Genomic DNA, 113859 nt, shown 5'->3' on the forward strand with positions numbered 1-113859 from the left:
GTGCAAACCTGGTCAAGAACTCCAGGAAACGTATGATCTCTGTAATTGCAACAAAGGTTTCTGTACCAAATATTAAGTTCTGCTTTTCTGATGTATCAAATACTTATGTCATGCAATAAAATGCAAATTAATTACTTAAAAATCATACAATGTGATTTTCTGGATTTTTGTTTTAGATTCCGTCTCTCACAGTTGAAGTGTACCTATGATAAATATTACAGACCTCTACATGCTTTGTAAGTAGGAAAACCTGCAAAATCGGCAGTGTATCAAATACTTGTTCTCCCCACTGTATACATGAATGCAAACATATATACATACATACATACATACACACACACATATATATATATACACACACACACACACATATATACACACACACATATATATATATATTTTCACACATAAATATACACATACATACATAAATACATATACACAAATACATATATTTTCACACATAAATATACACATACATACATAAATACATATACACAAATACATACACACATATATATATATAAACACAAACACATATATATACATACACACATATATACACACACACACACACACATAGATACACACACACAAATATATATACGAACGCATATACATATACACATTTATCTATATATATTTATACACACATAAAAATACATGTGCACACATATATACACATATATATACACACACATATATATATATACACACAAACATATGTATATATACACACACGTATATGTATATATATTTATACACACAAAATATAAATGTACACGTATTTGTACATATATACATACACACATATATACACACACACACACATATAGATATACACACACATATATACACGAATGCACACACATATATACATACATATACACACACATACACAAATGCACACACATATATACATACATATATATACACACACACACATATATACACACACACAAATATATATACGAACGCATATACATATACATACATATGTATATATACATATATACGAACGCATATACATATACATACATATGTATATATACACATTTATATATACACGTAGTATTATTATTTATTTACGTATTATTCATATTTTGCGAAATCACAGCACTATCGACCAATCAATGCTCATTATAGCTTCCAGACCCTACTGATACTAATAATACTACATATATACACAAATACATACACATAAATACATATATTATTATTTATTTACGTATTATTCATATTTTGCGAAATCACAGCACTATCGACCAATCAATGCTCATTATAGCTTCCAGACCCTACTGGATTGGCTGTTGATACCTAGCGGTACAGAGCGTGCTTGATAGTTTGCTAGCACCCACATGAGCGTGACGCTAGAGTGGAAATCCGAATTTTATGTTATAGTGGATCCTTAGTGTATGAGTCCTTAAGCTGTCATTTTTGTTTTTCATGAATTTCTGTGTTTGATGTTATGTTTGGCCTATGTCATGTCTCTCACGCTATCGCAGTGCATTTTCTTGTACGTTAAGCAAATACCTGTGAACATCAGACAATAAATAAATATTGAATGTATAGGTCTAACCCCACAGGGCATATTTTTTAAAACATTGAAATGAACCATTTCGACCTTAACTGCGCTAGGTTGAACAGTGAAAATATCCATAGTATATATAATATATTTTTGAGTTTTAGCCCGTCTATGTGCTCTTAACCAACTCCTTTGTTGTTGCTTAGTCAGATGACCTAATCCTGAATTATTGGAGCACACATAGGACCAGTATCCCAGACACACAGATTAGGCCTAGTCCTGGACTAAAATCTTTTTTTTATGAAGAATCCAGGAAACCAGAACCCAGGGTGGTATTGTCAGTTTGATAGTCAGTTCTGGAGAACCCCTTGTGAATGCAAGTTTTTTATTCCAACCTTATAATAAATTGTGATCATTGTACATTGCTTGCTTTTAAAGTCTACTTTACATTTGAAAGAATTGCAAAAACAATGACATCGCAAGATTCAGTGTCACACCATAGCACAAAAACAAATGAACAAAAACAAAACGTTTTTTTTTTTTTATAAACTTTATTAATTAAGCATAGTTTCTTCTGTTTCAGAATGGAATGATATGAAAGACATTAAGTTGAAAGTCTGTCTCCTTTGGAGATGAAAAACTGAAGGCAAGATCAATAAAAGCGTACACGTTTGTTTTAAAAACTCAAAATCGAGTTGGAAAGTGCTGAGTCCCAGCCTGGCCTTGTCGCAGAGGCCTGGGACAGAAGACCTGGCTCAGACCGCTTCAGTCTGGGTTTAAATTGGGTCTAGACAAGACCAGATCTGCCCATCTTGCCGCCCATCAATTTGGCCTCGTCATCATCAATGGCAACAGACAAATGAAGGAGGGCGTTGCTAAAAAAAATAAAATAATAAAACCCTCTACAGCAGAAATGAAGCTCCTAGAGCACAACCGCCAGTCCGTACTTTTCTCAGAGAATCTTCAACCCAAAAGACAGGCCATGTGGAGTTCCTATCCCCCTGGGAGGCTCAATAGAGGTGGTGGCTCAGAAGTAGAGGGGGTAGATAGGAGGGGAGCGGGCAGCACTGGTTTGGACAGACCCCAATGTTGAAAATCTGAGCTGTTTGGAGCGTGCCTATGGGCGATGTGCTATAGCTTGACAGTGCCAGTGGGAAGGCTGCTGTTACACAATCTGTAATAACGCAGGTCGTTTACCAGTCTGTGCACACTCTGAGTGAAGGAGGGCAAGTCCTAGAACGAGAGAGAGAAAAAACGAAAGAGAGAGGCACTGGTTACAAAGAAAACAAAAATGTGAAATTTAAACATTCAATGTACAAGAACACCCATTGGAACTATCCCACCAGTGTGTGCTAGTGTATATATTGGAAAAGAGCCAATGTAAATTGTATGTTGCATATGGGAGTTTGTTTATAAGCTCACATACTGTGCCCCCTAGCCCTCCTCCATTCCCAAATACGGGCCATGGGAGATTTAGACATTTTGTTGCACATATGCAAAGTCACATGCATAACAGATTTTATGGTAATTAAACAATTGTCATACTGTAAGCATCCAGTTCAAACAGGAAAATCTGAGATACAACGATGCTACCAGTTTTCCACTCATATTTCTCAGTCCAGAGTCTCTGATAATTCCAAGAGCACATAACCATATCATATTTGGCTAATACCCCACCACCATCACATCTTTTACTATGAAACACAGTATACCCTACCCTAGACTCCCACCGCCGCGGCCATAACCCACTCTATAAACCAATTCCCATTAAGTCTCACCCGCTCCAGTTTAAAATTGCGGCCGAGCACCGCCCGCTGGTTGGCGTCCACACCCTGGCAGCCATTGAGGAACTCAGGCATGAAGGCAGAGTAGAAGGCATCAAAGTCCACGGAGGCCATGTTGTACACTGCCAGGGCAATCTCCTCTTGGAGCAGGTCGTGACTTTTGTGGAGGAGCACCTGTAGGAGCACGTTGATGAAATGAAACAGCATGGAGGTCCGGAACAGCTTCTGGAATAGACACACAGACAGAAAGAACAGTGTGGCCAAACACCAAGTTAGAATCATTCAATTTAATTCCATGCATCTTCATTGTCCCCAAAGTAATGATTTAAATTCCACGCATCGTTATTGTCCACAATGGCGATTACTGAATGTAACTCTTTACCAACTCACACTTCAGGCAAAAAGTTAATTCACCTTCAAGAAAATAATAAAATAACCTCTAATGCCATTTGCCTGATGACGCAAACTAAATTATTCCGCTGCTCTATCGTTATACTTCAGTCTGAGACTGCCATCATTGAAGTCGTTTGTTGTGACATCAAAATGAGGGGTGTAGTACAAAACAAAGTCATCAGCGATTGGATCATCTAACCAATCAGAGTATCAAAGCCAATGATGAATTTTAAAAACGCCACTTTACCCACGTGTTCTGGCCCAACCCATCGGCTTCTGCAAGCAATCAGACGGTCTAGAATGGATCCAGACCAATTGTAGAGAAGAAACTAATGTCCGTGGACCACGCAGCATTTGGCCGGAGCAAGGAGCTTGGGTAGTCAGGCAAATCGACCATATAAACTGGACAGATACTAATCCCAGAGAGTGCTTATATTAATCTGTCAGGTACTGTAACTGTCTGGCCATTTTCTAAACGTTGGTTATGTCTTCAATGTAAAATGTAATTGTAAGGTCTTTTTAGTTCTGTGTTGGACCACAGGAAGATTAGCTGATGTGTCTTCAATGTAAAATGTAATTGTAAGGTCTTTTTAGTTCTGTGTTGGACCACAGGAAGATTAGCTGACGTAATTTTGGGGCGGCAGGTAGCCTAGCAGTTAGAGCGTTGGGCCAGGTACCGAAAGGTTACTAGTTCAAATCCCTGAGCTGACTAGGTAAAAAAATGTCAATCTGCACAATCCTAATTGGGTTGGGGATCGTCGTCAATAATGGCAGATTTAATTTTTTATTTTATTTATTTGACCTTTATTTAACTAGGCAAGTCAGTTAAGAACAAATTCTTATTTTCAATGACGGCCTAGGAACAGTGGGTTAACTGTCTGTTCAGGGGCAGAACGACAGATTTGTACCTTGTCAGCTCGGGGATTTGAGCTTGCAACCTTTCGGTTACTAATCCAACGCTCTAACCACTAGGCTACCCTGCCGCCCCAATCCCTGGCCCCGCTCTCCGAGGGTGTCTCAGGGGAGTGGGATATGCAAAAAAAACACATTTCCATTTATCACCATCCACTTGTAAAGGTTACACACTTGTACATGTGTAAAACAGAACAAATATAAGCACCCCCTTAACTGACCTTTTTGAGATGCAAAAGTGAAGTAATGGACAAATATAAACTTCATCGTTCTCTCAGTACTTAGTGCTGCTATCATGCACTATATTGACTGACATAATTAGTGTGATAATAATAGCATAAACCATCATGACATGTAATGTCAAGGTTATATTTATATTATGGCAATCATAAAAATACACTACATGACCAAAAGTATGTGGACACCTGCTCGCCGAACATCTCATTCTAAAATCATTGGCATTAACATGGAGTTGGTCCCCTATTTGCTGCTATAACAGCCTCCACTCTTCTGGGAAGGCTTTGAACTAGATGGTGGAACATTGCTGCGGGGACTTGCTTCCATTCAGCCACAAGAGCATTAGTGAGGTCGGGCACTGATGTTGGGCAATTAAGGCCTGGCTCGCAGTTGGTCCCAATTCATCCCAAAGTTTATTAATGGGTATGAGGTCAGGGCTCTGTGCAGGCCAGTGAAGTTCTTCCACACTGATCTTGACAAACTTCTGTATGGACCCCACTTAGTGGATTGTCATTGTGACGCTGAAACAGGAAAGGGCCTTCCCCAAGCTGTTGCCACAAAGTTGGAAGCACAGAATCGTCTGTGTGTCATTGTATGCTGTAGCGCTACGATTTTCCTAAGGGGCTTAGCCCAAACCATGAAAAACAGCCTCAGACCATTATTCCTACTGCACCAAACTTTACAGTTGGCACTATGCATTGGGGCAGGTAGCGTTCTCCTGGCATCCACCAAACCCAGATTTGTCCGTCGGACTGTCAGATGGTAGAGCGGGATTCATCACTCCAGAGAACAAATTTCCACTGCTCCAGAGTACAATGGTGGTGAGCTTTACACCACTCCAGCCGACGCTTGGCTTTGCGCATGGTGATCTTAGGCGTGGCCTACCACTTTGCGGCTGAGCCGTTGTTGCTCCTAGACGTTTCCACTTCACAATAACAGCACTAACAGTTGACCGGGGCAGCTCTAGCAGGGCAGAAATTTGATGAACTGACTTGTTGGAAAGGTGGTATTCAATGACAGTGCGACGTTGCAAGTCACTGAGCTCTTCAGTAAGGCCATTCTACTGCCAATGTTTGTCTATTGAGATTGCATGGATGTGTGCTCGATTTTATACACCTGATAGCAATGGGTGTGGCTGAAAAAGCCAAATCCACTCATTTGAAGGGGTGTCCACATACTTTTGTATATACAGTTTAGAATTAGATAGAAATAGAATAGTAATCATATTTTCATGATGACAACAATATGAGGTGAGGTTATTAAGTTGGACCATTCAAATAGTGTCACAAAACAGAGACAAAGGGTAATTTTGGAGCAACAATAAATTGCACTTTAGGAGCTAATGGTATGGCATATAAGAGCTGAACTCACTCTCTGGTAGAGCTTGTGCTTGCTGTTGAGGGACTCCAAGTAAGAGAGGTTCTGCTTGAAGATGTGGATGTCTGGCTGCAGGAAAGACTGCCCAAAAGCCTGGAGAAACAGATTTAAGGCCATGTCAGGGAATTCTACAGTCCTGTCCAAAAACAACCCATAACCTATTCACCCTAGATACTGAAATAACTGGATAGTTATAATCCAGGGTTGGTTGGGGTCAATTCGAATTCAGGGAAGTTCATTCAGAAAGTGGGAAAACATTTGAAATAGCTTCTACTTTTCAGGTTATTGAGAAGTCATTGAATTCGAGCTTAATTCCTGAATTAACTGAATTCAATTTGAATTGACCACAATCCTGTATAAGCAATATGATATTGTTATATATATATAATTTTTTTTATACAGTTTTTTCAACAGAACATTATACAAATGGCAGCAACATGCTGGATTGTGAGTACAACTTACATTTGAAAATAGGCAAAAAGTTTATCATCAAATTCAGCAGGCAAACCATGACTTGGGATAGCTCTACAATGGAAAGGCTAGGAGGTGGAATTTTCTGCACATTGCTTAATGATTAGAAGGGTGCTATAAACCAATTATATCATGTACATGAGGTAAATATAAAAAAAAAGGCTATTATTAACTTGGCGTTGCAGTTTCGTTTAGACATTTTTGGAAATGCATTGACAAATTCACTAAAGCTCTGTTTCTATTAGCACTTTGAAGTCAATCCGGGTTGGGCTGGCCTTGGTGGGCTAGCTTGAATTGCGTTTTCACTGCCTCAAAAAATTATAAATAATGTCATGTTGTTAGGTAGCCAATATCTGACGTGCAGCTGGCTTCGCTAATGAAGAATTGAATTCACCCTCACCATGCTGTAACTAACGTTACCACATACTCATGCCAGTGCCAGCCAGACTAATACCCATATATTTAGCTTGCTAACGTTCTCTATGACATGGCCAGCTAAAATTCAACTCTGATTTGCTAGCTAATGTTAGGTAGCTAGCATTCGAGGGCTGACTGTTCTCATAAAAGTTTATTGTGTAGTGCAAAAATGAATGAAAGACCCAGCTATGGTGGTAATTCGTGTCATGTCTGACAACTGCAGTAGTACTATCTAACATCAACAAGCACAGACGAGCTAGCTAAACATGGTGTGAGCATCTCCCCCCACACACACACACACACACACACACACACACACACCTGCATGGCAGCACTAAACTGGGCCTCATTCTCCATGGCCTCCTCGGCCAATCCCCTCTGCACACTGGCTAGGACAGAGGTCTTGAAGAAGTACCTCCAGTTATGGTGAAGCACTTGGTATAGCAGCTCAAACATCTCTGCTTTGACGTCTGGAGAGGAACGCTGTGGGACAGACAAAGAAATCACAATAGACCTTTATTATCCATTGTTGATCAAAAATTCAGATATTTTTTGCTGACCCAGTGCCCAAACCCATCGATGGACATGCCACACACACACAGTGCATGTATCCATATTTTTTTTTATATCAGTGTGAATGAGAGTGCGCACTCTCACCTCAGCCACAATAGGATAGACCTGCTCCATGCAGAGAGCGATTATGCTGGGTAGGAAGGGTTTGAAGGCCTGGCCGGGCTCCTGAACTACCACCTGGAGAATCTTTAGGAACTTTTCCACCACTCGGCAGCCTGCGCTGCCCTCCTGCAAGATACTGGCTGCCAGCTGCTCCCTGGGACAGACGGACATACAAGAACGTAAACAAACAATTTATAGCTTCTAAACGTGTAAAACCATCATGGGGATGTTGAGGACGGCCAGTCCTTGCGTCTACAGCGCTGTCTATTCATTTGAGAGGGGTTACATTTCTCTAGCCTCATCCCTCAACTGTATATCAAAACATGTGGCGGGGCTGCTGTTTTGTTGTTTTCAGAATCCCAGATTGTAGCTTTAAAATGGTCACAATATTTGTGACTAAGCGTGTGTGTGACCTACCTGGTGAACATGCTGAGGAAGGTGTGTATAATTTGTCCGGTGAAGGGCACGCCCATCTGAACACGCAGACCTTGAAACAGTGTGAGGAAGAAGCTCAGCATCTCATCCGTCACATCTTAAGGAGAGAGGGAGTGACAATGGGAAAGACAGAGAATGTCAGAAAGAATAACTCAGCTTTGGCACTATATCAAATCAACGACCAGAGTGTTTTGAATGAAAATTAAATTTGAAGTGATAAAGAAAATGAAATCTGCAAACGGTCCTTTTTAAGGTGACTACAAGCTTCACTCCATAGATCTACTGTACGTGCGTGCATGTGGGTGGAATGGGATTTTTGGAGTAGCGGACACCTTTTGGTAACATGACATCCTCGCCGTCTCACTCCCATTCACAAGCGGGCGATAGTTATTTTTTGGTCTTTTAATGTTGTGAAAGCAAGAAAGAGTTAGCTACTACTAGTAAGGGAAGTTAACGTAAACTCACATAAACTCGTACATCGCCTTGGTCCGTACAATTGACCTTATTTTAGCACCCCAAAAACGTAATACTTCCAGATCAACTGTAATTTTAATACCATTGTAAAGCACAAATCCTCCCCTTTCCAACATAATTCATGCCGAGACCTTCACGCTGCCCGTTTCTGCATAATTCAAGAAGGCAATGAGCTCCTTCGGGTCTTTTTTAAAAATGGCGGGTGGGGAAGCGAAACTAATGCGTTAGTGAGGACAGATGTCGTGTGGGAAAATTGCTTTTTTCACTCGATCTGTCCAACTTATCACCTTATCGCCTCTAAAATGTAAATAAAACGCTATAAAGAGTTTATATAATGTGTCATTACAAACCTATTTGAAGGTTTGTGTCGAATTTGAATCAGGTTTTTAGGGCGGTGCTAAAGTGATCTTAGAAGTAAACAGCGGCTTTGAGAATGATGATCGCATGCAATGACGACGGAAAAAATGACTAAGTATCCCCCCTTACCCCCGTCACTGTCCATTTCTTGTTTTTAAACGATGAGAGAAGTGCTACACCCGGTGGAAAGAGATTGTAAGACAGAAATAGTTGCTTTATGCGTGCTGTACGTTACGACATGACACGTCACGGTGTAACGGAGGATCCATTTTTTCAACTTTTCTCCAATGCTATAGGGCCATTACCATGTCGATCAACGCTTGAATAGAAACCTAGTTCACACCCCCGATTTTGAAGTCAACACAGTCGCTACAGTCCCATTAGTTTTCTTTGTAGCCTCGTTTGAATGTCGCGGTTACGCACATTTGTACGGAATGGGGTGAGTTTACGTTAGCGGGCAGCCTGGCTAGCTGACTATAGCCTGGATAAAAACACAGCTCGCTAGCTTTTTTAGCTTCCCACATCTCCATGTGAAATAATCATAATGATTCATAATGGAAAAAATATGTCCTGCCAAATATTATTTTACTTACCGGTGTAACCTAAAACATTATCCCACGTTGATATGCTGCTTGCATACTCATTCCCATATCAGCTAAACATAGAACGTCATGTTTTGGTCACAGAGTAAAAAAGCACATGGCTAGCTAGTTGGCTACAGCAGGTTCTACCATTTCGAAATATCCAACCTTTTGGGTCGATTCTTGTTGTTTGGTTTACTGTTTAAACAGCTGTTGAGATTATATATTTGGTTATCAATGCAAAATAGGCTACTTTGATGAAAAGCCTATTTATCAGATGACGGAAACAAGCGACAACACTGCCCCCATGGCAGCAGAAGGAATGATACGACGTCTCACTTTTTTACTACCTGATAATTATGTCCAGAGCGTATTACAAGGAGCCGACACTTTAGGAGACGAAAAACAACATGGCAACACTCCGAATCTTGCGTATGCGTAGAGCTTGTAGTAAACTTGAAATATCATTCATAAAAAGGTGAATGTCATTGAAAATGGGAAAAAGGCACAAGCAACATTTCTTGTGAAATTGTTAGAATGGCTGAAAGTACAGTTGCACACTGTGTACTTGTAAATAAACATTTTGTTAAGTGCAACGTTTTTGTCACATACATTGACCTTGCTCAGGCATATCACACATAACGTTACATTGTAAAGTTACTTGAAATGTACTGTGGTGATGGATTTGAGATTTAAATTTAATGGAGATAAACCATTCAGTGAATGGGTAATAGTAAAATTACAACACGTCAGCTCTCTATTATGACTGAAACTATTGTGTTGTAACATTGTGTTTTTTCTTCTGACCTGGCTGCTGGATGAAGACAGGAAAGAGGCCCAAGGAAACTTGCACGGACTCCTGGAGACTCTGGTAGCAGATCTGTCGGGATTTGGTGGATTCCCCGGAGATGCTGTCCACTATGTCTCTTAGCACAGGCAATGTCTGGTGCAACACTGCTTTCGCTAAGAAAGAGAGAGAAAGAGGCGTGGGGGGGTAAGAAAGATGTTAGGGTTTATGCTATGAAGCCAAAAGAATAATGTCTCTAGTGTTCCTTTCTTACAATCAGTGCATTAAACTTCAGAGGTGAGACGACTACATTACTCTGTGTTGATTATTGTACATTGTTCCAGTCAGAAAAGGGCTTTACTCAGTCGGAATTTTACTTGGTAGTTTTTGGGGGGGAATTACACGGTATAGTGGTATTATAATTACATAATTATTCCCTCATAATTACCCTTACATGTAATCAAACTTTGTATTTATGCATAGAATTATATACATACAGTGGCAATAAAAAGTATGTGAACCCTTTGGAATTACCTGGATTTCTGCATAAATCGGTCATCAAATGATCTAATCTTAATCTAAGTCACAACAGACAAACAGTGTGCTTAAACTACTAACACACAAATTATTGTATTTTTCTTGTCTATATTGAATACATCATTTAAACATTCACAGTGTAGGTTGGAAAAAGTATGTGAACCCCTAGGCTAATGACATCTCTCTGGAGATGTCGGTTAGATCTGCCTTGCCCTATAAAAATAAAATAAATTTGAGTTCGCTACTCACAAGAAGCATTGACTGATGTGAACCCTGCCTCAAACAAAAGAGATCTCAGAAGACCGAAGATTAAAAATTGATGACTTGCATAAAGCTGGAAAGGGTTACAAAAGTATCTCTAAAAGCCTTGATGTTCATCAGTCCATGGTAAGACAAATTGTCTAGAAATTAAGAAAGTTCAGCACTGTTGCTACTCTCCCTAGGAGTGGTCGTCCTGCAAAGATGACTGCAAGAGCACAGCGCAGAATGGTCAATGAGGTTAAGAAGAATCCTAAAGTGTCAGCTAAAGACTTACAGAAATCTCAAGAACATGCTAACATTGCTGTTGAGGAGTCAACGATACATAAAACACTAAACAATTCATGGGAGGACACCACGGAAGAAGCCACTGCTGTCCAAAAAAACCCATTGCTGAACGTCTGAAGTTTGCAAAAGTGCACCTGGATGTTCCACAGCGCTACTGGAAAAATATTCTGTGGACAGATGAAACTACAGTTGAGTTGTTTGGAAGGAACACACAACACTATGTGTGAAAAAAAAAAGGCACTACACCCCAACATCAAAACCTCATCGCAACTGTAAAGTATGGTGGAGGGAGCATCATGGTTTGGGGCTGCTTTACTGCCTCAGGGCCTGGACAGCTTGCTATCATCAACGGGAAAATGAATTCAAGTTTGTCAAGACATTTTGCAAGGAGAATGTTAGGCTATCTGTCTGCCAATTGAAGCTCAACAGAAGTTGGGTGATGCAACAGGACAATGCCCAAAACACAGGAGTAAATCAACAACAGAATGGCTTCAACAGAAGAAAATACGCCTTCTGGAGTGGCCCTGTCAGTCCTGACCTCAATCCGATTGAGATGCCGTGGCATGACCTCAAGAGAGCACTTCGTACCTGACATCCCAAGAATAGTGCTGAACTGAAACAGTTTTGTAAAGAGGAATGGTCCAGAATTCCTCCTGACCGTTGTGCAGGTCTGATCCGTAACTACAGAAAACGTTTGGTTGAGGTTATTGCTGCCAAAGGAGGGTCAACCAGTTATTAAATCCAAGGATTCACATACTTTTCCCACCCTGCACTGTGAATGTTTACACGGTGTGTTCAATAAGGACATGAAAACATATAATTGTTTGTCTATTGTTGTGACCTAGATGAAGAGCAGATCAAATTTTATGTCCAATTTACACAGAAATCCAGGTATTTCCAAAGGGTTCACATACTTTTTCTTGCCACTGTGTGTGTGTGTGCGTGTGTGTGTGTATATATATTAGAGATCTGGGAAAAAACTAAGACCTCGGCAAAATGATCAGTTTCTTTCGTTTTACTATTTATAGTTATGTGTTTGGGTAAAATGATCTCTTTTTTTTTTTTTTTTCTATAAACTACTGACAACATTTATCCCAAATTAAAAATACAAATATTGCCATTTAGACTATTTATTTGCAGAAAATGACAACTGGTCAAAATAACAAAAAAGATGCAGTGTTGTCAGACCTCGAATAATGCAAAGAAAATAAGTTCATATTCATTTTTAAACAACACAATACTCATGTTTTAACTTAGGAAGACTTCAGAAATTAATATTTGGTGGAATAACCCTGATTTTCAATCACAGCTTTCATATGTCTTGGCATGCTCTCCACCAGTCTTTCACATAGATGTTACTATGTACTATGTAAATAGTAACTATGTAAATAGTAAAACGAAAGAAACTGGGTGACTTTATGCCACTCCTGGCGCAAAAACTCAATCAGCTCGGCTTTGTTTGATGGCTTATGACCACCCATCTTCCTCTTGATCACATTCCAGAGGTTTTCAATAATTACATAGAGGATTGGAGGACTCGAAATGAAAACCAAAAGCCACCTCATGGGTCTTACGGTGGCGGCCGGCACGGGTATCGAACCTGTATCTGTAGCAACGCATTTGGCACTGCGGGAGCCCACATCCACAAAGTATCAAAATACAGAGAGATGTTGGTAAAGGTATATTGTTCTGTTAATAGCCCATAATGGGCTATTATAATGCTGTACATGGTGTCCAGGTCAGGATAACCAAAACATTTCTTTATTAAATACTATCAGAAAGAATGTTGGTACATATTTATTTTGATCCAATGCCATGAATGAGTGAGTCACACAGCTTTATGTAGGTGCAGGGCTATATGACTGTCATCAACTTGATAATATATAACGATATTTTGGAAGTTATTTCATTTCAAAAACCAAAAGAGAGCGACGGTAATCTGAATAAAGGCCAAAATAATATTTGTAAAGGCCAAAACTTTTCTTTCTGTTTTTAGAGGGAGACAAACGCTGGGCCAACTGTGCAGGTGAAATGTTTACTTACGAGCCCCTAACCAACAATACAGTTTAAAAAAAATATGGGTAAGAATAAGAAATAAAAGTAACAAGTAATTAAAGAGCAGCAGTAAAATAACAATAGCAAAACTATATACAGGGGGGTACCGGTACAGAGTCAATGTGTGGGGGCACCATTCTGTGCCCACTTGTGGTATCTCTTCGGTTACACATCCTTGGAATAGCAGAAAAGCATAACGGTCTGGACAGCCCTTGCTGTGCCTGGTGAGCAGTTGGTCACGGTCTGTTGCCAGGAGAGGTCAGGTTGAACCGACGATCTCGCCAGGTATGTTAACTCTGCCTGTCCGAGGTGGAGTTCGAGCTCACAGGTGTGCCTGGCATGGATTGTGACTCCATCTTGTTCCTCGCCCTCTTCTATACGTCATTCTCATAAAGACGCCATTATTAGTTATTGTTTTAGTTTGAACGTGCAGACTGGCACTAAGAACAGAACAGCAGGAATGTATCCCTAGTCAGCGTCATTATTAGTGCAATGCCGCTTAGTGTTGCCAGTGTAGCGGGGTGGGTGTCCACCCCCCTTCCCCATGGGCTAGGTCGGTCTTCTGTGCGCGGCTCTGCGGCCCATCCTGTGCCCCCTGCCCTCGTAGCTTGAACCTCGCCCGCTTTCAGTGGATACAGCTGGAGAACTGCAAGGCAATCCCATTGTGAGACACTCGGGAGCAATGATCAATATATATTGTCCTGCTAATAACAGGGTTAATAATATATCTGTGAGAATATCCAACAGGCTTTTATATAATTCTAAATGAATAATAATGATAATAGATATTTTATTTAATCGCTTTGTTTGGAAAAAAAACCCTATAATTTTGGAGATTATTTTGTTTTCAAATAACGCAAAATGAGCGAGAAAAAGGCCATTCTTGAACATTGGGTGAGACATTGCTTGAATTTGTAAATAAAGCCAGTTTGTTACTTAGAATTATTTATCTCTCCGTTTTTAGAGGGAGAGAAACCAAAAACCTACAATCATCTCACGGGTCTTCCAGTCAAGGGCAGCACGGGTATTGAACCAGCATCTGTAGCAACACCACTTGCACTGCTATGCAGTGTCTTGGACCGTTGCGCCACTCAGGCGATGTACAACATGACCGGTCGGGAGTGGCCTACACTACTACAGTAAGAGAAAAATAATCCCAACCAAATAAAATAATAAAAACCTTAGTGMAACAACCATTTTAGTAAGTAATACTGAAGTCTGCACAATTATCAGTTTCTATTTAGGTTTATGTCACCCATTCATTGTCAGTTAGAGACACAGTAGGACCCAAAAGCATAATCAGTATTCTAACTCCCCCGTGCGCTGGTCTGGAGTAATGAAGTCGTGACGCAGGGTACCGTACTAAACCATAAATTACCTCTAAGGCCTGCAGCATAATCACAAAACTTTTAGTGGAGCAACCACTGTACCTTCACACCGTTCATGTACCATATTGAGGTATGCGGTATTACCTTCAGTGCAAACAAGGGACGCAATTTCTTTCCAAACATTGAGTACCAGTATTTCTTTTTGCTAACAAAGTACTAGCAAATTCTCATAGGGGACACTAGCTAAATGCTAATAAGAACAAACGAACATAAACTAAATGCAAGGCCAGACAACCCAGCTAATAAAGTCATAACTATCTCAAAAAGGCTACTCACACTTGATCCAGGAGGGAATTGATTGTCTCTGCTGTAACCAATAAGCTTAAATCTTGAAAGCTAGCAAGTTAGCAAACCAAATGCATAGCTGGAGCCCTGAGCTGGAGCAAATGTATTTGGCACATCTTAACTTCTAGTTATAAGATATGTCGCTTGCAAATTAATTTAAAGTGTCACTTAATCACCTCTCTTGTGATTCTCAACAGTGGATCGTCACGTCACGTTCACGCCATGTGGTCTTTATAAACATACTCCATATACTTTTGTAAACATAAAAAAAAAAAAAAGAAGCATTTGGCGGAATTGAAAATCATACCGTTGGTACTTCAAAATACCCCAGTATACCGCCCAAGCCTAGAAATAAGTACTTAAAAGTACCCATGGTCATCACATCTTTCACCACATTATTTCTTAGTAAATACCAGCTGAAACAGGACGGTAGAAGGAAGCGTTATCAAAACTATAAGAGACGTAAAGGTTGATAAATGGCATGATGCCCAACTGACTGTCTTCCAGGCCAAGGCGGTGTGGGGGCTGGTTGGCAGTGCCCCTCAGTAGGCAGTAGTGGCGGGTAAGGGCAGCCAGCAGGCTGGCGTGGCTACTGGAGCGGGTTTGCCACTGCTGCTCACTCTCTGGCAGGTTAGACCAAGGCAGCAGCAGCATGTTGGACAGAGCTCTGCACACGAGCATGTGGGCCTGGAGGAGTGGAGACACACACACATTAGACAGATCCCTCCACGCATAACCATACTCACTCCAGCATGTGCGACTATAGGTGGGGGGTATATACATTCCATGAGACACATTATGCATACACGCACACATTGGATATCACCCTCACCCTTTGGCAGATTAGATAGAGCCCTAAAGCGCTACACCCCAGAGAAAATGGTTATTATTTCAAGTGGTCCACTTCTAATCAGGAAATAAGATTAAGGCCGGGCATTGATGACAACCCACGGGTGGATTGAATTTCAGCCCTAAGCCTCAAAATAACATTGAAGCCATTACGGCGCACTCTGACCTCTTGGGGGAGCCTGCGAGTCTGGCTCTCTGTGATGAGGTTGAAGATGTTCTGCACGGCAGGCAACGTGACTAGGAAAACAGGACGCACGGTGGTGGCCATGGACACCATGAGATGGCATGCCGACAGCAGCAACTTTTCAGGTACCTAGAATAGAAATACAGTTTGACAATGAAATAGGTAACAAGGAATTGACAAAGATTCTTAGTTGACTTGCTAAAATGATCTGATAACCAGTTTTTGGCCAATGAGAACACAGACTTGCAAGCTCAGTTGGTCGGCATAAAAATGGAACCGCTGGGTGTCATGATACAAATTGCACAACATCAGCAACTAGGTAAGATTTAACAAAGACATACTGTTACCACCACATACTGTGTGTGTGTATGGTTACCTTGGCAGTGATGAGTGGTGCGGTGGCGTCCATGGTGGATGTGACAAGGCTGATGAAGCGGCTCTGATTCTGCCTCTGGACCTCACTGTAGAATTGAGCCAGCCAGTGGGAGTAGGCCTGCAACGCCGCCAAGGACTGGGCATGGCTGGACACAAACACACATTAACAACTGTGACAATACAGTTATATCTGCCAAGAAAATCAAACGCTCTCTATTTTTGGTTTAATAAAGGGGTGAATTCTTAAGTGACGTCTACAGACAAGGGTAAAAGACAGCAATTTGTGACGAATACACTTTATATCTACAGTGCCTTCAGAAAGTATTAATACTCCTTGACATATTCCACATTTTGCTACAGCCTGAATTCAAAATGGATTAAATAGATTTTTTTCTCATTCATCTACACACAATACCCCATAACGACATATTGAAAACATGCTGTCTCGAAATGTTGGCAAATTTATTGAAAATGAAATACAGAAATATCGAATTTACACAAGTTCACACCCCTGAGTCAATACATGTTAGAATCACCTTTGGAAGCGATTACAGCTGTGAGTCGTTCTGGTTCTTTCTGGGTAAGTCTCTAAGAGCTTTGCACACCTGGATTGTACAATATTTGCACATTATTCTTTAAAAAATTCTTTAAAGCTCTGTCAAGTTGGTTGTTGATATTGCAAGACAGCCATTTTCAAGTCATACCATAGATTTCCAAGCCGATTTATGTCAAAACTGTAGCTAGGGCCAGTCAGGAACATTCAACGTTGCCTTGGTAAACAACTATACAGTGTATATTTGGCCTTGTGTTTTAGGTTATAGTCCTGCTGAAAGGTGAATTTGTCTCCCAGTGTCTGTTGAAAAGCAAACAACTAGGTTTTCCTCTATTACATTTATTTGCCCCAAACATAACACTTTGTATTCAGGACACAAAGTTCATTTCTTTGCCACATTTTTTGCTGTTTTACTTTAGTGCCTTATTGCAAACCAGATACATGTTTTCCGCTCTCTCCACTGGCTTCCAGTTGAAGCTCGCATCCGCTACAAGACCATGGTGCTTGCCTACGGAGCTGTGAGGGGAACGGCACCTCCGTACTTTCAGGCTCTGATCAGGCCCTACACCCAAACAAGGGCACTGCGTTCATCCACCTCTGGCCTGCTCGCCTCCCTACCTCTGAGGAAGTACAGTTCCCGCTCAGCCCAGTCAAAAACTGTTCGGGCTCTGGCACCCCAATGGTGGAACAAACTCCCTCACGACGCCAGGTCAGCGGAGTCAATCACCACCTTCGGAGACACCTGAAACCCACCTCTTTAAGGAATATAGGATAGGATTAAGTAATCCTTCTAAACCCCGGGGGGGGGGGGGGTTAGCCCCTAACCCCTTAAAAGAGTTAGATGCACTATTGTAAGGTGTGTTCACTGGATATCATAGGTGAATGCACCAATTTGTAAGTCGCTCTGGATAAGAGCGTCTGCTAAATGACTTAAATGTAAATGTAATGTTTTGGAATATTTTATTCTGTACAGGCTTCCTCCTTTTTGGTATTTGGTATTTCATTAGGATCCCCATTAGCTGTTGCAAAAGCAGCAGCTACTCTCTTCTGGGATCCAACAAAACATCAATAGACAAGAACAGCTCTAGTACAGAACAACATACATTATTTTTAAAAGGCACACGTAGGCTACATATCAATGCATACACACAAACATATCTAGGTCAAATAGGGGAGAGGCGTTGTGCCGTGAGGTGTTGCTTTATCTGTTTTTTGAAACCAGGTTTGCTGTTTTATTGCGCCAATATGAGTTGGAAGGAAGTTCCATACAATAAGGGCTCTATATAATACTGTACGCTTTCTTGAATTTGTTTTGGGGACTGTGAAAAGAACCTGTGGCATGTCTGCTTGGGTAAGTGTGTGTGTCAGAGATGTGTGTAAGTTGACTATGCAAACAATAAGGGATTCCAACACAATGTTTCTTATAAAAAGAAGTGATACAGTCAGTCTCTCCTCAACTCTTAGCCAACGCTCTAGGCGACCAGTTTTGATAGCCTTTAGCCGCACCTCATCCTACTACTCCTCGTTCCTCGGGTGATGTGGAGGTAAACCCAGGCCCTGCATGTCCCCAGTCACCCTCATTTGTTGACTTCTGTGATCGAAAAAGCCTTGGCCTCATGCATGTCAACATCAGAAGCCTCCTCCCTAAGTTTGCCTTACTCACCGCTTTAGCACACTCTGCCAACCCTGATGTCCTTGCCGTGTCCGAATCCTGGCTTAGGAAGGCCACCAAAAATTCTGAGATTTCCATACCCAACTATAACACTTTCCGTCAAGATAGAACTGCCAAAGGGGAGGAGTTGCAATCTACTGCAAAGTTCTGTCATACTTTCCAGGTCTATGCCCAAACAGTTCGAACTTCTAATTTTAAAAATTAATCTCTCCAGAAATAAGTTCTCACTGTTGCCGCCTGCTACCGACCCCCCTCAGCTCCCAGCTGTGCCCTGGACACCATCTGTGAATTGATCGCTCCCCATCTAGCTTCAGAGTTTGTTCTGTTAGGTGACCTAAACTGGGATATGCTTAACACCCCGGCAGTCCTACAATCCAAGCTTGATGCCCTCAATCTCACACAAATCATCAAGGAACCCACCAGGTACAACCCTAAATCCGTAACATGGGCACCCTAATAGACATTATCCTGACCAACCTGCCCTCCAAATACCTCTGCTGTCTTCAATCAAGATCTCAGCGATCACTGCCTCATTGCCTGTATCCGCCACGGGTCCGCGGTCAAACGACCACCCCTCATACTGTCAAACGCTCCCTAAAACACTTCTGCGAGCAGGCCTTTCTAATCGACTGGCCCGGGTACCCTGGAAGGATATTGACCTCATCCCGTCAGTTGAGGATGCCTGGTCATTCTTTAAATGTTACTTCCTCACCATATTAGACAAGCATGCTCGTTCAAAAATGCAGAACAAGAACAGATATAGCCTTGGTTCACTCCAGACCTGACTGCCCTCGACCAGCACAAAAACATCCTGTGGCGAACTGCAATAGCATCGAAGCCCCCGCGATATGCAACTGTTCAGGGAATCAGGAACCAATACACGCAGTCGGTCAGGAAGCAAAGGCCAGCTTTTTCAAGCAGAAATTTGCATCCTGTAGCTCTACTCCAAAAAGTTCTGGGATACGTAAAGTCCATGGAGAAACAGAGCACCTCCTCCAGCTGCCCACTGCACTGAGGCTAGGTAACACGGTCACCACCGATAAATCCGTGATAATCGAAGACTTCAACAAGCATTTCTCAATGGCTGGCCATGCCTTCCTCTGGCGACTCCAACCTTGGCCAACAGCCCGCGCCCCCCGCTGCTACTCGCCCAAGCCTCCCAGCTTCTCCTTTACCCAAATCCAGATAGCAGATGTTCTGAAAGAGCTGGAAAACCTGGACCCATACAAATCAGGTGGGCTTGACAATCTGGACCCCCTATTTCTGAAACTGTCCGCCGCCATTGTCGCACCCCTATCACCAGCCTGTTCAACCTCTCCTTCGTATCATCTGAGATCCCCAAGGATTGGAAAGCTGCACGGTCATCCCCTCTTCAAAGGGGGAGACACCCTGGACCCAAACTGTTACAGACCTATATCCATCCTGCCCGCCTATCTAAGGTCTTCGAAAGCCAAGTCAACAAACAGATCACTGACCATCTCGAATCCCACCGTACCTTCTCCGCTGTGGCAATCCGGTTTCCGAGCCGGTCACGGGTGCACCTCAGCCACGCTCAAGTACTAAACGATATCATAACCGCCATCGATAAAAGACATTACTGTGCAGCCGTCTTCATCGACCTGGCCAAGGCTTTCGACTCTGTCAATCACCATATTCTTATCGGCAGACTCCAGTCCTCCGTTTTCTTAATGACTGCCTTGCCTGGTTCACCAACTACTTTGCAGACAGAGTTCAGGTGTGTCAAATCGGAGGGCATGTTGTCCGGTCCTCTGGCAGTCTCTATGGGGTACCACAGGGTTCAATTCTCGGGCCGACTCTTTTTCTGTATACATCAATGATGTTGCTCTTGCTGCGGCGATTCCCTGATCCACCTCTACGCAGACGACACCATTCTATATACTTCCGGCCCTTCCTTGGACACTGTGCTATCTAACCTCCACAACGAGCTTCAATGCCATACAACACTCCTTCCGTGGCCTCCAACTGCTCTTAAACGCTAGTAAACCAAATGCATGCTTTTCAAACCGTTCGCTGCCTGCACACCGCACGCCCGAGTAGCATCACCACCCTGGACGTTCCGACCTAGATATGTGGACATCTATAAGTACCTAGGTGTCTGGCTAGACTGCAACTCTCCTTCCAGACTCATATCAAACCTCTCAATCCAAATCAAGCAAGAATCGGCTTTCTATTCCGCAACAGCCTCCTTCACTCACGCGCCAAACTACCCTAGTAAAAACTGACTATCCTACCGATCCTCGACTTCGGCCTGTCATCTACAAAATAGCTTCTACTCTACTCAGCAAACTGGATGCAGTTTATCACAGTGCCATTCGTTTTGTTACTAAAGCACCTTATACGACCCACCACTGCGACCTGTATTGCCCTGTCGGTGGCCCTCGCTACATGTTCGTCGTCAGACCCACTGGCTCCAGGTCATCTACAAGGCTATGCAGGTAAAGTGCCGCCTTATCTCAGTTCACTGGTCCCGATGGCTACACCCACCCGCAACACGCGCTCCAGCAGGTGTATCTCACTGATCATCCCTAAAGCCAAAACCTCATTTGGACGCCTTTCTCTTCAGTTCTCTGCTGCCTGCGACTGGAACGAATTGCAAAAATATCTGAAGTTGGAGACTTTTATCTCCCTCAACAACTTTAAAATCTGCTATCCGAGCAGCTAACCGATCGCTGCAGCTGTACAGAGCCATCTGTAAACTACCCACCCAATTTACCTACCTCACCCCCATACTGCTTTTATTTATTTACTTTTCTGCTCTTTTGCACACCAGTATCTCTTCTTGCACATGATCATCTGATGATTTATCACTCCAGTGTTATCTGCTAAATTGTAATTATTCGATTTATTGCCTACCTCATGCCTTTTGCACACCTTGTATATAGATTCCTTTTTTTTCTACCATGTTATTGACTTGTTTATTGTTTACTCATGGTGTAACTCTGTGTTGTCTGTTCACACTGCTATGCTTTATCTTGGCCAGGTCAGTCTGCAAATGAGAACTTGTTCTCAACTAGCCTACCTGGTTAAATAAAGGTGAAAAAAATAAAAATAAAAGACACTGGCATGCATAGTATTTATATCAGCCCTCTGATTACAAATGAAGAGCAAAACTTGCTGCTCTATTCTGGGCCAACTGCAGCTTAACTAGATCTTCCTTGCAGCACTGGACCACATGACTGGACAATAATCAAGATTAGACAAACTAGAGCCTGCAGAACTTGCTTTTGGAGAGTGGTGTCAAAAGAGCAGAGCATTCTTTTTTACGGAAAGACCTCTCCCCATCTTTACAACCATTGAATCTATATGCTTGACCATGACAGGTTACAATCTAAGTTAACGGCAAGTAATTTAGTCTCCTCAACTTGTTCAAAGCCACACCATTCATTACCAGATTCAGCTGAGGTCTAGAACTTAGGAAATGATTTGTACCAATACAATGCTCTTAGTTTAGAGATGTTCAGGACCAGTTTATTACTGGCCACCCATTCGAAAACAGACTGCAACTTCTTTAGAGGGTTTCAGTGACTTCATCAGCTGTGGTTGATGATGAGTATATGGTCGAATCGTCAGCATACATCGATACACATTCTTCGTTTAATGCCAGTGGCAGGTCGTTGGTAAAAATAGAAAGATTAGAGGGCCTAGAGAGCTGCCCTGCGGTACACCACACTTTACATGTTTGACATTAGAGAAGCTTCCATTAAAGAAAACCCTTTGAGTTCTATTAGATAGATAGCTTTGAATCCACAATGGCAAAGGTTGAAAAGCCACAGCACATACCTTTTTTCAACAACAGGTTATGCTCAATAATATCAAAGGCAGCACTGAAATCTCCACTCTATTATGGAGTAACTACAATGTTGTTGAATCATCCTCAGTTTTATCCTATCACAGTCATTAAACTCTAACTGTTTTAAAGTCCCCATTGCTCTCAAGGTGAAATCCCCGAGTGGCTTCCTTCCTCTCCGGCAACTGAGTTAGGAAGGACGCCTGTATCTTATATGATGGCGCCGACAGAGATGGTCGCATCACTTCGAGTTCTGTGTGTATTAAGTAGTTGTTGGGGAATTGTTAGATTACTTGTTAGATATTACTGCACTGTCGGAACTAGAAGCACAAGCATTGCTACACTCGTATTAACATCTGCTAACCATGGTTATGTGACAAATACAATTTAATTTCATCTTTGTAGTGTCTGGATGTTTCCAAAGTGTAATGAATTACTTAACCATGCTCAAAGGGATATTCAATGTCTGCTTTTTATTTTTACCCATCTACCAATACGTGCCCTTCTTTGCGATGCATTAGAACCTCCCTAGTCTTTATGGTTGAATCTGTGTTTGAAATTCACTGCTCGACTAAGGGACCTTACAGATAATTGTATGAGTGTGTGGTACAGAGATGAGGTAGTCATTCAAAAATCATATTAAACACTAATAGAGTTAGTCCATGCAACTTATTATGTGACTTGTTAAGGAAATGTTTACTCCTGATCTTATTTAGGCTTGCCATAACAAAGGGGTTGAATACTTGACAACATTCTAAAAACATAATTCCACTTTGACATTATGGGGTATTGTGTGTAGGCCAGTGACACAAAATCTAAATTGTATCAATTTTAAAAATTCAGGCTGTAACAACAAAATGTGGTTAAAGTCAAGGGATGTGAATACTTTCTGAAGGCATTGTAGACAGTGGCAGTAAATGGTTGACACTCACACGTCGATGAGGTCAGGCTTGAGAACAGATGGCACGGCAGTCTCCAAGTCATACAGGCTGATCTGAGAGCCATAGCATGTGACCTCCACCAACCTAGAAACACAAGTGCAGACACACTAAACAATGATGCAATCTGAATTATTTTCTTATCAAAATTCTCCCCTGTAATACAAGACAGGATTGGGGTCAATTTGATTTCAATTCAGGAAATACTGCATTGTCAATTCCAAATCAAGACATAAAATCATCTTGCCACTTTTCAAAAATTCACTTGGAATAATTAAATCAAGTGTAGGTGGTCAGTCAAGAAAATGCATAATTTTATTTTGGCCAAAAGCTATTTTCTCCCTTTCTCTTTCACATATTGGAGGCCACCAAAGGGATAGACCCAAGGAACCAAAAGTGGGTCAAATTCATTATAATTTAGCCAATTCAGGAAGTAAACTGAAATTTCAGTGGAAGTGATTGAAGGAAGCAGTGTGGCACACTAACCGCTCCACCACCGCTAGCGCATCGTTGAAGCGTGCGGCGAAAACGTCCCCAATGAAGTACCCAGCCAGCCTCCCGACAGCCTGAAGTAGGGAGCTGAGGTCCCTGAGAGCGCAGTGCAGCCTCCGACAATCGTTCTCTGCTGTAATGTTCAGTCTCCGACCTGCCACAAAGAAAGAGTAGAGATGAGGATAAGCACATGCTCAATTTCATGAAATAACCTTTCAAATGAGCCACTTGTTTCTTTTTTTTTTTTTACAGTCCATTACATGCATTGCATGCTTTTCAGAAGACTCTTTCAGTACTGAAAATGTATTTCATTTTACCAAAAAATGCTGTAAAAAAGCACTGAAAGGCAAACAACCCCTAGCCCCTGAGAGAACTGATTAGGTGTTAGAAAGATGGCCCAGCCTATGAGAGCTACTACCATATCACTTAGACCTATCCTATTCCTTAAAATCTACACCTGTAACAATGAGATAGGCACTGAAAGTTATTTCTGGATACCACGATTGGGATTTTTTCCCTACAGATGTGTAAAAAAACAACAACAAAAAAAACATCTTGATTGTGTGCATCTTCACACCCCAGAGCTAATACTTGGTAGAAGCACCTTTTGTAGCCAGTCAACTGTGAATAATTTTGAATACGATTCTACCAACTGCACAACTCTTAGGGCAACACACACTCAGTCGCCAGTTTATTAGGTACATCACCCGTTCATGAAAATGGTTCGCTCCTACAGACAGTGAGTCACATGGCTTGCTTTATAAAGCAGTCAGACAGGTATCGAGGTATTTAGTTGCTGTTCGACTTAACATTAAAATGAGCAAAACTAGTGACCTAAGCGACTTGGAGCGTGGTATGATCGTCTGTGCCAGGCGCACCAGTATCTCAGAAATGGCCAGCCTCCTAGGATTTTCATGCACGAGTGACTAGGGTTTACTGAGAATGGTGCGAAAAACAAAAAACAGTCAGCGGTAGTCTTCTGGGCAAAAACAGCTTATTGATGAGAGGTCAAAGGAAAATGTCAAGAATCATGCAAGCTAACAAGCGGGCCACAAACAGGCAAATAACGAGCAGTACAACAGTTATGTGCAGATTGGCATCTTAGAACGCAAACTTGTCAGTCCTCATCACAGATGGGCTATTGTAGCAGACTTCCACACCGGGTTACAATCCTATCAGTTAAAAACAAGAAGAAGCCGCTCCAGTGGGCACGCGATCACCAACACTGGACAATTGAGGAGTGGAAAAACATTACTTGGTCTGACGAATCCTGGTTCCTGATGACAGAGTCAGGATTTGGCGTACGCAGCATGAGTCCATGGCCCCACCCTCCCTGGTGTCAACGGTTCAGGCTGGTGGCGGTGGTGTTAATGTTTTATAAACTTTTATTTAATCAGGGGAGCCCAATTAAGATCAGGGTCTCATCTTCAATAGTTCCCTGAGACCATAAAGCAAAACACAATAAATGTGTGGGGAATGCTTTCCCGGCACACATTAGGTCCCTTCATACCAATTGAGCAACGTTTGAACGCAACACCTTGTAGAATCCATGCCCCGAAGAATTCAGGCTCTTCTGGAGGCAAAGGGGGTCTGACCCATTACTCAATAGCAAATGAGTGTATATCCATTATTCTTGTAAAATTGCCCAAGCTCAGTACATTTGATTGGGAATCATTGATGGAGAACAATATTCAAACCTGGTCTCTGATTATGAAGAACATTTTAGTCAGGAATGAGAATGGACCACTGAACACCACTTGAAAACCCCTTCTAGCAAATTATTATGGTGTGTCTTTGGCATTCAGTCTTCTGAAAACCTAGTCTCGCGTTTCCTTATCTCCAAAATCACGTCGTTGTCACGCCTCCCTTGAAAAACACTTTTGGCGCTTCTCCATTCGTTAGGCTGCTGGCTAACGTTATGCTTTTCTACCAGGATTTTTTAAAACATAATAATAACGAAGATGCCCCATTATTTCATTTTTGTAAGATCCAAAAAAACTGAGGCAGTGGGAGAACATATTCAAGTAAGTAAATACAATTTTAAAATGTAAAAAAATGTATTACCTGGCTACAGTAGGCGCCTTTGTAGGCTAACTCAACTAAGCTGCTAGCTAAGTAAATTAAATGTATCAGCTAGCTAACGTCCTATTAGCTAGCCTTCTTGATGTAATTCATTGTAAATTAAAAACAGTCTCCAAATGCATTTGTAAATAACAACCATGAAAAACGGTGAAATTGCAGCTCCAGCTGTCAGTAAAAGTAGAGCGTAGGCTACTGCACAGGGCAGGTAATTTTGTGGGAGGACATTATGAAAAGATTTCCATTTCCAGTCCCTAGAGAGTAAAACTTTGAGGACAAAGAGATAATAACATAATATTCAGTGCCATCTAATCTGAGTATAATGAAGCCTGTGTCTTTGTGATGTTTTCTGTCTTCAGATATGGAAACCAAAGCCTGCTTGCAAATGAAGAGAGCACTCCTAATGAATGTCTCAAGAGACTATGGGTATATCTTAGACGTCATGGGTTATATAGTGCCTTCAGAAAGTATTCATACCCATTGACTTATTCCACATTTCGTTGTTACAGCCCAAATTCAAAATGGTTTTATTTGTTTTATCCTCTCACCCATCTACACACAAAACCCCATAATGACAAAGTGAAAACATGTTTTTAAAAATATTTGCAAGTTTATAGAAATAAATACATATAATTTACATAAGTACGGGTATACTTGAACACCCGAGTCAACACGTTAGAATTACCTTTGGCAGTGATTACAGCTGTCTTTTTGGGTAAGTCGCTAAGAGCTTTGCACACTTGAATTGTACAATATTTGAACAAAATTCTCCAAGCTCTGTCAAGTTGGTTGTTGATCATTCCTAAACAGCCATGATCAAGTCTTGCCATAGATTTTCAAGTAGATTTATTTTTTATCACAAAAAAACCTCCCTAGTCCTTGCCGATGACAAGCATACCCATAACATGACGCAGCCACCACCATGCTTGAAAATAAGAAGAGTGGTACTCAGTGATGTGTTGGATTTGTCCCAAACTTAACATTTTGAATTCAGGACATAAAACAATTTTTTTGCAGTTTTACTTTAGTGCCTTCCTTTTCACTGTATAGTGGAGTAAATAGAATGTCGTTGATCCATCCTCAGTTTTCTCCTATCACAGTCATTAAATTGTTTTAAATTCACCATTGGCCTCATGTTGAAAACCCTGCGCTGTTTCCTTCCTCACCAGCAACTGCGTTAGGGAGGACGAATGTGTATTTGTAGTGATTGGGTGTATTGATACACCATCCAAAATGTAATTAATAAATTCACCATGCTCAAACGGATATTTAAATGTCTGCTTATTTTATTTTTACCCATCTATCAATAGGTGTCCTTTCTGAGGCATTGGAAAAGCTTCCTGGTCTTTGTAGTTTAATCTGTGGTTGAAATTCACTGAGGAACCTTACAGATAATTGTAAGTGTACAGACATTAGGTAGTCATTGAAAAATCACGCTAAACACTATTATTACACACAGAGTGAGTCAATGCAACTTAATGGGATAACGGCCAGTCACCATTGTACAGCGCCCCTGGAGTAATTAGGGTTAAGTGCCTAGCTCAAGGGCACAGCGACACCCTACGGGTGTCTCAGGGGGAGTTAGGATATGCAAAACTTGTATGTAACAGGACAAAAATTAACAACCCCAAAAAGTATTATGTGTTCAGCTAATTTTTACTCCTGAACTTAGTGTACAAAACATTAGGAACACCTTCCTAATATTAATTGCATCCCATTCTGCCTCAATTCATCGGGGCATGGACCAGGAGTTGAAAGTGTTCCACAGGGATGCTGGCCTATGTTGACTCCAATGCCTCCCACAGTTGTGTCAACTTGGCTGGATGTCCTTTGGTGGTGGACCATTCAAATCAAATCAAATCAAATTTTATTAGTCACATACACATGGTTAGCAGATGTTAATGCGAGTGTAGCGAAATGCTTGTGCTTCTAGTTCCGACAATGCAGTAATAACCAACAAGTAATCTAACCTAACAATTCCACAACTACTACCTTATACACACACAAGTGTAAAGGGATAAAGAATATGTACATAAAGATATATGAATGAGTGGTGGTACAGAACGGCATAGGCAAGATGCAGTAGATGGTATAGAGTACGGTATATACATATGAGATGGGTAATGTAGGGTATGTAAACATTATATTAAGTGGCATTGTTTAAAGTGGCTATGGTACATTTTTACATAATTTCCATCAATTCCATTTTTAAAGTGGCTGGAGTTGAGTCAGTATGTTGGCAGCGGCCGCTAAATGTTAGTTGTGGCTGTTTAACAGTCTGATGGCCTTGAGATAGAAGCTGTTTTTCAGTCTCTCGTCCCTGCTTTGATGCCACTGTACTGACCTCGCCTTCTGGATGATAGCGGGGTGAACAGGCAGTGGCTTGGGTGGTTGTTGTCCTTGATGATCTTTATGGCCTTCCTGTGACATCGGGTGGTGTAGGTGTCCTGGAGGGCAGGTAGTTTGCCCCCGGTGATGCGTTCTGCAGACCTCACTACCCTCTGGAGAGCCTTACGGTTGTGGGCGGAGCAGTTGCCGTACCAGGCGGTGATACAGCCCGACAGGATGCCTCTCGATTGTGCATCTGTAGAAGTTTGTGAGTGCTTTTGGTGACAAGCCGAATTTCTTCAGCCTCCTGAGGTTGAAGAGGCGCTGGCTGCGCCTTCTTCACGACGCTGTCTGTGTGGGTGGACCAATTCAGTTTGTCCGTGATGTGTACACCGAGAACTTAAAACTTTCCACCTTCTCCACTACTGACCCGTCGATGTGGATAGGGGGGTGCTCCCTCTGCTGTTTCCTGAAGTCCACACATCATCTCCTTTGTTTTGTTGACGTTGAGTGTGAGGTTATTTTCCTGACACCACACTCCGAGGCCCTCACCTCCTCCCTGTAGGCTGTCTCGTCGTTGTGGTAATCAAGCCTACCACTGTAGTGTCATCCGCAACTTGATGATTGAGTTGGAGGCGTGCATGGCCCACGCAGTCGTGGGTGAACAGGGATACAGGAGAGGGCTCAGAACGCACCCTTGTGGGGCCCCAGTGTTGAGGATCAGCGGGGTGGAGAGTTGTTACCTACCCTCACCACTTGGGGCGGCCATCAGAAGTCCAGGACCCAGTTGCACAGGGCGGGGTCGAGACCAGGGTCTCGAGCTTGATGACGAGTTTGGAGGGTACTATGGTGTTAAATGCTGACTGTAATCGATGAACAGCATTCTCACATGGGTATTCCTCTGTCCAGATGGGTTAGGGCAGTGTGCAGTGTGTGGTTGCGATTGCGTCGCTGTGGACCTATTGGGTCGGTAAGCAAATTGGAGTGGTCTAGGGTGCCGGTAGGTGGGGTGATATGGTCCTTGATAGTCTCTCAAAGCACTTCATGATGACGGAAGTGAGTGCTACGGGGCGGTAGTCGTTTTAAGCTCAGTTACCTTAGCTTTCTTGGGAACAGGAACAATGGTGGCCCTCTTGAAGCATGGGGGAACAGCAGACTGGGATAAGGATTGATTGAATATGTCCGTAAACACACCAGCCAGCTGGTCTGCGCATGCTCTGAGGACGCGGCTGGGAATGCCGTCTGGGTCTGCAGCCTTGCGAGGGTTAACACGTTTAAATGTTTACTCACCTCGGCTGCAGTGAAGGAGAGCCCGCAGGTTTTGGTAGGGGCCCGTTGTCAGTGGCACTGTATTGTCCTCCAAAGCGGGCAAAAAAGTTGTTTAGCCTGTCTGGGAGCAAGACATCCTGGTCCCCGACGGGCTGGTTTTCTTTTTGTAATCCGTGATTGACTGTAGACCCTGCCACATACCTCTTGTGTCTGAGCTGTTGAATTGCGACTCGATTTGTCTCTGTACTGGGACTTAGCCTGTTTGATTGCCTTGCGGAGAGAATAGCTACACATGTTTGTTCGGTCATGCTTCCGGTCACCTTGCCCTGGTTAAAAGCAGTGGTTCGCGCTTTCAGTTTCACGCGAATGCTGCCGTCAATCCACGGTTTCTGGTTTGGGAATTTTTAATCGTTGCTGTGGGTACGACATCGTCAATGCACTTCCTAATGAACTCGCTCACCGAATCAGCATATTCGTCAATATTGTTGTTGGACGCAATGCGGAACATATTCCAATCCGCGTGATCGAAGCAGTCTTGAAGCGTGGAATCAGATTGGTCGGACCAGCGTTGAACAGACCTGAGCGCGGGGGCTTGTTGTTTTAGTTTCTGTTTGTAGGCTGGAATCAACAAAATGGAGTCGTGGTCAGCTTTTCCGAAAGGGGGGCGGGGGAGGGCCTTATATGCGTCGCGGAAATTAGTATAACAATGATCTAGGGTTTTTCCAGCCCTGGTAGCACAATCGATATGCTGATAGAATTTAGGGAGTTTTGTTTTAGATTTAGCCTTGTTAAAATCCCCAGCTACGATGAATGCAGCCTCAGGGTGTGTGGTTTCCAGTTTACAAAGAGTCAGATAAAGTTCGTTCAGGGCCATCGATGTGTCTGCTTGGGGGGAATATATACGGCTGTGATTATGATTGAAGAGAATTCCCTTGGTAGATAATGCGGTCGACATTTTATTGTGAGGAGTTCTAGATCAGGTGAACAGAATGACTTGAGTTCCTGTGTGTTGTTATGATGATCACACCACGTCTCGTTAATCATAAGGCATACCCCCCCGCCCCTCTTCTTACCAGAAAGATGTTTGTTTTCGTCGGCGCGATGCATGAAGAAACCAGCTGGCTGCACCGACTCCGTTAGCGTCTCTTGAGTTAGCCATGTTTCCGTGAAGCAGAGCACGTTGCAATCCCTGATGTCTCTCTGGAATGCTACCCGTGCTCGGATTTCATCAACCTTATTGTCAAGAGACTGGACATTGGCGAGTAGTATGCTAGGAGTGGAGCGCGATGTGCCGTCTCCGAAGCCTGGCCAGGAGAACGCCTCGTTTGCCCCTTTTACGGCGTCGCACAGGGTCGCCGGCTGGGATCAGATCCATTGTATTGGGTGGAAGGCAAAACACTGGATCCGTTTCGGGAAAGTCATATTCCTGGTAGGAACGATGATGAGTTGACGTTAATCTATATTCAGTAGTTCCTCCGACTGTATGTAATGAAACCTAAGATTACCTGGGTACCGATGTAAGAAATAACACATAAAAAAACAAAATACTGCATATTTTCCAAGGAACGCGAAGCGAGGCGGCCATCTCGTTTCGGCGCCGGATGTTGTATTCTTAATACACATGGGAAAATGTTGAGCATGAAAAACCCAGCAGCATCGGAGTTCTTGACACACACAAACCGATGCGCCTGGTACCTAGTACCATGCCCCGTTCAAAGGCACTTAAATCTAGTCTTGCCCATTCACCCTCTGAATGGCACACATACACAAGCCACGTCTCAACAGTTTCAAGGCTTAAAAATCCTCCTTTAAATCGATCTCCTCACCTGCATCTACACTGATTGAAGTGGATTTAACAGGTGACATCAATTAGGGATCCTCGTTTTCACTTGGTCAGTCTGTTATTGAAAAGAGCAGGTGTTCCTAATGTTTTGTACACAGTGTATTTAGGCTTGTCATAACAAAGAGGTTGAATACTGAGACTCAAGACATTTCAGCTTTTAATTTGTAATCAATTTATAACATTTTCCAAAAACAATTCCACTGACATTATGGGGTATTGTGACACAAAACCTCAACTTAATCCATTTTAAATTCAGGCTGTGAAACAAAATGTGGAAAAAGTCAAGGGGTGTGAATATTCTCGGAAGGCACTGTATCTATTGGCCGACATCCTTTAGCAAATGTACAAGGCACCTGCATGTTCCCGGACATTTCACTTTTGTTTTTAAGCCCTGGATATCAAACCCCTTAATGTTATTGTTGGACATTTCTGGGGGGAATGGCCCTAGCCCTCACCCTCCGAGCCAACAGGTCCCAGACGTGCTCTTCGCTGGCCATGGCAGAACACTGACATTCCTGTCTTGCAGGAAATCACACACAGAATGAGCAGTATGTCTGGTGGCATTGTCATGCTGGAGGGTCATGTCAGGATGAGCCTGCAGGAAGGGTACCACATGAGGGAGGAGGATGTCTTCCCTGTAACGCACAGCACTGAGATTGCCTGCAATGACAACAAGCTCAGTCTGATGCTGTGACACACCGCCCCAAACCATGACGGACTCTCCACCTTGATCCCGCTTCAGAGTATAGGCCTCGGTGTAACCCTCATTCCTTCGACGATAAACGCGAATCCGACCATCACCTCCAGTGAGACAAAACCACGACACGTCAGGGAAGAGCACTTCTTGCCAGTCCTGTCTGGTCCAGCGACGGTGGGTTTGTGCCCATAGGCGACATTGTTGCCGGTGATGTTTGGTGAGGACCTGCCTTACAACAGGCCTACAAGCCCCCAGTCCAGCCTCTCTCAGCCTATTGCGGACAGGCTGAGCACTGATGGAGGGATTGTGCGTTCCTGGTGTAACTCGGGCAGTTGTTGTTGCCATCCTGCACCTATCCCGCATGTGTGATGTTCGGATGAACCGATCCTGTGCAGTTGTTGTTACAAGTGGTATGCCACTGCGAGGATGATCAGCTGTCCGTCCTGTCTCCCTGTAGCGCTGTCTTAGCCGTCTCACAGTACGGAAGTCAGTTCTATTTGTGACGCAGATCGTGCTCTAAGTCCTGCCTCTCCCATCTCCTCATTGGTTTATAGAAGCAGGTACCCACGTGCCATTTCCTCATTGGTTTTACTCACGTGGGTGACCGAAAGACAAACGAGGTCGGTGGCGGTAATGCACCTAATTTATGAAAGTTGCCAATCGCAATATAAAGTCCAGAGAAGAAAAAGCCTGGAAGGAGGAGAGATGACTAGAAACGATTCGGTTGATAGGTTTATGGTGGGTTAATTGTCAGTGTAGAGGACCTTGTGCATTTCAGGTAAAATAACAACTCAATGTTTATATCCCAGGACAAATTAGCTAGCAACAGCAAGCTAGCTAAATAGGACAAATTAGCTAGCAAGTGCAAGCTAGCTAGCTAAATTGCCATAAAAGTTTAATGCTTTTCGACCTGTCTTGAAATGTATGTAATTGGTTCACAGTTTTGTTTTGATTTTTTAACCTGTGTGTCGTGATCGCGTTTGGTGTGGGGGCCGTTTTATTTTAACAAGCATGGGAAACAGTGTTAAACCCTTTACAATGAAGATTTGTGAAGTTATTTGGATTTTTACGAATTATCTTTGAAAGACAGGGTCCGGAAAAAGGGACGAGTTTAGCTTTTGATTTAGATGATATAGCCTACAGTGGCCTTTATATGGGGTTCAATGCAAGCCTATATTGACTGAGACTTTTTAAAAACTTTTTTTTTCTCTTCATTATGAAGGGCTTGACATTAATTCATGATTTTTTTCGTTGGTCTGTAACATGGACCAAATAGGTGACTGAAAATTACATTGTGTTGTATGATACAAGACACCACTTTACAAAATAAAATGCATTATTATTACCATACAGAGAATTAGACAATGTAGGCTTCTCTTCTGCCTATTGGCTTATCTGCATATTCAAGCCTGTCAAAATACAACACCGCCCCTTTAATTAAGGCATAAGCTTTTTACCTGACTGGCTTTTCAAAGATGGCTTGAAATGTAGCCTACACGTTTTGTGATCTTGTTGGAAGCAGTAACCCCCCGTTGTTGACCTATACTTATCTATGACTGGGCTAATAAATCGCTAACTAGCAAAGAATATAAACAAACGTGCACATGCACGGATCTGAAATACGCATTCACTCGAGGGTGATATAAAGTCTGTGGGCTACCCTAGCCAATAGAATTATACTCCGCTGCGCTCTGGCTCTGCCTACAACAAAACCCCAGACTCAATCTCGCAAAGTTAAATAAAATAAAAAAAATTGCATTGAAAAGGGGCTGATATAATGTTGACTTTATCACAGAAAAAACTTGATTTATACAGTGCAAACTAATGGCGCGAACTCAGTAACGTTCAATCTCCTGCGTCTCTGCGCGGCATGGCCTAGAGGAAGAAAGAGGCTGTGCACGCGCGCAGTTTAGAGGGAACATTGCTTACGAGCCATTCCCAACGACGCAGAGTTAAACAAATGATAATTCAAAGAAAAATCGTAACACAAGGAATAAAATACACAAGAATGGAGCCATATACAGGGAGTACTGGTACCAGATCAATGTACAGGGGTACGATGTAATTGAGGTAGATACAGTACATTAGGAAAGTATTCAGACCCCTTGACTTTTCCAACATTGTTACGTTAGATTAATTCCAAAAAGTATTCAATTATTTGTTTCCCTCAATCTACACACAATACCACATAATGAAAAAGTGACAACCGGTGTGTAGATTGTTTTTTGCAAATTTATGAAAAATAAAAACAGAAATATCTTATTTACATAAGTATTCAGACACTGCTATGAGACTCGAAATTGAGCTCAGATGCATCCTGTTTTCATTGATCATACTTGAGATGTTTCTTCAACTTGGAGTCCACCTGTGATAAATTCAATTGATTGGACATGATTTGGAAAGGTAAACGGGGCGGCAGGTAGCCTAGTGGTTGGTTACTAGCATTGGGCCAGTATCCGAAAGGTTGCTGGATCAAAACCCCGAGCTGACAAGGTAATAAAATCTGTCGTTCTGCCCCTGAACAAGGCAGTTAACCCACTGTTCCCGGTAGGCCATCATTGAAAATAAGAATTTGTTCTTAACTGACTTGCCTAGTTAAATAAAAGGTAAAAAAGTTTTWAAAAAAGAACCATATAAGGTCCCACAGTGCATGTCAGAGCAAAAACAATCCATGAGGTTGAAGCAATTGTCCGTGGAGCTCCGAGACAGGATTGTGTCGAGGCACAGATCTGGGGAAGGGTACCAAAAATGTCTGCAGGAACACCAGGCAACACCAGGTGTCTGCAGCATCATTATTTTTGAAAATATTTTTTGTGGGTGATGCACACTGCCTGCCCTAAAGGACACCAACACCAGGTGTCGCAGAAAGGCCAAGAAGATCATCAGGGACCCCAACCATGCCCTGTTCTCAACACTTCAATCACTCAGACGCGGGCAGTGCAGGAGCATCATGGCAAAAACTGGAAGACTGGCCAATAGTTTCTACCCTCAGACCATCAGGCTGCTGAATAGCCACCACTACTAGTCAGCTACCTGCTCCTTACTCCCCCGTGCTACACCCCCCCAAACTGACTGTTGTTTATGAAGTCTGTAATCACAACATGTTTCAAGCTGACCACCATTGTACAGCAGGTGAGCGATAACTTGAGGTTATGAAGAGTTGTTTATGAAGAGCCTTCGCCCTATCGCCCTAATTTTTTATATTGAAATGACCAGCATCGTAGACAATTTCTCCCTTCTTGCTGCAGCTTTAGCGCAATCTCGAAATAACAGAAATCCTGTGAAAACCAGCATGCTGCAAACTTTCTAAAATGTTTTGTCACCAGCGCTGGTTTTGTTGACATATTTGTCCCTCACACTGTTGCTCCTATGGCACTAGTCTGTTCAGCACCTTTGGATCTCCACCCAAGCAAGGAATTTGATTGGTTTGACGTGTTGCGAAGCGTCACTGATTTACATTGGGTTCCGACCCCTCTTTAGAAGATTTTATGCCGTTGAATTTCCTCAGGCTTCCCGTTTTAGAGAAGCCTGGTTCGCAACTAGGCTACTGAAAACCTAACCCTGGGATAAAGTTGTATTTTTCAGCGGGACAATTACACAGTCACACCAGCATGACTTTCCAGGAGGTGTTAAATGTTCCTGATTGGTCAAATCTCCGTCCGCACCTAAATCTGCTTTAAAATATTGCTGTCTATCAATGATTACCAACCTAATTTTTTTTGCAATTTCACTTCTTTTTGAGAAATTACCCCAACCAGTTCATCCTGATTGTGCAGTTTGGGGCTCAAAGGCTCCAAAAACACCCAAATATGTCCTTTTAGAAACAAAAAAAGCCCTCAGTACAGTGAAGCAGGTCTTTACATGTTGTATACATGAAATTGTTGCATTCCAAACTTTATCCGTAACGTTATATTCCATTTAGTTGTGACACCCCTCCGTCCATTTTAGCAGCAGAGAGATGGAACAGCAGGATAGGGAAAACAGTCCGAGTCAAGTTCAGAATGAAACAATTTCATGTGTACAACATCTAAAGACCTGCACAGTATACTCAGAGCATTTCCTTTTATAAAAGGATGTAGTTGGGTGTTTTTAGAGCATTTTGTATATGTTTTTTTGGAACCCCTGGGTCTAGACACTTCTTTAGCGATTTCACTTGTTTTTGAGAAACATACTCCAACCACCGAATCACTTCCTCATCCTTGTTGTGTGAGGATGAGGAAGTCAAATCAAATCTTAAAATCACATGCTCGTAAACAGGTGTAACAGTAAAATGCTTACAGGCCCTTCCCAACAATGCAGAGAGGGGGGAAAAAAGCCTTTGAGCCCCCCATACTGGATGAGGAATTGATTCACTGGTTTGGGTAAGTTTATCAAAAACAAGGGAAATCAAAAAAAAAAAAAAAAAAAGTCTGCACCCTTCTATAATATACCAATTACATAAAAAAAGAGATTTGGTTGTAAAAAAGCAAACTTCTCATTTAACTCTTTGTTTTTTTATAATATTATTAATTAATAACATTTCATTTACTCTCACTTTTCAAATGTGAAGTTGGTTGTGTAGATTTCTTTAAATATATTTAATTTTAAGGCAGCAACATGAAGACTGAAAGGGGCGTGTAGACTTTCACTACGCACTGTACCAGACACCTCCACCCACATCGACGGGGCTGCAGAGGAGACGGTCTGCAGTTTAAAGTTCCTCGATGGATCTAACATACTGTGAATTACTACTAAATGTCCTACATATGATTTAGAGGGGACTGTATAGTAAAAACGAATGTAGTGGGCTAAAAATAACACCATACTAGGCTCACCCATTCTGAGAACGCATCATATAATGAAGAGGTTCCCAAACTTTTTCACTTGGGGTGGCCCCCCTTCCAGCATTGGGTTACAACCCGTGCCCCTCCTGCACGCACATGCCTATTTTTATGGGCACAAGCACTGTTCATGACACAAACTGTTCACACCCCTCTTGTTAGTGGAGAGAATTTTGCACCGTTAAAGCTTATTTTCTGCAATTCTATACACTTTGCCATTTCTAATGTGTATTCATGTGATATTTGAGTGACAAAAAAATTACAACATCTCTGTGTTATATATATCAGCTAAAGTTTTAATTTATTTAGACCTTTTAGCCCAGAGATGTATTTTTTTAATCTATATTTATTTTTAATATATACACACACACACACACAGTTGAAGTCAGAAGTTTACATACACCTTAGCCAAATACATTTAAACTCAGTTTCACAATTCCTGACATTTAATCCTAGTAAAAATTCCCTGTCTTAGGTCAGTTAAGATCACCACTTTATTTTAAGAATGTGTAATGTCAGAATAATAGTAGAGAAAATGATTTATTTCAGCTTTTATTTCTTTCATCACATTTCAAGTGGGTCAGAAGTTTACATACACTCAATTTGTATTTGGTAGCATTTCTTTTAAATTGTTTAACTTGGGTCAAACATTTCAGGTAGCCTTCAACAAGCTTCCCACAATAAGTTAGGTGAATTTTGGCCCATTCCTCCTGACAGAGCTGGTGTAACTGAGTCAGGTTTGTAGGCCTCCTTGCTCGCACATGCTTTTTCAGTTCTGCCCACAAATGTTCTATTGGATTGAGCTCAGGGCTTTGTGATGGCCACTCCAATACCTTGACTTTGTTGTCCTTAAGCCATTTTGCCACAACTTATGCTTGGGGTCAATGTCCATTTGGAAGACCCAATTGCGACCGAGCTTTAACTTCCTGACTGATGTCTTGAGATGTTGCTTCAATATAGCCACATCATTTTCCTCCCTCATGATGCCATCTATTTTGTGAAGTGCACCAGTCCCTCCTGCAGCAAAGCACCCCCACAATATGATGCTGCCACCCCCGTGCTTCACGGTTGGGATGGTGTTCTTCGGTTTGCAAGCCTCCTTTTTCCTCCAAACATAACAATGGTCATTATGGCCAAACAGTTCTATTTTTGTTTCATCAGACCAGAGGACATTTCTCCAAAAAGTACAATCTTTGTCCCCATGTGCAGTTGCAAACCGTAGTCTGGCTTTTTTATGGCGGTTTGGAGAAGTGGCTCCTTCCTTGCTGAGCGGCCTTTCAGGTTATGTCGATATAGGACTCCCTTTACTGTGGATACTTTTGTACCCGTTTCCTCCAGCATCTTCACAAGGTCTTTTGCTGTTGTTCTGGGATTAATTTGCACTTTTCGCACCAAAGTACCAAGGACAGCGTCTCTTTTCTGAGCGGTATGACGGCTGCGTCTGTCTCTTATACACATCTAGATGTGTATAAGAGACAGGATGAACGTGGTACCTTCAGGCGTTTGGAAATTGCTCCCAAGGATGAACCAGACTTGTGGAGGTCTATAATTTTCTTTCTGAGGTCTTGGCTGATTTCTTTTGATTTTCCCATGATGTCAAGCAAAGAGGAACTGAGTTTGAAGATAGGCTAATTGACATCTTTTGACTCAGATGAGGCTAATTGGCATCATCTATCAGAAGCTTCTAAAGCCATGACATCATTTTCTGGAATTTCCCAAGCTGTTTAAAGGCACAGTCAACTTAGTGTATGTAAACTTCTGACCCACTGGAATTGTGATACAGTGAATTATAAGTGAAATAATCTGTCTAAACAATTGTTGGGAAAATGACTTGTGTCATGGACAAAGTAGATGTCCTAACCGACTTGCCAAAACTATAGTTTGTTAACAAGACATTTGTGGAGTGTTTGAAAAACGAGTTAATGACTCCGACCTAAGTATGTAAACTTCCGACTTCAACTGTATATGTATTTCTTTCCCACTTTACTGCTGAGAGCTCGCAAGTAAGCATTTCATTGTACCGTTACCCTCTGTATTCTGTGCATATGACGAATAAAATGTTGTCTCATGCAAAAATGTTCACTCACTTGTTCCTGAAGTGACGATGAACTGCTGCAAACCCAGGTACACATCCAAGTCCTCTTGAAGGACAGGGAACTGAGAGAGAGAGAGAGATAAATGGTTCAGGAGTCAGTGGTTTAAGAAATAGTTAACTCCAAAATCAATGTTTGTCAGGCGTTTTTGTCTTGAATACAACGTCATGTTGTCATAAGCACATCACATTAAACTACTGCAGGGTGAAAGGTGATACATGAACCAGACAAAAAAGGCCTGCACATTCAATGTGCATAATACCACCTTTAAAATCACCATTTTATTAAATTGGGCGCATTTCAGTGTGTTGACCTTTTTCGGGATTTTCCAGGAGAACACTCACCAACGTGGCGAAGGCATGGGACGGCAGCAGCTCCATCACCTTGACAACAACCTCCAGACTCTGCCGCAAGTACCGTTGCCATTCAGTCTGTTGCTATGGTAAGCACAAAGAGTTTAACTAGTGATACAGGTTGAGGAAAAACAAGCAGTCTGTGTGTGTGTGTATGCACTGTTGTAATATATGCGATAATGGGAACAACAAAATGTTCCTTTAACACACTAGGCAATAAAGGTGCAGACAAATATAATTCTCAGCACAACTGACGAAAGCAGTGCGAGAAGTAAAGCCTCTTACATCATCATCCAGGGTCTCATCATCCAGCTCCTCTAATTGGGCCTGGTTATATCGGAACTGGATTCGGTTGAGAACCTCTCTTAATAGTAGCACTAAAGCATCCTTATACCTGTAGAACCGCACAAGAGGCCAGATTAGCAACCAATAGAAGAAGCAGCACCATACAAGAGGCTAGTAACTAACGACAGAACCATATTAAAAACATTAAAGCAACTCTGGCCCTCAAGAGTTACTGGATGTGCAGGATTTCGTTTAAGCCCTTCAGTAAGACAGACTCCGCTAATAATATCCCAGACTGAATACTTTGATTAGTTGATTACTTGAATCAGGAGTGTTGATCAAGTGACATGCTGGGAGAAGTCTGCACAACCAGTAGCTCTCCAAGATCAAAGTTGGAGAACCTTGCATTACAGACACTGATCCATAAATGTTTCACGCATCAGAAGACATGATTGATAGTACATCCAAATTCCTTTGCTTTATATACAAGTAAAACCAGAGCAACACTGAAAATGACATTAAATCCATTCAGTTGTACCTGTTCAGCACACCGTCTCGGTCAGCCAGCCTACTTTTGATTTTAGTGGTTAAATAATCCAAGAAGATACTCCAGATGTCCAAACAGGCAAAATAGCCTTCGTGGGTGGGCTAGAACGATAAAGCAGAAGAGCAGTTATTTTCTCTACAGTACATGACAGAGGTTTCTGATTCCTCAGTCAAACTCTAGATAATGTTATTATGGAAGCCATCTTGGCCTGCTGCAGAGTTATCTTTTTCTCTAATCTTTCCCCAATTGCGGCATACGATACTGTAGTACGCACATACTTCCATAGGATATTTTAGTGTCAGCAGCCCCTGTGAGCAGTGTAAAGGCAAATGTAGAAAGTAAACAAAATGGATGAAAGGATGTGCTACCTGATTGAAAGTGTACTTGAAAAGCAGGGCTAAAAACTCCACCACAGGAAACTGAGCGTTGGACTCGATCCGCCGAAGGTGCACGCTGACGAACAGGCGCAGAAAGTCGGTGAACTTCTCTACATAACTGCAGACAGAGAGGGAGAGAGTGCCACATATATCTTTGCATTAGAGTCAAACTGATATATTGGTTGACTGATATTGTCCGGTTATGGGCTTTTACAGATGATACCTGTCTCTACAATGGATGGAGAAAAAGGTTTTGTATAATTTCAGACAGTAGTTTTGTGTACAACGTCAGATGTGGGTCGTTCCATGACTAGAATACCTTTTTGTCCCTCAGACATGTGTACATTTTTCTAAAACACTCAATTTAAAATTGGATCACCTGCTCTAAATAAACCATGCTCAAAATGTTCATTAAAAAATGTACTTGTAGAGTATATTGTTTAACATTAACTAAATCTAAAACAGGTACTTTAGAGATATTTACATTAACATATTTAACTATCCATAAATTAAGGTGAAGAAATTGTATCCTTTATCTCTGCTGCATTCTTAACCCTCTTGCTTCAGAGCATGCGTTTACTAGGCCTACATGACCGGAACGAGTGTGCAGATCTTGTAAGGATTCTGTGACTTTCTCCCCTGGGAATCGGAAAGGACTGCAGATAGAATCTTATGCATGTAATGAGCCATACACTGACACGTCAAGTCCAAAACGAAAGGTTAAAAAAAATATACCAATGTAGTTTCCAAGATCCCGTCTAGCCTCTTCAGTTTAATCAAGTTTATTTTTCAAATGATAGGATTTGAATACTGATTCCATCTTTGTGGGGCTGTATTTCCTAAGGACCTCAATATATGCAGAAAACTGGTCCATGGCTGGAAAACTTGTCGGCAGACATATCGGAATTTGTGTATATTTACATTTTATTCATTTAGCAGACGCTCTTATGCAGAGTGACTTATAATGGCCGGCTCAAGGCCACAAAGATTTTTCACCTAGTTGCCTCGGGGATTCGAACCAGCAACCTTTCGGTTACTGGCCCAACACACTTAACCACTAGGCTACCTGCCCCCATATTGGTCAGGCTCTACTTTGTATTGAGGTCTCAGGCTAAATTTCTGAACCAATAACCAAATCGTGAATACATTGGCCAGCTACTTGATTTGATTCTAGGGGCTGAGGTACTCAAATTCTGCACTGAACAGAAATAGCAAACTTGAAGTGGACTGAAATAGGTGCCGGTACTCTTTATATCCAAGTCAAGCACTGGCCACTCCTCCCAAAGCCTCTGTCAAAGCCTGTCCCCAGCCCCTTCTAAAAAGTCTACCTGTGCTTACAATCCAGACAATCCAATGCACTTAATGGCAACAAGGAAGTATCTGACAAAGTATTTGATGCACCAGAAGATGTGTTAGCAGCACAAAAAGGCTCACTTCAATATAGATTAAACTGACTTAATTCCCCAAAAATATTTACTTTTGTCTAACAAACTATTTAAAAGACTATAGAGACACCTGGGAAAAATGTTTTTTTTTTTTTTTTTTTTTTACTTGCTGTCTCCATGATACACATCTGATGTCGCCGTCAAAACACTATGCCAACAGAGAAACAGAATATTTTGTGAAAACGACACTGATGGCCTGTTATATTTAAGCAGTGAGTTACTAATGTTATTATACTGAACCAAAGTATAAAATGCAACATGAATCAATTTGAAAGATTTTGCTGAGTTACAGTTCATATAAGGAAATCATTCAATTGAAATATATTTATTAGGCTCTAATCTATGGATTTCACATGACACGGCAGGGGCAAAGCCATGGGTGGGCATAGGCGTACCCACTTGGGAGCCAGGCCCACCAAATGGGGAGCCAAGCCTAGAAAATCAGAATGGGGTTTTCCCCACAAAAGGGCTTTTTTAACTCTGATGATCGCGCAGGTGAAAAAGCTCGATGTGGAGGTCCTGGGCTGGCGTGGTCCGCGGTTGTGTGGCCGGTTGAATGTACTGCCAAATTTGATAGATTATCTTGAAAATAGGCTAAAATGCTCATTAAAACCTCTCTAGGGTAGGGGGCACTATTTTCACCTCCGGATGAAACGCGTGCCCAAAGTGAACTGCCTGCTACTCAGGCCCAGAAGCTAGGATATGCATATAATTGATAAGTTTGGATAGAAAACTCTAAAGTTTCCAAAACTGTTAAAATAATGTCTGTGAGTATAACAGAACTGATTTGGCAGGCAAAAACCTGAGAAAAATCCATCCAGGAAGTAGAATAAAAAATGTAAAAATAGTTTTCTATTCAATGCCATTACAGTATCCATTGACTTAGGACTCAAATTGCACTTCCTATGCCTTCCAGTAGATGTCAACAGTCTTTAGAAATTGTTTCAGGCTTGTATTCTGAAAAATGAGGGAGTAAGACCAGTCTGAATGACTGGACCCTAAAGTGTCACATGGGCTTTTTCATTCGCAATCCCGAAAGCGCGCCTTTCTTGTTTACCTTTTATATTGACGACGTTATTGTCCGGTTGAAATATTATCAATTATTTAGGCTAAAAACAACCTGAGGATTGAATATAAACATCGTTTGACATGTTTCTATGAACTTTACGGATACAATTTGGATTTGTCTGCCTGTTGTGACTGCGTTTGAGCATGTGGATTACTGAAGAAAACACGAACAAAACGGAGGTTTTTGGATATAAAGAGACTTTATCGAACAAAAGGAACATTTATTGAGTAAATGAATGTCTGCTGAGTGCAACCATATGAAGATCAAAAGGTAATTTTATCTCTTTCTGACTGTAACTCTTCTACTTGGCTGTTTACTGTTTGTAATGATTTGTCTGCTGAGCGATGTTCTCAAATAATCGCATGGTATGCTTTCGCCATAAAGCCTTTTTGAAATCTGACACCGTGGTTGGATTCACAAGAAGTTCATCTTTAAACCTATGTATAACACTTGTATGTTTTCTGAATTTTTATAATCAGTTTTTCCAATTTCACTGGATGTTGGTCAGGTGGGACGCTACCGTCCCACGTACCCTAGAGAGGTTAACAGGGATTTAAACAAATTTGTGCACAAAATTTGAGAGAAATAAGCTTTTTGTGAGTATGGAACATTTCTGGGATCTTTTATTTCAGCTCATGAAACATGGGACCAATACTTTACACGTTGTGTTTATATTTCTATTTTTAGATTTTTTAAAAAGTGTAAGACTCCACCCCTAAAAGCAAAGCCATTTGGTGTAGCTTGCTACTTAATATTTTTTTTTTAAATGATGATTGAATATTGCAGTTTGGCCATGGTCAAAGTATTCAGACCACCTGACTTTTCCCACATTTTATTAAGTTACAGCCTTATTGTAAAATGTATTATATTATTTTATTTCCTCATCAAATCTACACACACCATAATGACAAAGCGAAAACAGGTTAAGAACATTTTGCTAATTTATAAAATAACAGAAATACCTTTTTTTACATAAGTATTCAGACCCTTTGCTAGGAGACTCGAAATTGAGCTCAGGTGCATCCTGTTTCCATTGATCATCCTTGAGATGTTTCTACAACTTCATGGGTAAATTCAATTGATTGGACATGATTTGGAAAGGCACACCTGTCTATATAAGGTCCCACAGTTGACAGTGCATGTCAGAGCAAAAACCAAGTCATGAGGTCAAAAGAATTGTCTGTAGACAGGACTGTGTCGAGGACTGTGTCGAGGCAAAAGTCTGGGGAAGGGTACCAAAAAACTGCTGCAGCATTCAAGGTCCCCACGAACACAGTGCCTTCGAGCCCGATGGTCACTGACAGAGCTCCAGAGTTTTTCTGTGGAGATGGGAGAACCTTCTAGAAGGACAACAATCGCTGCAGCACTCCACCAATCAGGCCTTTAGAGTAAGAGTGGCCAGACAGAAGCCACTCCTCAGTAAAAGGCACATGACAGCCCGTTTGGAGTTGCCAAAAGGCACCTAGGAACCTCTCAGACCATCAGAAACAAGATTCTCTGGCCTGATGAAACCAAGAATGAACTATTTGGCCTGAATGCCAAGCGTCAAGTCTGGAAGACACCTAGCACCATCCCTACGGTGAAGCATGGTGGTGGCAGCATCATTCTGTGGGGATGTTTTTCAGCGGCAGGGACTGGGAGACTAGTCAGGATCGAGGGAAAGATGAACGGAGCAAAGTACAGAGATCCTTGATGAAAACCTGGTCTAGAGCACTAAGTATCTCAGACTGGGGCAAAGGTTCATCTTCCAACAGGACAATGACCCTAAGCACACAGCCAAGACAACGCAGGAGTGGCTTTGGGACAAGTCTCTGAATGTCCTTGAGTGGCCCAGCCAGAGCACAAACTTGAACCCAATCTAATATCTCTGGAGAGACCTACAAATAGCTGTGCAGCAATGCTCCCCATCAAGCCTGACAGAGCTTGAGAGGATCTGCAGAGAAGAATGGGAAAAACTCCCCAAATACAACAAGTGTTTATTGCACTGTCTGTACTGAAGCTGCAACAAAGTTTCAATAATGGCCACAAATAATAATAATAATGGCCATGGCCTCAAGGCCACAAAGACTGCTTATTTCTGACTGAAAAGTTCTGTTACTGAAATCCCTAATTTGTTTAGGAAAAACATTCGACACCCTCAATCCTCACTCTCTTTACGTGCATCGCATACGATCAATTACATTAATAAATTATAACTAACTCTGTACACAGTAATGTCGACAGCAAATTGGATGCGGAGGATGTGAAAAATACATTTGAAACGGGCAAATGTTTACTGGTCGCTCAGGGGGGAAAGGGGAAGTCAGATCTGTGGAAGACATTTGACTTAGTTGTGGAACCTACTGAAGATCAAGAAAAAGGAGGGTATAGGAGCAAGCGTTGCGTGAGTATTATGTCTGCCAAACAGTTGCTGTTAGATTACAATATTTTAAATTCTGACCATTTGGAACATTGCATACACTAAATAAGTGTACCAGAGTCTGTGCTAACAGAAATATTAATATATAAAGCCTTTGATACAGCAGACAAAAAGAGTTGCATGCAGTCGTGAATTGTGGTTTATTTATTGTTTTGGCTAATTATTCAAAGCTCCCTTAGTTATTTAATTTTAAAACTAAAATGCTTGATTGCATTTCAAAACATGAATGTCCCGTATTCTGTGTGATGGCATGAACGAATGAATGAATGATTGATACAGTAACCTATATATTGAAATATAGGCCTAAGGAAGTTACGGTATTAAGACTAAACAGGACTTCCTCTTAGGCCTACAGCTCGATTGTGGTTATACAAGGCTAAAGAGTAACCTACTAATGATAACGACATTACTTATTATTATAATGACGATCATAATAATAACTGTAATAATAACAACAAGGAGAGCAAGACAAATTAGGGTATAGGAGTGAGAGCTGTGTGCATATTATGTGTGACAAACAGGTGCTGTTAGATTACAATATTCTTCTTCTGCCTATTTGGAACAGCGTAAACGCTAAATAAATAAGTAATACCAGTTTGTTCTAACGGGGGAAAAAAAACTGTAAAGCTTTTATTACAGCATAGCATAGATTAAAAAACGCCAAATCTGTGAAATTGCTTTATCAGACATATTGCGGTTGCATGAGGCAACCATATACAATTTCAGTATCACATATCTTAGAGTGATGGTCTGTGTCATCCCCGTGGCCTCCACAACGAATCAGACAGGTGTCCTGTTCACCATGAAAGAAAGAAAAAACATTGGGACTGCTCGACTAAAGAAATCTCAATCGACCAACAGCCTATCGAACAAACAATCGACTAAATGGGGTCTTCCCTAATCAATACCCCCAGTCACTACAAAAGATAAAGGAGTCCTTAACTCAGTTGCCAGAAAGGAAGGAAACTGCTCAGGGATTTCACCATGAGGCCAATGCCGACTTTAAAACAGTTACAGAGTTTAATGTGGTGATAGGAGAAAGCTGAGGATGGATCAACAACAGTGTAGTTACATTACTCCACAAAACTAACCTAATTGACAGAGTGAAATTAAGGAAGCCTGTATAGAATAAAAATATTTCAAAACAGGCATCCTGGTTGCCACAAGGCACTGAACCTCTTAAGAAATACTGCAAAAAATGTGGCAAAGTAATTAACATTTTGTCCTGAGTACCTACCACTCTCCATATTTTCAAGCATAGTGGTGGCTGCATCATGTTATGGGTATGCTTGTAATTGTTAAGGACTGGGGAGTTTTTCCAGGATAAAAATAAATGGAATGGAGCTAAGCACACTAGAGGAAAACCTGGTTCAGTCTGCTTTCCACCAGACACTGGGAGATGAATTCACCTTTCATCAGGACAATAACATAAAACACAAGGCCAAATCTACACTGGAGTTGTTTACCAAGAAGAAAGTGAATGTTCCTGAGTGGCCGCGTTACAGTTTTGAATTAAATCTGCTTGAAAATCTATGGCAAGACCTGAAAATGGTTGTCTAGCAATGATTAACAACCAATTTGACAGAGCTTGAAGAATATTGAAAATAATAAATGGGCAAATGTTGCACAATTCAGGTGTGGATACATTTACATTTACATTTAAGTCATTTAGCAGACGCTCTTATCCAGAGCGACTTACAAATTGATAGCTCTTAGACTTACCCAGAAAGACTCACAGCTGTAAATGCTGCTAAAGGTGATTCTAACATTGACCCAGGAAGTTGAATACTTATCTAATCAAGATATATTAGTGTTTTTTTTTATTTTTTTTTTTAATTCTCACAAATGTCTTTTGTGTAGATTGTTGACATGAAATGGTATGGCAAAGTGGGTTGTGGGGAAGTTGAAGCTCATCTACTGCATTTCTACACAATAAAACAAAACAAAAAACCTCTAATGCTATTTAGAGAACAGCAAAAACAAACAAATGACCCCAGACATTAGTTATCAGCACAATATAAAATGTAAAGGTCTGTGGAAAGGCATATACAACGTCAACCAGTACTGTAATCACTGCCAAATGTGATTCTAACATGTGTTGACTCAGGGGGTTAAATACATATATTTTTTAATCAATATATATATATATATATATATATATATAAATAAATATACCACTGCTCAAAAAAATAAAGGGGAACACTTAAACAACACAATGTTGTCTCCTGGTAGCGCCTCCATGCTCTGGACACTACGCTGACAGACACAGCAAACCTTCTTGCCACAGCTCGCATTGATGTGCCATCCTGGAGAACTGCACTACCTGAGCCACTTGTGTGGTTGTAGACTCCGTCTCATGCTACCACTTAGAAGTGAGAGCACTGCCAGCATTCAAAAGTGACCAAAAAAATCAGCCAGGAAGCATAGGAACTGAGAAGTGGTCTGTGGTCACCACCTGCAGAATCACTCCTTTTTTGGGGGTGTCTTGCTAATTGCCTAAATTTCCACCTTTTGTCTATTCCATTTGCACAACAGCATGTGAAATTTATTGTCAATCAAGGGTTGCTTCCTAAGTGGACAGTTTTGATTTCATAGAAGTGTGATGACTTGGAGTTACATTGTGTTGTTTAAGTGTTCCCTTTATTTTTTTGAGCAGTGTATATATATATAATATAATTATATATATATTATACACTGCTCAAAAAAAAAAGGGAACACTAAAGTAACACCCTAGATCTGAATGAATGAAATTCTTATGAAATACTTTTTCTTTACATAGTTGAATGTGCTGACAGCAAAATCACACAAATTATCAATGGAAATCAAATTTATCAACACATGGAGGTCTGGATTTGGAGTCACACTCAAAATTAAAAGTGGAAAACCACACTTACAGGCTGATCCAACTTTGATGTAATGTCCTTAAAACAAGTCAAAATGAGGCTCAGTAGTGTGTGTGCCTCCACGTGCCTGTATGACTCCCTACAACGCCTGGGCATGCTCCTGATGAGGTGGCGGATGGTCTCCTGAGGGATCTCCTCCCAGACCTGGACTAAAGCATCCGCCAACTCCTGGACAGTCTGTGGTGCAACGTGGCGTTGGTGGATGGAGCGAGACATGATGTCCCAGATGTGCTCAATTGGATTCAGGTCTGGGAACGGGCGGGCCAGTCCATAGCATCAATGCCTTCCTCTTGCAGGAACTGCTGACACACTCAGCCACATGAGGTCTAGCATTGTCTTGGCATTAGGAGAGGACCCAGGGCCAACCGCACCAGCATATGGTCTCACAAGTGGTCTGAGGATCTCATCTTGGTACCTAATGGCAGTCAGGCTACCTCTGGCGAGCACATGGAGGGCTGTGCGGCCCCCCAAAAAATGCCACCCGACAACAAGACTGACCCACCGCCAAACCGGTCATGGTGGGAGGATGTTGCAGGCAGCAGAACGTTCTCCACGGCATCTCCAGAACTCTGTCACGTCTGTCACATGTGCTCATGTGCTCAGTGTGAACCTGCTTCATCTGTGAAGAGCACAGGGCGCCAGTGGCGAATTTGCCAATCTTGGTGTTCTCTGGCAAATGCCAACGTCCTGCACGGGTGTGGGGCTGTAAGCACAACCCCCACCTGTGGACGTCGGGCCCTCATACACCCTCATGGAGTCTGTTTCTGACCGTTTGAGCAGACACATGCACATTTGTGGCCTGCTGGAGGTCATTTTGCAGGGCTTTGGCAGTGCTCCTCCTGCTCAAAGGCGGAGGTAGCGGTCCTGCTGCTGGGTTGTTGCCCTCCTACGGCCTCCTTCACGTCTCCCGATGTACTGGCCTGTCTCCTGGTAGCGCCTCCATGCTCTGGACACTACGCTGACAGACACAGCAAACCTTCTTGCCACAGCTCGCATTGATGTGCCATCCTGGATGAGCTGCACTACCTGAGCCACTTGTGTGGGTTGTAGACTCCGTCTCATGCTACCACTAGAGTGAAAGCACCGCCAGCATTCAAAAGTGACCAAAACATCAGCCAGGGAGCATAGGAACTGAGAAGTGGTCTGTTGTCACCACCTGCAGAACCACTCCTTTATTGGGGGTGTCTTGCTAATTGCCTATAATTTCCACCTTTTGTCTATTCCATTTGCACAACAGCATGTGAAATTCATTGTCAATCAGTGTTGCTTCCTAAGTGGGACAGTTTTGATTTCACAGAAGTGTGATTGACTTGGAGTTACATTGTGTTGTTTAAGTGTTCCCTTTATTTTTTTGAGCAGTGTATATATATGTTATGTTTCTCATATTTTTTTGACAAATGTTAGAATTTTTCTTCCACTTTGACAGTGTATTTTGTGTTGATAATTGAAAAAAAAAGACAAATCCATTTCAATCCTACCTTGTAACAACAAAATGTGGAAAAAGTAAAAGGGTGTGAATACTTTCTGAAGGCACTGTCTACTGTATGTGTTCTATTTAATTCCATGTGTGGGCCTACCTCTCGTCCAGCTCCTGCAGCCGGCTCTTGACGGTGTGCGCGTTGTTCTCCCTTGTCAGCCTCTGTAGCAGGAAGAAGGTCTGCTGAAACATCCTCAGTAGGTACTCCTCAAAGTCCAGGGGCACACAGTTCTTGGACACCAGCTCGTTGATGCACGTCATGGCCAGCACTCCAAGCCGCGACCTGTCCACCTGCCCGCCGCCGCCCGTCTGATGCCCGGGCCGACCTCCGCCATTGGCAGGGGGAGCATGCTCGCCATTGGACGAGCATGACGAGTAGATGGAAGGGGGAGTCTTGGGCTTGACCCGCAGGTCACAGCCAAAACGGGCAAAGTGGAAGATAGAGGCGAGGAGGGAAGGGGTGATGCTGGTAGAAAGGGGGATCCAGCTGAATAGATGGGCCAGACACTCCAGAGCTAGGGAGCACAACTGTTGACTGTCATCATCCAGTGCTGGGATGGGCTGGGATAGCAGCTTGGAGTACTGGGTGCCCTGCAATAGACTGCCCAGCAACTCTGCTTAAAGGGAGGGGGACGAAGACAAATGAGAGGCCAGGTTAACATAATCTCTCCCAGTCCTGCTCTCTCTCTCATATACACACACATTGTCATACAACCTTCACAAACACACTTAGCACAGTTGTCTCCTCTCCCATTGTTCACTCCCCCTTGTAGATCTAAGATGACTGGGTGGGTGAAAGCAGTAGCATAACCTACTTACAGCCAGTCTATACAATCTAGTCAGATCCGTAAAGGGTGTGAACAACTTTCTGGAATTAAATGTGCCCCCTGATTTATAGCCCACATTCTCACCGCTTTCGCCCGAGGTGGGAGAGGGAGGGGGGGTGGCAGCCGTAACACTGTGCTTATCCCAAATCGTCTCCAGGATACCTGCAGGGTAGAAATGTAGAGAAGTGTTATTATGTATGTGCGCATATCACACCTCTAAAACACACAGAACAGAGGGAGCGATGTGGGGAGAAAGAGAGGGGGGTAGTAAAGATCACAGGTTGGTGGCAAACAATTTGGGGAGAACGGGCTCATAGTAATGACTAGAGCGGAATGATATCAAATACAGTATGTAATAGGGAATTGAAATAGACTAACAATCAAACGCAAACAGTTCACACAATGAAGTTAAGAAACAATGAATGTGCATAAATTGGCGGGAGAGAGTGCATTCTGGAGAGAGAAGTGCATTGTGCATCTGGGCGCTGCATGGTCAATCTGACGTCTGCATTAGCCATGCAGCATTTACAGTGATACGGTCTCTGCAGAAGTCAGGGCATTCATACTTCTTGCGCTTCACGGAGCAGCGTGTGGAGGATGAATCAGAATTAGTTGGTTAACATAGATAAATAAGATGTTTTATTTACATAATATGCTTATGTGAGATACTTGTCATTAGAATGTCTCCTTTTGGACTATACTGTTGGCAGTTGCACTTTTCCCTTCTCAGCTAGGGAAAAGTCACTTGGGGCCCAGAGAGGGGAGAGGTCAGAATGGAACATTGTCTTCATATGTGAATGTATCTGTTAAACCATGTGAAGGGATGGCGTGATTAACTTCTCTAGGGTAGGTGGCAGCATTTGGAATTTTGGATGAAAAGCATGCCCAAATTAAACTGCCTGCTTCTCGGGCCCAGAAGATATGATATGCATATAACTAGTAGATTTGGATAGAAAACACTCTAAAGTTTCCAAAACTGTTAAAATAGTGTATGTGAGTATAACAGAACTGATTTGGCAGGGTAAAACCTGAGAAAAATCCATTCGGGAAGTAGTTATTTTTTTGGGTTTTGTAGTTTTCTATTCAATGCCATTACAGTATCCATTGACTTAGGACTCAAATTGCAGTTCCTCTGCCCTCCACTAGATGTCAACAGTCTTTAGAAATTGTTTCAGGCTTGTATTCTGAAAAATGAGGAAGTAAGAGCAGTCTGAATGAGTGGACCCTAAAGTGTCACAGAGCTTTTTCACGCGCACGACCGAGAGATAGCCTTTCTTGTTAACCTTTTATATTGACGACGTTATTGTCCAGTTGAAATATTAATCGATTATTTAGGCTAAAAACAACCTGAGGATTGAATATAAACATCGTTTGACATGTTTCTATGAACTTTACGGATAGAATTTGGATTTTTTGTCTGCCTGTTTTGACTGCATTTGAGCCTGTGGATTACTGAAGAAAACGCGCGAACAAAACGGAGGTTTTTGGATATGAAGAGACTTTATCGAACAAAAGGAACATTTATTGAGTAAATGAATGTCTGCTGAGTGCAACCATATGAAGATCATCAAAGGTAAGGGATTAATTTGATCTCTATTTCTGACTTGTGTAACTTCTACTTGGCTGGTTACTGTTTGTAATGATTTGTCTGCTGGGCTATGTTCTCAAATAATCGTAAGGTATGCTTTCGCCGTAAAGCATAAAAATAAAAATAAATCTGACACCGTGGTTGGATTCACAAGAAGTTAATCTTTAAACCTATGTAAAATATGTTTTGTTTTCTGAATTTTTATAAAGAGTATTTCTGTATTTGAATTTGGCGCCCAGCAGTTTCACTGGCTGTTGAAGAGGTGGGACGCTAACGTCTCACGTACCCAAGAGAGGTTAAGGGGGAACCAATTATCCCTTGGCTCCACAATGTCTGTGTGCAAGTCACTCCCCTCAGTGAGCTTGTCCAGGAGTGGGGAGAAGAGGGGGTTTACTTGAGATGGGAGAATATAGAGTTGACAATTGAGTTATGCCTTGGATGAGGTAATGTTTTGGTACTATGAAGTACCAGGAACGAGATTAGAACCTCGTCTTAGAGACCAAACTGAACGATAATTTATAGCTAATGCTATCTAGCTATGGGATACTCCTTTCTCAAGTAAAAGGCCCTTTGTGAAGTTTTCCTAAGATCTGTGGTTCGTCATGTAAGTTGAGATGGGTATATCTTGGCTATAATAGATCTTTGTATTGGACTGTAGGGACTCTCAGAATTAATTATAGACACTGAATTGATCTGAGAGTCAAAGGGCTATAGTAAAGCTCACATATTATTAAAGATGAAATTTAAGTATAACTCTGACTGGTGTGTGGTTTGTAAATCTCCTCATTTGGTAATACAGGAAATTGCCACGACAAGCACAGAGCTGTTGTCAGGGAAGTTTCACAGACATGTGAATAAGACATTGAATAATGTGGCCCTGAACAAAGAGGGGGACAAAATCAAAAGTAACAGTCAGTATGTGGTGCGGCCACCAGCTGCATTAAGTACTGCAGTGCATCTCCTCCTCATGGACTACACCAGATTTGCCAGTTCTTGCTGTGAGATGTTACCCCACTCTTCCACCAAGGCACCTGCAAGTTCACGGAGATTTCTGGGGGGAATGGCTCTAGCCCTCACCCTCGGATCCAACAGGTCCCAGACGTGCTCAATGAGATTGAGATCCGGGCTCTTTGCTGGCCATGGCAGAACACTGACATTCCTGTCTTGCAGGAAATCACGCACAGAACGAGCAGTATGGCTGGTGGCATGCTGGAGGGTCATGTCAGGATGAGCCTGCAGGAAGGGTACCACATGAGGGAGGAGGATGTCTTTCCTGTAACGCATAGCGTTGAGATTGCCTGCAATGATAACAAGCTCAGTCTGATGATGCCTTGACACACCGCCCCAGACCATGACGGATCCTCCACCTCCAAATCGATCCCGCTCCAGAGTACAGCCCTCGGTGTAACGCTCATTCCTTCGACGATAAATGCGAATCCAACCATCACCCCCGGTGAGGACTTTTTGCCAGTCCTGTTTGGTCCAGCGACGGTGGGTTTGTGCCCATAGGCACAACAGGCCTACAAGTCCTCAGTCCAGCCTCTCTCAGCCTATTGCGGACAGTCTGAGCACTGATGGAGGGATTGTGCGTTCCTGGTGTAACTCGGGTAGTTGTTGTTGCCATCCTGTACCTGTCCCGCAGGTGTGATGTTCAAATGTACCGATCCTGTGCAGGTGTTGTTACACATGGTCTGCCACTGCAAAGACGATCAGCTGTCTGTCCTGTCTCCCTGTAGCGCTGTCTTAGGCGTCTCACAGTACGGACATTGCAATGTATTGCCCTGGCCACATCTGCAGTCCTCATGCCTCCTTGTAACATGCCTAAGGCACGTTCACGAAGATGAGCAGGGACCCTGGGCATCTTACTTTTGGTGTTTTTCAGAGTCAGGACACTGCAGATGCCTTTCTACTAAGTTTTCATAACTGTGACCTTAATTGCCTAGCGTCTTAACGACCATTCCAATTGTTTATGGTTCATTGAACAAGCATGGGAAAGTGTTTAAACCCTTTACGATGAAGATCTGTTAAGTTATTTGAATTTCTACTAATTATCTTTGAAAGACAGGGGCCTGAAAAAGGGACGTTTCTTTTTTTAATGAGTTTATATTAGGAATGCACGATATATCGGTGAACATATCGGAATCGGCCGATATTAGCTAAAAATGCCTGACCGGGTGGTGTTGTGAAGCTAGCCACAATAAGGATTAGGCACAATAGTGGAATTTGCGGTTCACCTTCAGAATAAAAGTATCTCTTTGAAAGTGATGCAGAAGGTTACAATTGGTGGAATCATGCCATATTAAGACTAGATCATTTTAAACAAGGTTGGAATGTGAAGCAATGAAATGGGGTATCAGTCTACTCGGTGACACCCACAGAACACCACTGTGAAGAGTTTATGCAAATGTGACATCACCTCCCCAGTCAGCCTATTGCGTGTATTGACATTCATATTGCACTGTACAGCTTTACCTAAGGATTGGGGTAATCAATGAAATGGGGTAACAGTCTACTCAATACCCAATATATATTTTCCCAACATCCTCCTCAGAGTTAGACTCCAAAACATCCACGCAGTATTGTTTTCCCTCAGGAATAGTGTTCAATACACATAGGTTGACAATAAATGTGGCTTAATAAACAGTTGTTTCAGAGTCCCGCAATTAGAGCTACGATGCTAATGTTCTCTGGGTGTCACCGAGTAGACTGATACCCCATGTGATTGATCCACAATCCATAGGTAAGGCTGTACAGTGAAATAAGTATGCCTCAAATGCAATTCTAAAGTATAATACATCAGTGTGCTTTCAGATTGTCAAATTAACAAATTAGTCTTTTGTTGATTTTATATAACATTCCAACCTTGTTTAGCATTATGTATTCAATTATGGCATAATTATACTATTTGTATTAATTTACATCACCGTCAATGACATACTTTTATTTTGAAGGCTAACCGCAAAGTGCACTATTGTGGCTACTTCTTATTGTGGCTAGCTTCACATAGATGGGTCTGTCCACCATTAATCAAAATAGTACGGTCTTATAAATTAGGGCTATTTTAGATGACACCTAGCTATATAGTTAGCTAGCTAACGATAGCTACTGAAACAGATGGTCATTTTGCTATGTTTCTGGGGAAGAACATTGTTTGCTTCCATGAGCTAGCTAGCTTTTTTTATGACCAGCACTGTATCAGTGCCAGACAACTTTCCCAGCATCATAGCATACGTATCGATGAATCGTTGTGACATATGAAAGACTGTAGAGACGCCTGTGATGCAGTGCCTTAGACCGCTGCGTCTGTGTGTGTGTTAACCATCGGTATCAGCTAAAAATGTCATATCGGTGCATCACTAAAATATTACATATAAATGTTGTCAGTAGTTTATAGAATAAAACAAAAATGTTCATTTTTCCCAAACACATACCTATAAATAGTAAAACCAGAGAAACTGATCATTTTGCAGTGGTCTCTTAATTTTTCCAGAGCTGTATATATATTTTTAGAATACCATTGAGAACTAATAATCAAATAAAAAAGGTAGAATAGAAAATTACCAAAACTGGGAATTCAGGGCACATGCCCATTGATTTTGATATGTTTGAGCAGACACGGCATTAGTCATGGCAAAAAACATAGAATTCAGGGGCATCAGCCATACCCTAGCTCAAGACCAAAAATGTAGAAGGCTACAAAAAAAGTAGAATAAAATCATTCCAATCCCCGTTTAAAATGCAACAGCTGTTTAACATATTGGGTGGCTGGCTTTAGGACAATGCTGAGCATCTATTGGGGAGAAGCTGCCAGCCGGTGCCCCTTTCTCTCACAAGAGAGCAGAGACCATTCCAGAGGTTGCTTTGCCGGTCAGCCGTTTAGGCAGTGCACGGATTGCTGTAAATATTATTATTATTTTTAAAATTTACCCCCTTTTCTCCCCAATTTTCGTGGTATCCAATCGCTAGTAATTACTATCTTGTCTCGGAGTCAATCACCACCTTCCGGAGACACCTGAAACCCCACCTCTTTAAGGAATACCTAGGATAGGATAAAGTAATCCTTCTAAACCCCCCCCCTTAAAAGAGTTAGATGCACTATTGTAAAGTGGTTGTTCCACTGGATATCATAAGGTGAATGCACCAATTTGTAAGTCGCTCTGGATAAGAGCGTCTGCTAAATGACTTAAATGTAAATGTAAAATGTCTCATCGCTACAACTCCCGTACGGGCTCGGGAAAGACGAAGGTCGAAAGCCATGCGTCCTCCGAAGCACAACCCAACCAAGCCGCACTGCTTCTTAACACAGCGCGCCTCCAACTCGGAAGCTAGCCGCACCAATGTGTCGGAGGAAACACCGTGCACCTGGCCCCCAGGTTAGCGCGCACTGCGCCCGGCCCGCCACAGGAGTCGCTGGAGCGCGATGCGACAAGGATATCCCTACCGGCCAAACCCTCCCTAACCCGGACGATGCTAGGCCAATTGTGCGTCGCCCCACGGACCTCCCGGTCGCGGCCGGCTGCGACAGAGCCTGGGCGCGAACCCAGAGACTCTGGTGGCGCTGCGATGCAGTGCCCTAGACCACTGCGCCTCCKGGGAGGCCCCTTGATTGCTTTAAATATGATGTCGGCATTTGAAATTGAATTTTCCAAAATTAGTTATATAATTACTCATGCCTATACAGTAATAAATAATTCTAAATACTTACCCAGAGAGCATGATTTGGCCACATTTAAAAAAATTAGCTGTGGATTGTTTTAAGCTTGCAATTTGGGCACTGCACCCGGCAAATAGCCCACCAAATAGCTGATTGTTGATATGCAGCGGCAAGTGAAAAGCAGTTAAATAGGCCTACGCAGTATTTCTATATACAATCGTAGGGCGGACAATAATTTCCTCCTCCAGGTTAGATGGATGCATTGTAAAATTTGTGTCTCCACCTTTTCGCAGCCCTAGATGATTGCATTTAATAAAGTCACTTAGGTCCCCCGTTTTGCCCATTCGAATGTTCAATCAAACAGTAACAATGCCTCGATGCCGGTCTGCCTGTTTTATATAGCAAGCCATAGCCACGTGATTCACTCTGTCGGAGCGATCCATTTGGTTCGGGTTATAAAATGGCACATTTTTCCCGTGCTATGAAAGGAGAAGAAAGGTTTCTGATTAGGCCTACTCTGTCCCTACGCGCATTGTTCACAACTGTGTCTTGCTAACAGTGATTGAGTTATATTATTAGCCTAAATTATGGCTATGCAATATACTCAAATTAGGAATCGTAGCCTATATTACATTAGTCTGCAAATGCGATTATAGATGCATATAATCTTTATTATAAAGGTGCAATTTTATTGTGAAAAAAATAGCTACAGATGTCAGCATTTAACGTTTTACTGTTCCACAAGTAAATGAGTCAATTTATGATCCGTTTTAGTACTGGTTGACGTTGTATATGCCTTTCCACAGACCTTTACATTTTATATTGTGCTGATAACTAATGTCTGGGGTCATTTGTTTGTTTTTGCTGTTCTCTAAATAGCATTAGAGGTTTTTTGTTTTGTTTTATTGTGTAGAAATGCAGTAGATGAGCTTCAACTTCCCCACAACCAACTTTGCCATACCATTTCATGTCAACAATCTACACAAAAGACATTTGTGAGAATTAAAAAAAAAAATAAAAAAAAACACTAATATATCTTGATTAGATAAGTATTCAACTTCCTGGTCAATGTTAGAATCACCTTTAGCAGCATTTACAGCTGTGAGTCTTTCTGGGTAAGTCTAAGAGCTATCCACACCTGAATTGTGCAACATTTGCCCATTTATTATTTTCAATATTCTTCAAGCTCTGTCAAATTGGTTGTTAATCATTGCTAGACAACCATTTTCAGGTCTTGCCATAGATTTTCAAGCAGATATAATTCAAAACTGTAACTCGGCCACTCAGGAACATTCACTTTCTTCTTGGTAAACAACTCCAGTGTAGATTTGGCCTTGTGTTTTATGTTATTATCCTGATGAAAGGTGAATTCATCTCCCAGTGTCTGGTGGAAAGCAGACAACCAGGTTTTCTACTAGGATTTAGTCTGTGCTTAGCTCCATTCCGTTTATTTTTTGTTCTGAAAAACTCTGCATAATATGATGCAGCCACCACTATGCATGACAATTATGTAGAGTCATACTCAGTAATGTGTTGTATTAGATTTTCCACAAACATAAAATGTATTCAGGACAAAAAGTAAATTACTTTGCCACATTTTTTGCAGTGTTACTGTTGCGAACAGGATGCATGTTTTGGAATATTTTTTATTCTTGACAGGCTTCCTTCTTTCACTTCTTTCTGTCAATTAAGTTACTATTGTGAAGTAACTAAAGTTGTTGATTTATTTATTACAGCCTTTAAACTAACTGTTTTAAAGTCACCATTGCTCTTATGGTGAAATCCACAGGTGGTTTCCTTCTCTCCAGCAACTGAGTTATGTATCTTTGTAGTGACTGGGTGTATTTATACACCATCCAAAGTATAATAAATAATTTCACCATGCTCAAAGGGCTATTCAATGCCTGCTTTTTTCCCCCATCTACCAATAGGTGCCCTACTTTGCGAGGCATTGGAAAACCTCCCCGGTCTTTGTGGTTGAATCTGTTTAACTTATTATGTGACTTGTTAAACACATTTTTACTCCTAAACTTATTTAGGCTTGCCATAACAAAAGTTGTTGAATAATTAGACTGAAGACATTTAAGCTTTTAATTTTTAATGAATTTGTAAAAAAAAAATGAAAAACATAATCCCACTTTGACATGATGGGGTATTGTGTTTAGAATAATAATCGTAATGGGGTATTGTGCCAGTGACCAAAAAAAAAYATCTACATTTAATATATTTTAAATTGAGGCTGTAACAAAATGTGGGAAAAGTAAAGGTATGTGAATAGTTTCTGAAGGTACTGTAACTGGAAGCATGCTATTGATAGAACCAAAGGATTCTGTATTGGCACGCATCACATCAAGCAAGGAGCATTTGAAATGCACTGCACTGTGAAGAAAAAAAGAAGAAGTTCAAATGTCATGGGAACTGACTGAGGTGTCAACACTTAGCCAGCAAGAACTCATCTTCCTCTTGGACAAATGTGTTAAGTCAGCACTTGGGCTGTGGCGGTCACGAAATTTAGTCTGCCGGTGATTGTCTAGCAAATAACTGTCGTCTCACGGTAATTGACCGTTAATTAACATTCATTGAGCATCTCCTGGCTTCCACACATAGCCTACAAGCCCCTGATGCAGACTTTGGAACATCTACTTTTTAAAAAGTCTAATAAATCCATGTAAAATATCCTACACCTTCACAATAAATCCATTATTTATTTTAGACAGGTCTAAAGAAGCATGGTATGAAGAAAATGTAGTATTCTTCAGAAGAAATTAATAGCATACTCTGATTTGTCCTTATGTTAGGTGCTGATGTGGCTATGCCAAATGGCTGTGGGCTACATTTGTTTATTTAGCAGACAACATTTCCTTATAATTCCGTGGCATTATGTAAAATTATTTTATAGTATGAAGAATACAATTGAACAAAGCTGAATAAAATATAAATATTTTCTCCAAACGATTTGAGGGAGTGCGCACATGCTATTCTGTGTAGAGCGGTTAACAAAGAAATAGGTCCTCCTATATGCTTAATTTAGAGTTATTAATGTAACTTTAGTTCTACAAATGTTGGGCTATACGTTTAGATTTTTAAGACATTGTAAGGCTGCATTACGAGACTGATGATTTTTTTTTAAGTCGCTTGAAAAGTCATGAGCTCTGCTTTGTTTTTTGCGCAGGCAATACACACTCCAATAGTCTCTCATTCACAATTTGAGAAGCACTTGATAATTTCACAGCGGCATCCCCTCCGTGGCCATAATGCACCCCCCAAAAAAATCCATGTGCTGCGCAAGTTTTACAGAGCAAGCCAGACTGCTTTAGCCATGGTACATCCTACTCAATTTTGGCTGACTAACGTAAGTGCAGCTTAGTTTAATTTCTCAACTTTTGCCATCCAAGCAGTGCTAACGTGCATGAACACCGCGAATCGCTCCGCTTGGGTAACGGCCAGTGTTTCACCTCCCAACTTCCAATTGTAATGAATGGGCGAAGTTGCTCACCTGTCAGTAATCCCAGCACTGTGGGGACCTGCTCCAGCAACAGTTTGCGCAGCTCGTCTTTCCGTGCCACGCTCAAATCCTCCCGTGGGCACGCCAGCTCCTCGGATGTGGTCTTGAGCAAAACCAGTCCCAGAGAGGCCATGGTAGGAGACTGGATCAGCTGCAGTAACACACACAGAACACACACACATCAATTTGTGCTAACATCACAGCAAAAGTGCATTCCGTAGCCTTTTCTTTTGGGCTCCCGAGTGGCACAGCGGCCTAAGGCACTGCATCTCAGTGCTAGAGGCGTCACTACAGACCCTGGTTCGATTCCAGGCTGTACCACAACTGGTCGTGATTTGGAGTCCCATAGGCCGGAGCACAATTAGCCCAGCGTCGTTAGGGTTTGGCCGGGGTAGGCCGTCATTGTAAATAAGAATTTGTTAACTGACTTGCCTAGTTAAAAAAAGGTTAAACTTTTTTTTTCCTAAAGTAGAATTACGAATTATACACACGATCACAGCAAAAACAAAACGTGCACACACACCAACATTATTTGAATCAAACCAATCAGTGCACCTGTCCAGAGACAAAGAAATGGTGGCCTCACTATTGAACAAAAAATATAAGCAACTAAATGTACATCAATCTGATTATGACTGTCACATGGAAAATCTTTTATTTTTTAAATGGCATACCTCAATACTGTACCTTGTGTATGTTCATTTATTGTGTTACTGTTAGTATGTCTAAATTGTACTTATGTTTGCATGCATTTGCTAAAACGCCCAATAAATATACTTATTGAAGAGCAATATACTCTACACAAGTCGGTTAGGACATCTACTTTAGGCATGAAGAGTAATTTTTCCAACAATTGTTTAGAGACAGATTTCGCTTATAATTCACTGTATCACAATTCCAGTGGGTCAGAAGTTTACATACACTTAGTTGACTGCGCCTTTAAACAGCTACCTGTGGATGTATTTCAAGGGGGGGGGGGGGGGGGGGGGGCAATGCAAATAGTCTGGGTAGCCATTTGATTAGATGTTCAGGAGTCTTATGGCTTGTGGGTAGAAGCTGTTTAGATGACTCTTGGACCTAGACTTGGTGCTCCGGTACCGCTTGCCGTGCGGTAGCAGAGAGAACGGTCTATGACTAGGGTAGCTGGAGTCCTTGACAATTTGTAGGGCCTTCCTCTGACACCGCCTGGTATAGAGGTCCTGGATGGCAGGAAGCTTGGCCCTGGTGATGTACTGGGCCGTACACACTAACCTCTGTAGTGCCTTGCGGTTGGAGGCTGAGCAGTTGCCATACCAGGCAGTGATGCCACCAGTCAGGATGCTCTCGATGGTGCTGCTGTAGAAGCGTTTGAGGATCTGAGGACCCATGCCAAATCTTTTCAGTCTCCTGAGGGGAATAGGTTTTGTCGTGCCCTCTTCACGACTTTCTTGGTGTGCTTGGACCATGTCAGTTTGTTGGTGATGTGGACACCAAGGAACTTGAACGTCTCAACCTACTCCACTGCTGCCCCGTCAATGGGGGCGTGCTCGGTCCTCCTTTTCCTGTAGTCCACAATCATCTCCTTTGTCTTGATCACATTGAGGGAGAGGTTGTTGTCCTGGCACCACACGGCCAGGTCTCTGACCTCCCTATAGGTGGTCTCGTTGTTGTCGGTGATCAGGCCTACCACTGTTGTGTCATCTGCAAACATAATGAGGGTGTTGGAGTAGTGCCTGGCCGTGCAGTCATGAGTGAACAGGGAGTACAGGAGGGGACTGAGCACGCACCCCTGAGGGGCCCCCGTGTTGAGGATCAGTGTGGCGGATGTGTAGTTAACTACCCTTACCACCTGAAGGCGGCCAGGAAGTCCAAGATCCAGTTGCAGAGGGAGGTGTTTAGTCCCAGGGTCCTTAGCTTAGTGATGAGCTTTGGAGGGCACTATGGTGTTGAACGCTGAGCAGTAGTCAATGAATAGCATTCTCACAAAAATGTTCCTTTTGTCCAGGTGGGAAAGGGCGGTGTGGAGTGCAATAGAGATTGCATCATCTGTGGATCTGTTAGGGCGGTATGCAAATTGGAATGGGTCTAGGGTTTCTGGGATAATGGTGTTGATGTGAGCCATMACCAYCCTTTCAAAGCACTTCATGGCTACAGATGTGAGTGCTACGGGTTATGCAGGTTACTTTAGTGTTCTTGGGCACAGGGACTATGGTGGTCTGCATAAAACATGTTGGTATTACAGAATCGGACAGGGAGAGATTGAAAATGTCAGTGAAGACACTTGCCAGTTGGTCAGCGCATGCTCGCAATACACGTCCTGGTAATCCTTCTGGCCCAGTGGCCTTTTGAATGTTGACCTGTTTTAAGGTCTTACATCGGCTGCGGAGAGCGTAATCACAGAGTCGTCCGGAACAGCTGGTGCGCTCATGCATGTTTCTGTGCTATTTGCCTCGAAGCGAGCATAGAAGTAGTTTAGCTTGTTTGGTAGGCTCGTGTCACTGGGCAGCTCTCGGCTGTGCTTCCCTTTGTAGTCTAATGGTTTGCAAGCCCTGCCACATCCGACGAGCTTCGGAGCCGGTGTAGTACAATTCAATCTTAGTCCTGTATTGGCACCTTGCCTGTTTGATGGTTCGTAGGAGGGCATAGCGGGATTTCTTATAAGATTCCGGGTTAGAGTCCCGCTCCTTGAAAGCGGCAGCTCTAGCATTTAGCTCAGTGCGGATGTTGCCTGTAATTCATGGCTTCTGGTTGGGGTATGTACGTACGGTCACTGTGGGGACGTCAACAATGCACTTATTGATATAGCCAATGACTGATGTGGAGTACTCCTCAATGCCATAGGAAGAATCCCGGAACATATTCCAGTCTGTGCTAGCAAAAAAGTCCTGTAGCTTAGCATCTGCTTCATTTGAGTCCCTTGTAAGAATAGAAGACATTTCTCCTAAATTAATCCTGATAATGCCATGATCAAGAAAAATCAAGAATCATGATGAGTGATAAGATTACAGAGGTTACAACAAAACATTTTGTTTCGAAGATCTGATCACATCTTAGGTCAAATTTATGCAGAAATACAGAAAACGCTCAAGGGTTCACAAACTTTCTCAGCACTGTACTGCAACTGTACATAGTGTTTGTGTCAGACTGGATGATGACATGGGGATGATAACCTATAATAAATGCTTCCAATGGCCAATGCAAATGTTTAAGGCCCGGAGCAATCAAAATTCAGTTTTCCCCTGTGTTTTAGATATTGTAAAACAGTTGATGAAACTAACACTGTAAAAGTGTGAAAAATATATAGAATGATTATTTCCTGACAGTTGCTGGTTGAAAATACAATCTTCACAGGACCTTCTAAATCAGCAGACTTTGCATGGGTGGAGCTTCGGCTTGRCTGGTGACGTCACCTGAATTAGTTAATAGACCAATTACAAAAAGCGTTCTGAACTAGGGCTGTGGTGGTCATGAAATTCCGTCAGCCGGTGATTGTCAAGCAAAAAAACTGTCGGTCTTACGTTAATTGACCGTTCATGAACAAACATTTACATCTCCTGGCTTCCACACGTAGCCTACAAGTCCCTGATGCAGACTTTTGGAACATCTACATTTTAAAAAGTCTAATAAATCCAATAAATCCAAAACAAATAGCCTACACCTTCACAATAAATCCATTATTTTAGAGAGGTCTAAAGAAGCATGATATGAAGAAAATGTTGTATTTTTCAGAAGAAATGAATAGCATACTCTGAATAGCATACGTTTAGATTTTTTTTAAGTTGCTTGAAAGGCATAAGTTCTGCTTAGATTTTTTTGCGCATGCTGTACACACCATCAGTCTCTCATTCACAATTTGACAAGGTCTTGAATTTCACTGTGGCCGTAATGCACCTTAAAAAAAAGAAAAACAATCGATGCCTTGGCTATTGTGCCCTTGGCCCGGATTACTGCGTTGTTCCTTCCTGCGTGCTCCAAAGCACCTCTCACTCACATGGCTCTCCATCACGTGAACAGGTTTTTCCTCACAGGCTACAAGCAGTGGTGGAAAAAGTACCCAATTGTGATACTTGAGTAAAAGTATAGATACCTTAATAGAAAGTTATTCAAGTAAAAAGTTAGTCACCTGGTAAAATACTACGAGAGTAAAAGTCTAAAAGTATCGAGTGGCGCAGTGGTCTAAGGAACTGCATCGCAGTGCTAGCGGTGCCACTAGAGATTCTGGATTCGAGTCCAGGCTCTGTCGCAGGCGGCCGCAACCTGGAGACCCATGTGGCAGCGCACAATTGGCCCAGCGTCATCCGGGTTAGGGGAGGGTTTGGCCCGCAGGGATGTCCTAGTCCCATCGCGTACTAGTGACTTCTGTGGCGGGCCGGGCGCAGTGCACGCTGACACGGTTGCCAGGCGTTTCCTCTGACACATTGGTGCGGCTGGCTTCTGGGTTAAGTGGGCATTGTGTTAAGAAGCAGCGCGGTTGGGTTTCGGAGTACACACAGCTCCCGACCTCCGCTCTCCCGAGTCCGTACGGGAGTTGCAGCGATGAGAGAAGACTAACTAGCAATTGGATAACACGAAATTGGGGAGAAAACAAGGTTTAAAAAATTGGGGGAAAAAGTACAAGTATTTGGTTCTAAATATACTTAAGTATCAAAAGTAAATGTAATTTCTAAAATATACTTACGTATCAAATTCCATATTAAGCGATGCGGAAGGCACTATTTTCTTGTTTAAAAAATGTACAGATATCCAGGGGCACACTCCAACAATTAAGCATTTGTGTTTAGTGAGTCCACTAGATCAGAGGCACTAGGGATGACCACATATTCTCTTGATAAGTGCGTGAATTTGACCATTTTCCTGTCCTGCTAAGCATAAAAATGTAACGAGTACTTTGTGTCAGGGAAACTGTATGGAGTAAAAAGTACATTATATTRTTTAGGAATGTAGTGAAGTAAAAGTAGTCCAAAATAATTTTTGGTAAAGTATAGATACCCCCAGAAAAGTATTTTTACTTAAGTAATTTGTGCAGCAATGCGCACATGGCAGTAGGCTATATGTGCAAATTTTCCATTCGCGGGAAAACACCATTATCAAAAGTGACTGCAAATGTGACTATGCATGTAATGCTTTTATTATAAAGGAACATTTTTTATTATAACATGTGCATTTTTATGGTGAAACTTATCTTCCCCAAACTTGAAACTCACACACTGCTTATGTATGTCAGTTTGGCTCTACACAACTTGTAAAGCAGATTCATGTGCTTAATTTGTCCACTTTAGTTGTGATACAAACATTATCAAAACATATAGGCCTATGGGGCTAGGCTAAATGAGGTGTGCGACTGATTCAAAAAAGTCAACAAAAAAGCATTGTTTCTTACCTTATGCTGGGCATCATTCACAAGTGCTAATATTGTCACCCATCAGATTATTCTTGATTTAATCTGGTCTTTAAATAGAATAAATATGTGAGAAATCTGTTTTGATTTAGAATGGACCATTATCATGCACCTGTCTCGAAACAGGGGCAGCAGGAAAAAATACATGTTGTCTATGCACTTAAATAGCGAATGGAGGACGCTTTTCCCGTGGTTCATTTTCATGCCAGCCAGGTAGGCTATACTCCTGTAGTAAAGATAAGCAGTGTTTAATATTAGGAAAGTTGATGAATAAATAAATATAGTAGACCTAGCCTAAATCAGACCTAGCCTGATTTATTTTTAGACCGTTTTATTCGAAAACTATTACAGTAAGGTAATTAATTGTTAACCAGAAACACATTTTTAGCCTGTCAAGCAAATTAATGAAATCGTGGATTGCAGCCAAGTGCTCTCCGTTCACAATTTGCAGATGCTAAAAGTGTTGAGAGATACAGATATAGCGATGACCTATGCTTTTAAAATGCTAGCAGGGTGACCATATGAAGACTAATGTATCAAATGACAGGCCTGTATCACTTTATTTACCTTCTGTTTGGCTTTGTCGGTTTTTCTGTTTTTTCATTTTTATTTCTTTATTGTAATGTTGTTTGGGCAAGACTTTATTTAGGTAGCCCCCTATAAAAGGCGTACAAACCTAAATAATAAATCAAGTGGTACTTGATTTTAAAATGTAATTTTATTGAACAAGGCATGTCAAATTCTTATTTATAATGACGGTCTACCAAAAGGCAAAGCACACATCACGACGAGACAACAGTACATAAAGAGAGACCTAAGACGACAACACAGCATGGTAGCAACACATGACAGCAGCACAACATGGATGCAGCACAAAACAGGGTACAAACATTGTTGGGCTCAGACAACAGCACAAAGGGCAAGAAGGTAGATCACAATACATCACGCAAAGCAGCCACAACTGTCAGTAAGAGTGTCCATGATTGAATCTTTGAAGAGATTGAGATAAAACTGTCCAGTGTAAGTGTTTGTTGCAGCTCTTTCCAGTCGCTAGCTGCAGCGAACTAAAAAGACGAGTGACCCAGGAATGTGTGTGCTTTGGGGACCTTTAACAGAATGTGAGTTAGTTTGGCAGGTGGGGTGAAAGAGGAGCTATTACGATAGAGGAAACCAAGTCTAGATTTAACTTTAGCCTGCAGCTTTGATATGTGCTGAGAGAAGGACAGTATACCATCCAGCCATACTCCCTAGTACTTGTGTTAAGTGACTACCTCAAGCTCTAAACCCTCACGAGTTAGTAGTCACACCGGTGTGGTGAGGGGCATTCTTCTTACCAAACCACATGACCTTTGTTTTGGAGGTGTTCAGAACAATGTTAAGGGCAGAGAAAGCGTGTTGGACACTAAGAAAGCTTTGTTGTAAAGCGTTTAACACAAAATCCGGGGAGGGGCCAGTTGAGTATATGACTATCATCTGCAATATAAATGGATAAGAGAGCTTCCTACTGCTTGAGCTATGTTGTTGATGTAAATTGAGAATAGTGTGGGGCCTAGGATTGAGCCTTGGGGTACTCCCCTGGTGACAGGCAGTGGCTGAGAAAGCAGATTTTCTGACTTTATACACTGCACTCTTTGAGAGGTAGTTAGCAAACCATGCCAAAGACCCTTCAGAAACACCAATACTACTTAGCCGGCCCATAAGAATGGAACGGTTTACCGTATCAAAAGCGTTGGCCAAGTCAATAAAAATAACAGCAAAACATTGCTTAGAATCAATGGCAATGGTGACATCATTGAGGACCATTAAGGTTGCAGTGACACATCCATAACCTGAGCGGAAACCAGATTGCATACCATAGTGAAAACTATAGACATCAAGAAAGCCAGTCAGTTCATTATTGACAAGTTTTTCAACACTTTCGATATACAGAGCAAAATGTAAATAGGCCTATAACAGTTAGGATCAGCTTGATTTCCCCCTTTAAATAAAGGACAAACCGTGGCTGCCTTCCAAGCAATGGGAAGCTCCCCAGAAAGGAGAGGCAGGTTAAAAAAGGTCAGGGATAGGCTTGGCGATGATCGGGGCAGCAACCTTAAAGAATAAAGGGACTAAACCATCTGACCCAGATGTTTTATTTGGGTCAAGTTTAAGGAGCTCCTTTAGCACCTCGGATTCAGTGACCGCCTGCAGGGAGAAACTTTTTAGCGGAGGAAAAAGAGGGAGGAGCATCGGGGCTTGTCGCATTAGAAGGGGTGGGAGATGAGGAAATGTTGGACGCGCAGGGAGGCATGGCTGAGTCAAATAGGAATCCAGACTTAATGAAGTGGTGATTAAAGAGCTCAGCCATGTGCTTCTTGTCAGTAACAACCACATCATCAACGTTAAGGGACATGGGCAGCTGTGAGGAGGAGGGTTTATTCTCCAGGTCTTTAACCATTTTCCAGAACTTCTTGGGGTTAGACCCACAGAGAGAGAACCGCTCCTTAAAGTATCTAATTTTGGCCTTCCGGACAGCCTGAGTGCACGCATTTCTCATTGACCTGAATGTACGTGTTGATATGCAACAACATTCCAATGAAGGCCATTGACGGCCTAAACATCATGATTTTAATATTTAGATAAACAAAGTATGATGTTGTTAATTGTGACCAAGAGTTCCCCCTATTCCAGTGGTCACAATTACATTCAGCCATGAGGCTTTTCTTCGCTAGAGCGTATGGTCGGGGGGCCGGAACATAAAAAATGTGTACACTGCAAATTGACCGCATGAGGCCTAAAATGATACCCTGAGAGTACAAAACTTTAAGAACACCTGCTCTTTCCATGACATAGACTGACCAGGTGAATCCAGGTGAAAGCTATGATCCCTTATTGATGTCACTTGTTAAATCTACTTCAAATCAATGTAGGTGAAGGGGAGGAGACAGGTTGAAGAAGGATTTTTAAGCCTTGAGACATGGATTGTGTATGTGTGCCATTCAGAGGGTGAATGGTCAAGACAAAAGTTAAGTGCCTTTGAACAGGGTATGGTAGTAGGTGCAAGGGGCACAGATTTGTGTAAAGAACTGCGATGCTGCTGGGTTTTTCACACTCAACAGTTTATCAAGAATAGTCCACCACCCAAAGAACATCCAGCCAACTTGACACAACTGTGGAAAGCATTGGAGTAAACATGGGCCAGCATCCCTATGGAACGCTTGACACCTTGTAGAGTGCATGCACTGACAAATTCAGGCTGTTGTGAAGGCAAACGGGGGGGGGGGTTGCAGCTCAATATTAGGACGTTTTTCTTAATGTTTATCCACTCAACTTTGAGTTGATTTTATTGCTCAGAAAACCTGGGGGACCGCCTATTCCTTCCTGAGATGCAACAACTTCAGTTAGGTTTAGGGCTAGTGGAGAGTTAGTTGAACCTCTATGAACCATTTGTGAGGCACTAATCAAATAAAACATTACCGTTTGGTATATGTGCAAAGCAAACATAACATATTTAACACAATTTTAGCAGGGCTCACCTGAAGGGTGTTGGTGAAGAAATCATGGTAGAACATGGGCCAGTCCTGGCGACCAATATCCACTATGACTTTACAGAGTTTGTTGCGTATGAAGAAGGGCATAGCTTTGTGCTGGGCCAGCAACAGCTTGGGCAGGCAGCTACGGATCTCCATTTTGTCCTGTGAGGCTACTCCCAGCCACATCTTATTGACCAGGTTCTGAAAAGGCAACAATGGGCAGATTTTCAGGTGTTATGACTACCACTTCGCATAACCTTATTTGAACTAGCTAAACACTTATAACTTATCATGATCATAACCATAATTAGGCCTACAATGTGATAGCTGAGACTCAAAGTACAGGGTGTCTTCTCTTGCTTTGCATTTCATTCCAACACACCACTAGGTTGGGTACATGTCTAATATCAATGTGTTAACAATAACGAGGGTTATAAAATGACTATGGGTTGAGGGAAATTATCATTTTAACAGATCATTTTAAAAAACATTTTGGAAAAGGTGTACATTGTGAGACCCCTGGGGTAGGTTTAGCCAGTAATTACTGTTCTGCATCATAACACGATCATAATATCCTAAAATGTCGCAACATTATGAGCTGTCCAACACGTTTTCTGACAGTTTTTACATGTGCCATGGAAGTACTCTTGACGCTATCATGCAGCCGTTATAATCAGGTGTCATAAGACTAAGAATACCGCAATATGTCACAATGCATGAATATATGCACTTACTGCATTATAATAATACATTTAATTTTAAGTGCTTTTCAAGACACACAAAGTCACATACACAAGTAATGATCTTGTCATAATATATATTTGACAAGTTATGACACATGCTATGAAGCTTAATAACACTTATGAACCGTTATGGACAGCTTATATCTTTTGGCTTTTAGTGATGTTCATAATTATAAAATCAGTGAGAAAAAATGTATTAAAGGGATACTTTTGGATTTTGGCAATGAGGCCCTTTATCTACTTCCCCAGAGTCAGCATTGGCTCGTGAAACTACATCTAACTTTCTTCAAAAAAATGGTATCAATGAGTTCATCAGACTCTGGGGATGTAGATAAAAGGGCCTCATGGCCAAAATCCAAAAGTATCCCTTTAATAATATACTGTAGGTTACAGAAACAATTGCAAAGGCCTACATAACCTTACATTACAGATGCTCTCTCCTAGTACCCAAAGAGGTACCCATAACAGTTTCAGAAAACACTGAACAGGTCATAAGAATGTTTTAAGAGAAAATCCTGTATTATGGCATGTTTAATATTGACGGCGGCACACTTTCGGGAAATCATGAACAAAACCAGCTTATTTTCAAACTATATTGCCACAGGCCCCAGGGCTGACCACAAAATACAGACTCATACCAATCCACAAAAAGGGTTCCTCTTTAAAAGGCTAATACCAAAGTTCATGAAGCATTAGTGATGGAAATAGTCTTCAAGTGTGGAGAGCCCTCAATTTTGGTTTTATCTAATAAGAAAATGATCCGGCAGTCCGTTTCTCTAGCCTAGCCCCTATAATATACCTTACCTCATATAAGAGGTGTGAACGTTTAAATGTTAAAACTAAATTGGGATCCTTAACATTAACAAAATTTAAATCACAGTGCAGTTAACACTGAACATATTTTCTGTGTTACAGCCTAACTAGATGATAGGATATAAAAGGCCTGGGGAAAGCTGTGTCATTTAAAGTTATACTCTGCGATATCACGTACATGCAGAAAGTAAACAGCATAGTGGGTCAATTTCCACAACAACTAAGAGTGGAGCGCAAGGCTGCACTTCGCCGCTGTTTTTGTGCCCTGGCTACCACGTAGAATTGCGAGATACAGCTTTTGATTGTCGATAGACCAAGTGCACGATTCAGACCTGCCTATACTGTGCCCATCTCCCGCCATCCCTTGCTAGCTCGCTATGAAAGATGTGAGTGTTTGTGTCCTCGAAAGTACGGCAACTAATCGGTCTCCTCTGTTCCAAAAACACAGAATATTAGGAGTCTATTCATAGCGGAATCGAAACTTGACACTTAGAAATGGGAGTCGACACTGGGAGGAATCAATTATTTTGAAGTCGGCTCGCCACCACTAAGTCATTGTTGTTAACAGTTGGAAAAAAGGCGACAGCAGCGAAGTCCTGTAAGGCAATACTATAAGAAGTTAAATGAGAATGAAATGCAAACTTTGCGAGGTGGAATTGAGGTACAGTAATGTTAGTACAGGTGCAATGCTTAACCATCTGAAAGGAACGCACCATAAGACCCAAACCGTTGCTGGCAGCTGCATTGTGAATTCACATGGAATTTTAGTAATTTTCTTATCGTTTAAACGGAAAAACATTTTTTTTAATTGTTTAAACTAAGAAAATTGTTTCATTTGTGACATGCCTCATTTTATTTAACCCTTGTTTTACCAGGTAAGTTTACTCAGGTAAGTTTACCAGGTAAGTCACAACAAACTTAGCCTTAAATACAGCCTTACCAATTGAACTATCAACAGTTTAGCCAATGTTAGTTTAGCATAAAATAAATTATAGTTTAAAGTCCTGTATCTCCGAGCAAAGAGATGTCTTTAACACGAGTTCTCATGTTCTGAAAATGTCAATGTGTGACATCTGCATTAAGTACTGAGAATTTCTTGAGTTTATTTATCAACAGAAAGCAGCCCCATTAAAATAACCATTTCTATGTAATGGTGTGCTCTTATTACTACCGGACACGGTGATGCATTGTGAGGTCTGCACAATGCAACACGGGGGAGAACTACCTGCCCTCCAGGACACCTACAGCACCCGATGTCACAGGAAGGCCAAAAAGATAATCAAGGACAACAGCCACCCGAGCCACTGCCAGTTCACCCAGTTACAATCCAGAAGGCAAGGTCAGTACAGGTGCATCAAAGCTGGGACCGAGACTGAAAAACAGCTTCTATCTCAAGGCCATCAGACTATTAAACTGTCACCACTAACACAGAGAGGCTGCTGCCTACATACAGACTCGAAATCATTGGCCACTTTAATAAATGGATCACTAGTCACAAAAAAAAAAAAAACTTTAATAATGTCTACATATGTTACATTACTCATCTCAAGTGTATATACTGTATTTTATACCATCTATTGCATCTTGCCTATGCCGCTCGGCCTTCACTCATCCATATATTTATATGTACATATTCTTATTCCATCCCTTTACATTTCAGTGTATTAGCTAGTTGTGAAATTGCTAGATATTACTTGTTAGATATCACTGCACTGTCGGAACTGGAAGCATAAGCAATTCGCTACACTCGCATTAACATCTGCTTAACCATGTGTATGTGACCAATACAATTTGATTTGATTTTGACTATTCATAACGTTCACCAAATGAACTTACCTCAAACACTGTGAGACTGTACATCATCACATACTCGTTGCGAGTGTTGGAGAGGAAGTACAAGCAGTGGCGCCAAGCTCCCATCTGCTGAGCAAAGTTATTCAGCAGCTCTTCTGCAGAAAGGGCAGAAATAAAGGAAGCACATGATTATTTATTTTTTGTCATTTCAAGTCATTGCTTACATAAAAAAGGTAATTATGACAACTTATCACAAATATAATAACATTTCTATAGTGCTCTTCATAAGAATGTCAAAGCGCTTAAAATGCAAAAAACAAACAAGCAACACATCATCATGAGTAGCTTAGCTAGTTAGGTCAACCAATAGAGGCCGAGTCTGAAAGCCTGCATGCTCTAATGATGGAGAGAGACAGTTCATGACATGATCAGAGGAAGATGGTCAGGGCGATGGTTGATGAGTCTAGTGCAGGACTACTCTGGGAACCAGTCTGTCGTGTAGCTACTGGACCTCTCCTCCTTCAATGTGCAGCACCCACTTGGGTGATGCCTCAGCAGCTCTGGACGCCAGAAAGCTCACCAAACACAGTTCAGAGTAGTAGCCCTTCGTCCTCACTACGAGCCTTTTGCCACAGCACTGAATTATTTTACTTTACAAATATGAGGATATATCTGTAATTAAAAATGCATCCGCACTCTATAGTCCATAGCAAATCAATATAAAAAGTTCTGCAAACTGGCCACCATTTCGCCACCAAATGTTCCATGACAATAGAGTTGAATGAATGCAATTATCATGGAACTTTGAGCCAACATAGCAGCACCCATTACAATTTTAAAATCACATATCAAGTGCACCACAGTACATGGCTCTGGTCCATCCTACTATAATGCCAAATTTCATAAGGGTGACCAGACTTGCTCAGATGGTTGCACAACAATACTTTTGAATATTCAGGTTTCTGCACCCATATCAAATTTGGCACGGTCCTACCACCAGTGCCACACTCACCAATCTCTCTCTTGCGCTCGTTGGTTGTACAGCTGTGGAAGAATTCTGTCATGAGACTCTCCAGAGCGCGCAGTGAGCTCTCCTCTGATGCCTGCCGGATCAAAGGAGGAAGGGAGCGAGGGAGGGAGGGAGGAAAATATGAGCGATAGGTAGAGAGCTTTAAGATTTTTTGTTTTGTTTATCAGTTATGAATGTGACCTAAACTCACTCCACAACTAGCTTACAATTTTGCCAATGGAGCTAGTCAATTGGATCGTTTTCTTTAGCTCAATTGGTTGGTACGTTGTCAAGGGCGGTCCGAGTGTTTGCGATCAGAGAATCACTAGTTCGAGCCAGGTATGGGGACAGTGGAGGAAACTACCCTGTTAGCAGCACACTGCTGACAGTTTCATTAAGCCGGGAATGCACTACACGATTTTGGCCACGATTTAGTTTGAGATCAGAGAATAAATCCCGATGTTGTTGCATACTCGGGGTGTGCGGCTGCCACCGACGCTCATTGAATGTGAGTGGGTCAGAGAGACAATCTAGGTGCTACCGATCCAGTTTTTGAGCAGTACGAATATTTTCAAACATGTTTGATTTTATCGGCACAAAATCTGCAATGCTGTTGTAGTGTGAGATATGCAACAAAATTTTTTGAACAGTGATCAGCAATAGCCAATGAGAGCTCGCCAATGCGATGATAATGTTGTATCGCGTCACCCAGAATGTGTAGACTCTCGAGCATGGGCGATGACAACTACTAGCATGCGTTTGTAGCCTTTAACCAAACCATCAAATCGTTACAGCTCTAAAGTTCACAAGCATTGTTATTAAATTCAAAATGTATAGGCTACACACACTACATGACCAAAGGTATGCTCATCGAACATCTCATTCCAAAATCAGGGTCATTAATATGGAGTTGGTCCCCCCTTTGCTGCTATAACAGCCTCCACTTCTGGTAAGACTTTCCAGTAGATGATGGAACATTGCTGCAGGGACTTGTTTCCATTCAGCCACACAAGCATTAGTGAGGTTGGGCACTGGTGTTGGGTGATTAGGCCTGGCTTGCAGTCATCCCAAAGGTGTTCGATAGGGTTGAGGTCAGAGCTCTGTGCAGGCCATTCAAGTTCTTCCACACTGATCTCGACAAACCATTTCTGTATGGACCTTGCTTTGTGCACGTGGGCATTGTCATGCTGAAATAGGAAAGAGCCTTCCCCTTTCCTAGTTGGAAGCACAAAATTGTAGAATGTCATTGTATGCTGTAGCATTAAGATTTCCCTTCAATGGAACCAAGGGGCCTAGCTCGAACCATGAAAAACAACCGCAGACCATTATACTTTACAGTTGGCACTATGCATTGGGGCAGGTAGCGTTCTCCTGGCATCCTCCAATCCCAGATTTGTCTGTCAGATGGTGAAGCGGGATTCATCACTCCAGAGAAGGTGTTTCCATTGCTCCGGAGTCCAATAGCAGCAAGCGTTACACCACTCCAGCCGCAGCTTGGCATTGCGCATGGTGATCTAGGGCTGCTCGGCCATGGAAACCCATTTCATGAAGCTGCTTCCAGAGGCAGTTTGAAACTCAGTAGTGAGTGTTGGAACCGAGGACAGACGGTTTTTACTCACTTCAGAACTCGGCGGTCCCATTCTGTGACCTTGCGTTGCCTACCACTTTGCGGCTGAGCCGTTGTTGCGCCTAGACATTTCCACTTCACAATAACTGCACTTAAAGTTGAACGGGGCAGCTCTATTGAACCTTAATTTAACTAGGCAGGGCGAACTGACTTGTTGTAAAAGTGGCATCCTATGACAGTGCCATGTTGAAAGTCACTGAACTCTTCAGTAAGGCCATTCTACTCCCAATGTTGGTTTAAGGAGATTGCACGGCTGTGTGCTCGATTTTATACACCTGTCAGCAACAGGTGTGGCTGAAATAGTAGAATCCACTAATTTGAAGGGCTGTCCACATACTTCTGTATATATAGTGTATTTCAACGCTGTATGGCAGGTGTGAATGTCTGACTGAAAACATTTACGAGGCTGCTTTGAGCCACAGCTCATTCTAACTACGTTAAAATGTAATCACATCATTGTTTTCGCAAGACAGCGTGGTATCGAGAATCCTCACGACCAAGTGAAAAATCTTGTGTGACCCCTGTCTGTGTCACATTGTTTAGTCTGCGCACCACTACGTTGGAAAAACAAAAAAAACGACAGGAATGACGATCGTTTAATGTGAGAGGCTCAACAATGTTAGGATTTTGAAAGTTAAGTAGTGTACACACAGCTTTAGGGGCAGTAAGGTCAAATGGATGTCACAAATTCATCCAAATTGCATAGGGCCCAGGACAGACGCTTCACTGTGACGCATATGGAAAATACTCACTAACTTCCTCATCGCATTAGTAATTTCCACTCAACTGGCATTCATAATCATAGTATAATGGTATGCACTAAACTAGCAGCAAAGGGCATCTGTGATGACAACTAAAATGTCAATTCAGTATTTAAGAGAGTATTGTGTTAAATTATTAACATTTGAGTCAGGAAGGACAGTATAGCAAAAAGGAATATAGTGATTCCTCTGCATATCTGAAGCATCTTGCAGATCAAAAGGCCCGAATTCTTCAAATGGGCCGCAACATGCAAGGATTACTCAATGCAAATATTTGGTCTCGCAAGATGGGCGTCTTGTGTCGCAGACAGACGAATTCGACACACATCCCGGAAACCAGGTAGCCTACTCATGTGTGGAGCACAAACAAGAACCGTTATCTTGTGCGACAGGGTTTGAATACAATTTAAAATATATTTTCTTCCAGAATTATATACTGGGAAAATATCGTTGAATAGATCAGTTAGAAAGCTTTAAAGATATGATACGCCACATTTGACTATACCGGTAACTAACACATGCATGCAAATAATCAGTGCAATAAATGGATATGACTCAATACTAAGGATTTCACATTTTCATAAAAATATTATACTCAGTAAAGGATAGACCATTTCTGTTCAGTTATCGCTTTGCTGAAGTCTACAGCATCCATTCTACATTGTCCTATGTATTGTATTTTTAATAGAATCCATTTCCTGACATGTTAGTTAATTAGCTAGTTAACTGTAATAATGTGGCAAAATAAAACTCATACTCACCATTTTCGGAGTTAATTTTGATGGCTCTCCTGGCGTCCAATAAATATTTGTAGCAAGCAGGCTACTTGAGGTGTTGGCTACACCGGCAGAGGCTCATGTTGTGGCAATGGGCCCACTCGCGACTACAAGACACCGCGACATCGCATCATAAAAATGCAGGTAAAGTCATTTATTAATCTAAATGTCGATACAATGTATGGCTTTTAAGAGACGACCCTTGCTATTGTTGATAATGTTGCTACACGGGGTTTAGTGGAGGTGAACCAGACATGTAGCTAACTTTGCCTAGCTGTTGCAGTGGGAACCCTGGTAAAAAATAAAGCACGCATTAAAAATTGTCTGTTTGAGGGGTTTACGTCGTAAGTCCTCCGGAAAATCTAATACAAACTGAATTTACAGCAGCGTGCTTGTTCCTGTTTTCTGTGTTATTCTCCTCAAGCGGCTCTGCCCAGACCCAGTGTTAGCTTTGGCTAAGCTAACTGGTTGCTTTGGAGCTGCTGTACTGAGCCTTAGGCCTTGCAGTCGCAACTTCCTTCCGGGGAATCAGCCCCTCCCCGCCGGAAGTAACATTTAAATCTTGAGCCGGATGAGTCCGCCGGCCACAAACAAAATATAGCGTATTATATTAAATATTTTCACAAGTCTATCTATATTTGCAAACGCCCCACTAAGGGTGGCACATTTAGAATAGTAATTATGTTATCAATTTACAGCACACACGTATCAAGATCATGCTTCCCTCCACCCCATCATAACCTTGGCCCCATGCACTTTTTTCTTTCTTTGAAGATACTCAGCAATATAAGGTTTTTTAAATGCCCATTACCCCCAGAAATGTCTGAGTGATGCATCAGAGCAGTGACACCGGTGTACCAAAAATTAGATCTGAGATGCTGAGAGACACTAGTCTGAATCTCAGCCACCATCTGGCTCTGACTGCCATTTTCTGGAGTGGCCCGAGTGGGCTTTATAAACCCACATTAATCTTGCCAGTTAGACGCTGTTTCTGCCTGCAGAGGGCTAAATAAACACAAACCAATCTTAACTCAGAATCAGGCACACAAGGAGCCTCTGGGGAATGATGGCCTCACCATAATCATTTGTGCCTGATCAGGTGTGTTTCCCCCCAAATCATCCTATGTCCTTTGCCTAGTGCTAAACATGGTCTTCATGTTTTTGTGAAACTCACTCCAGATCTATATATTTTTGTATGTCACATACAATGCCAAAACATTTTCTGAAAGGAAAAACAAAGGTTGACTTTTGATGATCTGGTGAAAACACCAGCTTATTAGTCTTAAAACCGTTGAAGCCACAATCTAGCTCTTAACTGAGGGCTTGGTTTGAACGGTAGCGATGCGTGGGTTAAATCACTGTGGAAGCCATAAAAAAAACTAATTTTTGTATTTGTATTTATTAGCGATCCCCATGAGAAATTGCCAAGGCAGCAGCTACTCTTTCTGAGGTCCAAACACATTAAGGAAATTTCAATACACATAAAACAAAATATGAAACAGTACATCATAACATTATTACACTAGTACATATCTACAATACAAAATGTATAATACCACCATACAACAATATTACAATGTACATGTGTGTAGAGCGCTTGTGCTAGCGCCTGTGTGCATACATATTACAACCTACGTATATTACAACCTATGTGTTTGCTCCATAACTTGTTACTTCATACGCCTTTATGACCATGATATACAGTGCATTCGGAAAGTATTCAGACCCCTTGACTTTTTACATTTTTTGTTACATGACAGCCTTATTATAAAATGTATTACATGTTTTTTTCTCCTCAATCTACACACAATACCCTACAAAGCAAAAACAGGTTTAGAATATTTTATAAATGTATTAAAAATAAAAAACTGAAATATGACATATACATAAGTATTCAGACCCTTTACTCAGTACTTTGTTGAAGCACCTTTGGCAGAGATTACAGCCTTGAGTCTTCTTGGGTATGACGCTACAAGCTTGGCACACCTATATTTGGGGAGTTTATCCCATTCTTCTCCCATTCTTCTCCTCTCAAGCTCTGTCAGGTTGGATGGGGAGCGTCGCTGCACAACTATTTTCAGGTCTCTCCAGAAATGTTCAATCGGGTTCAAGTCTGGGCTCCGGATGGGCCACTCATGGACATTCAGACTTGTCCCAAAGCCACTGCTGCGTTGTCTTGGCTGGTCGTTATTCTTTTGGAAGGTGAACCTTCGCCCCAGTCTGAGGTCCTGCGCTCTGGAGCAGATTTTCATCAAGGATTTCTGTACTTTGCTCCGTTCATCTTTCCCCTTGGTCCAGACTAGTATCACAGTCGCTGAAAATCACAGCATGATTCTGCCATCACCATGCTTCACCGTAGGGATGATGCCAGGTTTCCTCCAGACGTGACACTTGGCATTCAGGTCAAAGAGTTCGATCTTGGTTTCATCAGACCAGATAATCTTGTTTCTCATGGTCTGAGAGTCTTTAGATGCCTTTTAGTAAACTCCAAGCAGGCTGTCATGTGCCTTTCAATGAGGAGTGGCTCCTGTCTGACCACTCTACCATAAAGGTCTGATTGGTGGAATGTCAGAGTGCTGTCAGAGTGACCATCGGGTTCTTGGTCACCTCCCTGACCAAGGCCCTTCTCCTCGATGACTCAGTTTGTCTGGGCGGCCAGCTCTAGGAAGAGTCTTGGTGGTTCCAAACCTCTTCTATTTAAGAATGATGGAGGCCACAGTGTTCTTCGGGACCTTCAATGCTGCAGAAATGTTTTGGTACCCTTCCCCAGATCTGTACCTCGACACAATCCTGTCTCGGAGCACTACGGATAATTCCTTCGACCTCATGGCTTGTTTTTTTTCTTTAACATGCACTGTCAACTGTGGGACCTTATAAACTCAGCAAAAAAGAAACGTTCCCTTTTTCAGGACCCTGTCTTTCAAAGATAATTAGTAAAAATCCAAATAACTTCACAGATCTTCATTGTATAGGGTTTAATCACTGTTTCCCATGCTTGTTCAATGAACCACAATCAATTAATGAACATGCACCTGTGGAACGGTCATTAAGACATTAACAGCTTACAGACGGTAGTCAATTAAGGTCACAGTTACGAAACCTTAGGACACTAAAGAAGCCTTTCTATTGACTCTGAAAAACACCAAAAGAAAGATGCCCAGGGTCCATGCTCATCTGCATGAACGTGCCTTAGGCATGCTGCAAGGAGGCATGAGGACTGCAGATGTGGCCAGGGCAATAAATTGCACACCACGTGTAACAACACCTGCACAGGATCGGTACATCCGAACATCACACCTGCGGGCAGGTACAGGATGGCAACAACAACTGTCCGAGTTACACCAGGAACGCACAATCACTCCATCAGTGCTCAGACTGTTCACAATATGCTGAGAGAGACTGGACTGAGGACTTGTAGGCCTGTTGTAAGGCAGGTCCTCACCAGACATCACTGGCAACAACGTCGCCATGGGCACAAACCCACTGCCGCTGGACCAGACAGGACTGGCAAAAAGTGCTCTTTAAATTTTTTTTATTTTACCTACATACACATGGTTAGCAGCTGTTAATGCGAGTGTAGCGAAATGCTTGTGCTTCTAGTTCCGACAATGCAGTAATAACCAACAAGTAATCTAACCTAACAATTCCACAACTACTACCTTATACACACACAAGTGTAAAGGGATAAAGAATATGTACATAAATATATATGAATGAGTGATGGTACAGAACGGCATAGGCAAGATGCAGTAGATGGTATAGAGTACAGTATATACATATGAGATGAGTAATGTAGGGTATGGTAAACATATAAAAGTGGCATTGTTTAAAGTGGCTAGTGATACATGTATTACATAAATTTTTCCATTATTAAAGTGTCAGGAGTTGAGTCAGTATGTTTGCAGCAGCCACTCAATGTGGCTGTTTAACAGTCTGATGGCCTTGAGATAGAAGCTGTTTTTCAGTCTCTCGGTCCCTGCTTTGATGCACCTGTACTGACCTCGCCTTCTGGGTGATAGCGGGGTGAACAGGCAGTGGCTTGGGTGGTTGTTGTCCTTGATGATCTTTATGGCCTTCCTGTGACCAAGGAACGCGAAGCGAGGCGGCCATCTCGGTCGGCGCCGGAAGTAGGCCGGAAGTAGGCAAGTCAGTTAAGAACAAATTCTTATTTTCAATGACGGCCTAGGAACAGTGGGTTAACTGCCTTGTTCAGGGGCAGAACAACAGATTTTTACCTTGTCAGCTCGGGAATTCGATCTTGCAACCTTTCGGTTACTAGTCCAACGCTCTAACCACTAGGCTACCTGCTGCCCTCTTCACTGACGAGTCATGGTTTTGTCTCACCAGGGGTGATGGTCGGATTCGGGTTTATCGTCGAAGGAATGAGCATTACACCGAGGCCTGTACTCTATAGCGGGATCGATTTGGTGGTGGAGGGTCCGTCATGGTCTGGGGCGGTGTGTCACAGCATCGTCGGATTGAGCTTGTTGTCATTGCAGGCAATCTCTACGCTGTGCGTTACAGGGAAGACATCCTCCTCCCTCATGTGGTACCCTTCCTGCAGGCTCATCCTGACATGACCCTCCAGCATGACAATGCCACCAGCCATACTGCTCGTTCTGTGTGTGATTTCCTACAAGACAGGAATGTCAGTGTTCTGCCATGGCCAGCGAAGAGCCCGGATCTCAATCTCATTGACCACGTCTGGGCTCTGTTGGATCGGAGAGTGAGGGCTAGGGCCATTCCCCCCAGAAATGTCCGGGAACTTGCAGGTGCCTTAGTGGAAGAGTGAGGTAACATCTCACAGCAAGAACTGGCAAATCTGGTGCAGTCCTTGAGGAGATGCACTGCAGCACTTAATGCAGCTGGTGGCCACACCAGATACTGACTTTTGATTTTGACCCCAGGGACACATTATTCCATTTCTGTTAGTCACATGTCTGTGGAACTTGTTCAGTTTATGTCTCAGTTGTTGAATATTGTTATGTTCATACACATATTTACACATACACATGTTAAGTTTGCTAAAAATAAATGCAGTTGACCGTGAGAGGATGTTTATTGACAGGTGTGTACCTTTGCAAATCATATTCAATCCATTTAATTTGCCACAGGTAGACTCCAATCAAGGTGTAGAAACATCTCAGGGATGATCAATGGACACAACAATGGACACCTGAGCTCAATTTAAAGTTTCCTAGCAAAGGGACTGAATACTTATGTTAATAAGGTATCTGGTTTTAATTTTGAATACATTTGCTAAAATTTCTAAAACCTGTTTTTGCTTTGTCTTTATGGGGTACTGTGTGTAGATTGAGGAGGACATGTTTTTATTTAATCCATTTTAGAATACGGCTGTAACGTAACAAAATGTGGAAAAGGTATGGTTTTTAAAGATGTCTGGATTGTACCATGTGCTTGGTAGTTTATCTGTTGACAGGTTCATATACTCAGACGGCATCTCACTCCCTGGTCTTTTCTCAATTCCTACCACGAAGAGTTTTGAAATCAACCACACACCCTTTGAAACAGCTGTTGTTTTCAGAAGGCGAGGAGAGAACAGAGGCAAGGAATTGAGAAAATCCAGAAACCCAACAACACTGTGAGGAGTGGGTCTCAGTCAGCTACTTGTGTCAACCCATGTAGATGAAAATGGTTTGTCCCTCCTCCTCAGACTCCAAATGGTTTCTTCCATCATACAAACGCTCATGCTTATGTCTCATGCTCATGTCTTCCTGGTCCAATCAGTTACTTGGTTCTCTCACTTTCAGTTCAAACTGGTGATTTCAACTCTTTAGGTACAGGTAGCACAGCACTCCCTGCTGGCAGTCTTTGGGCCTGCATGGTATAGGCCCAAGCTCTGTCTACACCATCTCCTTCAATCCTGCATGGAGTCCACTCAGTGAAGGGAAACCTACCGGCTACTACCAGGGCGTCATCTGGAAGCTCAGCCTCCATCTTCTCCTGCAGTAAAGAGAGCTAGGCAGACACATACACACATAGTCATCCAGCTGTCTGTTTTTCAAATCAGTTGGCTTGCAGCTGTCTATTCATTTATAGCTAGCTAACAGGTGTTTTTGTTCCGGCAGTGAGAAGCCAGATGATATGGGAATTGAACCCTCAACCTCGTCACCAGTGGCACCATGCCCCAACTTACTGAGCAAATGGTTTGACCGCTATGGCTGAGTATACGTATCGTCTGCACACATTAATTAATAATGTGTGCCAATGCAAAAAGACTTACCACGCTGGGGGCCAAAAACACAGTAACATTCTTACACTCAGTAAGGTCCACCTGGAATGAGAGATGCAAATATCACAATCAAAAAATCAACCTATCTATTAGCCACATTTTATTTATTTTTATCATAATTGTATTTTTACCATGTAAACATGTCCTCTTTGAATGTAGCTGAACAAAGCAACACAAACAGTGACCAAAAACAAATAAGAGTAACCAAGACACTACAGTAAGTAGGGTCCTGTGTTTTTCCTGACCTAATCTGGAAAAACTCCTGGCCCTAACAATAAGGCTTGGTAAAACAACTAGTAGTAACTCTTTGTGGAACTAGTAATAGTGAAAAAGGTATAAAATATGTGGATACATTTTTACCAACAACCAAACATGTGAACTCAACTCAAAACTTAATCAACCCCTAGCCCCTGCCCCCTGGACATGTATGTAGTTTTTAAAAAATTGGATAGGTGTAAGCAATATGCTGAAAATTCCAACAAGCCTATCAGAGTGCAAGATTAAGCTATTAGCCATATTGTTTACCGATCCAATCCTCTTAGATCTGAAGTGAAGAAGCTAGCAGTTGGTTTGGGGTTGGGAAAAAGACACATAACATCTGCCTGTTTCACACCTTCCAGAGGTCTTCCTGCCGATACGACACCTTCCCATAATGGCCTGCTCTCCATGCGTGGAAGTTAGCTAGACGAACTAACCAGGGGTTGAGTTCGTATCCTACTGTGGGACCAAAGCCGTGTTTGTGTGCTTCCAGCACCTGAAAAGATAAAAACATGAATTTGGTTCTCAACAAAGGTACCGTTTCTCTCTCTTTCACACATGCACACACACACCTTGTGGACACCAAAGTCCTGTTGCAGCTTACACATTCAGCATACACAGATACCCATTCCATATCTGCAGGAGCATGCCCAAACCAAAAATTAGAGCTGGGCGATATATTAAATGAATTCGATAAATTCGAATGTACAGTTGAAGTCAGAAGTTTACATACACCTCAGCCAAATACATTTAAACTCAGTTTTTCACAATTCCTGACATTTAATCCTAGTAAAACATTCCCTGTCTTAGGTCAGTTAGGATCACCACTTTATTTTAATAATGTGAAATGTCAGAATAATAGTAGAGAATTATTTATTTCAGCTTTTATTTCTTTCATCACATTCCCAGTGGGTCAGAAGTTGACATACACTCAATTAGTATTTGGTAGCATTGCCTTTAAATTGTTTAACTTGGGTCAAACATTTCGGGTAGCCTTCCACAAGCTTCCCAGAATAAGTTGGGTGAATTTTGTCCCATTCCTCCTCACAGAGATGGTGTAACTGAGTAAGGTTTGTAGACCTCCTTGCATGCAAACGCTTTTTCAGTTCTGCCCACACATTTTCTATGGGATTGAGGTCAGGGCTTTGTGATHGCCACTCCAATACCTTGACTTTGTTGTCCTTAAGCCATTTTGCCACAACTTTGGATGTATGCTTGGGGTCATTATCCATTTGGAAGACCCATTTGCGACCAAGCTTTAAATTCCTGACTGATGTCTTGAGATGTTGCTTCAATATATCCACATAATGTTCCAACCTCATGATGCCGTCTATTTTGTGAAGTCCACCAGTCCCTCCTGCAGCAAAGCACCCCCACAACATGATGCTGCCTCTCCCGTGCTTCACGGATGGGATGGTGTTCTTCGGCTTGCAAGGCTCCACCTTTTTCCTCCAAACATAACGATGGCTATTATGGCCAAACAGTTCTATTTTTGTTTCACCAGACCAGAGGACATTTCTCCAAAAAGTACGATCTTTGTCCCCATGTGCAGTTGCAAACCGTAGTCTGGCTTTTTTATGCTTCTTCCTTGCTGAGAGGCCTTTCAAGTTATATCGATATAGGACTCGTTTTACTGTGGATATAGATACTTTTGTACCTGTTTCCTCCAGCATCTTCACAAGGTCCTTTGCTGTTGTTCTGGGATTGATTTGCACAAAGTACGTTCATCTCTAGGAGACAGAACGCGTCTTCTTCCTGAGCAGTATGACGGCTGCGTGGTCCCATGGTGTTTATACTTGCGTACTATTGTTTGTACAGATGAACGTGGTACCTTCAGGCGTTTGGAAATTGCTCCCAATGATGAACCAGACTTGTGGAGATCTACAATTCTTTTTATGAGGTCTTGGCTAATTTCTTTTGTTTATCCCATGATGTCAAACAAAGAGGCACTGAGTTTGAAGGTAGGCCTRGAAATACATCCACAGGTACACCTCCAATTGACTCAGATGAGGCTAATTGGCATCATCTATCAGAAGCTTCTAAAGCCATGACATAATTTTCTGGAATTTTCCAAGCTGTTTAAAGGCACAGTCAACTTAGTGTATGTAAACTTCTGACCCACTGGAATTGTGATACAGTGAATTATAAGTGAAATAATCTGTCTGTAAACAATTGTTGGAAAAATGACTTGTGTCATGCACAAAGTAGATGTCCTAACCGACTTGCCAAAACTATAGTTTGTTAACAAGAAATTTGTGGAGTGGTTGAAAAATGAATTTTAATGACTACAACCTAAGTGTATATAAACTTCCGACTTCAACTGTATGTTTCTCAATAATCATGTTTTTATTTGTTTTTATGAGCATTTATGTCCGCTTGTTCTCATTTGGGTCTCGTCTCCTTCGCTCCTCCTGTGCTGTGTGAAGTTTACTATTCACACACACACACACTGTTTTCCCACAGTTCTGTTAAAGATGGTAGGTGTTCAGCAGGCGTCAGCGAAGGACACTGGGTGCTAACTAGCTAGCTAGGAGGGCTCCGGTACACAGCAGGCGGGAGCGACACCAGTAGCTAGCTAGCTAGCTGTCCTTCACCCCCGAAAAACTCAGATAATACTTTTAATTCCCTTTTGACCCACATTTTATATAACATAGACAATCAGGGGAAATCCAGAATATCAAAAGTGTCACACAAGCATGAAGACAGGTTACTTGGGGGGGTGGGGTGGGGGGGGCATAGAATGCTCCGAATTACGGGCCGCAATCACACACTATTGTCTCTACTTGCTATTTGCAGTTCAGGTTTGGTCCAACAGAATCGGTCATATGGACACCAAAACACATTGAGACATTATTTTACTGTAATAAAGAAGAAGTTAACCTTTATAACGTTAACCTATTTATGTCTCCACTCTACAGAGCAAACACTACTAAAACAGGAGTATAACATTCTGGAAAATGTATTCTCAGTTTGTAGCAGGAGGCATAACATACCGCTAGTAGCATTTTTGCCAAAGACCGTTATACTAGCGGTCTAGTCTGTGTTTTATAAATGTACAATAAGCATAAAACACAATTATATAAGGAATTGTCAACTCGTTCTCATTCTGAGAAACAAGGTAGGCCACTTAATTCCACATCTGAACAAAGTGGACAGGCTAGCATTCTGTTCAAACAGTTGGAGACAGACAGAAGGGCGTAACAATTAAAGTGTTCTAACTTGTTAGCTAGCAAATAGATCCAAGTTGGCTAAACTTGAAATATAAAGATTAGCTGGCTACTCACTAGCATGTGGGCTTGTGCTTGAGAGATTGTTTATGAGACCTGTGTTAATTTTCTATAATGCCTGCTACAATAAGTTAGTCATTAGTGAATGTGCATTATGCATGGTTCTGGTTAAATTTGTAACAAAAAGGGCATTTTCATAGACAAACTTGAAAGCCAGATCAGTGATTATTGCAAAAAAGCAGGTTCAACTATTTTAATAAAGAGAGTCGCACACTCCATATATAAACTCCCAGTAATTTATTGGGTATTTACCAACATTTCGGCATCACTGTGCTTTCTTCAGGGTAATGTCATGAATACTTGAACCAGGTTATGTAGACAAACAGTGTAAGTAGTGCAACCAATGACAATAGTGAGGGGTGTGTCATAATGATTAGGTTAATTAGAATGAATTAGTGAAACTGTTAAAAAACAACAGTTTATGGCATATTAAATATATTAGGCTATTGTTATCATATAGAAACAATTGAATATTGCACATAATATTAGCATCAACATACATTATTGTTTAATTCAATTTCACATGACTATCCAGCAGCATCTCACTATGTTGAAGCTAACCATCCAATCTCCTCCCTCAAATACACAGGCATTGAGTATGTTGCTCTACCAAGTAGAGGAGGTAACATCGAGATCCTACTACTACAAAAGGGAGGCTTACTGTATATCCCATCTAAAAACATTGATCCCTAGTGGTCTGAATATTGACTTTGACCTCAGGCCCTTATGAACAAGTCTTATAAATGTATATATTCTTTCTACAGCCTATTAGCGTACACCTAATATGTTCCCCCTGTTGATGATGCTTATTATGCATTAAGGTTGAACCAAAAGATTACATGTAACAAATATGAAATACGAAACAATTAAATATGTGAAATTGAATTAAACAATAATGTATGTTGATGCTAGTATTATGTACAATATTCAATTATGTTTCTATATGATAATAGCCTAATATATTGAATATGCCATAAACTATTGTTTTTTTAACAGTTTCACTAATTCATTCTAATTAACTTAATCACTATGACACTCCCCTCACTATTGTCATTGGTTGCACTAATTATACTGTTTGTCTACATAACCTGGTTCAAGTATTCATGACATTACCCTGAAGAAGGCACAGTGGTGCCGAAACATTGGTAAATACCCAATAAATTACTGAGAGTTTATATATGGAGTGTGCGACTCGCTTTATTTTCATAGTTTATAGTCAGCACCTCCACACAAACATATTTTTCTGGGTGTGCGCCAGCTCATGTTTTTTATTAAACTATTTTAATGAAAAAATGTAATTATTAGCAGGTCTTATGGTTGTGGAAGGCTTGTATTTAGCGTACGTATAATTTTACTGTTTGAAATGAAGTGTATTTTACCTTTAATTGTACAACAAATCTTATTTAGAGTTGATATATTGTGAATCGGCCATAAGTTTGAAAAAATTGATATAATTTTTAAGCCACATCGCTCAGCCCTACTTACAATCCTGCCATCACCGGAGCCCAAGTCCACAAGGTTACCATGTCGACCACTCAGCAGTGCCATCACATTCCGCACTTGTTTCTTGCTGGCGGGGAGATAGGGCACCTGCAGAAAATATCGCAACCCACATCGGTTATCAGAACTAGGAGACAGAAATGTCTTTAACACTTGACTTAACAAGACTACAGATGCAATGTACTACCATGCGGTTATAATGCATCGTAAGAGTTGTCATGAGCATGTATAACGCCCTTATGTCTTATAAAGGCGTCAGCATGCTTCAGTTCGGCTGGCGCCTAGCTGACCTCAGCTAGTCGAACCGAACGAAGGTGCTCGCATACTCCCTTAAAATAACAAGAAAAAAGCAACAATGGTACCGTGTGGCTCAGTTGGTAGAGCATGGTCGTTTCCAACGCCAGGGTTTTGGGTTTGATTCCCACGGGAGACGAGTACGAAAATGTATGCCCTCATTACTGTAAATTGCTCTGGATAAGAGTGTCTGCTAAATTACTCCAGTCCTTGGGGCCTAATTGGTCTCACATGTTTTCCCCCAGCCCCAGCGTACACACCTGACTCCAATAATCAACTAATGATGATCTACAGTTTAGAATGCAATCCGTTTGACACCACTCCGGCCCCACAAGGACTGGAGTTGCTCAGCCCCGTCTTATAATCATCTCATAATGATTCTGATTTAATAAAAAAATGGCAATCTGTGAATAGTACATCCATTTTGGGACTTTTACATTTAATGATAAACCCATAGATTCTCAAAGAATATGACTTATAAAAGCCTCATGAGCTCAGTTCAACTGTCGTGCGTACCCCAGCATAATACAAAATATAAGCTTATTTTACTCCATTGTTTGTAAACAATGTCATTGTAAACAAACACTGTATAGCGTCATGGTTAAAACTATAATTTTGGTATCATGGATGGTCAGTCCCTGCATCCATAGCTCTGCCTATGAATTTGAGAGTGGTTACTGATTACATTTCTCCAGCCCCATCCCACAGCTGTTAATCAAAACAGTGGCGGGTAGCCCTCTTTGTTATTGAACGGAGCTTGCCCATTTAAAAATGTGATATAAAGACAGGAATAGCATATTATAAGCCTTATTATAAGACATTATAAAGGCTCATATTATAAAGCATTATACCTGGATGCTTTAAAGTGAAGTGTAAACTATAGAGCCGACACAATTCCCCAATCCTCATGACAGAAAGACAAATCTGATCTACATAATATACACTGAACAAACATATAAAACTCAACATGTAAAGTGTTGGTCCCATGTTTCATGAGCTGAAATAAAAGATAGCAGAAATGTTCCATATGCACAAAAAGCTAATTTCTCTCAAATTGTGCACAAATTTGTTTACATCCCTGTTAGTGAGCAGCTCTCCTTTGAGAAGATAATCCATCCACTTGACAGGTGTGGCATATCAAGAAGCTGATTAAAACAGCATGATCATTACACAGGCACACCTTGTGCTGGGGACAATAAAAGGCCACTAAAATGTGCAGTTTTGTCACACAACACAATGCCACAGATGTKTCAAGTTGAGGGAGCATGCAATTGGCATGCTGACTGCAGGAATGTCTACCAGAGCTGTTGCCAGATAATTTAAATGTTCATTTCTCTATCATAAGCCGTCTATAGCATCATTTTAGAGAATTTGGCAGTATGTCCAACCAGCCTCAACCACTGACCACGTGTATGCCATTGTGTGGGCGAACGGTTTGCTGATATCAACGTTGTGAACAGAGTGCCACATGGTGGCTGTGGGGTTATGGTACGGGCAGGCATAAGCTACAGACAACGAACACAATTGCTTTTATCAAATGGCAATTTGAATACACAGAGATACCGTGATGAGATCCTGAGGCCCATTGTCATGCCATTCATCTGCTGCCATCACATGTAGACATGATAATGCACAGTCTCATGTCGCAAGGATCTGTACACAATTCCTGGAAGCTAAAATGTCCCAGTTCTTCCATGGCCTTCAAACTCACCAGACATGTCACCCATTGAGCAGTCCACCTGGTCGTGCTGCTGCTCCAGTTTCAACTGTTCTGCCTGCGGCTATGGAACCCTGACCTGTTCACCGGACGTGCTACCTTGTCCCAGACCTGCTGTTTTCAACTCTCTAGAGACAGCAGGAGCGGTAGAGATGCTCGGAATGATCGGCTATGGAAAGCCAACTGACATTTACTCCTGAGGTGCTGACCTGTTGCACCCTCTACAACCACTGTGATTATTATTATTTCATCTATGAACATTTGAACATCTTGGCCATGTTCTGGTATAATCTCCACCCGGCACAACCAGAAGAGGACTGGCCACCCATCATAGCCTGGTTTCTCTCTAGGTTTCTTCCTAGTTTACGGCCTTTCTAGGGAGTTTTCCCTAGCCACCGTGCTTCTACACCTGCATTGCTTGCTGTTATGGGGTTTTAGGCTGGGTTTCTGTACATCACTTTGTGACATCAGCTGATGTAAGAAGGGCTTTATAAATACATTTGATTGATTGAGCAAGTTTTGGATGCTCTGGATATCCAGCAACTTCGCACAGCTATTGAAGATTAGTGGGACAACATTCCACAGCCAACAATCAACCGCCTGATCAACTCTACGCAAAAGAGATGAGGTATGAGGCAAATGGTGGTCATACCAGATACGGACTGATTTTCTGATCCACGCCCCTGCATTTCTTTTTAAGGTATCTGTCACCAACAGATACATGTCTGTATTCCCAGTCATGAATTTATTTAATGTGACTTATTTCCTTATATGAATAGTAACTCAGTAAAATCTTTGAAATTGTTATATGTTACATTTATATTTTTGTTCAGTGTATTTATATCTGATGATTCTGTAATTTAATTGCACCCCAGTGAACATGGCCCAGGTCTTACCTGTAACCTCAGAGGGACTTTTCGAAATCCTGGCATGAGAACCCCTGCCCACATGGCATAGACAGCTAGCCCTGTGCCAGCAGTTATCTGGACAATTCCCCAAGCACCTAGATGTTTCTCCTTGAACTCTGCAAGAAACTCTTCCGGACTGTCCTCTTCCATACTTGAAATACAAAAMATATATTTTGGCAATAAAGAAATGTGTTATATTTAAGCAATAAGAACCAAGGGGGTGTGGTATATGAACAAAATACAACGGCTAAGGGCTGTTCATAAGCACGAAGCAGCGCGTTGTGTCTGGACACAGCCCTTAGCCGTAGTATATTGGCCATATACCACAAACCCCCGAGGTAACTTAATGCTATTATAAACTGGTTACCAACGTAATTTGAACAGAAAAAACATTGATTTGTCATACAACCGTGGTATACAGTCTGATATGCCACGGCTTTCAGCATTCAGGAGCCAAACTACCCAGTTTATAATATGCAGTTAGTATAGCCTAGTAGTCTCTAGTCCTGTTGCAGCACATAATCTAATGAGTCTTTATCAGGGCTATCAATAAACCTGGAATATTGAAAGATGATAGCTAACGACACATTTTTGTTCTGGAAAAAATATAATTGAATGGTGTTATATCTTTGTATGACTCAGTTTTTACTACAATATAGGCTAGATTATTACAAATGACATTCATAAACTTTCAACATACAGTGCAGTCGGAAAGTATTCAGATCCTTTGACTTTTTCCACATTTTGTTACATTACCGCCTTATTCTAAAATTGATTAAAATAAAAAAAAATCCCTCATCAATCTACACACAATACCCCATAATGACAAAGCAAAAACAGGTTTAGAAATGTTAGCTAACTTATATATATAAAAAAACAGATATGACATTTACATAAGTATTCATACTCTTTACTCAGTACTTTGTTGAAGCACCTTTGGCAGTGATTACAGCCTTGACGCTACAATCTTGGCACACCTGTATTTGGGAAGTTTCTCCTATTCTTCTCTGCAGATCATCTCAAGCTCCGTCAGGTGGATTGGGGAGCAAAAATTGCATTTTTGTACACCTGAATTACATTCATTTCCAATGAAACAACTGCGTTTGCCTTGCAGCATTGTTGCAGAGCGTTCGGTGTGGTGCATATGTTGGATTTATCAAACGTATCCGTCAAACTGTATGCATAGAAGGCTTGACAAAAATGGTAGCAGAAGGTGAATGTTGAACTTTTGTTGCATACATATCCAGATGACGCTGTGTAATATTTTGCGCAACAACACTGTCGGTGTGTTCGACGCGTTACTATATCATAACAAAAATGTTTTATGATATAGCCAATTGTGACTTTGTGGCTATGGAATCTAGTTGAAACCGTTTATTATCTGCACACGGGCAGATCAAAATCAAGCCTTCGCCCAATCTTTGTCCAAATAATCAATAACAAAAACCCTAAACCAGGAACTACTGCTGCTCATAATCACATCATTCTTGTCATCGCTAGAAGGGATCCAGTTTTTGTCAAATTAACGTCAGATTAGATTTTTCGTAGCAGATAAGGAGAATTGTGTTCAGGTTAATTGAAGGTTTAGCTAAAATGCGCGTTAATTTGACAAAATCTGGATCCCTTCTAGCCATGACCTATAATATAATTAAACGTTAGCCTATACGGATTCTCGCGGTTTCACCTCCACGAGAGATGACCGACTGGGTTTATCCATTGTTTTGATGAGATCTTGCATTTCTGAGCTAACCTTTTATTAGTTGTTATAACGAACAAGCAATGTAACATAAATCGCTTGAGGATTTACGAGAACATAAATGATGCATTCATTTCTTCTAATACGTGATAACATGTAGTTAAGAGAAAAGAAAATAACCGAGTAGCAAATACAGACCTGTCAAATTGCAACCTTGAACGGATCTTACTCGTGACGGACCGGACGAATGAGTCCGTATGCTAATGCGTTGTACCAGCATATAATCTGTTGCTGATCTGCGTTCCACTGTACTCAAATTGGTTTGTGTATTTTGTTTAAATATGAACTAAACATATACAGTTAGCCTCAATGTTAAGCCTCTTAAAAATGAGTTATTTGGATCTCTTAGTCTTACTATCTCCATTATCCAGTTTTTCAAAACTTTTAGGCTTGGTTTAAAGGGTTAGGCCACCCAAATAAAAATACATTTTGATTTCTTTACCCTGTAAACATTGTCATTCCGCCAAGTCTTTTGCAAAACGTTTCTTGGACAAAAGCAAACGGAAAGTGGTGGGACATAAATAAATACAAACAGAATCAGTGGAATGTAAAAACCCCAGGCTATGGGCAAGGTTGGACAGCAATCGATGCTTTTGTTTCATTTCCTTGGCACCGTTTCCAAATGCAAATGTTTTAGCATTTGTGGCAAGATTCCCATTCAAGTCATACCGATATTAGCATTTTTCGCACATCATGTCCAAATAATAATCCAAAAGTCTCAAATTGACTGGGAAGCAAAGTCACTGATTTGATTAGTGGATTTGAATACGGGAATGTAAGGACAGGGTGGTGCTAGTGTCCTAAAATCTGAGAATGTTCAAATTGAAAAGCAACCGGTGTCAACCTTATTTGATCAATGAAAAAGGACAACACACTTACCATTTATACAAATCTAAAGCTTTATTGAATCATGACTTAAATGGAACAGAACACAGCACTAATAGTAATATAAATCACACACTTCACTCAACAGCTAACCTAACATGTCTCAAACAGGCAATAGAAGGAAAATAGTCATATTTGCGTACCTATATACAAGAATATACCTTTTTTCTTTGTACACGGCAACACTGAAGTAGTTAAGGCAAAAGCTTATATTGCAAAAGTTTGTTTAGCCTACAACTAAGTGTTTTAATGAGGGAAGAAACTGATTTTGGGTTCTATTCAATCAGATCCGCTTTAGAAAACAAGTTGTGTCAGAGGTCGAACTGTTTTAAAGCTGTCAAATCCACAAGTGGCTCCAAGCATTACACCTAATGCGGACTTTGCCATTGGCTGCACGGAGTCGCTCATAAAATAAATCCCATTCAGCCTTGTTTACAAGTTAGAACACTGGAACTACACCTCGATTAGGATGATAGAAATCCTAATTATTTCGTTAATGATTTTTCCATTTGAATGTAATTATTTCTTTATAGCCGACACTTCCTCATTGTGAACTTTAATACCAGTGGGGCAGGTGTGGCTTTGTGACAATGACCGCAACAGCAGCTGCTCACAGATTTGACGGCGCTAACACAGTTCCACCTCTGACACCACCAAAACATCTGCTATGCAAGTGTTTGCCATTGCTGGTCTGATTGAATCTAGGCCTTAATCATGTGTATCAGAGAACCATACAGACAACATTAAGCTAAAATGGGCGGTAAACAACTAGCAACTAAACTTCCATAGTGTAGAGGAAAATGCTAAAGTGACGGTCTTCACAGACCCACCTGTACCCGAATACCCGGTCGGGTTCATTTCCAGAATTAATAAAGTAGCTTTAAAAAAAATACTTTTCTGTTGCTTTTCTCATTCGGATCGGGTGTGGAGCCAACCAGGAACAGGTCTAGAATGTTTTATGCATATCGAGTCTGGGTGGGAAAGCCCCAGGTCCATTTCGGAACCGGTCCAACTTTTTGGACCTGAGAAGACCTCTAGTCTGGAGGCAACTTGATCCTCCTGACCAGAAGAGCAAAGCCTGTCAGTTGCTGTCTGCGTCATCACTGATGATCCCCTGCAGATTACTCCAGTCTGTGGCTCTCCTGCGCCCCCTGCCTGCGTGACTGTCCTCTTCACTATCTGAGCTTGAGTTGACTACACGCTTATAAGCAGAGGTTGGAGGGGAGGACTGTTGCTGCCATATGGACACCCCTCTCCGCTTTGGACGACCTGAGGGAGAACATTAGTAGTTAATTTATCAGTTAGTACGTCCATCAATGTGAACATTCTTTGTTTTACCCTACCACTGTCTTCATAGGTGACACATTGATTTATGTTGAGTGAGTAGTTAGCAGCAGTGTCATTATAGCAGAGGTAATTTACCCTGTCCGGTACGAGAGGCAGATTCCACTGAGGCTTTTAAATCCTGTTTTGAGACCCATTTTTGCATGGCCTATAGCATCGGATTTTATTCAGGGCATCTGCAGGTTCCATGAAGTTGAATTTAAGAGACTTAAGATCTTTAATGCCATTTTGAATACAATTTAATAAAAATTGAGGTCCGCGTGCCACACACCTGCTAATATTCCCATATGTTTAGGGATGGCTCTTGCGTCAAAGACTATAGCCTTAGGCAGGTGTGCTATTTTAGCAATAAGCATTCTCCTGTAGCCTAATGGATGTAATAGCATAGTGGCTTGGCTATAGATGGCTGAAGTATGAGGTTGCCCATCTGCATTTGTTTAGGCTACTCCAATTGGCTAAATCATTAGCTAGATCATAAACTAAGAATTTTGGCTTCGATACCAATACCAGCTATTATGATACTCAATACCATAACGATACCACTGAAACCGAAGCCTTAAAAGTTAAATATACAGCACTGTTATAGTATAAAACAACTGGTCATCTGGAGAGCTAGGCCACTGGGTGTGCAGGCTTTTGATCCAGCACTGCTCAAACACACCCAAGTCAGCTTAACAAGGTCCGGTTGAGCAGTTGATTTGTAGAATCTGGTGTTTAGAGTAGGGCTGGAACAAAAAGTCTACATGCCCAGTAGCTCTCCTGGAGGTATTATGCTATAACATTAGAACATTAGCCTACAACCAAAAAGTACAATAAAATAATGCCCTTATTCAGTGTGCAAGAACTATACTCTGGGCTTTCCCTTATTTTTATGGAATGGTCTGCCTATCCATGTGAAAGATGCAGATGACTCGGTCTTGACCTTTAAGTCTTTACTGAAGACTCGTCTCTTCATTAGGTCTTATGATTGAGTGCAGTCTGGCCCAGGGGTGCAAAGGTGAACAGCAAGGTACTGGAGTGACGAACCGCCTTTGCCGTCTCTGCCTGGCCGGCTCCCTTCTCTCCACTGGGATTCTCTGAACCTATTAAGAGGGACACGTCACTGGCTTTACGAGTGCTCTGCCATGCCGTCTCTAGGAGGGGGTGTAACGTCAGGCTTTTTTCGTTATACTCGACTTGAGTGGATTAAGTTACTGACGTGATCTTCCTGTCCTGTTTAAAGCCTCCTCAGGCTCATGCGGTGGGGGAGATCTTCGTGGGCTGAACTCAGCCTTGTCTCAAGGTAGTAACTTGGTGGTCTTGATATCACTCTAGTGGTGTGGGGGCTGTACTTTGGCAAAGTAGGGTGGGGTTATATCCTGCGTTGTTGGCCCAGGGGGCTAGGGTCATTCTGTCCTATCTGGTGTAATTGTCATAACCGGGAAGCAAGCCTTATTATGAAAATAAAAACCCAATTTCAATTTAAGCTCTGTCATAAGACTACCCACATGAACTTTGAAGGACAACTTGTCATCCAACCAAATTCCTAGGTAATTGTAGGATGCCACTTTTTCAATGGATAAGATGTGACAATGCTAACATTCTCTGGCAGAGTTCTAGGTCTGGTAAAGGTACATTTGTACATTCAAGACCATAAAAGGGAGGCCTGCAGTGACTGAAAAGCAGTCTGGAGCTTGCCAACAGCCTGAACCAGAGAAGGAGCACATGAATATATGACTGTATATAGATGTAACTTTGCTGGTTGCATAACACAGGAGCTAAAATGGAACACTGGGGCACACCTCTATTAATCTCAAGAAAGCTAGACTTACGATTGTCAGTATATACACATTGTTTTGTCAGAAAGATAGTTCCTAAACCAATTTACTGCCCCTTCACTGAGACCAATGTTTCCGAGTCTAGCTAGCAACAATTCATGGTCAACTGAATCAAAGGCCTTTGATAAATCCAAACAGAGCAGCACAATATTGGTTTTTATCAAGTGCATTAATGACGTCATTTGCCACGGCCATAGCTGCAGTTGTGGTGCTGTGCCCCGATCTAAAGCCAGACTGAACCCCGCTCAGTATGTTCTTTTCAATTAAGTTTAACTGAGTTCACCAGGGATTCATAGACTTTGGCCAGGATAGGGAATTTAGAGATAGGACGATAGTTATTAGTATCTGAGGGATCTCCACCCTAGAGCAGTGGGAGGATATAAACTGATTTCCAAATGCTGGGTATGAAATTGGTTATTTAGAAACCTACACTGATTTGATAATCTTCCAGAACTTAGTAGGGTTGTTTAGGTTCTCTTTGACTGCATTTAAAAATAGTAACAAGTTGTCAAAAAACCTGCTCTGTATTAAAAATCAAAGGTGACTCGGTAGAGATTGCATGGTATCTCCCGACCCAGGGTTTAGTCGCACATTACCAGAGATCAACAACAAAAACATAATATCTCAGTTGCCCAAAGTGTGAGGACTGGTGGAGCCAGCACCATTGTCAATAAAACAAACTGCTCCCTGACCTGTTCACAGGATCTCTCCCTCCCGCACCTGCTGTCTCCACCTCTGAATGCTCGGGCTATGAAAAGCCAACTGACATTTACTCCTGAGGTGCTGACATGTAGGGGCTCCCGAGTGGCGCAGCGGTCTAAGGCACTGCACCTCATTGCTAGAGGCGTCACTACAGACCCTGGTTCGAATTCAGGCTATATCACACCCGGCCGTGATTGGGAGTCCCATAGGGCGGTGCACAATTGGCCCAGCATCATCCGGGTTAGACCGTCATTGTAAATAAGAATTTGTTCTTAACTGACTTGGCTAGTTAAATTTAAAAAAAATTGCACCCTCTACAACCAATGTGATTATTATTTGACCCTGCCGGTCATCTACACTGAACAAAAATATAAAATGCAACATGTAAGGTGTTGGTCCAATGTTTCTTTATGCACAAAAACACACAAAACACACATTTGTTTACATCCCTGTTTGAGCATTTCTCCTTTGCAAAGATAATCCATCGACTTGACAGGTGTGGCATATCAAGAAGCTGATTAAACAGCATGACATGTAATGGCGCTGTTGGGGATGGCTGCCGTTTTACGGGTTTGTGATCAACTGTGCTATTTTCACATTGTTTCAAACTTATTTTGTACATAATGTTGCTACTACTACGGTCTCTTATGACCGAAAAGAGCTTCTGGACATCAGAACAGCGATTACTAACGTCAAACTGGACAAAGATTTTTTTCTTTATTGAGTCCGATGCAACGTATTTACTGCTTCTCCGAGACCCCGGCCCAAATCTGACCATAATTCTATCCTCCCGACTCCTGCTTACAAGCAAAAACCAAAGCAGGAAGCACCAGTGACTCACTCAATACGGAAGTAGTCAGATGACGCAGATGCTACGCTACAGGACTGTTTTGCTAGCACAGTCTGGAATATGTTCCGGGATTCATCCAATATCATTGAGTATACCACCTCAGTCTCCAACAATTGCATCAACAACATTGTCCCCACAGTGACTGTACATACATATCCCTACCAGAAGCCATGGATTACAGGCAACATCCGCACAGAGCAAAAAGGCTAGAGCTAATTAATCCGAACAATCAAACAGGCAAAGCGGCAATACAGGACTAGATTGAATCCTACTACACCGGTTCTGACACTCGTCGGATGTGGCAGGGCTTGCAAACTTTTACAAACTACAAAGGGAAAACCAGCTGCAAGCTGCCCAGTGACGCAAGCCTACCAGACCAGCTAAATGCCTTTTACGCTTGCTTAAGGCAAGCAACATTGAAGCATGAACGAGAGCACCAGCTGTTCCGGATGACAGTGTGATCACGCCTTCCGTAGCCAATGTGAGCAAGACCTTTAAACAGGTCAACATTCACAAGGACGCGGGGCCAGACGGATAACCAGGACGTGAACTCCGAGCATGCACGGACCAACTGGCAAGTGTCTCCACCGACATTTTCAACCTCTCCCTGACCGAGTCTGTAATACCTATGGTAAATGTTTTACGCAGACCACCATAGTCTCTGTGCCCAAGAAGGCGAAGAACCTGCCTAAATGACTCCCGCCAGTAGCCATGAAGTGTTTTGAAAGGCTGGTCATGGCTCACATCAACACCATCCTCCCGGACAACGTAGACCCACTCCAATTCCCAACAGATGACGCAATCTCAATCGCACTCCACACCTGGACAAAAGGAACACGTATGTGAGAACGCTGTTCATTGACTACAGCTCAGATTTCAACACCACAGTGCCCACAAAGCTCATCACTAAGCTACGGACCCTGGGACTAAACACCTGCCTCTGCAACTGGATCCTGGACTTCCTGACAGGATGCCCCCAGGTGTTAAGAGTAGGCAACAACATCTGCCACGCTGATCCTCAACACAGGGGCTCCGCAGGGTTGTGTGCTTAGTCCCCTCCTGTATTCCCTGTTCACCCACAACTGCGTGGCCAAGCATGACTACAACACCATCATCATTAAGTTTGCTGATGACAACGGTGGTAGGCCTGATGGGTGGGGTACCAGGACAACAACCTATCCCTCAACGTGAGCAAGACAAAGAAGCTGATCGTGAACTACAGGAAAAGGAGGGATGAACACACCCCCATTCACATCGAGGGGCTGTAGTGGAACGGGTCAAGAGTTTCAAGTTCCTTGATGTCCACATCACCAACAAACTATCATGGTTCAAACACACCAAGACATTCGTGAAGAGGGCAAGACAGCTCCTTTCCCCCTCAGGAAAAAGATTTGGCATGGGTCCCCAGAACCTCAAAAGTGTACAGCTGCACCATTGAGAGCATTTAAACATGTTTTTATTAAACCTTATTAAACTAGGCAAGTCAGTTATGAAAAAAAATCTTATTTACAATGACGGCCTACCACGGCCAAACCCAGACGACGCTGGGCCAATTGTACGCCACCCTATGGAACTCCCAATCATGGCCGTATGTGATACAGGAATCAAACCAGGGACTGTAGTGACACCTCTTGCACTGAGATGCAGTGCCTTTAGACTGCTGCGCCACTCGGGAGCCCTGACCGGTTGCATCACCGCCTGGTATGGCAACTGCTCGGGATCAGACTGCAAGGCACTAAAGAGGGTAGTGCATACGGCCCAGTACATCACTGGGGTCAAGCTTCCTCCCATCCAGTACCTATATACTAGGCTGAGTCCGAGGGAAGCCCAAAAAATTGTCGAAGACTCCAGCCACCCAGTCATAAACTGTTCTCTCTGCTTCTGCAAAGCAACAGTTCCAAAAAGCTCCTTAATAGCTTCTACCCCTAAGCCATGAGACTGCTGAACAATTAATCAAATGGCCAACCAGACTATTTACATTGACCCCCCCCCCACCCCATTGTTTTTACACTGCTGCTACTTGCCGTTTATCATCTATACATAGTCACTTCACCCCTACCTACATGTACAAATTACCTCAACTAACCTCTACCCACGTATATAGCCTTGTTACGGTGTTACTTTTTACTTTAGTTAATTTAGTAAATATTTTCTGAACTGCATTGTTGGTTAAGGACTTGTAAGTAAGCATTTCACAGTAAGGTCTACACCTGCTGTATTTAGCGCATGTGACAATTTGATATGATAATTACAGGTGCACCTCATGCTGGGGACCCTAAGACCACTAAAATATGCAGTTTTGACACAATGGCACAGATGTCTCAAGTTTAGGGAGAACGCAATTGGCATGTTACAGCAGAGATGTCCACCAAAGTTGTCAGAGAATTGAATGTTAATTTCTCTACCATAATCCGCCTCCAATGTAATTTTAGAGAATTCGGCAGTATGTCCAACCGGACACAAAACCGGAGACCATGTGTATGGCATCATGTGAGTGAGAAGTTTACGGATGTCAATGTTGTGAACAGAGTGCCCCATGGTGACAGTGAGGTTATGGTATGGGCAGGGATAAGCTACAGACAACGAACATTATTGCATTTTATGAAAAATACCGTGACCAGATCCTGAAGCCTGTTGTGAGGCCCAATTTATTACAAGGTGTTTGACCAACAGATGCATATCTGCATTCCCTGTCATGTGAAATCRATAGATTAGGGCCTCATTTATTTACTTCAATTGACTGATTTTCTCATATGTAACTAAGTACAGTACTTTCGGAAAGTATTCAAAGCTCTTGGCTTACAGCCTTATTCTAAAATTATATATATATAAAAAAAATGTTAATCCTCAATCTACACACAATACCCAATAACGACAAAATGAACAGTTTATCAAATTTGGGGGCAAACAAAATACAGAAATACCTTATTTACATAAGTATTCAGACCCTGTGCTATTAGACTCAAAATTGAGCTCAGGTGCATCCTGTTTCCATTGATAATCCTTGAGATGTTTTTACAAATTGGAGTCCACCTGTGGTAAATTCAAATAATTGGACATGATTTGGAAAGGCACACACCTGTCTATATAAAAAGGTCCCATACTTGACAGTGCATGTCAGAGGAAAAACAAAGCCATGAGGTCGAAGGAATTGTCCGAGGAGCTCCGAGACAGGATTGTGTCGAGGCACAGATCTGGAGACGGGTAATAAAAAAATGGATGCAGCATTGAAGGTCCCCAAGAACACAGTGTCCTCCATTCTTAAATGGAAGAAGTTTGGAACCGCCAAGACTCTTCCTAGAGCTGGCCGCCCGGCCAAATTGAGCAATCGGGGGAGAAGGGCCTTGGTCAGGGAGGTGACCAAGAACCTGATGGTCACTCTGACAGAGCTCCAGAGTTCCTCTGTGGAGATGGGAGAACCATCTCTGCAGCACTCCACCAATCAGACCTTTATGGTAGAGTGGCCAGACGGAAGTCACTCCTCAGTAAAAGGCACATGACAGGCCGCTTGGAGTTTACCAAAAGGCACCAAAAAAATCTCAGACCATGAGAAATAAGATTCTCTGGTCTGAGGAAACCAAGATTGAACTCTTCGGCCTGAATGCCAAGCATCACGTCTGGAGGAAACATGGCACCATCTCTACGGTGAAGCATGGTGGTGGCAGCATCATGCCATGGAGATGTTTTTCAGCGGCAGGGAGACAAGTCAGTATCGAGGCAAAGATGAACGGAGCAAAGTACAGAGAGATCCTTGATGAAAACCTGCTCCAGAGTGCTCAGGACCTCAGACTGGGGCAGCTGACTTGCTGCGCTTTGTAAAAAAAACAACAACAAAAAAAACAACAACGAGTGACTGACTAGCACCGGTTTCCTCTCTCCTCGCCACAACAGAACAAAGTGTTTATCGCTCTGTATGTGTTGCTGAAGCTGCAACATAAAGCCATATAGTGGATTCGCCCTTTTATCAGTGGTCTTGTATGTCTTCCATTTCCTAATAATTGCTCCCACAGTTGATTTCTTCAAACCAAGCTGCTTACCTATTGCAGATTCAGTCTTCCCAGCCTGGTGCAGGTCTATTTTGTTTCTGGTGTCCTTTGACAGCTCTTTGGTCTTGGCCATAGTGGAGTTTGGAGTGTGACTGTTTGAGGTTGTGGACAGGTGTCTTTTATACTGATAACAAGTTCAAACAGCTGCCATTAATACAGGTAACGAGTGGAGGACAGAGGAGCCTCTTAAAGAAGAAGTTACAGGTCTGTGAGAGCCAGAAATCTTGCTTGTTTGTAGGTGACCAAATACTTATTTTCCACCATAATTTGCAAATAAATTCATWAAAAATCKTACAATGTGATTTTCTGGATTTTTTTTTCTCATTTTGTCTGTCATAGTTGAAGTGTACCTATGATGAAAATTACAGGCCTCTCTCATCTTTTTAAGTGGGAGAACTTGCACAATTGGTGGCTGACTAAATACTTTTTTGCCCCACTGTATTTGCACAGGATGAGTTATTCCAGAGGACGAATCGGACGGGATTCGTTTTTTCCCAAACTGCCCCCTGTAATTGTCAATTRTTCCCCAATAAATTGACAGTTATGACAGAAGCCTGAAGGTTTCTATTCTATGTGTGAAGATACATTATTTCAACATGTCAAGGTGATAGGGCCACACTGATAACTCAAGCTTGATTCCCAAGTTTCTAAACCATCTTTCCTATAGTGTCACTATATTCATGTATAGCTTATGCGCAGGACTTAGTTCAATTTATCGAATCACGTATTGTTTTCCTTGCGCAAAATCCGAGCAACACCTGTCAAAGAATAAGTCTGAACACTCAGACTTGCATGGTAGACAGGCCATAACCCAACTCAAAATCATGCAAGCAAAAATGATCACTGATGAAACACTATACCGGTCACAAAGACAACACACAATTGTATATTTAGGCACGCTCACTACATTATTTGCTCGACTGAACACGCACAGACTTACATGGTGACACTAAATAGGCCAATTGGGGCCTATTAGTCAGTCTTTCTTTCGGTCATGTGAACCGGGTGTAAATGCTGGTAGGTTAACAGTTATGGCGGTAGTATTTACAACATTAACTAGAGTTGCAACTCTCCTTTTACTCTGTGTGCAAAGGGGGAGCGGGAGTGCGAGAGAAGCGAAATAGGGGCAGATACGTTCATTACAGGAAGCAGGTTAATGCACCTTACTGTTGACAAAAGAATGGTTTAAGAACCCCCAAAAAATCTGCAGGAACGTTGTGTAGCCTTACCACCGACGTAAGCAAAATGTATTTGGTAAGAGGACAACTCTAGTTAATGTCGTGGTCTATCAAATTGTATAGGCTACCTTGACCTCTTCTCTCTCCCCCCTCTGGCAATGGCCAGACTCGCGCACACACAGAAGTGCACATGTGGAGGGCTCTCCATCTTGAAAGTGCACCTCAAGTATTATTTGATGTTGATGATGCAAGAATTAAGCAGCAGCACAATATAACAGAAACAATGTAGTCGTCTCCATCGCATGTTTTAAGACCTTTGAAAACTAAATTGATGACATTAAGCCTTAAATTCATTTCAGATTTTTAAAGGCTTGAAGACTAAGGACCCCCAGACACCCTGTTTATTGCTACTTTAGGTTAAAAAAAATTACAACCAGTCTAACTTGATTTACTTTCTTCATTTGATCTACATTTCGATTTCAGATCTACAGTTTGTGCTTCAACACGTATTCCCTGTACCTAAAGTTGAAACAAAGACGGAGAAGATTGGATAAGATTATGAAAGCAATAGAACAGAAAAACATCTACCTAGCCAATCAGAGTGCATGGTCAGGGGTATGCAATCAGCTAAGATCTAGAAGCGAGCAGTTGATTAAGGAGTGGGCGAAAATGTCACCTTGTGTAGTTATGATGTTGCCGACATCTAGGTCTGCCAACTCCTGAGCCTCCTCTCTCTTAAGTCTGGCTTTCTTACACTTCTCTATAGAAGGCTGGCCTGAGGGGGAGAGACAGAAGCCATTAGTCCCCAGCAAGTTTCCCACTGTCCAGCAATGCCACCATGGCTCACTCCACCTCACAGATATCAGCCCCGTTTATACCTGGTGCTAATGTGTCCTTTGTACTAATCTTGTCCACATTCTGATTGTCCCCAATTTTTTTATATAGGTATAGACGATTAAAATACGCATTGTGATCTGATGGTGATTAGGAAGATCTGATCACATTCAGAGGTAGTCAGGCACGCATCGTGTCTGGATATACTTACAAGTGTAGACGCATCTGGACAGTGAAGCCATTTAAATCATCGTCATCTCACCCTCAAATCATTGACAGGTGGCACCATTGACTTATGACATCAATAAGAGTCTTTAAATACATTTAATATTATTAAAACAATTATGCATACAGGCAGGGTCCTGGAAATCTGGTAACAATGCGGCACAGTGGACGGATAGACATTTTTATACCATGTGTATGTCAAAATGTGTGCACAATCAGAATGTTGACAAGATCAGGACAAAGGACACATATTAGCGCTAGGTATAAACAGGACTTTAAAAGCATCACATAGGTGTAAACAATAGTGGATTCGCCCTTTAACCAATTGAAAGGCTACATGGAGCTATTGCGTACAACCTATCCAGTCCATTGAAATATTTTCAATTTGGTGGAGTAAGCGAGGGCATACAGACCAAGAGAGAATTCGAATTCATTGCCCCTGCCTCCCCAATTACCTTCGACACCCAGTTCTTCAAGCTCCCTCTTCAGCACAGCCACCTTTGACTTGATGGAGCAGCAGCCATCCAGGAGCTTCTTGTAGTTCCGTCTCACACCACAGAGGGCGATGTAACGCTTCAGCCTGGCTACCGCCGTGTTGTCCTTCATGTTACATGGATGGAGCACATTTTTCCAGGATTAGCCTAGGCGAATACCCTGACTACACCACTCACGTTGCAAAATAAATGTAGGAAAATATGGCAAATTTATTTTGCTACCCACACTGCTCGGGCGCGCCAACGAGCGTCTGCGTTGCCAAGGGCTAAAATAGAAGTCATTTCTATTTCTGACGCAGATCGCGCTGCAAGTACTGCCTCTCCCATCTCCTCATTGGTTTATAGAAGCAGGTACCCACGTGCCATCTCATTGGTTATACCCACGTAGGTGATTGAAAGACGAACTGTTTTGCCGGTTGTCGTGGTAATACTATGAAAGAGTCGATGCCAATCTCCATATAAGTTCAAAGATGAAAAAGCCTGGAAGGAGGAGAGATGACTAGAAACGATTCGGTTGATCGGTTTATGGTGGGTTAATTGTCAGTGTAGAGGACCTTGTGCATTTCAGGTAAAATAACAACTCAATGTTTATATCCCAGGACAAATTAGCTAGCAAGTGCAAGCTAAATTGCCATACAAGTTTAATGCTTTTCGACCTGACCCCAAATTAATGTCATTGGTTCCCAAATTAATGTCATTGGTTCAGAGTTTGTTTTGATATTTTAACCTGCGTGTCATGATCGCGTTTGGTGTAGGGGGACAAAATAAATTTACGCACGATGGCACATGCGCGCAGCCAGTTTGGGTTCCATGTAAGGCCGACTCCAGAAAGAGCCCCTTGCCTCTACACTTTATATTGCCTGGAAACCAGACATAAAATTGTATAGAATTCTACGTCAGGCAGAAATAAGCATTTGAGTCAGGAAAGTTTCCTCTTACAACCTCTACAAACCAGAATGTTCAATAAAATTATATTTTAACATACTTTACCAGTTGTCCATGCAGTTGGTCCTTTTGGTGGTAGGGAATGCGAGACAATATATCCACAGGAAAGTATAATTACATCAACGTTAAAATTTTATTTTATTAAACATTCTGGCTTGTAGAGGTCAGGATGGGAAACTTTCCTGATTCAAAACGCTAACATCTGCCCAACCTAGAATTCTATGCAATTCAACGTTGGGTTTCCAGGCAACACTTTGTATAAATCAGAAGGGATTTGGGGACGCATGGGCAATATTGCACTAGCTCCACCTTGCCTTTGGCTTGTAATTTCACTATACTGCGTATTATATTCATCCAATACCTTCAGAACTACTTATTTGTATTTGAACCAGGTCTGAAACACGTACATTGCGAATGTGAAAATGTGTTGGCAACTACCTGTGCCTACTGTGTGCTTGAGTTGGCATAGAAGCCGCTCGCCTCACCTTTCCACCTTTGGATCCACTCTCACTGTCCTCGCCCTTTATTGGCCGCTTCGCCACAGACTTCCTCTTTTTCACTTGTTCTGGCCTGACCTCACTTTCCTGTTCGTCCTCCAATGATGGGAGGGATGAGCCAGAGTCAGAGTCTGGGGCTGGCTCATCCTTCYTCTTAGCCATCACTTCTTCGGTTTCATCTGAGAAAGAAGAAAAATTACTTTAGGGAGGGGGAAATACTTGAACGCTTGTCAATAGGGCTACGTAATGGTATCCTATCCCTGGATTTTTCACTATGTTTGGGCCTTTACGCATGCTCATGAACACACCCACTTGATAACTCACCCTCTCCCCCGCTGGCTTCCTCTGAAGATGCACTGTCATTCTTTTCTCCCTCACTCTCTGACCTGGAGTCATTGTCATTTCTTTGTATTTTGACCCTTTTCTGCTCCATTACTTCAGCCTCTCCAATGTGCTCCGAGTCACTCCCAACAACCTGCACTCTTTCTCTTCTCTGCAATGGTTTTCCCTTTTCCTCATTTCCACTCTCCCTCCCTCGGTTCCTTTTCAAACACTTGCTCTGCACTTTCACGTCCACATTTTCTTCTCTTTTTTTATCCTCTTCATTGTCACTTTCTGAATTGACTTTGTCCTTTTCCTGTTTGCGGGTTTCATCTCGTTTCTTCTTTTTGTTCTCCTCAAAATCTTCTTCCTCGACTTCAGAGTCATGTTTTCTCTTCCTCCGATTCACCGGTTTGATCTCAACATCACTTTCTGAGCTAATTTCCGTCTTCCCACCATTGTGTACTCCTTTGTGTCGCCCTTTGTTTTTCTTGGTGCCGATTTGGGAAACTTGCTCAACTTGCTCATCCCTTCCCATGTCCTTCCCCTCTTCTTCCGCTATCTGCCTTTCTCCATTTCCCACTCTCTCGATTCCAGAATCTGGGGAATCTTAAAATAGTTCAAGAAAATAAAATGGCCAAATTAGATTGAGAAAATATTGCTTAAAATACAGTGGCTATCACAGATATGGTAAGTCTTAATTCTTTAAAACAAATCATGGGATGAGTCTCAAAACTTCATAATATGCATGGTTCACACAAATCTGAATAAATGTGTCTCAAGTTAATATTTGACCAGCAATATGAACCGCAGCACACACTGTGGGCTTTCACTATGACAAAGGGCAACATTTTCCTTGCACCGCTATAATTAAAAACTTAAATAGATGGTACTGCACATAATAAGTTGAGCTGTGGACAAGTTGCAACACACTTGAACTCAAGTTATTGGATAATATACCTTTTCAGACATTTTAAAACAAAAAGTTTAATATAAATAAATAAATAGTACGGCAGACAGTATTATTTTTTAACAGTTCTGTGCCGTTTTAAGTGAGGAGATTTTCACCCAAGAGCCACTACTATTGGAAATTACCTGATTGGGCCGACTGAAGCCGAGCTCTCGTTGCCTTGGATTTATCTGCTTTGGTCCTGCCTCCTTTCTTGGTTTTCTCCTCCTCCTCCTCACCCCTCTTCCGTTTGTTGTGGAGAGGCATTGGGGTAACGTCAACAATGGCTTCATTGTCACTGCTGTCACTGTCCTGAGAGAGGGGCAGAGGTCCCAGGTCAGATTATAATCAAAACCAGCTCAAATCGAGATAAATGCAACAGCTCGGGACTGTCGTGACAGCATGCACCTACCAGGAGTGTAATGTAATTTAATTGGGACTGGAAAACTGTAGTGAGTTCTCATCCAAAATAAACTAAACAAAAATATAAAAACGCAACAATTAAAGATTTTACTGAGTTACTGTTCATAAGGAAATCAGTCAATTGAAATGCAGAGCATTCGGACAGTCAGACCACTTGACTTTTCACAGTTACGTTACAGCCTTATTCAAAAATGGATTTAAAAAATGTTCCCTCAATCTACACACAATACCCCATAATGAAAAGGCAAAAACAGGTGTAGACATTTTTGCACATTTATAAAAAAAATAAAACAGAAATAGCTTATTTACATAAGTATTCAGACCCTTTGCTATGAGACTAGAAATTGAGCTCAGATGCATCCTGTTTTCATTGATCATCCTTGATGTTTCTACAACTTGATTGGAGTCCACCTGTGGTCAATTCAAATAATTGGACATGATTTGGAAAGGCACACACCCCGTCTATATAAAGGTCCCATAGTTGACAGTGCACAAACCAAGCCTCGAGGTCGAAGGAATTGTCCATAGAGCTCCGAGACAGCATTGTGTTGAGGCACAGATCTGGGCAAGGGTACAAAAAAACATCTGCTGCATTGAAGGTCTCCAAGAACAGTGGCCTCCATCATTCTTAAATTGAAGAAGTTTGGAACTACCAAGACTCTTCTTAGAGCTGGCTGCCCGGCCAAACTGAGCAATCGGGGGAGAAGGGCCTTGGTCAGGGAAGAGACCAAGAACCCAATGGTCACTATGACAAAGCTCCAGAGTTCCTCTGTGGAGATGGGAGAACCTTCCAGAAGGACAACCATCTCTGAAAAACTCCACCAGTCAGGCCTTTATGGCAGACTGGCCAGACGGAAGCCACTCCTCAGTAAAAAGCACATGACAGCCCACTTGGAGTTTGCTAAAAGGCACCCAAAGACTCTCAGACCATGAGAAACAAGGTTCTCTGGTCTGATGAAACCAAGATGGCACTCTTAGGCCTGAATGCCAAGTGTCACGTCTGGAGGAAACATGGTGATGCATGGTGGTGGCAGTATCATGCTGTGGGGAATTTTTTCAGTGGCTAGTCAGGATCGAGGGAAAGATGAACGGAGCAAAGTACAGAGAGATCCTTGATGAAAACCTGCTCCAGAACGCTCAGGACAAGACTGGGGCGAAGGTTCACCTTCCAACAGGACAATGACCCTAAGCACACAGCCAAGACAAGTCTCTGAATGGCCATGAGTGGCCCAGCCAGAGCCCGGACTTGAACATATCGGGAGAAACCTGACAGGGCTTGAGAGGATCTGCAGAGAAGGGAAGAAACTCCAAATACAAGTGTGTCAAGCTTGTACTGTCATACCCAAGAAAACATGACGCTGTAATTGCTGCCAAAGGCGATTCAAAGTACTGAGTAAAGGGTTTGAATGCTAAAGTAAATGTGAGTTTTTTTTAAATATATATTTTTTTATAAATGTGCAAATATTTCTAAAAAACTGTTTTTGCTTTGTCAATATGGGGTTCTGTGTGTAGATTGAGGGGGGGGGGATGCAATACATTTTAGAATAAGGCTGTAACGTAACAAATTGTGGAACAAGTCAAGGGGAATACTTTCCGAATGCACTGTAAATTCATTAGGCCCTAATCTATGGATTTCACATGGCTGGGAATACAGATATGCATCTGTTGGTCACAGATACCCTACACATTTTAAAAATACAAATAGTTAGGTGCATGGATCACAAAACCAGTCAGTATCTGGTGTGATCACCATTTTCCTCATGCAGCGCGACATCTTTGCATAGAGTTGATCAGGCTGTCGATTGTGGCCTGTGGAATGTCGTCCCACTCATCTTCATTGGCCGTGTGAAGTTGCTGGATATTGGCGGGAACTGGAACACGCTGTCGTACACGTCGATCCAGAGCACCCCAAACATGCTCAATGGGTGACATGTCTGGTGAGTATGCAGGCCATGGAAGAACTGGGACATTTTCAGCGTTCAGAAATTGTGTACAGATCCTTGCGACATGGGGTTGCATATTATCGTGCTGAAACATGAAGTGATGGAGGCGGATGCATGGCAAGACAATGCATTAAAATTGCCATTGATAAAATGCAATTCTGTTTGTTGTCCATAGTTTATGTCTGCCCATACCATAACACCACCATGGAGCACTCGGTTGACAACATTGACATCAGCAAACCAAACAGCACGGTAAAAACGCTGTCTGCCATCTGCCCGGTACAGTTGAAACCGGTATTCATCCGTGAAGAGCACACTTCGCCAGAGTGCCAATGGCCATCGAAGGTGAGCATTTGCCCACTGAAGTCAGTTACGACAACAAACTGCATGGTCTGCGGCTGTGAGGCCGGTTGGACGTACTGCCAAATTCTCCAAAACGACTTTGGAGGCAGCTTATGGCAGAGAAACTAATATTAAATTCTCTAGCAACAGCTCTGGTGGACCTTCCTGCAGTCAGCATGCCAATTGCACGCTCCCTCAAATCAGACATTTGTGGCATTGTGTTGTGACATAACCACACATTTTAGAGTGCCCTTTAATTGCCCCCAGCACAAGGTACACCTGTGTAATGCTCATGCTGTTTAATTAGTTTCTTGATATGCCACACCTGTCAGGTGGAAGGATTATCTTATCAAAGGAGAAATGCTCACTAACAGGAATGTAAACAAATTTGTGCACAAAATGTAAGAAAAATACACTTCTTGTGCGCCTGGAAAATTTCAGGGATCTTTTATTTCAGCTCATGAAACATGGGACCAACACTTCACATGTTGCGTTTATAATTTTTGTTCAGTGCATTTAAGAACGAGATGTACTATAAAATTATTCCTTCCACACTCCTGACCACCCAAGAACTGTAGCGGTCATCTTTTCACCTAATCCCTTCAGATCTGTGTGTCCTCAATGGAGAAAGGAAATATTTTATCAAAAGTTATGGGGCATCAAACTGTGAAAGACTGTAGGACAGCAGCTCTGGGTCAAATACATTTCAAAATCTTTACTTACAAATACATACAGACATAGGCTACATGTGAAAGTACCTGCGATCTGCTTGGTTTAGGTTGAGGGTTTGCACTTTTGAGACTGTTCCATGGTACTGGGCAAACTAAATTGAGTTTAATTCAAGTACTTACCTATTTGATCCAGGTCTGAGGGAGATATATTGATTGACAAAATCGTATCTACTCACGAACGTCTTTACCTGCATCCTCATCAGTTCCTCCTCTACCACTCTCTTCATCAACTGTCTGTCCTCCTGGTTTAGTGAGTCCCGGCCAACACATGCCAAATACCGCCCTCTTAAGATGCCAAGAGTCAATGTGCTAGGAGACAGAGTAAGGGGGAAAAAAAGAAAATGAAATACATACATTTTCAATGAAACAGAGAATGGAAACTGACAGTATGACGAGACGGTATATTCTTTGGAATGTTTCAAGAAGAATCTTCCCCAAAACGAATATGATGGAGTGCTGGGGAAATCTTCAAGGGATGTAGTATTTAATTATATATTTCATTTCCTGAGAGAGACAACATTATTGGGTAGGGTTTAGACCGGGGTAGGCCGTCATTGTAAATACGAATTTGTTAACTGATTTACCTAGTTAAATTAAAAAAATAATGCACCTTAACCTTAAAGTTGGTTGCCAACCACTATATAAAATCCACAAAGGACAACTTTCTTCACAAGAGCTCTGCCCCGCAAAGTATGAATGCTCTGACTTCTGCAGAGTGAATTTTTTAATTTAAGTCAGTTAAGAACACATTATTATTTACAATGAGGGCCTACCCCCGCCAAACCCAGACAACGCTGGGCCAATTGTGCGCAGCCCTATGGGACTCCCAATCACGGCCGGATCTGATACAGCCTGGATTCGAACCAGGGACTGTAGTGACGCCTCTGACACTGAGATGAGGTGCTTAGACCACTGCGCCCTTCGGGGGCCTCAATACAGACGTCTGAATGACCATGCATCGCCTTTTATGAAACGAGTCGTTCATTTTAAAAAAACGACTTTCCAGTCAGTAAAGAGTCGTTCAAAAATAACGAATAGTTCGTGAACTGCATCACTAAACGAAGTGCTTATGGGTATTGTGAACGAGGCATTCGAGTGGTCTGAGGCAATCGGTAATTAATGAGCGTTTAAGTGCAACTTTAGATGGTTTAGGGAAACAGCTCGAGATTTAACTATGGTTCTAATAATGAACTTAGCTTCTGGGAAACCGGGCCCTATGCGTTAGAGAGCAGACACGGCATACAGGGGAACATGCAAGCCAACCACGCAAGAGCGGTTATGGTATGTTAAACCTTTGCCACAAGCTAGCAGGAATTTCCATGCATGATTTGACTTCATCTAAAGAAACTGCAAAAGGGAGTTTACCTTAGGTCAGGACAATCACGGAGTTGTCCAGAAACGAACCTCCGAATCTGTGTTTCCTCCGCTGACACCATTTATTAGCTAGATAAAACGTTGCTGCTTGCTTTTTTCCCTCCAGATTTGGCACATTGCGTAAGCGTAATGACGCAACTAGCTACGTGTTTCTTGCTGTTTGTGTCGTCATGTGGATTTCAAGACAACAGAACTTTTGCACAACGTAGCAACGCCCACTTCCTACCCTATACATAGCTTCCTGTCAGCCTGAGTGTAGCCATACTAGTCTCGAAGTCGCTCGTTTTATCATTACATCAGTATATTAATATAATAATTTCTATAGCTTTTTTTTAATCATTTGTTTTAAATTCTGTTTATCCGTTCAGTTGGTGATTTTTGTAATTCGATTCTCTTTAGCTAGCAAACGTTAGCTACCAGTACCGAGCTAACGTTAGTGCTAATAACGTTAACGTTATTAGTTGGTGCGGCATCTTTATTGAAAGTTAGGAAATTAAGATTTCATTGAAGTTTCTAGTGGGCTTCAACGTCTGAAGGGAGCAATACCTTCGCTGTAGAATAACTACCATGTCCAAGAGATCCTCATGTCACCGATGGGAAGCATCTGGGCTGTGGCTTGCCTTTTCACAAAACTCCCAGTTTTGGGCCTCTTTTGAAGGCATGGGCCAAGGAACAATGAGCTACTACTGCAATGCATCTTAACTTTTTTTGCTGTGACCATCCATTGTCTTACACCCTGTAGTCCATTTGTTAATTAACACCTCTGCTTATACTCTGAACAAAATGTTATAAAGAGTTTTTATTTACACGGACAAGAGGACAGAAACATGTAACTGAATTATTTTTAATTAATTTCAGAMATTGGTTTGTTTGTTTCTCTTTCATTCAT

At 42.0% G+C, this 113859-nt stretch overlaps 3 protein-coding genes across 7 annotated transcripts; all 3 read right to left on the reverse strand.

Moving 5' to 3' along the window:
- Positions 1-2339: 2339 nt before the first annotated feature.
- xpo6 (exportin 6) lies at positions 2340-77356 on the reverse strand. Its single transcript, XM_024011511.2, has 24 exons — positions 77083-77356; positions 73937-74027; positions 72967-73079; positions 69578-69775; positions 60677-60836; positions 51023-51100; positions 50212-50725; positions 40790-40916; positions 40413-40522; positions 39875-39983; positions 39581-39673; positions 39231-39300; positions 24102-24261; positions 23610-23702; positions 16646-16790; positions 16252-16398; positions 15734-15923; positions 10446-10601; positions 8209-8323; positions 7774-7945; positions 7438-7599; positions 6223-6321; positions 3304-3534; positions 2340-2758 (listed from the first exon to the last, which is right to left on the reverse strand). The coding sequence occupies exons 1-24, from the start codon at positions 77083-77085 to the stop codon at positions 2657-2659; spliced, it is 3438 nt and encodes a 1145-aa protein (XP_023867279.1). The 5' UTR covers positions 77086-77356; the 3' UTR covers positions 2340-2656.
- Positions 77357-82137: 4781 nt separating this feature from the next.
- antkmt (adenine nucleotide translocase lysine methyltransferase) lies at positions 82138-93268 on the reverse strand. 2 transcript variants are annotated; one of them, XM_024013334.2, is made up of 6 exons: positions 93209-93268; positions 91303-91465; positions 88381-88485; positions 83964-84104; positions 83342-83392; positions 82138-83076 (listed from the first exon to the last, which is right to left on the reverse strand). In XM_024013334.2, the coding sequence occupies exons 2-6, from the start codon at positions 91462-91464 to the stop codon at positions 82870-82872; spliced, it is 666 nt and encodes a 221-aa protein (XP_023869102.1). In that variant the 5' UTR covers position 91465; positions 93209-93268; the 3' UTR covers positions 82138-82869. The 2 variants fall into 2 exon arrangements, with proteins under 2 accessions (XP_023869102.1, XP_070305347.1); XM_070449246.1 differs by lacking the exon at positions 93209-93268 and adding an exon at positions 92292-93202.
- Positions 93269-93950: 682 nt separating this feature from the next.
- hirip3 (HIRA interacting protein 3) lies at positions 93951-113120 on the reverse strand. Of its 4 annotated transcripts, none has more exons than XM_024011857.2 (8): positions 112962-113120; positions 111785-111905; positions 108304-108469; positions 107212-107817; positions 106876-107066; positions 105407-105551; positions 104569-104667; positions 93951-95224 (listed from the first exon to the last, which is right to left on the reverse strand). In XM_024011857.2, the coding sequence occupies exons 1-8, from the start codon at positions 113030-113032 to the stop codon at positions 95037-95039; spliced, it is 1587 nt and encodes a 528-aa protein (XP_023867625.1). In that variant the 5' UTR covers positions 113033-113120; the 3' UTR covers positions 93951-95036. The 4 variants fall into 4 exon arrangements, with proteins under 4 accessions (XP_023867625.1, XP_023867624.1, XP_023867626.1 ...); XM_024011856.2 differs by having other exon boundaries at positions 111773-111905; positions 112962-113106; XM_024011858.2 differs by lacking the exon at positions 112962-113120 and having other exon boundaries at positions 108304-108464; positions 111785-111875.
- Between the last annotated feature and the right edge of the window lie 739 nt (positions 113121-113859).

This window comes from Salvelinus sp. IW2-2015, linkage group LG20, assembly GCF_002910315.2.
Source record: "Salvelinus sp. IW2-2015 linkage group LG20, ASM291031v2, whole genome shotgun sequence".
Lineage (NCBI taxonomy): Eukaryota > Metazoa > Chordata > Actinopteri > Salmoniformes > Salmonidae > Salvelinus > Salvelinus sp. IW2-2015.

Excerpts from the sequence above, each read along its gene's own strand:
- xpo6 (XM_024011511.2), bottom strand. Across the intron at positions 24,262-39,230 it reads CATCGTCACTTCAGGAACAA|GTCGGAGACTGAACATTACA; the intron begins GTGAGTGAACAT and ends TCTTTGTGGCAG. Across the intron at positions 6,322-7,437 it reads AGTTTAGTGCTGCCATGCAG|GCTTTTGGGCAGTCTTTCCT; the intron begins GTGTGTGTGTGT and ends CTGTTTCTCCAG.
- antkmt (XM_024013334.2), bottom strand. The coding sequence starts at position 91,464 with ATGGAAGAGGACAGTCCGGAAGAGTTTCTTGCAGAGTTCAAGGAGAAA. Across the intron at positions 88,486-91,302 it reads AAGTCCCTCTGAGGTTACAG|GTGCCCTATCTCCCCGCCAG; the intron begins GTAAGACCTGGG and ends TATTTTCTGCAG. Across the intron at positions 83,077-83,341 it reads TGTTTTTGGCCCCCAGCGTG|CTCTCTTTACTGCAGGAGAA; the intron begins GTAAGTCTTTTT and ends GTGTCTGCCTAG.